Raw genomic sequence first — 144,179 nt, 5'->3', positions numbered from 1 at the left:
CAAGTGCAGCGGAAGGAGTGTGTTGAAGAGCTAGGTGGCACAACTATTGTGGTTTTTAGAACCGAAGGCAAGTATGCACGTATTTCTACCACTGTCACATGTGGTGCCACGGACAATTTCATAGATGACATTGGGCGTGCTGTGTATGATGGTGCAAATACCTACGTAGTTAAGTGTTTGACATGTGACGGTCATTATGTGCCTAGTGCTGCTACCACTGAAATCAATTTGGCTTCCGAACTGGCTGTGCACGTCTATACCTTACCTGGTCTAGAACAATATGCTGTATCTACGTAGATGCATGCGCAACACCTACGCGAGCAAGTTTTCGCGCTTTACGTCTGCAATTACACCTAAGTTGTAGTGATATGGTTTTCAGATTTTTGATTTCTGCCCGAATAAGTACAGGGTTGCAACACCTATACGAGCAAGTGCACACACTTTTCTCATACTTCTAATAATAGTAAGAATTAGGAAAATGTATTCATATGTTCTGAAAATGTATTCATATGTTTAGGAAGCGCACTATGCCAATGGAGAGCCGAGTGAGTGTGAGCGATACACCGTCGTCGAAACGATCTGAAGCAACTGAACAAGTTGTGGAGGATGTGGAGATGGCGGACAATCTCTCAGTAGACTCAGATGGATCTCTGGTACCGAGTAAGTCTTTGACAGCGGTTAAACCTGGTGCGAATCAGGTAAGTACCGGTAAAAAGACTGAAGTTATTGGAGAGTGGAACGCAGGTGTTGGTCTATCCGCAAGGCAGATTAAACGAAGAAAACAGAAGGCGAAGCAAGCCGAAGCATAAGCTAAGGTAAGTACTCAAGCTCCGTCAACTTCGACACCTGTAATGGAAACGGGAAAGCGTGACAGAACAGAGGATTCCTCTGTAGCGTTGCACTCTTCCGGAAACGAAACGGGGTCTGCGCCAACGACCGGGAAGAGGAGAAAGGCAAAGAAGAGGAAAGTCGAGAGACGAAATTCGGAAATGCCTGCATCCTCGACCCAATCCAAGGCAGACAAACCTTTGCCTGACAAGGCAAAGGCTAAGGGACCTAAAATGATACTCTTCCGTCAACGTCTGGCGAATCATTCATCATGGCAGCAAAGGCAATGACGGTGGAGATACATACCGACAAACAAGACGGTCTACTGTCCAAAGGGCAACAAGACTATCTTGGCAGCTATCTTTAGGAAGCTATCGGTGAGTCGAAAGACGCGCCGCTTTCGAGGGGAAAAGCGTGGTTGACGGCATCGTAAAGGTGCACTGTTCCAATGCTTTTTCCCGAGAATGGCTGGAAAAAGAGATAGCAAAAACTCCAGCTTGCGAAAACAGCAAGTTCATTCTTGTTGAGAGTAACAAAGGAAGGCTGGTACGAGCGAGTGTCTGGATTCCGGGTCCTTCCTGTAGTTGAGCAGAACTCCTCCCAGGCATCCGTGTTCAGAACAAAGATCTTGACACGACTCTCTGGAGAGTATACTCGTGCACCAGGCAGAAATCCGCTACCACTTTGGAGGCGGGTTTCCACTTAGAGACCCAAACAGAAGAGGTCTGGGCTAATCATCGACTTATACAGAGAGAATATAAGAAAAAAGTACGGAAAGCCAAACTTGAATCCTAGACAATTTTCTGCAGTAACGTCGAAGAAATGAGGGAAACAGGGAGACTTTGTAAGGTCCTCATTTAGACCGCTCAGTAAGGCTGGATTCCATTCGAAAACCTGATGGTTTATACACCATTTCCAAATCGGAAACGTTTAATGCTCTACTCGAAACCCATTTTCCGGGTAGTAGAACTCTCTCTGAAGTAGAGAGTGGCATGAACAATAACGGCAGCAACGGTGGAACCTCTAGGTACAGCTGGTATATTGCTAGTCGGATAGTGACAAAGGAATCGATAAGGTTCTCCTTGTTTTCCTTTGAGAACTTAAATTCCCCTGGACCTGACGGAATATATCCAGCAATGCTTAAAAAACGAGAAGACAGGCTGATTGAGGTCCGAAAAGGATCTTCACAGCCTGTCTTGCATTTGGTTATATACCATCCCAATGGCGACGCGTAAGAGTAGTATTTATTCCGAAACCAGGAAAAGATGACTATTCTCTGGCAAAAAGTTTTAGACCAATCAGTTTGACATCGTTCGTGTTGAAAAGTCTGGAACGAGTGGTGGAGAAACATATTCGAGTGGGGGTATTGCCGAGAAGTCCACTTAGTAGAAATCAACCCGCTTACCAGAGTGGAAAATCATATGAATCAGCCTTACACGATCTTGTTAGCAAGATTGAAGCCGGGCTGGAAGCTGACGAATACACAATGGACATTGAGGGGGGTTTTGATAATGCCACTTTCGGCTCGATATGCTCTTCTGCCGAACGACACGGAGTTAATCAAACCATTGTAAAATGGATATATTCCATGCTCTCTGAGGGGCTGTTAACCGCTGGTGGGAGCAGTGACGAACAAATCACAGTCAGGGCCAAGCAAGGATGTCCCCAAGAGGGTTTTCTTTCTCCGCTGTTGTGGTGCTTCGTCTTAGACTCTCTATTAGTGGAGATGCAGGAATTCGGTTTTCACGTCCAAGCATATGCGGACGATGTCTGTGCGCTAACATCGGATAAATCCTTAAGGAGGCTTTGCACGGCATCATTACAGTACACAAACCATGGGGTCGGCATATGACCACCATTGGAATCATAGAGGACCCGGTATGCCTTTTATGCTGGGAGGAGGCGGATAGCACTGAGCACTTTCTCTGTGAGTGTCCTGCCTTTGCTAAAGCACGGCTTCTTTGTCGGTGTCATGAGAATGAGTAATATTCGTTAGGATATTTACAGATTTGCCAAAGAATCTGGAAAATTCTCACAGGACTAACTATCTCTATCTGTGTCTCTATTCTTTCCTATCTCTTTCTCTGATACTTTTCTCCTTCCCTCCTTGACTATCTTCCCCCTTTGCAGAGCTTTAAATACAATGGGCTTTTTAGTCTGAGTGTTTTAGGAGCCACCAAATCTCCTGGTGCTTCTTGGCTCGACCTTTTCAAATTTCATTTCAGTAAATTTGTAATTTTGCAAACAATTTTAACTCTTCTAACTCCAAATTTTTTCTTATGTTTAGAAATGATCGACTGAACTTCTATTTTCGCAATGACTTTACGGTAACATACATATGTACATGTATTGTTTTGCACGTAATACGAAATTAAACTTTCTGTTTTATCCCATTTCTGTCGTTTAAGTATATTTTGACCTTTGGTGTATTATAGGACTTTAGGAAAATATTCTTGTAATAAATTTAACACATTATATTCCTTTATTATGACTATTTTTTGTTCCTGAGATTCTTAAAATGTTCCTCTGATATATTCCTGGTTATTTTTAACGTATCTTGGCAGTCAAATCAGTATCAAATACAATGGTTTAACAAGTTACTCTCTCAATGCATAATATAAGTATTTATGATATTTTAAGGAATAAAAGTTTGTAAAAACAGTTATGAAAAGTACATTTACGTTCATACAATACTGAAATGAGCAAATTTGCCACATCTCGTAATGCAAAGATTACTAAACATGGCTATATATGTATAAGAGTGAACAAATTTTCCAAAATGTTTTTATTTACTAGCAGCATTTCCTTTTTAATGTAATGAAAATACTTCTTTAGAGACTCCATTTTTTTACTTTTGTCTCGTTTCACATCTAACTAATATTTGTTTTACAACTACGAACTAACATAAAACACATACATACATAAGTAACATGACATAGTTCTGCGTGCTCTTGTGTTAGGTAAACATCGAAAATATTCTAAATAAATATTACATATGCTTAAAGAAATAAACTATAATTTTTCTGTTGTTTTGTTTTAATGTAGATTCAATAACCAATATACTTGGTTTTCTCTTATTACAGGACTAAATAGCTACTTTACGTACTTTTTACTACCTTTAGGCAAGAAGGGGAAAACATTTTTCTCTCTTTCCCCATCCTTCGTAAATACAACCCTAAAATAAGGGAATATCAATGCGCCCTTGTCATGACTTACCTAACCTTCTATAATTGAATCATGATTTATGCCTATGTTGGAAAAAATATAATTTTACCGTCATTGATACATTTTTATATTTTTCTTTCATAATATGCTTCGATATAAACACCAACGTATATAACAAGCAAGCTCAGCCGTTGGAATTTGCTTTTCAAGTGGATAAACTTTTCGAAAATAATCAAAATTGGCAAATATAATAACTGAATTTCGTGAAAGTAGTTTTACTTTCTGATTCTTTAATGAACAATGCTTAGATTTTCTAACACCAGCTACGCGGCGTGCCAGATGCATATATTATACAAATTTATCTCTGTCACTTCTTTATACTTACGTTGGCCAATATTGTTAGATGGTGCATCGCTTGCTTCTCGAAATCTAGTGGACCTAGCAAAAACACGGTGCCTTCTGTGGTTTCTGTTGATACAATTTTTTGCCTAATTGCAAAGAGCTGAGAACCCTAAAAATAAATCGATTAGTCATAGGGGTATGGTAAAAAATGGATAAAAGTTAAAATTACTATTTATTATTTATTCGACTAATGCATTTACGATTGTCGCCAAAACTTGTGGGTAAATTTGTGAGTTTTCGAGATTATATTTGTTATTATTTTTTTAATTTTAATTAAATTTATTTGCTATACTTATTAGTGTGAACGCAAGGACTTGGTTTGCACCACGATTCGGGGACATAAAAAAAATTGTATAGAAATTAGAAAAAACCGAATTGAATCAGCGAATGAAAATGAGAATTTCTGAGAAGCTATTGTCAGTTTTCAGCTAATTCTTTAATTATATATTAAAGGAATTCACTGCGTCCAGCTCGATAATAATAATAATAATACAAATACAAGCTTTTCTTCAAATAAAATTATTCTTTGTGGTGTTACAAGATGCTCTCCAAAGTATACTCGTACAAGACTTTTAAAGATATGTAGATATATAAGTATTTTACTGCATCATAAGCCGCATAATGATTTCGCATCGATACACAAATGATTAATTGAATGAGATCAATTTGTTAATCAACCAAAACCCATATTCAATGCGGCTTCCATAAAAACTTCAAATTCTCCAAAGATAAAAAAATTCGGGGAAACTTGACGAAATTACGATTTGCTCCATTTCATCTCGTCGATCGAGACTAGCTACCGATTTTGTTAATAAAAATTGTACTGTAACTGCATATACATAGATATGTATGCACATATGCAAAGTTTTTAAAAAAGTATTTTGACTTTGTATTTTATTAATGTTGAATCATTTTGTCTTTGGTTTGTATGCATCAGAGGTATTATTTAATACAAAAATTGCATCGCTTTGGCAAATGCTTATCTTCTGCGTAAAATTGGTATTATTAAACAGTGGATTTCATTAGAGGGTTAAAAATGGAATCACAGATATTAAAAGTAAGTTCTGTTTTTGGTTTCAATTTCCAACAAATTGTAAAAAGTGACAATGGCAACCAAAAAAAAAAAACTCAGTTGCAAGCTTTAAGTGTATTATCTCCCTAAAGTTACATTGCATTTAAAACGGAATTGTGAATACCCAACATACATATCTGCTAAGAAATTGTTGTCACTGAGTTATATGGGTTATTAACTTCAAATTAAAGTTTTTAGTTTGAAATTAAATTTTTTTAAAAGCAAATCAAAGTTTTTTTATTTCAAATTAAATTTTTTAAATTCAAATTAAAGTTTATTATTGTAATATTGAATGTTTATGGTGCAATAAAAAATGAATAATAACAAGAATAAGAATCAAAAAAAGTTAAATAGAGCAATTTGTACAAAGCATTTAATGCAACGGTTGTTCTACTACAACCAGCGGTAGTTTTTTAGACATAGAAGTAAGAGTGGTCATTGATTCTTCAATAATCTGTACAAAATTTTGATTATTTTGTGGATCGGCCAGCAAATTTCGTGCAGACAATTTTCTTCATTTGATGCATTGGTGTTCATTATCATAAACTTATTTAAGGGCTTAAAGGATTTTGAATTTCAAATATTTATTTTAAAATAAATAATAATTACACAACAAGAAAAGAAAAGTTTTATTCTGTGCTTACTGCGATTGCAAAAAAAGTTTTTTTTTGTGATTACTACAATTGCTAAACTTTAAACAAGTGTTTAACCTTATTATTAGCAAAATAAATATATTTGGAAAAGAAAAATTAATTATCATATCATATTTCATAAACTTTAATTTGAAATTAAAAATCTTTAATTTGAATTTACAAAAATTTAATTTGAAATAAAAAAAACTTTAATTTGAATGTAAAAAAAATTAATATGAAATTAAAAAAACTTTAAGTGTTTAGGTAAAACTCCATAAATATGGAAATTAACATAATATAACCTATATTTACCATTAAAAATGTCTTTAGGAGCTTATAATAAAATTGAATAGCGTATATTTTTGGGCAGCATTTAACCCAATTAAATTATTTGTAAAAAAAAAAAATTAACTCATATACCTAAGTTCTTATTTAATTACAGATTTTCTTAAATAAAGCTGTCGTCACGCCTAACGGGTTATTGAAAAATATTATTCCCTCAACTGAAAGTAACGTTATTTAATTAAAAGTTATGATGACGTCAATTATAAAATTTCATTGAAGGAGTATCATTTTTCCCATAAACGATGGATACACAGAGAAAGATTACGTACATGACACAGGAACAGTTTTTAAGAATTGCAAAAACGTTTTTTAAAACAATTAACCTTGTTGAATAGTTTTAAATTACTAAAATTATTTTTATTTGTATATTATATAATTGAGAAAAAAATAATATAACCCGTTAAATTATTAATAAATTCTATGAGTGCAGTTTATGAAATTTATTACATTTTCATGCATCCTATCTGGCAATTCTTTCATGCTTATGTATGTCTGATACCAAGCTAAATTCTTAATTCGACGCAGTTAGCCTTTGAGATAAAAAAATAGAAAATTTAATGCGCTCTTCAATACCACCACAACCAAGGGGGAAAAGACGGCAAATGTGTGCTGCTTGCGGACCAATACAGTATCGCATGCAACAGCAAAGCGGTAATTCCAACGATTCCACTCTGATAGGTCAATCGTCGAATATATTGACTAAATCATGGAAATCGTCGAGTCGGTCTTAACACTGCCCTTGCACTATTCCATTGCCTTGGAATCGAAGGTTAGCCAGGTAACTGCTCGGAACCTTCGCATAATGATACATGTTTTCTTAGGTATTTGGCCGAGCTCCTCCTTCAATTTGTGGTGCGAGTCTTGATGTAGTTCCAGAAATGAACCTACAGTTTTATGCCACCTCTGAACGGCAGATGATTTTGTATGAGGCCTTTTTCATGGCAAAAATACACTCGAAGGTTTGCCATTGACTGCCCAACTCATTTGGCTTCCTTCAACTTCATATGCCTGAATTGTAAAGTATGTCTAAGTGAGACATCGGGGTGCAACACTTTTTGACCAACTTAGGGAGTGCCCAGGTAATAAAGAAAGGAATTTTGTCTTACAGGTATATGAAGTATAAGCATTTATAGCTTATTTTTTCATCTAATGTAGTATTGTACGGCTCACGAGCTTTGTGAACGTAATCAAGAGGCTTTAAAGTTTATTAGCTACCATCTCGTACTTACCCATAATTCTAGGTAAACTGGCTTTTGGAAAAGTGGATTTTTGCGTGCTATCACGTAATCCAATTCGGTACCGCGTTTTGAATCCTGGAATATAGAGCAATTATTAAAATTTAGAAAATCGTACGCTAAAAATTAAAACTTATTTTAAAATATATGTGTTATATGTATCATAGTATGGAATGTCACCTACCCGGAATGCGTGTTATTTAGGTAAGTCCCGAAATTTAACTTTTTTGGCGTATTGTCTAAAACTGAAGTACCGCCCAGATGGAATTTCAAATGATGCAAATATGTTAGTTATATAAAACCGCATAAAATATTACATGTATTTACAACTTGTGTTTCCTTCGGTATTATTAAAATGAACTAAATTATAAAACATTTTTAATATTTATATTACAAAGTTATTTATGTTTATTGTCTAATATTTTGTACGACGACCATTACGTTTTATGACTCCAAGGCTTTCTTTGTCATCGAATAAACCAACAACTTCCAGAGATATGTGGTATTGTGTCAGGTTACATTGAAAGCTTCAAACAGTCACTCGTTTGTTATACAATTTTTCCTTATATAAAGCCTCTTAGCATTTTGCCGCAACCATTTTTTAGATTATTTGGGATCTTTGTCCTTCTCGAACTTAATTTTAATAGTATTTGGTCCTCAACATACTAGCTGTGATACAATATTTATTTAATTTTACTCGCCTTATTCCATTTAAGTCTCTTTGATAATATTTGGTTTCATTTGAGCACAATACAGTTTCTCACTTCTGAACTGGCTAGTTAAGATGGGATTTGGAAAACTCAAAACTTACTTTTCCGCTTATATACGAAATAAATCGAACAGGTAGGCCGCCACTGCTTTTCTTCTAGTCGTCCTAGCACTAATGACCAAAGTTAGTTCACTTTGTGGCATATATTGTCAGAAATAATATTATGTACCTTTTCAAGAAAACATTTAGACGTTTTACATACAAACCATCTTTCCACCCGTCAATCATGGGTATATACATTTTACAGTTCTACTTCAACGCTTAAAATATGCCATTAAATTCTGAATATATGCTCCAAAAATGCTAATAAAATCCTTACATGTCTTAAGATATGCATTCAAATTGTATACAGAGTGCGTTTAATAACTATAGCACAGGGACTTGTGGACCAGTTGTGACAATTTGTTTGTTTCTTCTTTTACTTTAATAATTTTCTGTGAAAATATATGTAGATCATTTGCCTACAGAAGCCATACAGACCCAAGTTTCAAACTTTATACAAATAAAAAAAAATCTACAAATTTTCGAAAAAATTACGAGTTAGCAGATTTAAAGCCCATTGAATTTCGGTATATTAAGGTGCAAGTTGCCATAAGAAATATAACTCAAAATTGTAAATTTTTTTGTACAAAGGATACTAATTTCATCGGCTTTTTCCTAATATGCGCGACAAAAAACATAGTGTAACATATTTTGGGCTGCCCTGGTAATGAGTATGTGGAAGGAATGAAATATCGTTTACGGTATAAATTTGTGGATGAATTATGTATGAATTTATGCTTATACTAGTCCTTACCTCTGAAATCATTATAATACCCGGTTTGTGTGGAAATATGAGATCGTGGGGTGTTGTGAAATTTGTGGCTGTAATCGAACACATTTGGCTAGCCATGCCACCTTTGGTGTCCTTCACTGAAACTTGGAAATCGTAGTAGCGCCCCGGTTCCAAACGTCGCTGTAACACAACATTGGCTTGGCAAACGGAATTGTATTTTGTACATGGAAGTGATTCAATCTTAACAGTAGCAGATGCGGCATCTCCTTTAAGTTCAAATGTCAGTGGGTAGTCAAACTCCTCGTCAGTGGCACGTAATCGATAAATTACAGAGCCGACTTGCGCATCTGCCGGCACCAATACGAGACGCATTCGTGTCGAAGGGTCGAACTTTGGATCCACACAATGAACAATGTGTAATGGGCATAGAATGCCAATTAATATACCGAGTGTCCATATTCGAGATGTCGTTCTTGTGTTTCTCATTGAAATAGGGAGTGATAACGTAGTTAATGGGGAATACACTGAAAACCGGGAAAGTGGTTTGAATATTCTTCTCTTCTTTGGTGATAAGCCCATACCTCGTATGCAAGAACCGTGTCTTTTTCTGACGTAATGATTATGATTGTGTTTTCTGTTGTTACACCAGCTGGAAGTCATCACCGCAAACTTCACTGAAGCACTGAAGAAAAATAAAATAAATTAAATACTTTAAAATTACATGTACATCTGTGAATACTAGTGACGTTCAAATATACGAGTGTACGAGTATACACGTATACATAAAAATACAATGCGCTAAAAAAACCTATAAATTTTAAGTCAAAGGTAGGAAGAAAATTATTCAAGGAAGTAATATTCTGGACCCAAGGAGAAAATCAGTCTCATTGAACATGGGCGTGCAATAAACCTTTAATTAAAACACTTCTCCAACTAGACTGGGAATATATATGTATCTTTATATTATTATAAAGGGTGTTTTTTTAGAGGTTAGGTTTTCAAGATGAAATAAAACGTATATAATTTAATGTTATGGCCAAGAATTTAGCTTTATTATAAAGATAAGGGTTTGCCATTATGTTTTAAAAATGATTTCGGGTAAGTGGCCGCCGCGGCTGGCTCGAATAAATTCCAGCCGAGAGGCCCAATTTTCGACCACTTTTTGCAGCAATTGGGGCCGTATGTCAGCAATAACGCGCCGAATATTCTCTTCCAAGACGTCAATCGTCTCGGGCTTATCTGCGTAGACAAGCGACTTCACATAGCCCCACAAGAAATAGTCCAGCGGTGTTATATCGCACGATCTTGGAGGCCCCGCCACAGGTCCACGGCGCGAGATAATGCGCTTACCAAAAAATTCCTTCAATAAATCGATTGTTGCGTTGGCTGTATGGCATGTAGCGCCGTCTTGTTGGAACCAAAGGTCGTCCACATCAACATCGTCCAATTCATGCACGAAAAAGTCATTAATCATGGCTCTATAGCGCTCTCCATTGACTGTAACATTATGGCCGGCCTCATTTTTAAAGAAATATGGACCAATGATTCCCTCTGCCCATAGAGCACACCAAACAGTGACTTTTTGAGAATGTAACGGCGTCTCAGCAATGGCTTGTGGATTATGTTCATTCCAAATGCGACAATTTTGCTTATTGACATACCCATTCAACCAAAAGTGAGCTTCACCGCTGAACAAAATTTTCTTGTGAAAATCGGGATCGGTGGCGATCTCGTTTTGGGCCCATTCACCGAACGTGCGACGCGCTTGATGGTCGTTCGGCTTCAATTCTTGCACGAGTTGGATTTTGTAAGCCCGCAAACCAAGATTCTTCCGCAAAATCTTCCATAAAGTGGATGGGCACATCTCCAATTGCTTCGCGCGATGGCGGATGGACTCATTCGGGTCTTCTTCGATACTCTGCTCCACAGCAGCAATAGCGTCTTCGGTGCACACTGTACGTCGTCTCTGAGGATGCGTATTATCCACTAGAGCAAACGTGGTGCGAAACCGATCCATGGTTAATCGAATTAGTGACTCTGATGGACGATTATGTCGACCGAATATTGGACGCAGCGCGCGATTCGGCTATTGATATTTTGATTAAACCAGCACGGTTTTTTGAGTCAGCAAGTTTCTCTCTTATAATGAAATTTAGTGGTATATCTCATAAGACTCAAAGAGTAATCTTCGAGCATTGTGGGCGAGCATCCTCCTTGGTAACGCGTCTCGAATGCAGCGACATATTGATGAAAGCGTTCTCTGTGTTCGTCTTTAACTAAACCCATATTTTCGGGGAGAAAGCTCAAATGTGAAAAGAATGTGAAGAAAATGCAATTTGAATGACATACTGCATCTCATTTTATAATAGCAGCCAACAACACTTTCATTTTTCACTGTGTCACTAACTTTTGTGCGGCACGATTTGACCTTCCTCTACTCAGAAAATAAGTTCGACTGTCAGTCAAATACGATGCCGGAACGGATACAGTAGACTCATCCTGGTGGGGATATGATAAGTTGGCTCAGTCCACCTCAGCACATTTTAAGAACCCAAAACTTATTTTATGATTAAGTCAGACTTTTTGATTTTGGTGTAAGCTCGCGACAAATATAACAAAATAAATCAAGACTGTTAACAAGCCAATTTCAATATTAGCCATTAGACTAATGTGTACGAAAATTTTTGATTGCAATACAACACTAAATTTTCGTACTAAGGCAAATATTGGAAAAGTTTCGTGAATACGCCATAACGACGTATCATCTTTTTATAGATTTCCAAGCAGCTTCCAACAGCATAATTTGAACTCAGCTCTTCTCAGCGATGACTGGGTTCGATATTACCGATAAGCTAATACGCTTCACGCGGCCGACTATGCACAATAAAAGGAACGTTGTAAGAGTTCAAAACGATTTATCGTTTGGGAGGAGAATTTGCGAAAAACTTTTGGCACGATATGTGATAACGAATAGCCGAAGTGCTGCAATCATGAATTCGAAAAACTATACATGCATCTGTAATAACTACAATAATTATTAACAGGCTGAGATGGGCAGTCACATATTACGAGGTTCACACTTACTCTTTGAAAAATGCCACAGACAGAGAAAAAAGGGCCACCCACCGTTCAGATGCATTGACGGTGTAAATGAAGACGCAGGTTTTTCTAGGATTCCGGGCATGGAGGACGTAGGCAGGAAGCCGAGATTATTGGAGGGACCTACAGTTTCAAGCCGACTCCGAACGGCGGATATTTTTATGAAGAGCTTTTTCATAGCAGAAATACACTCGGAGGCTTGCCATTGACTACCGAGGGGCGACCGCTATTAGAAAAATGTTTTTATTAATTTTGGTTTCACCGAGATTCGAATCAACGTTCTCTCTGTGAATTCCGAATGGTAATCACGCACCAACCCATTCGGCTACAGCGGCCGCCGATATATACAATGTAACCCTAACTTAATTAGCACAATGGCTACTAGGGCCTTCAGTGCTTAAAAATGAAATATGTTCTAATATTACTTACAAAATAATGGAAAAATAATAAAAAAAACTATTGTACAATTTAAAAAAACATGTTGCAAATTTCTGTTTTGTCACATACAACAAACTGTCAGGTAATCCTCAAGGCAGATTTTCCGTTGGTAGATTGGTAATACGAGTATCTATTGCGAGTTCATTAAGAAAAGGTTGCATATGTACTGAAAACGTATTTCTTGTATAAATATTCTAGAACTTTCGCATTCTTAATATGTTATTGTTATACTATACTAGTATTGCCTTCGGAAAAGTTGGTTTGAGCGATATCCTCTTTAATAATTATTAGCGTTTGTTGTTTTGGGTAACTACGGTTGGACAGTGTAACAAAAACTAGTGAGCCTGTGAGGCGTAAATCGTCAAAAGATTGCATAAAAAAGAGAATATGAGAAAACAATTCAAATTGCTCTGTAAAAATTAATAATTTGTTAACATTCCCTATTTTATTTTTTCTCAGCTATAGCAACCCTGTCTGTCCCGACTACGTCTTTCCATTCCTTTTCATTCTCTGACTTTCAACTGACATCTATATCATTCAAATACTTTTTTCTGTGAATACTCCCGCTAAAGTTCATATATTTAAAATACATATATTTCGAACCCTTTAAACAGCAATCATTTTGCGTACTAAAAATTCTCAATTTGTTTTATTCAATCGTCACTTCTGTATTTCTCCTAAAAATGTTTCAGTTTTGAGGCATAGAAGGTATGGTAGGAAGAGTTGTCCTTTTTAATTAAGTGTACATTGGGACGCGTTAATTTGTATGGAACGATATACTTCCTATCAGATTCGGATTATACATATAATTCTAAGAAATAATTGGCCCATAAGAATATAGCTCTAAAGTCTATTTCAAGTCACCTATATTTTAAGAGAAATTATTTTTAATTAGTGCCTTATATAGTATATTTATATACTTTAGAAGAGTTATATTTACTTAAGCATTATTAAAACAATTTTCGTTATACAAACTTTTAGTATGTACTTGGGAATTTTTTTGTACGAAGAACTCATTTTGACAAATACTTCTAATTTAAAGAATCGATGACGCTTTCATGAAAGGGTATGAAAAAGACGGGCGTCAATATCCTGCGTTATACCTATAAACCAGTACAGCGAAAAATGATGAGGTTTTTGATGCATATAAATGTAAAACATTTTTTTACTCAAATCTTAATGGTTTTGAAAAATATGAAGAATAAAATATTATGTTGACGTAAGAGGTAAACATGGTAGTCTGCAGCACCAGATTCCAACATAAGCTAGCTGTCCCCTGATCGAAAAACGCGAAACCAGATCGATCATGTTGTGATATATGGAAGACACACTTCCAGTGTTTTAGAAAGTTTGGCGGCTTACACAAGGTTTTAAGACCGGGCGTTTTCCTATAAGAACAAAGATGGCGATCTGAGCATATTTAAATTATGGAGGGAACACTTCTCGAACCTGTTAATTAGTGATAGCTGCACTTGTCACAGAGAATGTTAAGATCCCTATACCCCAATCGGTGACGACGAAATTGTCTTTCCGCTACCCGAACATGCCGAAGCGAAAATAGCGATAACGCGGCTAAAGAGCAACAAAGCCGCGGGCGCTGACGGACTGCCGGCTGAGCTATTCAAACAGGGCGGCGAGGAGCTTGTAAGGTGCATGCATCAGCTCCTATGCAAAATATGGTCGGATGAAAGAATGCCTGCCGATTGCAATTTAAGGATGCTCTGCCCAATCCGCGAGCTTATTGTGTGAAAGGCTGAAACCCACCATCAACCAACTGATTGGACCTTCTCAGTATGGCTTAAGACCTGGAAAGTCTACCATCAACCAAATATTCAGAATACACCAAATCTTGGAAAAAAACCCATGAAAGGAGAATCGACACACACCAAATTTCCGTCGACTTCAAAGCTGTATTCGAAAGTACGGAAAGGAGTTACTTGTATGCCGCGATGTCTGAATTTGATATCGCCGCAAAACTAATATGGCTATGCAAGATGATGTTACTCAATACCAGTAGCGTCACTGTTGACAGTTATGATTTTGAGGTTGTAAAAGACTTCGTATATTTAGGAACCATCATTAACACCTATAGCAATGCCAACCTTCAAATCCAACGTAGAATGCATAGCATGCAAATAACTGTTGACCGTTTTATTCTTTATTATTCTTTACGCTCTGTTCGTGAACACAACCGAAAAAAAGCATACACTCTCGCTCTTGCTCTGAGTAGTAGTAGACTTCGTTTCTTTTTGTTTTTGTTTTCTCTTGAGCGCATTGAGTTCAGCCATTCGTGTGACGCTTTTTTAAGAACATTGTGTAAGGAGAGATACGATTAACGTTCGCAAAATGAGACTCAGTAAGTGAGCAAATGACTGAAAAAGTCAATGCAAACGGTGTTCACATTAATTTGCCTTGTAGATAAAAAGAAATACATTTTTTTTAAAGAACAATTTAAATTTATTTCCAATTATTTTGTTGTTTTTTATGTATCATTATTTACATACAATATATATTTAGTATTTATTAGAAGTTGAACTTAATAACTAATAAAGCGTTAAGCGTTATTGGGTTCATGCCAAATGGTTCATAAATTGGATTCATTATTTCTCTAAACACTCCACTGTTCAGGAACAGAAATGGTTTTCCATCGGTGGTGACAATTTTTAATATTGAAGAAACAATTGAATTTTCACTCGGGTGATACGTCACTTTTCTTTTTTCCTCGTTACTGTCCCATTCTTTATAAATTTTCGCATGTTTTGTAGTTAAATTAGTTTTAAATTTGTAGCATGAGTGCCTGACAATTTCAAACCGCATATACATATTACAAATTGATTTATTTTCTTGCGGATTAAATTTAAAGGATTGATGCAATTTTTTTTCAAATACCTTCCCATTTCGTACAAAATACAATATTTAACCGCACACACACAATTCACGGACGCAAATAATATGTTTAGCCACACTTTTCTCAAAGTTTGAGTAAAATACACTTATTTGTAGACAACGAGAAACGGTCAACAGTTATTTGCGACCTCTGGTAGAACGTCTATTGCCAACAAGTGCTACTTTGGACTAAGTAGGCAACTGAGTAGTAACGTAGGCAACATACCTCGTAATGTATGGCGCAGAAGTATGGAAGATGACAATATCCAGTGAAGCGTCGCTTGGATTGTTAGAGAGAATGATTATGCGCAAGATTTTTGAATCTTTGCACGTTAGCGATGGCGAATATCGCAGGCGATGGAGCGAAGAGATGTATAAGCTTTACGACAACATAGACATAGCGCAGCGAATAAAGATCCAGCGGCTACGCTGACTGGGCCATGTCGTCCGAATTGATACAAACGCTCCGGCTCTGAAAGTATTCGATGCGGTACCAGTTGGTGATAGCAGAGGAAGAGGAAGGCCTCTTTTGTGTTGGAAAGATCTGGTGGAAAAGGACTTGGCTTCACTTGGTGTTTCCAACTGACGCCGGTTAGCACGAGAGAGAACGCGCTTTGTTAAACGTGACGAAAATCGCGTAAGCGGTTATTTATTTTATTTTTACAACAATTACTAATTTACAGAATGTCTTTATATACAACGTTCATAGCCTTCTTGTCATTAGACAATACAAACATGTTTTCTCTAGAGGTTACTCTTGAAAGAGCGACATACAGTTGGCCATGTGAAAAACAGTCAACACTCAAATCTAAGCCTGCAACGTTGAAGATTTGACCCTGAGATTTATTAATGGTCATTGCAAAAGATGTCTTTACCGGAAATTGGAAGCGTTTAAATTGGAATGGTAGATCCGATGGTATCAGAGGGATTCGGGGAATCAATACATCTTCTCCGGTACCACATCCTGTGAGTATTGTGCACTCTATTATGAAAGTTTTCAGTGATTTTACCATCAAACGCGTGCCATTGCAAAGTTTAGGTGGACTTAGGTTTCTTAATAAAATAACAGGACAACCTATTTTCAGCTCCATTTTGTGAGGAGGGAGTCCAGACGGTTTCAAAGAATTTAGAAATTCTGTAGGAAATTGAACAGCTTCTTCCAAATCGAGAACAGTATCGACCGAGTAGTATATTTTCGTCGGCGCATCAATCTTTGAAATAATCAAGTTATTTACTTTATCTACTTGTTCGTTAGTTGGTGACAGAATAGCTCTTTCTTTAAACCAAGATATTGTCTTATAACTTATGTTATCAATGTCTGGATAGACATTGTTGACTAACTCTTGGATGTTGTCTATCAAAACACAAAGGTTTTCTAGGTTAATCCTTCCCTCACTTTGTGTTAATTGCCATTGCCAACTTTTAGCAGCATCTCTGGAAATAGCCTGTTCTCACGTGAAGATGACGAAATCCTCATATTAGTTTTAAGCTCTAATTTATTGACATACGACTAAAGGTGGGATCTTTTTAGCGAAGCATTTATTTCGTCAGCACGTGTTCCTCGAGTCACAACTGGTAGGATTTGATGGAAATCTCCTGAGAACAGAATTGTACATCCACCCATAGGTGCATTTTTGTCCTATCCAGTGCTTCCAAAGACGTCTTGTTTGACATGGTAGCTTCGTCCCAGACTATTAATGAGCAGTCACGCATCAATTTTCCTGTATTGCTCTGTCTAGAAACACTACAGACGCTGTTATCATCATCGGTGGCGATTTTCAGCGGGTGCTTCATTGTAGAGTGTGTGGTTCGGCCTCTTTCCAAAAGAGTAGCGGCAATTCCGGATGACGCAACAGCTAACGCAATTTTTCCGGTAGATCTCAATTACTAATTACTGTTGTAATATCTTGAAAAATATTGTTTTTAATTATATGCTGTAAAGAGCCATATACATAGATCTATATGAAAACAACAATGTATTTAAGGTATTTAATTGGATAAGGATTAATGTTGTACCTATTTGTTGAAATCGCTTCGAAAATAAGCTATTAGTTGTCGTAAAAAGTAAATGACAAAAAATGTTATTGTATGGAATTGATAGCAAACTAAACGCGCTCCGAATCAATAAAAACTATTCAAAAACTGTATTTTAATTATGTGCGATTTACTAATATAGAACCTGAAAATAGCGTTTTATTTTGCTGTAAAATTGTATGTGCATATAATTACATGGAATTCAGTACATACATAGATACATATGTACATATGTCCGAAATGAAATAGTGCGAGCGATTCGTAAATACATACATACATACGTCACCATACGATGTAATTCAACATTAATGAGGTGTGGTGAGATTATCGCTTAACGCCTGTTGCTTCATTCGGCTGACAGCGAACACACACACAAACAGCTTTTTTTGGAAAAAGAGCTGCTTTTGTTTAAACAATTTTGGTTAAATAACAAATAAATCAATTATTTTTTTTGATGCAGAACGAAAGTAAATATTTCAAAGTTAAACTTCAAGAAAGTTTCATTTTAATTGGTTGATTCGTTTATGATTTATGGCCGTGAAAATAAAAAAATTATGTTTTTTTGCCACATTTTGACCGATTGCCACGCCCCCTTTATATATTTCTTCACATTATATAGATATAAACCTTCGTCTTCAACCAATCTATCTTTAAAAAAAAACCGCATCAAAATCCGTTGCGTAGTTTTAAAGATTTAAGCGTATAAGGGGACATAGGGACAGAAAAAGCGACTTTGTTTTATAATATGTAGTGAAGTGGCTTAGTCCTCGAGATTTGAACAGTTTGAAATACTAAATTGTCCATTTAACCGTTTTATGACGTGCAGCCGGACGTTCATTAAGATAGAATTAGTAGAATTTTGTTACCTGAAGAGGTACAGTTTGGTTTTTGGGTGCAATTTAGGGAAGCCGGATATTTCTATAATATCTTCCGTAAACGATTTCCTCCTATGCTTCCGAATTTCTTTGGACACTTCCAACGACATGTAGCGCATACGTCATGGTTATTTAAGGAAGTCATTCTTTGAAATATATGGCAAATTCCGCTATGTTTCACAAAAATATCATTTGCGTAAGCTTTAAAGATGTTTAATTATGGTGAATCTATGAATATGACATGAAAGCAAATCAACAATCATCGAAATGGCGTTTTTCATGCGAGCCAAAGCTCAAAGCTCGATCCAAAATGGAAGTTTTGTTTATCGATTCCTTTGGTTGCCATCACTCTGAACTTATTCCGCTAGTAAATGATATATGTTTAAATAAGTATTGTTGTGCAGCGTAATGATGTGTTTGAGGCAGAATATTTTTCGCAATAGGTCGGAATTATGGCGGAACATTTTCCAATGCCTTGAACAGTTTGATGCAACGTCAGCATCTCATATTTTATGCGAACAACAACGTTAATATCATTCCACCCGCTCTGTATTCATCTCACGCGGCTCCGTATGTCTTTTCTTCTTCTCGCGGCCCGAGTTACCGCATAAATAGAAGACGGTTCCAAGTTTGACCAATGAAAATTGTTTTGAACATTGAAAAAGAGAAGAGAATAATATACATGAATATCAATGAATATTGAACACTATGTATGAACCTGCTCTTTAGCTTAGAGTATAGATTTATGACGTATAGCTCTTAAATTTACATACATACATACGTATTTTAGATATGTATAAACAAACATAAGTACACGTCTACATATGTATATATGTATAAAGAGTGTGCCAGCGCAAACACATGTGCACATACGAAGGTAAATACATATGCATGTATATGCGGATAATTTTTATAAACCACCTAACAAATAATAGCGTGCGCTCTTAAGGAAAAGTATTATTTTTTATATTGGTGTTGAGAACTTAGGGCTTCTAGTAAAAATCGTGAGTGGAATTCTGCAGACTTTGATCAAGATATTTTGGGCGTTGTTCATTTACAATTGCAACACGACATATAGCGAATGTTGACTGCATTTTCTTGCATTACGGCAACTGCAACAACTGGCGACTTCTTACAACCAACAAACCGGACAAGTAAGCTAAGCACCAGTCCGCAATTATTCGTATGCAGACTGCTTACGGTGCGGGTGCTTGCAGACATACATATATGTATATGTAGCTGCAGTGTGTACAATCTTTTAGGTCGTGCACGTGCACTTCGAGCCTTCAATTGCGCGCTTATGTTTAAAAATCGCAACGCAAAATAGTGCCTGTTGGGACAAATATTGAACACAGCCAACAGAGTTCAAATTAGGAAAATTTCAATAACTTGGAGTTAAAAAAGAGCTAAAAAATATACATACATACATATATACTCATACAAATGTTACAGAAGAAAAAATAATCAAATGATTAAAATCATCAAATGTTATTTAATGCGCGTGTATACTTACGCATAGGTGATCATAAGACTTGGGATATTTTTTCGAGAAGATATTGTACGAGTGTATATGTATGTACAATATTTCTATACATATGTATATTTAGCATTTAGTGGAACAAATTTTTTTGCCTACGACAATTATTCCGTATTTTTAATGCGAGCCGCACAAGCATAAGACGTGTGTCACCAGATACTATGTGAGAAATTGAATATTCAATTCAACAAACTTAGTACCAGTTCCTAATACGAGTATATGAATGGTATCATCGTTACAGGGAGCATACCGTATTTGGGGACTTGATATGGAGGACTAAAACTTATCTCAAGAAATGAAGAGACATGCAGTTATCGAATCAGAGACAGTGCAAATCACACCGATTTACTTATCTCTCTTTTTCTTAAGTGCAACCGTTTAATCGACATAAGGTTCGCCGGGAATTGCAAGCATCAGGCTTCGATGTAGAATATTTTGCAAAACGCAAAAAACACAAAGGACACTGTTCGATCATTGACCAGGGCTTTTCGGAATTAGCAGAACTCTTGCGAGGGAGTTGAATGTGTCTGAAGGTCTTATCCGTCGAGTTGTCCATGAAGATCTCTGGTATAAATTCTGTGTTATGCGTAGAAAACAGTTTATGCCGGAGCAAACTTGTGTGTGGGAATATGTGTGTAATGAGGGGCCGAAACCCCGCTAACGTGGCAAACGATGCTTTGAAAAACCAATACTGTAATTATTTATTGTACATATTGGCAATTCATAGTTAAAGTTTAATTAAACAATATCTCTGTAGCTGCGTAACATATTGCAGTAAACTGTATGTCCATTCTGCGTCCACTTAAATACGCGAGGACATATAAATATACATACAAAGAAGATGAATATAGCAAAAGAACTTAATAAGTACAGGTAAAAGGTAAAAAGATACAAAGTAAAGTTCCACAATTTACAAAACTTTTTGTTATAAAGTATTCTCATATATATAAGTAGTATATGAAACGAAATCTGCGTTGCCACCAAAGTCAGATAGGAATACTATTCGCCAATATTTCACTTAACTGGTTACCGAAACTCTTTTAATCGAGTAATAGTACGGAAATTCTGGGCTTAAAATGGCTTATATATATATATATTAATAGGAAATCAATAACGATGTTGTAGGGCAAAAAACCAGATGAGCGAAAAGAAAAACGTAATGTTCGTTTCAACGTTTTATTACACAATTAAATCTAGACAAGTAAAAGGAACTGACGTAAGAATATAAATTAAGTAGGAATTCGGGTTGCCATCTAGTTATAATATAATTTTATTATTTTCCAATACTCAACCGAAATATATCCCAAAATGTTTACATTTGTTCAATACCTACATTCGTTCAATAAAGAAAAAATTCATAAATTTTTTCAATTCAAAAATTAATGTTTTTCAATATAATCCCATATGTTTAACAAGTTCAGAATGTTTTGCTTTCCCTTAGTTTTTAGTATATAATATTTTTCCGCTTTTAATTGATTCTCAATATTTCCACTTTTAATTGGTTCTCTAATTCTCTTTAGTACGGGCGTGATACAAATAATTCTTTGCTAGATGCTCCGCACTTATGTTGTCGCCTAGTAACAATATTGTTTTATCTTTGAAATGAAATCCGAATTCTGTTAGTAAATTTTTTAAATAAATTGCTTCTTTCCCCGCCATTGAAAGTGCGACGTACTCTGCTTCCGTAGTACTTAAAGCAACAGTCGTTTGCTTCTTTGATTTCCATGAAATTGTAGCGCCTGCCATCATAAACCAATAACCGGAGTATGATTTTCGGTCATTGAGGTCGCCGCCCCAGTCTGCGTCCACATATCTATAGACTTCAGAGTTGTCAGCTTAGTACCGAAGCTTGTAGTCAGAAGTCTTGGCCAAGTAACGTAGGACATGTTTTGCTCCTATTTCGTGTTCAGCGTTCAGTCAGTCCGAGTTCTTACAGCCGAGTATATGAACGCGCCAATGCGAGAGTGATCGGGCGTCGGATCAATCTGCTTCTCAGCATCATCGCCACGTTTGATTTGGTACCCAACATCGAGGGTAGTTGATGCCGGCCTGCAATCTGGCATTCCGCATTTCTTCAACAGATTGATGATATACTGCCTGTGGTCAACAGTGATAGCGCCAGTATCGCCATCGCGACCCACCTTCATACCTAGAAAATGACTTATGGGCCCCTTATCGACAATATCAAACGCATTAGCTAACTCACATCTGATTGCCGTCAGATCGTCTTGTGATGAGCATACTAGAATGAGATCATCAACATAAATCGCAATTAATACCAATTAGCGTGTGTTTCGCCTTCGGTACAGGCAGGGTTCATTCGTGCAAGAAATGAAAACCATTCTCCTTAAGACTGAATCCAAGGTAGAATTCCACTCCTTGCCAGACGGCTTTAGGCCATAGATTGTCTTGTTCGTTTTAAAACGCCGCCGGGGGGACTGCTGCTTATAAAGCCATCAGGTTGTCGCATGTGGCACTCATCTTTCAGCTCACTGTTTAAGTAAGCGGTAGTGACGTCGAGCTGATGTAAGTAGAGTCCATGCTGTTCTGCTAACGCCAGTAGCATGCGGATCGTGTCATACCTCACGACCGGAGAAAATGTTTCGAAATAGTTCACGCCATATTCCTGAGACATGCCATAGCCTTAGCTATTAGTCTTGCTTTGCACCTTTCGATGCTGCCATCTTTGTTCATCTTGAAACTAAAAACCAATTTACTTCGGATTGGTTTCTATCCTTCTGATAAGTCCACAAGCGTCCAAGTGTTGTTGATGATTAAAGAGCCATACTCCCTCTGCATTGCTGCACGCCATCCTGGTGCATACTTATTATTTTTGACGTCCTCGAACTTTTCTGGAACTCTTATTTCGGGGTCGTTGGTCATCGCATTTAATAAATTACGCTGTTTCCTGGGCTGTCGCGTACACCCTTATTGGGTGTTTGGCCGAGCTCCTCTTCCTATTTGTGGTGTGCGTCTTGATGTTGTTCCACAAATGGAGGGACAGTTTCAAGCCGACTTCGAACGGCAGATATTTTTATGTGGAACTTTTTCATGGCTGAAATACACTCGGAGGTTTGCCATTGCCTGCCGAGGGGCGACCGCTTTTAGAAAAATGTTTTTCTTAATTTTGGTGTTTCGCCGAGATTCGAACCTACGTTCTCTCTGTGAATTCCGAATGGTAGTCACACACCAACCCATTCGCCTACGGCGGCAGCCATTAACCATATCTAAATATTAGGAGGTTTTTGTGCCTAAATTTTTCCAATTTGGGGTTTAGCATCTTCAAACACGGATTTAGTTAATATGATATTTAAAAAAATATTTGTTTCCAGGCGACATATATTTTTTGTTACCCATAATTATCTTTATTAAAGTACATTGTACATCTTATTAAAGATGAAAATGTATTTTTAACACATTTTTACGACAACCACGAGAACTTCTACTACGTTTGGCATGGAAGTGAAATGGAGAGTAAAAATTACTTGCGATTGGAGGGGATGTTCGCTCGGCTCTCATAAATCTGAAGAGCATTGAGTCCCTTATTTGAAGGTGGATAATGTTAACGTATTATAGCAATTAAAATAAAATATACAATCTGTGGTCAAAAATTTACTCCAAAGGTATAAAATAGTGCAGGGTAGAACAGAAATTTGCCTACGTGTTCTTCCTCCATCTTGTATTTCAAACCCTTTTTCCCAATAATAACTCGCGTCTTGACGGTAATGCTATGGTAAATTAAAAAAAAATCATATTTAATTTTGAGGAAGTTCAGTTGGAGTTAAATCTTTACCATAAAATAGTTTGCAATATGATGTTCGAGGAGTAGCCCAGAATAGTTTTTAAAGCCATTGAATTGTGCCGAAAAATGTACTACGGAATAAACTTATACATAGTTAGTCCTGCCATAAGTTCTGTTACAAGTTAAGTTCGTTATAGATATGAAATTATACAATAATACTTTTTTAAATGAAGTTAGTTTTATTTAATTATCTAAATATTAAAAAAAAGTTAATTTTCATTCGAAATGGTCACCATTTGCTTTTACACAAGGCTTCAAACGATTGGACCATTCAGCTATTGCAGCACGCGGTTTCCATGGATTTGATGTCGCTGTTCGAACCAAAAATTGTTTGAGACTCGCCAAATTTTTGTGCGGCCTTCGACAGACCATGTTCTTCAATTCGGACCACAAACTGTAATTCATTGGATTCAGACCTGAACTTTCAGGCGGCCAATCTTCTGCGACTATGAACTTAGGAATATGGTTTTATAGCCACTGCTGGGTGGTTTTTGCCTAATGGGCTGGAGCGGAATTTTTCTGGAAGAATGAAGAGATGTAACGCCTTTACAAGACACTCACCGCCAAACCATTACGTAGGCTGGATGGTAGCCACGCTGAACCCTTGGAACAACATTTTTTGCGTCTTTAGAAGTTTTAGCATAGATTTTGTCGTTTTGCTTATTAAAAACTTCTTCAACAGTGAACATTTTCTCATCTGTGAAAATCATGTTTTCATGGCGGTTGACCGGGTGCCACCGAAGAAGCTGCTTGCATCTGTCGAGTCTAAATTCCTTCAAGCGCGTTGGCAAAAGATGGCCTGTTGATAATTAGGTCTAATTAGTCTTCTAATTCTCTAATTAGTCTTTACATGGATCTGGTCGATACATTCATTTCTCTGGACATGATTTTCTGCTTTCTAGGAGGATTTCTGCGAACTCTTTCTCGAACGGCTTTTGTGGATGCATTGGTTCACACCATGCGAGGACGACCACTTCTTTTTCTGTCTGTCACTTCAGACGTTTAGAAAAAACAACTGATTGTGCGATAAGCAAACATTCTCGAAATATTAAGTTTTTTCAGTAATTCGAAAATCCCATTTGAACTTTTACCTCGCTTTTGTAATGCAATCACTGCAATGCGATTTTCCATAGCTACCCACTCCATTGTTAACAAGAGAAATTTGCCACGAAACTGAGTATAATTTATGAGTAGACAAAGTAAATGAACAAAAGCAAAAATAACGGAACTTTTTTTTATGAATTTGTTCTCCCCGTATGCATTGTAAAATTTGTCACAGAATTTATGGCAAGAGTTATATACTTAAATTTATTAAATATTCTAGTAAGTTTTTCGACAACAACTTGAAGGAATGAAAGGCAAAGTGCAAGATTACAACAGACTAGGTCATGATTTCTGTGAACTACTCTTTTTCGCTTTATGACTTTACTTTATGTACCGAATCGAATTTTTGAAGTAATTGTGAATACTAATGATCACTCATTAAACTATTATCGAGAAGAGAGGATTTTTTACCAATCACTTTATTGACAAACTGTGACGACAGTGAAAAGAAATTTCACATAAAAACAAATGTAAAATATTAGGCTTTAATCAAGTAAGAGAGAATATGTTTTAGAGGTACAAGAGATGTTTAATTGAGCAGCAGATCTTTATATCTACTGACTACTCTACTCTTGACTTCCCACGGTGGAAATAATTTTAGAATTTTTTTTAAATATCTTTTTTTAAATAAACGACGAGTTGAAATAAAAAAAATTTGTTTTGTGTTTTTATTAATTTTTTTTTTAGAATATTGAATGAATTTTATTCAAAAAGAATTAAAGAATTTCAAAAAAATTTGGGAGTATTCTTACTCGTTCTAATACGAAAATTTCATAATTTCGGAGGCCTTAGGTGGAACGAGTACATTCAAATAAAAACGGCGAATCAATCACCTCACTTATTATATATATAAAACACAGATGTCAATTATTACTATTTAGCGCTTTAGAAAGGTATCGGATCTTGAAACCGTAGTGACCGAAGACCAAAGCGCATACAAGTTTTTTGAATACGCACAAGCCATTTTGTATGGCAGAAATAAGACCTCTTCGATTGGCCAAGCACTAGCAAGCAGCTGCCAAAAAGTATATTTGTTTAGAAGCAATATAAGTATCTTGAAGGAGAGTTGGTAGAAGTTCGAAAGCCCAAATAATACAATAGAAAAAAGTTTTTTCTAACAGCGGTGGCCCTTGGCAGGCACTGGTAAACCATCAAGTAGATTTCTACCCTTCAGACACGGCATAAAGTGTGTATTGATGTAAACAGTAGTTTAAGCGTCCATGAATCAGTGAAAAATGTCAGTGTCGTTAATAATAATGTCAAACAAAAGAAGTCCATGAACACTATCTTGTGAGACACCAGATGACTCAGTAAAAGAACATGAGGAAATACCATATATAAAGAAATACAACGCCGTTATTGACTTCATTCAAGATAAAAAGCTAACATGAAAACAGAGATCACTTCATTTACTTTATCCAAAGGCTTAGAAAAACCGGTATACCCGGTTTCCACTTGAGCTCGATTAACAAAAACAGAAAGACAAAATTACGAGGTTCGCGTTGTTGTTTTTATTTCCATTTTTAAAAACAGGAGTGAAAGAGTTTACTTCCAAGATTTAATGAACTTACCTACTTATATATATATATATATTAAGAGTCTTATTGGATTTAAGTAAGATTCTGAAAGCAATTACTAAGAAATGATTTAACGAGGAAGAGCAAAAACCATCTTCGTCTGTTTGAGATGATGATTTGAAATACCTGTACAACGCCATCAATAGTTGTGGAAAGTTCCCAAAATTGATAGGCGAGTCCAGGTTAGAAGCAACATCATCGCTCAGAATCGTATTGGGCTCCATGTTTGAGCTGAAAAAATTCGCCAAGCTATTTGCGGCCTCTAAAGAGAAATGTCAAAGAGATTAAATTTAATTGCAGACTCAAATTTTGCGTCATAGTTTTTACGGACTCTTCTTTCGTCTAGAGTTAAACTTGCGAAAGGATGTTTTTATAACTGTTCCTAAAATTCTTAAGTTCGCTTAAATCCTTTAGCACCAAGAGATTTTACTTCCTCACTTCTTTTGATAAGTCTGACAAAAATCATGCATATTTAGTCGAAGTATAGCATACCATTTAGCATTATGACATTTATAGCAACAAAATTTCAGTTCCTAAAACTGTAATTTTTAAAGTGAGTTCTAAATTTAATGCCCCCTGCCACCAATTGCAATAAGAGGAACATGATGCAGACCGGAGCACGACAGTGGGTGGAGACATTCACCTAGAGAAGAACTCATGTTATGCCTTGTAAATATTATATCTAGGATACCTTCTTCTTTAATATCTTCTTTTTCTTTAATATCTTCTTCTTCTTAATACAAATTTTGAACTATATTTGAAAATAATTCGCCGTCTCTAGCTGCTACCAAGAGGGGACCTACATGTTGTTTACCGTCCACCGCCTTAAGTTCCTCAACTAAGAAAACTGCTTACGCCCGATACCCATTCTTCCTTCAATCTTGCCCTGCAATATGAGATGCAGGGTTCTGTAGAATATGCCCAAGTTTTTCTTCGTTTGATGCCTTTGAGTAGTTGTCTGTCGCCGTGAACTCTTCGCAGCACGTCTTCATTAGAAACGTGGTCGGTCCATAGTATCTTGAACAATCTCCGGAGAAGCCACATTTCAAATGCTTCCAGTCTATTCATGTCGGAGAGTTTTATGGTCCATATTTCCATACTATATAGCATTTATAAAGTGCATTTTTAGTTGAAGATTAAAGTCGCGACATTTTAGAAATTTGCCATAATTAAGAGTATGTAGCCCCTTTCGAAATCGGTATGTCTTCAGTACGGTCACCATCAACTACAATATGCGGTGTTTGGTGGTCATATAAATTTTCAATTGCTTGGATTTCCTTTTCATTGATATTCAGAGATCTTAAGATATTGAACAATTTGTCATGTTGCACAGTGTGAAATGCTTTTCCGTAGTCTACGAAACATAGAAAGACATCTTTTTGTACACCTCTACAGTTTCAACAAGCACCTGGACATAGAATAAAACTTCTCTTGTACCCATTCCCCCACGGAAACCGAATTGCAGGATACCAGCGAGTTTAAATATAAATACAGTTGTGTTCATAGTAATAGGTGTGACCTCAACATAAAACAAAAAGTTTATTTATTGAAAAAATTAAATTGTTCGATATTTTTGTTACCACAAGCTGTTATTTTTTCAGTCTCTCCATACATACTTTTTTTATTAATATTAAGAAAAATAAAGAAAACAAATATTTGAATACAAAATCTAAATATTTTAAATAATTTTCCTAATATTAATATAGAGTGAATAATCATGGCGGCCCCAGTAGCCGAATGGATTGGTACCTGCTGATACCAACGCCCCATAAGAAAAACTTCCCAATACCATTACTCTCGCACCGCCATATTTGACTGCCTGGACGGTGCATTGGGGATTATATTCAGCAATTCTGCAGATTACGGACATACTGCCCAGTCCCAGTTCCTCCAAATAGAGCAACCTTAGTCTCATCCGTTCACAAACAATTTCTTCACTTTTCCTTTGGCCAATTTACGTGTTCTTTCGCAAATTTTAAACGTGCCGCAACGTGCTTTTTTGCAACAAAGGAAATTTTCGTGGACTTCGCGCATATAATTTGTGCACCAATAAGTGTCCACGAACTGTTACCTCACATACCATACATTGAGATCTAAACGTTTTTTTATTACTGCAGATGCCCATGTGAATTCTTTTTTAGAGTATATATCGATCGTTTTTTCTGTTCTTTTGCGTTTGCGACCATTTTTTTTTCGCGTGTACCTTTATACGACAGGGCATTCGCTATCATTTCATCAGAACACCCGAATGTTTGCTTTATTTCTCCATATGTTTTACCGTTTCTTTGTGATTTGCAATGATTTGACGCTCTTCTTCGCTGTAGTGATTTCCTCGAAATTAAAAACAAAGCGAAATGCTTGAAATGTACTCATTATTTTTTCATTTATTTTTGTATACTCACTTTTAATTTTTCTACACAAAGTGTTAAATAATACATTTTTTATAATAGTTTTTAACTCAAACTCCTATTTTTTTGAAAAGAACAGAAGCAAGTTGCAGATTGATTTGAATGTGTAAAAATATTCCTCTATGTTAAAAAACTGTGATTATTTATAGTTGGAATGGGCACTTCCATTATTTTGAACACAGCTGTACACATATTTGTAAATATTGTACATATGGGAGAGATTCAGGCTTAATAGATTGTCTATAATATGTGTTTCAGAAAAACTTAAACATTATTAGGAAACAAAGCTAAATTGTCATTCGCTGGTGTCCAGACCAAGTTATATTGGTTAAAATCTCTAAAATAAAAAAATTGTCACTTGTCAAAAAAACGTCATTTAGGTTGTCAGAAAAACTAGCATTTAATGTGACGTTTTCGAATGGGGATTCAGTGGGCTCATTTTTTTGTTGTTTTTGAAATAAGTAATTTAAATATTATAAAGAAGTTCTTTATGCCCTAGTAAAGTATAGAGTTCCTTAAAACGTTGCATACATATATAGTGGCAAAAGGTTTGTGAAAGGAATGAGAGTCTAACTTGTTGTGAACTACTTCAAGTTATATATGATCTTTATACGTGATGTGACATTATTGATGAATTTGAAATGTTCAATCTTGTCAAGCAGATGAAGTCGATCGGTACCAATACCCAGCAGATGAGTCCCGGGAGCATGATCTTGTCCTTGCATATTGGAAGAGGATTGTAGGTGTATATGATATATATATGATGTATATGATATGATATGATTTGACCTGTTCTGAAACGGATTATTTATCTTTATCCATATAATTGTGACTTTCATTATTTTTATTCGTTTCTTACATACATATTAATTCTCACCTTTGCCTTATATTAAGTATTTTACTTAAGTTACTTTAAGTGTTTTATATAAGTATTTAGCTATATTAAGTATTTTACTTTAGTTATGTTTTAGTTCTATTTCTGTATTTGTGTCTATCCTTTTCTTCATCTATCGCCCATATTCAGCTTGGCATTTCTCCTTGTATTAATTTTATTTTAAATCTTATTCTTAAACCGCAGGTTTAAACGTTTCTCTATAACAGTATCAATATTAAAGCACACATTTAGGCGGCATATATACATATCTTGGCATTAGTGTAATATTTTAATTTATTTTTCGCATTAAATTTATTTGAAATTTGATTAATTTGCTTCCCTTCAGCACAAAATACCTTTCGAAATATAGTAAGGGATGTGAAGAAAACATGCTTGACTATTTATTGATAAGATGTACTATATGTACATATTAGACTATTGAAACGAAAGATTTTGGGCGCAAACTTCACTCCACTATTGATGAGTTTATTAATTACCCGATAGCAGTTTAACTGGACCCCTTTCATAAGTATTAAAAACAATCAAAAAGAGTTGAAAATTGTTTAATTATAGCTGCATTCTTTTGTACACGAGCTATATAAATTTATAACATAAAATAATAATTGGGTCCATCAGTTCATGCTCCCGAAGCATGGGGTTATTTAGTCGCGTTGCTTTATATACTTGCAATAAGGTACTCGTCTTGTCCTCCAACTACAAAGGAACTCTTTCTGCATCCTGAAACGACAATTACTATTTATTTGGAAACAATAATTAGTACAATTATTACCTACCTTACCATTCAAGGGCACGACGCCTTCCAACACATTGGTATAAGCCCACTGCTTTTTTAGGTGCTCATATTCAGCTTTTAGAGCTAAATAAAAATGGGCCCATCTTAATCTAATATTTTTTTCACTTCTGAAACATTTTTCTATTAATAATTAAAACCGCTTTTATTCCTATTACTTTATTTACTAATATATTTTTATTTTCTTTGGGTGGAAGTGTTATTGATTCACATGTGAATCGCTATTTACGCTATTTATTTTGAGACAAAAACACATTTGGGTAATCAACCAAGTTTTTAAATTGCACTTTCAAATAACCCTTGTGTAGTATCTCCTCTCAGTAGGATCAGTGTAAAGCATTAGTGAATTTCGGAAATATTAAAAAAATAATGCAATACATTGCCAATATTACGGGTACAACCATTAATAAACGTGTATTATCATATATATAATATATAAATTTAGTAATATATTTCTATATTTATGAATAGATATATGTCCACGTATATTTAGCGAAGTCAAGTCAGCCAAGGTCGTTTGGTGTTTTACAAATAAATACGCACAAATATATATTGCTGAACATGCTGAAATTAACTCCAAAGTTTTTCTCGATGCATAACAACATCAAATACAATAAATATTGTTAAAATATGTTTGCTTGTATAATGAGTTATATACTGGTAAAATATTTGTGGGCAAAACTATTTGTAAACGGTAACATTATTGCAACGTTTTCGGGGATATTAATATTTGGTATGCATGTATATACCATCATTACCAATTTAGACAACCGCTTTCGGCTTAACATTTAATTTACCATAATTAAGCACTTAGTGTTCGCTTGAATAATTACTAGTATTTTTAGTTTGCTTCAATATTTTATTTTTCAATTAGAGCACAGGCTTCCATGATAAGAAAGTATCGAAACTCTGCCACCTAAATCTCCATTAACATATTCCGCCAATGAGTACTAAACTTGAACACATTTAACCTAATTTTATTTCAAAAGTAAGTTTTAAGACAAATCGTTATACAATGCTTAGTCCGATATAGGGACCTACTACTATGCCACCTCCGAATGGCAGGAGGAGCTTTTTGATGGTAGAAATACACTTGGAGGTTTACCATTCGTGTAAAGAGGCGATAGCTATTGAAAAAAAAACTGTTGGAGTCTCAAATGATTGCAATGCACAAACCCAAAGTAAAAAAGAATAATTAAATGTTAAAAAAAAAAATTTTTATAAAACATTGCGCTCTTATAACTAATATTAACTTATACCACTCTTTACCAAAAGCATCGCAAAGCGAAAATAATGTTCAAAATAAGGTTTATGCTTATAAGGTAACTTACCTTTACGTATTTATTTTTTCAGTAAACATGTTCTCTGCCCTTTCCAATTTACGATGAGCCGGCTTTTAAACAAATTCACATATACAAGTAAACGATTGTAGATATATCTTTCTAATGACGAATTTAGTACGTACTCGTATACGAAATGTAAAATATGCAGCCACTATACTGCAAATAACAGTTTTTCCACTTTTTGATGTTTTACCACCGTTGAATTGCCTTGATAGGAAATGAACTTTGCTGATATGCATATACACACGCACACTAACATTCTTTGATTTGTTGATTTTCCGGTTTTGTTTTTACTTTTTCACTCGTTTCGAATACATAACACAATACATACGCAAATGCATTTGACAGTGCCCATTTCTAAATAAAAACTGTAATTTACTTTGTACCACAACTAGTTGACACTCGGTAGGATTTTTTCCACTTCATCTGAGAAACTTAATGTATAATAGAATCAGAAAAATTGTTCCTTAGATATCGTGTGATGTTTTACTATTGTAAGCTTTAATGCCTATTTCAACCACCTATTTTAACTTCGGGGCCTGATAAAATGTTGTCATAAAATAAAAAACTTTATGGTACAGATATATTCATACATAAATGTACGATTTTGGTATATCTGTTCAAGTATTTTGCCCTCTAAATTCCATTACTTATTTTTATCATAAATATATGAAAATGCCTGTTGGCATTTGCATCTGGATTTTTTAATTATAATAAATTCTTGATAAAATATATGGCAAAGTAATTACTGTCCTCAAAGCTATTTCTCACTTTTTGGATACACAAAATACCCCATGCTTAATTTACAAAGTTAATGCATTCAAACGCATTTGTAAAGCTAGATGACGATATAATTACTAAATACTCGTAAGTAAAACGATGATTTTAAGATTTTATTCAAGAAAATATGTTACTGTGTTAGGTTTTTGCGATTGAATTGAGTGCTGTTTTCTCACAATTCACACTCATTGCTTATGCGACCACACATTTTTATCTTTACTTTTACTCCAAAACTTGGACGGAGAGAACCGCACTTTGTTTGACTAATTTTAAACAGCAAGCCCATATATCGGATTTCATGATTAAACCAAACGGTTTGCACCTAAATTTATACGTATTCCATGGGCACGCATGTACGAGTATGCATTGCATCTAACGAATTTATTTGTGTACACTGAAATTCTTTAATATGTTTAATTATTTTAGTTTCCGGTTTAAGTATAAAATATATTCTTTGCACATACAACTTCTTTGCACAGTATTTCATTTTTGCTACTGTCAACGGCGGTTATAGAAACGTATACAAATAAGTGTGTATCTACGTACGAACTTTCTGAAGCATACGCTCGCAGGCGTTCAGAGTCTTTACATGCTTCGCGAGAACCCGCTATTGATTGCATACTTTTAATAGGAGCAGAAATGTATTTCTCTGCGACGATCTTGTATACATATAGTATGTAGGTGTATGTGCATACATACACAGCCACGTTTGTAGGTGCGTTATGTGTATATTTAAGTAAAACTCAAGTTTTAGTAGCATAAATGTGCATTATACAAACTACAAAAAACTATTTAAAAATATTACAACATTTCAGTAGTCCGAGCCACCCAATCAAGTTACGGGGTTGAATTGATACTGACAACCAATCAACTAGAAAGACCGTGATTGCTTTAAGGCCGTTGCAGTCATGAGTTTGCTCTCTTCATATTTTGTTAGATTCGAAGCTCAACAGATCAACGAACCTGTAATGAGAGTCAAAACCAATGCTGTGTGCTTACATACATATGGATGTATGTATGGCATGTACGTTTGGAATTCTTCGATTTGGGACTGGTTTTTGTTGATGCTCTCGCTTAACGACTGCATTCAAGAGACCATCCAGCTAGCTTGCTTCTACGAGACGTCTTAGACGTGGCCTCTGAGAATTACCCTGCAGGGAAATAGCGACATCGGTTTTAATAGAAAAATAAAGGCCAACAATCAGCTATCAGGCACAGTATTTTCCAATGAATGTGACATACAGTTGAGTTTTAATAAAATTTATATTATTTATATATTGTATCGAACATAGGATCTGCTGAATTGTACTGAAGTACTCTAAGCCCTCGATTATTGTAATAACGACAACATCAAAAGCCAGGATATCATTTTACTTCTCTTACGTACGAGTATTGCATTACGATTTACACTGGTTCGGAATTATAAAAAAGGGAAGCAGAAAGTAATAGTCCTCGTCTGTCGTATTTAGTACTACTACAGTTACTTCCTTGGAAAAGAGAAGGAATGCATATCATGGCTCTTCATTCACTAGAAGCGATCCAGTTCAATAGCAGTGAATTTTCCTGCAGAGTATGCTCGAAAATTTACATACATACACATAAATGAACTTTCAAATGTGTGTACTTGTGTATAAAGTAAGCCCTATGACTTACTCTGTAAGTCGAGCCTCGAAACGGAGTATTCCAAAAGCAGAGTATTGACTATTGCTGATGTCTAGATAAATAACTGTCACATTTTGTTGCCGTACCACTAGACGCTGTAAAGCATTTTATACGCCCACATATGTGCATATATGTATACGCGTATGCATAAGAATGCAGAAAGTTGCATACATAAAATATGTACAATACTTAGGTACTAAAGAAAATTATCCAATTTTAGGTACTCAGAATCCAATTTTGGTACTATTTAGGAATTCGATTATCAACGAATTCGAGCGAAAGCTTTTACAAGTACAAACCTCATTTTGCGTACTGATTTTTGGCAAATAATTTCCACAATTTGGCTTACACTAGGAAAAAAAAAATTGTATAATACACTTGATTCTTACTTACACGTTTTTTAACTTTCTATAGTTATTGTTTTGATCCAAGATAATAGTTCAGCACGCATAAATCTAAACTTACATATGGAAATGGCAAATTCGTTTTTGAAGCTGATGAAATTTCTCGAGATTGAGATGAACCGGTCTTGACGTGAACTAAATTCGTCAAGAATCGAAAAAAGCGATTGACTTGGAAAACCATTTTTATACCCGCACGCACATAACGGTTGTATGCAACAGCATAAAGGAATCGAGATAGATATGGACATATATGTATATGTATATACACCAAAATGCTCAGAATAATGAGAGTCCGTACGAACGATAAAAAGAGCCTTGGCACGTATTACTGTGTGTCCAAGGTTGTGAGGCATAGAAAATTAGCAAAACCGGTCAATAACCACGCCCAAGGGTCACATACCGATAATTGAAAATAAAATCTGATATTGCTTTTATAAATTAAGCAAATTTACTCAAATTTTACACAACTTTTCGGTAATTGCGTATATATGGATAGTTATTTAAGAAAACTTGCCCAGCTTTATCACATTACCGAAGAAAACCAGCGCGAAAAGTGCGATTAATACAGGGGCCTCATGAACCAATGTCTTAAAATTTTCTTAAAAATAATTCCTAATAGAATTTACAAAAAATGTGAAGAAGCCATGGGAAGTTCTGGTTGCCTTTTTTCGCATTGAAGTCACCCATGAAGAAAGTTATATCGCCTCTGCGGTGGAGTTAAGTGTGGCCGTTAACTGTGCGTAAAACTCCTCTTTGGCAGCACAATCAGAGTCCTCTGCTGCAGCGTAGCATTGTACGATGCTAACGTGTCGATGAGCGTTACTGCAAAAGCGTGCTAGGATTATGCGGTCTGAGATTGGCTTCCAAGAATGCAAGATGTTACGCATTTTCCTAGAAATTATAAGGCCAACGCCGCTTTCACCTCTGTCATCTTTTCCGCTGTGCAGCATTGTGTTGTCATACGCTGACGTGCTTTCACCGCTGCCGTTGCATCTCATTTCGCTTACGCCGAGTATGTCGATGTTGTAGGTCGCCAGCTGCACTTCGATTTGGGCTTGTCTGGATGCTTCCCTGAGAGTCCTAACGTTCCATTGTGCTATTCGTATCCTGGTATGTGTGCCAAATGTCGTCATCATAGAAGAGATCGCGTACCCGAGGCTTCGTCTTGCGTTGGTTACGTTAATGTATTTGGTTTCTGACAGGGAAGATGATAAGCCTGCCGCTACCAGTCCTAAATGGTGGGAATGCTCACCTGTCGTTGCTTAGGAACAACGCCTTCTTACTGCTTGGAGCGCCATCTGTACTTCAAATTTTTGTGCAAGAAGGATTGCACAGATGGTTGAGGACTTCGCTAAATTTGGTGTGTTTGGGCTATTACCGCGTGTGACTCTGTGTTTTTCGTTTTGCTTGTTTTAGCAGCCACAATGCAAATAATGCGTAGCCAATTGTGCGGGAGTAAGGATGGAAAGGATAAGGTTTTTGGAGATGAGGAATAATTTTTTTTTAGAAACAGGGAAAGTAGATAAATTTGGAAAAGTGCGAGGACCGTGCTTGACGTGGGATTCGAACCCACAACGCATGGCTGCGGATCACGTAACAACAACGGCAGCAGACTAATTGATGTGTGCCAGACGTTTCAGCTTATTATTGGTGGCTTAATCTTCCCCCACAAGGAAATCCATAAATACACTTGGACCTCATCCAGTGGGACGATTCGTGAGTCGTAAATGAAGAGGCACGTTATTTGATGTCAGGAACAAACGGAGAGCCGACATAGACAGCGACCACGAGTTAATTACCACTGACGTCAAGATCGAGCTGAAATGCAGTAAGAAAAGTACACACCACGCAGGCATAAGCGCCTCAAAGTTCAGCTCCTGCGTGATCCCGCTACCAAAAATGAAACAACTTGCGCCATTCGCGAGAAGCTGCTCACCAACCACAACAGCACTGATTGGGAAGCTATAAACTCCCCGCTCAGGAAAAATTGGGCACAATAAAGACCACCAACAGCAAACCATGGATCTCTGACACAACTTCATTCAGCGCAGAAACGAACTTAAAAGGCAACTTATGAGCCAGAGCTCCTTTCGGCCAGCCTACAGAGAGGTGGCGAAGCAAGTAAAAAAATCGACCAGAAATGATAGGAGAAAGTTCGTTGAAGACCTTGCTAGCGATGCCGAAGCGGCAGCAGGAGTAAACCACATGACACAGCTGTATCGCATAGTTGGCAGCCCGACTTCCAATGATGATCAGATCCGCAGATAGAAGATCCACTTGAAGCAACTTGCAACATTGTTCTTAGCAGTATACCTAGCTTTGAAGTGGGCAGCACAACAACAACCAACAATAAAATAACAACAATCTGCCCCAGCCTACCGGAGATTAAAGATGCAATTGAGAAACTGAAGCTCAACAAAGTAGCAGGCGAAGATGGCATACAGCCTGAACTAATGACAGCCATCTGGAACAATGAAAAGCTGCCTCCGTCCTGGACAAAACAACAACAACAATCAGTTGAGTGACGCTCCAAGTTAAACCGCCTTTAACGTCCTGCAGACAATAAAGCGTCGCAGAACGGCGTATCTTGGCCACATATTCACATATTCAAAATATCAGCTTCTGAGTTAATACTGTAGGGTAAAATTAAAGGAAAACAATGTGTCATCAGAAAGCAGCGTTCGTGGTTTCGTAACATCAGGAACTGGCGACACAGCTGAACTATGAAATGCGGCTAAAAAGTTTGACACTAAATTAAGTTTAATTAGGGTTAGTAGTAAAAATTTTGAATGTAAAAATAATTATTGTATAATCGAAGTCGATTAAGAAAATAAAATAAAAGAATATTATTAAAAATGTGGTTTTGTATAAAACATTTTTGGAATGAAAACAAATTAAATTCAAATCTCAATGGAACAATTGAGCATATTTAATCTCAACTGCAAAATCTTCCATCGAAGAAGTTTGAGTCTCCATAGATTTAAACCTCCGTTGGGTACCCGGGTCTGGCTTTTTCGGCTTTGGACGTGAATTTGACATATTTATATTATAGCTTACGATTTAAGTTTCCGAGTAGCTTCCTAAAATTTAATCTTCTATCGATTTATGGATTTAACCTTTTAAAAAGGATTCTGGAATAGGGCGAAAAAGTTACACCTTCGATTGGGCACCTCAGGTCTGGCTAGACCCCTATACAAATGAATGAAAATATGATGCATTTTGTTTATTATGCCTGCATTTTTCTATATTTATTTAGACTATATTTTACGGTAATTTAGCTTAGCAGCAAATATACTCGTATAAACCGGTTTTTGTGTAATTCCTTTTTCTTTTTTTGTGTACTGAACGTAGAACACTTAACACGTTAGTGCCAAATAAAAAGTAATTTACGCGTAAAAGCAGCATAATGGTCGATGAACTGGAGTGAGCAGGAAGAAATAATCGATCCAAAAAAATACTTGACAGCGATGAAGAAATTGAGCACGATTTATTGAATTAGTCGACGGCTGCTCCAGAACCAAGTGCTGACGATCAGTTTTTCTACAGCAGAGATAGAACAAAGTGGAAGAATGATAAGCCATCTGAGGCTATTCGTATTCGGCAACACAATATTATACGACTTCGCTCCGGGCCAAGGCATCAAAATTCCGTTGCTACTCGTATTGAGGTACTCAAGAATTTTTTTACACCCAATATTTCATTAATTACTGTTATGGAAACAAATCGAAATGCAAGTGAAGCCATTTAAAAGTGGAATGAAGCACATCCAGAAGCGAAACCAAGAGTTTGGATTGATCTGACTAGCACTGAGCTTGAGGCATTTATTGGTATTCTTTTGGTCTTGGGTGTAACACACGGCGTTCGGAGGCTTTGCCCATTTTTCGAGAAGCAATGTCCCATCGTCAATTCAAAATTTGGACACGATAAATTTGTTTTGGTAAGGAGAAGAACGTAAATTTGATCAAGGGGAAAATGTGCAATAATAGCTGATAACTTTTTCGTCACATTGAAAGGAGCTAAGCGCCTCCTTGCAATAGGTCTTGCATTAGTTGGTACCGTACGATCCAAAAAAAAGCACTGCATTCCACCAGAAAGTAAAATAAACAATTCTCGCACAGCTCTTTCGTCAATGCTTGCTTTTCGTAAAAATCTTGTTACAATCAGCGGCTATGTACCAAAAAAGAAGAAAGTGGTTAATTTATTTTCCACCGTTCATTATACCAAAGATTGTGACGGCGAAGCAAAAAAACTATCGCCCATTATTTACTATAATGCACACAACATGCAACATGTTGGATGTTATGGCATTGGCAAAGTTTTGTGTCATATTTGGAAGGAAGTTGATGGGCTCAGAAAAAGTGATGCGAGACGAAAATTGTTAACGACTTTATCGAACACATTAGTTCTTGCAAACATCGAAACCCGTGTGAATAATCCCACTACTCCCTGGGAATATTGTAGTCAACCAACTAAACGGAGCCGATACACTCAAAGCGAAGAGAGATTGTCGTTTTTGTCTACAAGGAGGCGAAAAGCTTCATACATATTATACATATTCGTCTTCAACCTTTTTCGGAATGAGTCAAAGAACATAACAAAAAAATACTTTTTTTCACAAACCAAAATATTTTTCTTTCTGTAGGTAGTTCAATGTATGCCAAAACCAATGAAAAGGTAAGAAATTAAAAATATATACGATATTAAATATATATGCGACACTTCAAAATAGATTATAAATGTGGCGTATTTGCCACATATTCCGATACAAATGCATATAAACACATGGGGGTCTGGCCAGACCCGGGTGCCGAAGGGGACCCGAAGCGTTTTTATCAAGAGAGTTGGTTGACTTGAACTACTTAAATCATTAATATTAAGCAAATTAGCAGGTAAATTCTTGGCAAATAATAAAAGTTGACTTGTTTTAACACAAATTTACTTAAACGACCTATTGGAGTCCTCGACATTATCATTCGAAGATGGGGAAATTTCTGTGTTTACAAAAAGTGAAAAGCGTAGGTGTGTGTGGTGGATGTGGCCCACTCATATATGTTTATGTTAAAAGATAATTGAAAGAAATTGTTATTATTTTCCTTGCTTTAAATTTAAAGTTTAAAAAACGCTTTAGGGGCATCATGAAAGTGCAAACTATTTAATGAAAATAAAGTATAAAGGTGGAAGCGGGATTCACTCTTGAAATTCAAATTATAATATAATTATTGTTGTGGATTACCATATGCTGCTTTTTTAATAAAGTCTAACAACTTACAAATACAGCAGCGAGCAAAAAATAAGATCAATATAGACATAGACATAAATAGGTACGATATCATATCAATAACTATGCAAGGCATTTGTGGTACTAATTTGAGATTTTTGGATGTTTTGTTTCGGATTTTCGCAGTAAAATATATGATTCGCGTGTGTTCAAATTTGCATTTATTTCTCAGGAGCTGCCTGAATTGTGTTCGACCTATTACCATATCCGTTGAGATTCTGCGTATCCACTTCGGAGCTATTTATAAACACCGTACCGAAAAAAAAATTTAACCGAGTCCGAAAGAGAATACAATTATACGTTTTGCCAAATACACGTAAAAACTTAAAATGCATTTGGTTTATTAAAATGCCGTTTTCGTCAACTATCGATATCTACGAATTGTGGAAATTTACTTTGAACTTCATAGAACGAAAGGTTGAAGAAGACGCTGAAATGTGGATTCATCGTCGTTCTCAACTTGTTGACCTTTGTCCTTCGACTACGTGGAGAATTTTACGTAAGTGTCTTGGCTTATATATTAGTATAATTGGCGCTTATACGTTTTTTGTGGACGAGGCTCAAAACAATATCTCTTCCAATCCAGAAGATCAACTATTTGTTTTTAACAAAGCCGAACTTATCGTTGAGTGGAGCTGAAATAATTTTAAGTAAAAGTGGTGTTAATGTCTCCAGAGATACGATCCAAGGACGTTTACGAGTGGAACACTTCAAATTTCGCCGCTCTCATTACCACACATTGAAAAAAGATTTGCATGGTCAAAATCTTCACGGCATGGGCAAATTCAGAACGGGATTCTTCTTCTTAATTGGCGCGATAACCGCTTACGCGATTTTGGCCGAGCTTAACAAAGCGCGCCAGTCGTTTCTTTCTCGTGCTAACCGGCGCCAGTTGGACACACCAAGTGAAGCCAAGTCCTTCTCCACCTGATCTTTCCAACGCAGAGGAGGCCTTCCTCTTCCTCTGCTACCACCAGCTGCTACCGCATCGAATACTTTCAAAGCCGGAGCGTTTGTATCCATTCGGACGACATGACCCAGCCAACGAAGCCGCTGGATCTTTATTCGCTGCGCTATGTCTATGTCGCCGTAAAGCTCATACAGCTCATCGTTCCATCCCCTGCGATATTCGCCGTTGCCAACGTGCAAAGGTCCAAAAATCTTTCGCAGAATCTTTCTCTCGAACACTCCAAGCGTCGCTTCATCGGATGTTGTCATCGTCCACGCTTCTGCGCCATACGTTAGGACGGGCATGATGAGAGTCTTGTAGAGTGTTAGTTTTGTTCGTCGAGAGAGGACTTTACTGCTCAGTTGCCTACTTAGTCCAAAGTAGCACTTGTTGGCAAGAGAGATTCTACGTTGGATTTCAAGGCTGACATTGTTATCGGTGTTAATGCTGGTTCCTAAATAAACGGAATTGGGCAAACAAAAAATTCTTGGATGAATCTTCCTTTTGGGCGAATAGTTACACACGTCGGTTCTTTTATATTGCTAATATTCGACAACTTCAACGGTCTGTTTAGCATCCAGTTAAGGTTAATTTTTGGGGTTGCTTTTCCGAAAGTATTTATTTGGCCGTTTATTTTTGTTAACCGCTAATTTGATTGCAGTTCTGATAAATAAAATTTACCCAATAGCATTATTACTGTCATCTGCGAAGATGTTTGGAAGTACTAGCCACCTTGGTATGTAGAAGACGAAGGTGTTTAGAGTGAAAATGTTGTACTAGTCCTCATAGTCGCCTAATGTCAACCCTATTGACAATGTTTAGGCAATAATTAAGTAAAAGCTCAGAGGAAAGACATATATAGACATATAAGACATATCAACCAGTGATCAATTCAAATTCGACTGATTTAGAGCGGATTAGCCCACAACTTGCACAGAAATTAACACAGAGTATGACTCTAAGATGCGAAGCCATTATTGAATGTATTATGGCGGCCACGTTTCTATTAGACAGACTGTACCTTTACTCAGGGTATGTGTGTTGAGGGTTGAGCGAAACATTGAACTAAATGTGAATAGTTTCGGAATTACCTGTGTATCCGAATGTTCTACGAAATTGGTAAAATAAGACAAAAAACAAGCAAATCTAACTAGAAACTGAAAGTAAGCAACTAACTGAAAGGTAACGGGTTGAGATTAAAAATAATAAAAATATTAAACAATTTTTTGAGCTTGAGTTTACAGATTGCTTTTCCGATTTTTTACCAATCATAATAGATACCTATGATATGAGACTTTCAGCTATTACCCCATAGATGTCGCTAGGAGTATTTTTAAACCTTCCCAAATGTCTTGTGTTTTCGTCTATCATCTGTCAACAATATTAAGTTCATGGTTGGTTACGTTTCATACAACAATGCATTTTTTCATACAACAATGCATTTTTTCGAGGACCGTGGCCGGCCACCGAAAAAGTTTGAGGACGCCGAATTGCAAGCATTGTTGGATGAAGATGACGGTCAAATGCAAGAAATGATGGCAGAGTAGTTGGGAGTGACCCAAAAAACCCTTTCCAAACGTTTGAAAGACGTGGGCATGATTTTATGGTAAAGGTCGGAAGATGGGTGTCGCATTAACTGACTGAAAGGCAGCAAGAGAACCGAAAAACCACTTGTGAAATACTGCTCTCCCGGTTCAAAAGGAAGTCTTTTTTGCATTGAATCGTTATGGGTGATGAAAAATGGGTGTATTTCTACAATCCCAAGCGTAAACGATCGTATGGTCCGCCCGGCCACAAGCCAAAAACAACGGTCTAACCAAATCGCTTCGGCCGCAAGGCAATGCTGTGTATTTTCTGGGATCAGGGTGGTATGATTTGGTACGAGCTATTAAAACCAGGTGAAACAGTTGACGGTGCACGCTAGCAACGACAATTGGCCGATTTGAACAGCGCTATACACCGAAAACGCCCAGAATATGCCGATCGGCGTCACAAAGTAATTTTTCTTGATGACAATGTACCGCCACATCCATCCGGAAATTGGTGGAGACGTAAGATTGGGAACCGCTGGTGCATGCGGCTTACTCACCAGACTTGGCGCCTTCCAATTATCATTTGTTTGCATCGATAGGCCACGCGCTTTCCGAGCAGCGCTTCAATTCTCACGAAAAAGCCAAAAAATGTCTCGATGATTGGTTTGCGGCTAAAGACGGACAATTTTTTTGGCGCGGCATCCACAAATTGCCTGAGAGATGGGAAAAATGTGTCGCTAGCGATGGCTATTATTTTGAAGATTAAATTTGTAACCACTTTTTTTTAATAAACGTTTGAAATTGAAAAAAAGTCTCATTTCATCTACATGTATTAAGTCAATATTTACGGAAAGTTATGAAACGTATATATGTATATTTAACAACTAATGTTTGGTTTAATAGAAATCTGGAGAAAAATTGTTTTTGAAAACAATGTGGAGCATGCCAAATGTAGCGCATCCCTTTGATATACGGTTACGTATGGCAGCTGCTGACCCGCCAGTTTTGGAGGTAATGCTCTCCAGGTAGCAGAATCCACCTACATCTTACAGGGGTGTGCCGGCAATCTGAAGAGCTTGCGATTCGCTGGTGTTGATGCGCATAACTTTAGTCTTCGCGATATTGATTTTTAGTCCAGTTTGGGCTGCGGCCTTACTCACCGCATGAAGTTTTGCTGATATGTGTGAATATTTATGCAACAGCAGACATATGTCGTCAGCATAGTCTAAATCCTCCAGGTGGCCACACTTACCCCAGGATATACCTCTGTTGGTCGCACAGACTTGCCGCATTACTAAATCCAGAACTAAATTGAAAAGCAGCGGAGATAGTACGCAACCCTGCCTCACACCGGTTTGCACCCCGGCCCCGTTACTTAGAACGTTTTCGTGTTTGACGCGACAGCAAGCGCCCGCGTACAGCTCTTTGATGATATTGATTATTTTTTCAGGCACTCCTTTGCAGGCGAGCGCTTTCCAGATAGCTTCGAGCTTAAGAGTATATTTTTTATATTCACATCCCAGAAAAACTATAAAAGTCTCGTTTAGAATTTTTTACTCAGAATGATGAATCTGGTCATTTTCAATAAGAAAGTCACAAGAAACGTGGAAAGGAAGTTTTCAAGATGGCCAAAAACACGCTGAAATGATCCACGCACTGGTCGTCCAACCAAAATCCATTGGCTCTTTTGCATTGTCTATCAAGTTGCTTCAGCCAGCAGCATCTCTTGTTTTGTTCTTTCACATTATTCGCCGGATCAAACGCCGTGCGAATTCTAAGGCGAAATTTGTATTGAAAGACATAAGATTTTAGTTCGTTGAAGCGGCAAAGAAGGAGAAAATATGTATAGGCACTGTCCAGACAATTTTGTGAACATAGCCATAAGGACCATGGGACGATACCCAGAAAATGGCATTATGATTTAGAGAGCCTAGCATAACCTACCACAATATCATATCCAGAGATGAAATGAATCTCGCTAACTTTTCTGCCGAACTCCTGTGGTGTCGTTGTTTGGGCTGACAAAGAAGCCAAATCATTGAAAGGGAAACAGTTGCGACGGAAAACTGAGGTACCACTACTAGTTACTTATTAAACATCCGATTCTAATCCGAAAACCACTTAAATCAAGGGCTATGTTTCAAGGCAATGGTTATATTAGAAAGTAACAACACGAAAAATAAATAATATTCCAACTTTCTAGGCCTTTCATTTAATTGGAAAAATTACAACAAAAAATTTCTAATAACTCCCACATAAAACAAAAACCAAAAAGTGGATCTTGTAGGCCTGTGTAATTGAATTTTTCGCAGGTGTTAAAGAACTCTTCAACTTCACTGAGAGCTGTCAAGGACAAAAGCTTTTCTATATTAAATTTAGTTTTTTATAATACATATTTCTTTATCGGGAGCTTGTTCAGAAAAAAAATTGTCTTTGTTTCTGGTTGGTCAAAATTGGTCAAACACTTAGCCTGTTGTAAAGTCAATCAACGAGAAGAAGTATACTTGTAATGTTCAAATTCCTTCTCATGCATATGAACTACTTTTTTGTCATAGATATGTTTAGTAAAAAGTTCAGCTAATCTTCTTTAAGTTTGTGAACTTTGCAGTATGTGAGTAAATATGTAGATATTTATTTTTATAACGATTGGAAGGGTTCGGGGGTTCTCAAAGAAAACAAATACCGCAATGCTCAGCATGTAATCACAAACGATGAAAATTAAGAGGAGCAGAGCACTATTAACCCAATTGTTCCAAATCCATTTCGATGTTGAACAATTTACGCATTATGATCAGATTTTATTAAGGTAAATAATTTGTCTTACAATAAATCAGTGAACTGTTTTCTCATATATATATATAATATTAAAAGCAAAAGCGGCTTAAATAAATTCGCCTCTGGCGAACACGAAAAATTCACTTCACCTTCTTGTCACTGCGCTTCTCTACATAGCCATTTACCTCATCATAGTACAAACATACAGACATATATGCATTTTATATCCTATAAACACTTTTAAGAATTTTCATATTATATTATCACCAAAAATATTAGAGTGGCCAAACACGAAGTACACATTTTACAATAAATTCATGTTTACTCTTAAATATTTTGTTAATTTTCTTCAGCACATCTCTCATTTATCAATTTCCACTTTTCCATCCTCACTTGAACAACCGAGCCTACCGATTTCAATATAGAGAAGAAGTATAAATATCCGCCCGTCAAACGTTTTGCGCCATTCCGCAGGACTAAATGTTATTGCCTTAAAAGCCAATGCGACCGCCGAGGACAAAGCATTGACCACATCTAAAAGGCCATTTGCATGTGTCATAGCGCATGAAACTTTCGATCCTTTGGAAGTTTCTTTTGTTTTGGAACAAAATTACGCATTCAAGGCAAACAGCGATGGAGGTGAGGTATTTTTTGGAATATGGAAATTGAGTTAGGCTTTATATAATAAAATCCTGCTTTTCTTATATACATGCACAATACATGAGTGAATGGATTGTTCCTGTATATTTTTGATACCATTTCGTGATAATGAAAATTGTTGGTTAAACACGCCAGTATTTACAATATATTCATGAATATGAGAATTTAAGTATACTTATAACGTGTTCCTCTTTCCTTTTGAAAAGCAATTTGCACAAAATGTATGCAGATGTACGTTTTCCATTTATTTATTTTATTGTGAAGTAAAGTGCTCGCATCTCTGATTTTTATGAAATATCTGTAAACTTTTGGAAGTTGCGATAGAAAAGCAATTTTGGGTGGCATCAAGAACAAGGGTTTCTGTGATACTGTGGCTTCGCTGTTATATTTTTTTTTTAGTTTTTACTTAAGAGAGCGCATTAGATGTGTTCTACATAATTTATTTAAGTTTTGGTCATCGTCCACAATTTTATACATATCTATGTGGTTAAATATGTATATACGTTTTGCTTAAAAACGCATCGTTTAATAATATATAAGTAACACTTTTTATTTTTAAAAATTATAAATATATATATATATATATATACCATATAGCGTGTATTTGGCGTATATACCCTTTGTTGGGTGTTTGACCGACCTCCTCCCCCTATTTGTGGTGTGCGTCTTGATGTTCTTCCACACATGGAGGTACCTACAGACTTATGCCGCCTCCGGACGGCAGATAGTTTGTATGAGGAGTTTTTTCATAGCAAAAATACACTCGGTGGTTTGCCATTGCCTGCCGAGGAGCGAACCCTATTGAAAAAAAAATGTTCATCATTTGGTGTTTTATGCCCGGAGTTTCGAACCCAGTCACTACCCATTTATAGACATTTAGCATTATTTGTTAAAAAGAAATGGTTAGTTGTAATTGTTTTCAACAAATTTATGAAAAAACTTTGTGCCATTTTGTTTTCTTTAAAAATGTCATCTCATTGAGACATAAGCTTTGCGTAACCTTGAACAGCGTGAAAGGTAATTTTTATGAGAGAAAAGTAGCACTAATTGCGATTCCCAACAACGGTTCATTATCCTCATATAATATATTTACATATATATTAAAACTAAGATAAAAGGGTAATAAACGGTAGCTATAGAAAAAAAATATAATTCAAGAATAGATAATATAATATTAAAAAAAAAAAAATGTTTGCGCTAGTTTTACATTTTATTAACTCCTTCTACATAGTGGTGAGCTATTTGGTATGAATTGGAACAATAATATTAACGGACAAACTTTTCCACTTTCATCCAGTGCAAAGTACAGGGTGGGCCACATAACGTTTGTTTTTCGAACCATCTATTTTTTTGAGAATGGTAACACAAATGACATGTCAAATGTGTTCATAATTTACTTAAAGGTTTGACATTTACGAAATGGGACGCTATACGCTTGAACAAAATTGGGAAATATTGAAAACCTTTTTCCAAAGTGGTGAGGCTTCTTCTTCTTTTCTGATTTTCACATCGGAGGCTACGTCAATAACCAAAATTGTCGGATTTGGGGCTCAGAAATCCACACGTTACTGTAGAGAAGCAAATGCATCCGCAACGAGTCACTGTTTGGTGCGGTTTTTGGTCTGGCGGCATCATCCGTCCATTTTTTTTTCGAAAATGAGCGAGGAGCCGCGGTTACAGTAAACGGCGAGCGTTACCGTGACATGCTCAACGAATTTTTGTTCCCAACAATTGAAGAGGATGACATGGACGACATTTGGTTTCAACAGGACGGTGCAACTGTCACACTGCTAAAGTTACACTCGAACTTTTGGCTACCGTTTTTGAAAACCGAATAATCAGCCGAAATTCCGTTAAGGACAAATGCTATACGAACCATCCAGAGACGATTGATGCTTTAAAACCCAAAATTGAAGTCGCCATTCATGAAATTGGAGCCCAAACAATCGAAAATGTGCTTAAAAATTGGGTTGATCGAATGGCCTACTGTAAAGCTAGTCGTGGCAGTCATTTGAACAATATTATTTTTCATTCATAAATGACAATGTTCAATCTTCAAAATAAAAAAAAAAGTTTGAAAATATATTCATTAGTTTTTTTATAGCCGATTCAAAGAGCAAATTTTACATGGCCCACCCTATACTTAGGGGTAATTCTGGACTCCAAGCTTAGCTGGAAATTAAACGTCGAAGAACGGGTAAGGAAAGCAGAAATTGCTTTATATGCCTGTAAACGTACATATGTTTGGCAGAAGATGGGGTCTATAACACAAGCATATATTATGGTTGTATACGGCGGTTATAGGCTAAATGAAGCGGGTCGCTGGAAAGAAAAACATATGTTTTTTTGTTAATTTTGCCACTCTTCTTTCCATCTAAGGGGGAATGGAATAAGGGATTCTCACTAAACAACTTCGACACTAAAGTCTATACAGCTGGCAATAAAATGGATAGTGGTGTTTGGAGCTGGTATATATTCTCATAGACTTAAAATTGAAAAATCTGTGCGTCTCCCTAATACCAGCAGTGTCTTCCAGGCGTAAGTGCTGGCAATTGGGGAAGCTTGTAGGCTACTAATCTCAGATTTATCTGTTAAGGGCAATATCGCTATTCTTTCAGATAGCCAAGCTGCAATCCAGGCACTGGATTCGGCTACAACAACCTCTATGGGGGTGGAACAAAGTAGGAATAGCCTTATCACCTTGAGTAAAAACGATAAAGTTACCTTATTCTGGGTCCGGAGACATCGGAACATTGAAGGTAACATAAAAGCAGATGAAGTGGCAAGAAGGAGATCTGCCATGAGTAACCCTCTTGCAGAATCGGCATTCACATCATTAGGTGCAGTCAAGAATACAATTTCCCTAAATTACCTCCAAATCGCGAATTGTAGATGGAGAGACCAGACGAAATGCAAAATTAGCCGAACGTTATGGTCCACCTACACCCTTAAGCAATCGTTGACGGGACGCAAGGTAGACTAACGGCAGTCTAACTGGCTTTTGGTCTATCGGAGAACAAGCTACCAAAATGGGCATCCCTCGCAACACATAGTTGTAAACAACCGGAGAAAAAGGAAACAATCTTCCATTTCCTCTGTGAATGCCCAGCCCTATGGAAGGATAGAATGTTAACCCTGGGCAAACCGCTGTTCGAGAGTCTCGAACAACTGCCTGGCTTATATAGTACGTCAACAACCTAATAAGGTTCTTAAACCGCACAGACTGGATATAGTCTTGCATTAAATAAATGATAAACATGTTGATAACGAGGATGTGGCAAGAAAATGCTGCGGGAGCCCTAGTTGGATTCTGGATGAATCACCACTTTAACTAACCAACCAACCAGAACAATGCAACAACCGTTTAACTGGTACCTATAACTCAAATCCTGCCTGAAAGAATTTAAGAGTCACAATAAGGGCTTAAAATTTATATACCATTGAACTTGAGAATAAAATTTGTCATATTGAAATGTTCCTTATTCCACATTATGGAAGTTTATATGACAGGCTTCTATCACTGCTCTTTACTGAAAGGTCTTTCAAAAGGCGCGCCAAGATTTTGTTATAAAATAAACAAAATACAAATGTAAGTAGTAGATTATTTTTTTTTTTTGGTTTCACTATTTTTATTCAACATATGGCTCTTAGCAATTATATATGAAAAAATCAGATAACTTAAACATCCAAAATGAGACAACTACAGGTAAAATCCGTCAAACAGTCGATTCATGAATGTCTAATTTTTGAGAACATCGAAATATTGATGTTTAAGGTTGTTTAGCAACTTTGCGATACAGCAGCAAAATTCTCAACGAAACGTCCAGATTTTTCTCTGCTTGTCCTTTTTCGATCGCCGACAGAACCAGTTTCTTTAAATTTTTCCACCAACCTTTGAATTGTGGACGATTATTTCCACCAAATCGACACGAATTTTACGATATGTTGTTTTTAAAGGTAGACCGTTTTCATAATAAGTTTCAATGATTTCACGCGTTATGTTATCGTGTAAAATTGTGGATATGTCTTCTTGACAAATTTCAAATGGCATAAAAAAGGTACCGTCTAGGAATTATTCACTACTGATATCTAGGCGTCGCTTTTGAAAGACCCTTTATTTTGCATATACTATATGGCTGTTATATGTTTAAAATACAGTTTTTGTACATTAATACACCTCCAGGTCATGATCGTTTTATAAATGCATTTATGTTTGAGATAAACTGGAAAGTTTCTAGTTTTAACATTAGACAACAGTATCAACCATAGCCGTGTGGGTTTGTGATCGCTGCTAATAGTGATCGCTCCGCGGCAGGCAATGATAAAGCTCTGAGTGTATCTCTCTTTCTCATAGAAATCATCTACCGTTTAGAGGTGACATGCAACTGTACGTCGGCAAAATCAAGACACCCAAGAGGCTCGGTCAATCACCTAACACATGAAGTACGCGCCAATATTAAGTGAAGTAAAAAGTTCAGACCATTTTGACGATTTATGTATGTTTTACGCTTCAAAAAGAATTATTGTATTTGTGTTTTTTAACGTTCCAAAATGAACCTAAAAGAAAAGAAAATTCGATGCATTCTTCAATGCCTACTGCGGAATATGTTGAAATCATAGAGCTTGTTAACGGTATGCGAACAGGCTTCATTTGTAGGTTAAATGTCTCTTCTATCTTGTTGAGTTATACTTAAATTACATTGAGTGAAATCAGTTCTTTAAATAAAAATATGAATAATATTGATATATTTTAGCCTATGGAAGACCATTGTGGGTATATGGATTAACACTAATATTTGTTTTTATTTATAATACGTTGCATACATTTACATATGCACAGACGTGTTCGAATAAACACGAGCCTAGTCGTAACATAAGGAATATTAATAGCATTCCATTGCGTTTTAAATTTTGATATTCGCGGGACTGGTCAAGATATACTTGACCACCGCCGACAGCAAAATACCATAGCAACAAGGTTGGTCAAAACGAAAAGTGGTACTTTCCAGTGAAGGAAGGTTCTCTTCCAATTAATAAGGAATAAACTTAGAACTCAAGCCACGAAGGAGCTTTGTAGGTATATATACATATGTAGTGGCATGTACGAGTATGTGCAAAAGCATACTAGGGTAGGTGTAGGTTCTTTAACTTCTAACAAATAAATGCCTTTAATCCTTCTATTGAAACGATTCAGTTCATTATCGTTATGATAAGTTTCGAGTATTCGTTTCAAAATTTGTACGAGTTTATATCAAAGTTTGGACAGAAACTATTGTATAAGAAATAAGAAGCGGATAGGCGATACGTTAATGTTTTCTAAGATGTACAAAATAATGCTAGCTGTGTCCTCAGCAAATGTGAAACGAGAGTTTTCAATTCGAATCTTAGTGAAAACTAAGTGATTTCCTTTCTAAGTGACAAGTCCTATATGTAGTATGAGCTTTTTCTGTTTTAATACAAGTAAAAGGCTACAGCAAAAGTACTAGTTTACGTTTCTTTAATTTAAATATTGAACTTTTAACCAATACTGTAGAATCTGATAAGCGTGAATTGGTATGTTTTTCTTATATGTTTTTGTTGCTATTGCTAAATTAAATACATACATATGTATATGTTCTTGGTGTTTTTGCTTCTATTGTAATATTAAATATATGTATATACTATGTATATGTAATGTGAAAGCTTTCTTTTCTTTTAGTTTATGTCTTGCTTTTAAAAATAGGCTGCGGTGTCTATTGTTTTAATTTGCAAAACGTGCATTCGGTTTGTTGAAAGCATATTTTAATGGTAAATGCACAAAAATATTATATAAAACAAGAAAGCAGATTTGACAGCCTTATACTTGTACATAACAGTTCAGGCAAGACATCGTCTGCAAACGACGAACACCTTCGTACGTTTAAATGCGAAGCCATAGCATTTCCTTTACATGTTGACAGCGAAATAAACCTTTTTTTGCTAATTTATTTCGTTTCAACATTAACGATTCGATTTTGTTTCGTTTATGCTTTGAAACAAAATGAAATACTTTCTAGAGAAATTCCTCGATATCAAATCGCAAACGGGGTTCGTTTCAGGTTAAAATTTAATATTTGTGCATTCTAATTTACATAAAAGTATTGCAGTTACTTCATAATAGGCATAAGATACAGAAGAAAATAAGTAACTCCGATGCATCTTTCTTAAATACATATATTACATAACTCTTTCTAGGTATAGAGGCTTGACAGCTAGTGTAAATAAACAACATCCGCATGTCTAAACACAATTATAGGAATTCTTTAATACATAGAATTTGCTTAACAATAACAAAGGTAACAGTTAAATAAATGAAATGTCTTGAATCAAGTGAAAATAGTTTCATTATTTTAGTTCACCCTCGTAAGCGCAATATTCAACTGGTTATGGGCAAAAATATACTAAAGTGGATGTTCTTGTACATATATTTCTATACGTTGAAAGCAGTGGGATTATGCTACGTGTTTACATATACATAAATTTGAATATATACTAAGTTCCAAAGCACAATAAACTAATTATTGGTCACGCGAAAGTTGGCCTCAAGGGTGAAAATTGATTTACTCATTGACTAGTTGCAATGTTTGCTCGAAACGGATTTGTGTTTTTGTCGACATAGAGGAAACTTTTTCAACTATATATCAGGGAGGTAAATATAAGTATATGGAAATTCTTGAATGATATTTACATGTGAGTGGGACAGAACAAATAAAGCAACCTATTTTATAGGTATTATATGACCGGTACTTTTGTTTAGTGAAATAATTGAGGCAGAACCCTATACAAAATTAGTATATAATATAAGTATGTAATGCATAGAGATTTTAAAGAGTGCATACATATTAGGCAACACATAAAAAATATCTTCAATTTTAGCAGGTTAATGCACCATATTTTTGACGTAAAGGCAAAATCATGACGCAGAAAAGTAAACTCCATGACCCATTTACGGGTTTGGTGATTGATTTGGAAACAGCAGATAGTTCTTGTGCCACATATAAATATATATGTATATACATATATATACCATTGACTGCCGAGGGGCGACGCTTTAGAAAAAAACTTTTTCTTAATTTTGATGTTTCACCGAGATTGGTAGTCACGCACCAATCCATTCGGCTACGGCGGCCGACGGTGGTGTTACATATATAATATGTAGGTATGTAGTTATATTTAGGGGGTATTGTATTGATGTATACCATTTCTATCATTGAATAAGCTGATTGTAAAGAGTTAAAGAAATCAAAATGCCCAGCAGAACAGAGACAACCAAAATTATAACTGCATTATGTGAAAGTTATACATTATCTTTGGTAGCATAAGCATATCATAAAATAAAATGTCGTGCCTTCGTTATACGGAAAAAGTTATAAAGATAAAAATTATAAAAAATCAGGTGTATTTTCAGCAACTTCGAACTTATACATTATTATAGTATTAAAATATAATAAACTATAATATAAAACTGCCAATATAAATTACCAAATATCTATATAGAAATTATAAAAATCGTGGAATCGAGATGAATAGTTTTTCTTATTTGTGATTAAAATTTTAAAACTGGATTTATATGGTTTTTATTAAGCAACTAGCGAACTTTGTTCTATCCTAGAGGCAATAAAAAAGCAGATTTTTGATTTTATTAAGTTAATTTTTTTATTATTTATTTTTTTGTTTTTTTGCCCAAAGGTCAAAGTAGAGATTTCCATCACTCAAAATCATGGTTTTTATTCAGGAAAAAAGTTATTCCATTATTATTTTTATAATTGTTATTTTTCTAATTTTGATTCTTATAATTATTACTAGCTGACCCGGCGAACTTTGTTCCGCCTCAGAGGCAATAAAAAATCAGATTTTTTATTTTATTAAGTTAACTTTTTTATTAATCAAGTATTTCAATGAAGCTTTAATAGATTGCAGTCTTCAGTTAAGCACCTTGTGATACACGACATTCTTTCTTTTCTAGATTCAGACCATAAACTTTGAGGGATTGGCCTTGTGATTTGTTAATGGTCATGGCGATTGCAAGACGCATCAGAAATTGAAGTCTTTTAAACTCAAACGGAGGATTGGTTGGGATCATCGGGATCCTCGGAATGAGAACTTCTTCACCTTCGAATTTTTCTTTGAGTATCTATCGTCGCGTAAATCACATTGTTCATCAATTTATTTACCACCAAACGCGTACCATTGCAAAGTTTTGGTGGGCTTATGTTTCGAAACATGATTACTACGGAGCCAACTTTCAGGCGTAGATTGTGCGGTGATAAGCCAGGCACATCCAAGGAGTTTAAAAATTCAATTGGATAGTTGGTGGCTTCATCTGCATTTGTTACACTGTCAATGGATATGAATGAATGCATTGTTCCAATGATATCATTTTGAATTATGTAGTTTAGGTCATTTACATCTTTATTCTTAGCCGCTAAAATTGCTCGCTCACTCAACCATTCATTATTTTTGTAGTTATTAATGATGGTTGGGAATACTCGTACTTTATTGATAAGTTCGTCTTTCAATGAGACAAAGTTACAGAAATTCTGAGGAAATGAAATCAATCTGCTCGATTCGTCGACAGGTACTCGACCATTATCGATAGTCAGTAATTGCTCAGAGAAATCTTCAGTAGATGTATCATTAAGTAATGCAACTCTCATGTTTGTTGTCAGCTGAAGTTTCTTCACATAGCGCCATAGATTAGATGATTTGAAGCAAGCGTTTACTTCGTGAGCAGCCGTTGATCTTAGAATTACTGGCAGTGTTTGACGGAAGTCGCTAGACAGTCCAAAAAAGTCAATAAAGGCAATTTCACTCTTCCATTAAGGCAGCGCAATCCGGGCGTTTCTCCGGAAAACTTCAATACGCCAAAATACTCGCAAACAACGCTCATTGGCCCAATGCAAACGCTAGGATGCAAGCAGTAATCAGTGTTGCAATCATATCGAAACGCTGCTCGATTCAAATCAGCACTTGATAATTCTCTTCTTGTGCGTCGAAAATGATCTACTTGTTGATCTCTGTTATTCACTCGACGATTTCGCATTGCCAACCGAGCCGTTTCACGGCCTGCCTCGCTTTGCTCTTGTGATTGAGAAGCACGAAGTCGAACCATACTACCGCGGCGCTCTTCACGGGCAATTCCTTGTGCTTCTTCAGTCGTTTCATTCATTCGCAATGTTGCGTATCCTTCTTGCATTACGGCTTTGTAGGGAAAGATTCGATCGTCTTGGTCGCGGCATTGATAATGATGATTCAAAGAGAATACAAATTACTGTGATTATATATTTCTGACAAAATTTATATTATCAAATTTTCTACTTAATCATAGACAAAATTACGTTTAGCTGTCATTTGCGTTTTGTTATTCATTATCAGGTGCGTTTTTGTTATACCACATTTTATGGTGACTTCACGGAAACGCGTTCGAATGGGATAAAAAGTATCCCATGCCCGTCTCCTGGTTCTAAGCTACCTCTCCACCAATTTTCAGCCGTTCTCGAGTTATAAATAGTATAACTAACATGACTATCTTTTATATATAGATTAAACATACTTTTATTAAAAAATAATGGGCATTAAAAAAAACGAGAATAATTATAATAAAGGCGTAAAAATTGGTCAAATATTGTTGTGTCATCATTTTGTCGTGGAGTGTATGCTCTAACAGCTATAATATTCTTCCAAATTGAAGGGTCCTATAACTTTACCACTCTCCGGTCCATAGCCATTTGCCTTTCCAAATAAATCTGGATGCTTGATTTTGCGCCAACTTGTAAATGTCGGGCGTTTTTTTAAGAGTTTGAGAGCTTAAAATGATAGTAAAAATAGACATTTCGTTCGATTTTTTTTTTGTTATAATCTTGTAGATAATTTCCACGGGTACGAGTTACATGGCCGATTTGATCAGTCCTTTAAATCGATTGTTAATCGATTCGAGCTGTATGATATGACAAGTTGCAAAGTCTTGTTGGAATCAAATGCTGCTGATGTTTGGCTGATTAATTTTTGGTAACAAAATTTCAGTCAGCATGGCTAGATATCGCTCTCCATTTGCCGTGACCGCAGCTTCTTTCTCATTTTGAAAGAAATGCTGCTAGTGCTCTATGAACTTCGCGAAGACATTTAGTTTTTTCAAAGTAAATTCCCACAATTTGGAAGTGTTGTTCTGGCGTTAAACTATTAATGATGACTTGCTAAACCTTGCTGAACAGAAATGTCAACATCACAGTTATCGATATCGATAGTTCCCATGCAGCTAAAAAAATGGCCGATATAAATCACTCACAACCATGAAGGCCCGCAGACGTACGTCAATGAACTTAAAATTAGTTTTTCAAAATTTTTTCTATCATAGATATGTATCTTAAGACTAGTTTCTAGCTAAAATGAGAGAGACAGAGCTATCCATATAAAAAAACAAAAATTTACTTACTTGTGTTTGCCATAACGTTGCGGAAGTAAATGTGCATGTATGTATGTACATATGTATGTAAGTTTTCGCTCCTGGTATGTTTTCTGTTTTAAGCAAAACCTCGTAATATTCTTTGACTACGAATCTTGTTGTTTAAATACGATCGTGTCAGTTGCTTTAAATTTTTCCCGGCTTTAATAAAATTTTAAAATCGCGTACTCCTCATTTTAAAATAAAACTCCGTTTTTGTGATAAAATGCATTTTAAGTATTTTAAGTTCATTATGGCAAGGTTAAATTGTTGTTTATGATAAGACACAATTAATCGCTAAACACTTTTTTAGCTTCTATGACTACCATTTCCATATACGCTATCTGTCACACGGAACCTCCCTGACACGTGCAGGATAACATTAGCGCATGCCACAACTTGAAGGAGAAGTTGGGCCAAACGCCTAAGAAAGTACGTATTCGCCAATTATGTGCGTACACAAAATCTCTACATTTATAGGCTCATAAGTCGGCCGCCGTAGCCGAATGGGTGGGTGCGTGATTACCATTCGAAATTCACAGAGAGAACGTTGATTCGTATCTCGGTGAAACACCAAAATTAAGAAAAACATTTTTCTAATAGCGGTCGCCCCTCGGCAGGCAATGGCAAACCTCCGAGTGTATTTCTGCCATGAAAAAGCCCCTCATAAAAATATCTGCCGTTCGGAGTCGGCTTGAAACTTTAGGTCCCTCTATTTGTGGTAAAACATCAAGACGCACACCACAAATAGGAGGAGCTCGGCCAAACACCACCCTTTTTGGGCGCCAATTATATACATATATATATACTATAAGTCGTTTATACGAATGCTGATGATTTTCTGTGAACAATCTTGGAAAGGATTACGAACTGATTTGGTCCCATTATGTGGTCGAATATACATAGCCAGAATATACTTATAAATAGCACTGTGATCGAGGTATTCTGAAAAACCGATTTTAGTTACATTAATTACATAAACAGAATATTTTTCCCGCTTTCTGGCTCTCCGGTTGAGATATTCATAGATTCTTATTAATAGTCCGAATATGTTAGTCAAGTACTTCCAAAAAAATTGTAATAAGCCTCAATTGGACACTATAAGTGAACTGGGAATAAAAGAGTGGACAAAGCTAGCGATATCGCTATTCTAGGGCATAAGAACTGTATGTATCTACATTTAGTACAGCCTGAACTATTTCATGGCAGAAATACACTCGCAGGTTTGCCAATTTCTACCGAGAGGCGACCACTATTCGAAATAATTTTTTCTATCATTTTGGTATTTCATGCACGGAGATTCGATACACGTCCGAATGATATGCCAGCACCGACCACATGGCCATTAATGGTGGGGGGGGCTTTGTTTTTGAAAAAACAGCAAGTTGTTGTTCAAGAAGATTTGCTCCTACTTGTTTTTGAATATCGTGCAGCGTAAATAGCCAACTGTGCTTTTTCGAACCGTCTGGATATACCAAAAGTCATTTCATAAAATAAATAGTTACGTCTTGGTACAAATTTAAGTTAGGATATATCATTCAACTACTCCTTCTAAAAGATCCCTGTACTCGTATGAACGAAACGAGCAAAGGATTGTTGTTGTGTATTAGGAACATTAAAATAAAGAATCGGTGCTATGATAAATCAAGCGGCAAGTAGGATTTTGTAAATATTAGAAGAGGTCAACGCGCTGTGGTAGCTCACAGAATGTCTAGTGATTATTCACCATATTTTTTAACAGAACGAATTTTGTTTTATTTTCCAGAGACAAAGGTAGCAATTGGAAAGAATAAATAAACTTACCGATAATTGTAACTAAATTTCAATGGAATTGCTTTCGCTTTTATTTAAAGTAAACTAACCACGAGACGAAATGATGCCCATTTCCATCAGTTATTTTCACATGTGTATGCACATACGTAATTTGTTTACAAGGTGTAAAAGGGTCTGTTTAATTTGTAATTATAAGATATTGCTTCGATATTGCTAATATGGATTTTTATTTTTTGAGGCCGGAAAATTACGAGGAATCATCAAATAAAAAATTAAATAGTTGAGAAATCTCAGAACTTTAATGTTTACAAATTTGCTAATAAATACATAATATTATGTCTATATATATATATATGTATGTATATGTATATATATATGGTATATGTATATATATACATGTATAGATTCGAATAAGCCAAACTGCTATCCCCCCAACTTAGTTTGGTGAAAAATAAAAACTTCCTATACCTCTAAGTATGTAGGTGTTGCCCGTTTTGGTCCGCAAGTGCTATTTTAGATCCCATCGAGTGTCCTCCTATCCACTTTCCGCCGACACGCCGGTAGGGAGACAGGTAACTCCACAGGGATGCTAATAAACAACATTATATAATTCGTTTTAGTTTATCCTTTAATATTTTATATCCTTTAGATATTTAACAAATCTTTTTCTTCGGGGATTTCACTGATGATGAAAATAATTGGTATTTTTCACATATTTCGATTATTTCGAAAATTTTTGAAAATTCAGTCAATGTTAAGTTTAACTTTGCTTTAAAGTTTAAATCTTTAACTTGCCCAAATCGGTACTGGTTTGTTGCCAATAAATCTTTAGTTTCTAATCTCGTTGTTTTTAGTGTATGCTGCAATGAGCCTTTTTCGGCAGGTTTTCAGGTCGACTATTCAGGCTTGTCGGGAAGGTCATCCTACATAAGGACATTACCCTTTAGCTCATTTCTGAAGCACAGTCTATCATATCTCCCATGAGCAGGCTAAATAAGAAATCCGGAGACGTAGAGAATCTCTCGATGCAAGAATTCTTCGACCGACCTTTTCGATTGTTTAAATTATGCCGGTTACTAAACGAATATTGTTTGGAATCGATTTTGTTATGTTGTTTTTTAATCGATTATGTTATCTGCTGAGCTTATTCAATTACGTTATAATTTTTTGAATGTTATACTTTCTGGATAGCTAAAAATACATAACAGATTTAAAATAGTTTGTAGAATAGTTTTCATCAAAATTGTTTTAATGATGGGAAGTAGGAAGCACTTAGCGTAAAATCGCAAATTCAAAATTATATCAAGCAGCCAAAAATTTTAGATTTATTGATAATTTTTATTAATTAGTATACCCTGTAACTAAAAACAGAAAAAAATGGACACCCGAACTAAAATTTGAAAATATTGTTAAACCTCTCAAGAAGTCTTAATTAAATAAATTATATTGTATTGCTTTATGCTGGTGATTAACCATTAACCTTCAAGCTGGCATTGTTACTCTTCAGTTGTGGTGTCAGAGATAATGTTTCTCCATGAATATATCTAAATGTGTTAAATTTCTTATCCCAAGATATTTAACACTTTGAATGCCAAGTACAACATATCAAATTATACCCTTTAGCGTGTTAGGAGATTATGGACTTCGGCATTGTTATTGTAGTTGATATTGAGCTTACATTTAATAAACCTTTCTATTATAATATATTTCTAAATAACTCTACGTGTTGGGTTTTGTAAGACGTAATTCTGATTTATATATTATCGCTTTCAAGGGCTGCTTTTTTTGATTATTTTAACAGGGTTTGGAGGGATTGAAATACGCAAACTTAAATAAATAGAATCATTTATATTACATAAAACGGGGCGAGCAATGGAACTTGCCTGTAGTTTTCAAAACATATTATATTAAAAACAAAAAATTCGTTCTGGTCTGTCCAGCTTGTAAAATAATTTACCATAAATGAAATGATTGAGAATAATATTGCCGTTAGGTTTCAAAGTCTTTCAAAATTATTATATTAGGTTTCTTTTTGTAGTTTAGAGAAAACCTTTTCAATACAGTATGTTTTCAGTATTTTAAACATAACCGAAAAAATATAGAAAATACATATACGTATGTATATGTATATGCCTTCCTTTCTTTCCTTTTCTTTCCATAAAGCAACTGGTGAAGGTACTACCTTTTTTCGATAGTTTCGAACTAGTACAAAATACGACTGATACTACCTTGTACACTCTGCATCCCTTTTCGATAGTTGCGAAATAGTGTAAGACTCAACGAAGTATATCCATGAGAAATTAAACTGTGCTTTAGCGTCTGCTGCTCTTGCAGTCACAATAGTCGACTGGATAGTGTTGCACGATTCTGGTTCGATTCTTTGGGGAGCCCAAAGACTTCAATATATACGTGCACATAATATACAAAAGCTGTATTACTTACATTGTACAATTTAAAAGTTCAAAAGTGCAAAGAAAACTCACTTTCTTCCTATTTACAAAAAACACATATCTTTCAGCTAAATTCGAACCAAACACTTGTTCGTCATGAACTGTAGTATTCACTCGATGTCGCGGATGTTGGCGAAATTGTACTCGTTCTGAACCAGAAATTTTTTCACTAGATCAGATGTTCCATTCTAAGGATACTTTGTTGATAGTTATATGAGTATAATAAATATTTATTTATAAACCATATATAAGACTATGTTACTTCTTAGGAATAGTGCATATGTTTATAAGCTTAGGTTCGATTCCATATAGATATCATAAATGAAATCATTACTTCTCCGCTTCACTGTTTTTGATGCACGATAAACTAACAACGCAAGTCCTGGAGAAAAGTTATTATTGAAGCTCATGAACTTTCGCATCGCGCCACGTCAAAGCTTATTGAACTTAAAGGACTAAGACTCGAAAATAAAGTGTTTATTGTTTTCGAAGGAATCGGCTTGAAGCCCTTCTTTGCGTGTTCGCACAACTTTTGACACTGCAGACACCAAAAATCGCAACGGCGCGGCGTCAAGGTAAAGAGGCATGTGACTACAGCTGTCGAAGTCGTTGAGAATAAAATAACAAAATGCTCCCATTGACGCTTGTATCCTGGCAACAATCACTTTAACACCTTTTTGTCAATTCACTAAATAGTGGTGTATAAACATGCATATATATGTATATATACGTATAATATATACATATAAATTATATGCAATCAAAAATGTGGTAGCAGGTTTAAAGTAAACGCACACTTCCGATTGCATATTCATACACATTATACCCCACATTCTGTATGTACATATTTGGAAATATTTGAACAGAAGCCGGCTACACCATAATATTTTTCGTTTTTAACATTTATGTCTGACAATCAACTATTATAACTTAATTCACATAATAACATTTGCACATAAGAGAAAAGGGGGTTTAATTGAAAAGATACACAATGGACACAAATTGAGTGTCTATGGACTCCTCTAAAGCAATCATGATTTGAAAATTATGGAAATCGGATAGCAACTGCGTCGACCTCTAATATATATTAATGTTTTAGGGACGTTAATATGAGCAGAAAATGTTGATCGCGGGATTTTGCCATATTTCTAAAGCAATACTGGGATTTATCTTGGGACATAACTTTTTAATATGAGTAAAAATTCCTTAACTGAAAGCACTTAAACATACTAAGAAATAAAATGAATTAAAATGAAAGATAAACTGATTGCAAAAATCACAAATATATTAATACAGTCAAATCTTAAAATAGTATTATACATATTTTAAAAACCTGCTGATAAAAATATCTTTCGGTCACTTGAAGAAAATATTTCAATCAGTTTCAAAGTCTTCCTTAATTGTACTCAAAGATGGCATTTTACAGTAAGCATACTTCATATATTTTATTATGATTCGTTAAAAAAGAAAAACAAAAAACGTCTATCATACGTTTAATGCTATTTAATTCGATCAAAAATTTTCGAAACTTAAAGGAAATTTATTATTTCTCCGAGGACTAAGTGTAAATTTAACCACGTTTCTTGGAAATTGGAAAGCTTTAATTGTAATAAAATTTTCTAATAAACAAGTTGTTACTTCTTTTAATTCGATATTAAAAAATTCGGGATACCGAGATTAATACAAGCGGATCCCGAGATTATCATCCATAGTTTGTATCCATATGTATGTACATAGCATAAATTTGAAGCAGGTGACTGTATTTTTGCTCTATATATTTTAAATTTTTATTCTAGTTTTAGACACTACGTTGACTAACACATTTCACATATCGCACCCTAAATACAAAAGGGTCACAACTCAAAATGTGCCTCCTGCTGAAATATGAACGAGACGTTATCAATAAAACGGTCCGCGGATGACATATGGCAAAAATAAATTTTTTGTTTTTTGGTAGGACTGTTATAAGCTTACATGGCAAATTTCAGCGTGATATGTCACATAGTTTGTTTTCTGTGTTACTGTAAACAAGTCAAGCTCGAGTGTGGAAAATTTTGAGTTGTGACCCTTTTGTATTTAGGGTGCGATATGTGTACAGAGAAATTCATTTACGAATTATTGCTTACTGTGGTACGGTAATATGGGAAATCAAAATTGATGGACCATTTTTGTCACGTTTCAATGAAGAATTAAGAGATACGATAAATAATTTTGCTATTCTAATTAATTAAATTAAAGCTTATTTTAATTAAAAAAATTTTAAAACTTATCTGAAATGTTACTATATGCCAATGTATCGAATAAAAATACATACATATAAGAGCAGGTAAAGCTAGGTTACTGTAGGTGTCACTCTCTATTAGGGTGTAAAGGCTCCCACTTTAGTGTGGAGGTCCACTGTGATATCACAAGTTTAGACTCAAGTAATTCTAATTCCCAATGTGATGAGCCCCTTCGTCTCTTGGAAAAACGATAAAATACTATTAATGGCTGTCGATTCCAAGTCTGCTAGACATCCAAAGAAGTAAGAGTTTGCATAGCGTTATCGCATTCTGATAAGAGTGGGGCACTGGTACCGTTCTCTACCTCTTCCTCGTTAATGCAGTTGTGGTAGAGTGGTCATTAGAGTGAAATGAAAATCTCTTTTGGGGATGGAAACTACTCTCGCCATGGTCCATTCTCTTGATATGTGGGAAAGGTTGAGTCAATACTTGTGGATATATGTGCCCAAAACGGCATAAGCGCCAGTTATTATTTGAGTGTTTATTAAATACGCTGGCACTTATACCGTTACGGGTGTTTGGCCGAGCTTCTCCTCCTGTTTGTGGCATGCGTCTTGATGTTGTTTCACAAATGGAGGGACCTACAGTATCAAGTCGACTTGGAACGGCAGATATTTTTTATGAGGAGCTTCTTTATGGCAGAAATACACTCGGAGGTTTGCCATATATATGTATATGTATATATATTACAGTGTGTTTCACAATTCTATCTCAGCCTTCATCAAAAAGGAAAGCAAAAATGTGTTATGCAAATTTCGTCACGTCTGTCAGCTGTTCGTTAGTTTACTTATATACAAGGAGGACACAAATCTCTGGCAAATGTTGGACTTTGAGCGGTTTTTCCTCTCAGCTGTTTATCCGTGTTTAAAATAATATATCTTCGCAATCTCCGGAAAATTCTTCATTTGTTTCTTATATTCTTTTCATCGAACGGTTTCCAGACATTTTTAATTTTTGTAACGTTAATTCTTCTCCTTAATTGGCTCGATTTTGGCCGAATTTAACAGAGCGCTTCAATCGATTCTTTCTCGTGCTAACCGGCGCCAGTTGGACACACCAAGTGAAGCCTTCTCTGCCTGATCTTCCTCTGCTTCCACCAGCTGGTGGAAGAGCCGGAGCGTTTGTATCCATTCCGACAACATGACCCACCCAACGTAGCCTGTGGATCTTTATTCGCTGACCTATGTCTATGTCGTCGTAAAGCTCATACAGCTCATCGTTCCATCGCCTGCGTATTCGCCTTTGCCAATCTTCCGCAGAATCTTTCTCTCAAACAGAAATCTTTCTCCAAGCGTCGCTTCATCGGATGTTGTCATCGTTCACGCTTCTGCGCCATACGTTAGGACGGGCATGATGAGAGCCTTGCAGAGCGTTAGTTTTGTTCGTCGAGAGAGGACTTTACTGCTCAGTTGCCTACTTAGTCCAAAATAGCACTTGTTGACAATAGGGATTCTACGTTGGATTTCAAGACTGACATTGTTATAGGTGTTAATGCTGGTTCCTAAATAAATGAAGTTTTTAACAACTTCGAAATTATAACCGTCAACGGTGACGTGAGTGCCGGTACCAAGTGAATGCGCCAACTGTTTGTTTGAAGACAGAAGGTACTTCGTTTAGTCCTTGTTCACCACCAGTCCAGTTTGGATAAGACAGAACTAGCAGCGCGTTTGTTAAGGCCGATGATGTCAATATCAACATTAGTTGCTTTACGTAAAACCAACAACTCGATTCCATAATTTTTAAAATTGTGATTCTTAAGGTCAAATGAAGTGGGGGTCTCAACAAAAGGCAAAGATATATTTTACTATAAATTGTATTTTAACATATTGTATTGATTGATTACAAAAACTTCGCATTCTTTGCAGTTTAGATAAATACCGCTAAATGGAAGGTCCTTTAGTTCAACAATTATTGTAACAACGCTCTGTTTCACATAGAAAATGAAATGATAGCAAATACACCTTTGCTGAGTACAATATTTTTGTGCGGATTATATGTAGAAGCATATGATTTACAACTTTGCGTACAATTTTAATTTACAACCTACAATTTAATTATACTTTTTAAACTTCCTAATTATTTATATGTATTTATGTAAAAGTAAACGGTTATTAAGTTTGCGTTTATTTAATTTTCAAAAATAAATTAAAAACTGCAAAGTGTAAAAGATGATGGAATTCTTGTACATTCAAACTTTTTCATATCTTTTTTCAACTAAACAGAAATAACTAAAGAAAGGTTAGTATACCTTTTAAAAAGAAAAGTTTCAAGTTTTATGTTTAAACAGATGCCAATTATGCAGTTTCATTATCCACTTCCACAAATTTTACAGATGGGGGTCGTAACATCGCAACCATTCTTGCTTATTAGTGATACATTTCACCTCGATTAAATTATTAAGGCTTTTTAAAATAGTCAAATGCAGGCAATAAGAATTAAAGGTTATTTTGGAAAATTCAAGAATTGGGACGTTTAAGAAGCCAAACAAGATATTATATCATATATAAAGAGATTATATCATACATGATCTTAAAGTAAAACATTAAGGGGGAACGCCACTGTGAAAATTCAAAAAAAATGATTTTTTTTTTACATAAATTGTTAGGATAACTACTCAAGAAAATGTTGTAAAATTTTAAAGCAAAATTCGCTTTATTCCCGATTCTATGAGCACTTAAGTGAGCGCCCGTCGGTTCGGCCCCGTTACGCTTACGATACGATGCTTTATTTCAAACGCATTTTTCTCGAAACGACTTTTTTTTCATACGGTAGCAACGATTTCTCGAAGACTAATGAACCGATTTTAATTTTCTTTTTTCAAAATTTTTGTAATTGCATTGGCTATCGTTGTACGTAGCCGATTTTCAAAATTTTGAAAATAACTATTTTTTTAGTCCTGTTGAAAATCAAAAAAATTGTGAAAACACACATCGAAATTAAAATCATCACCATTAATCCACTATTATGGAGATTAATAAAATTTTTGGTTTTTTGATTTCAGATGATTATTCATTGCTGTATCGCTGCCACCAGATGACGTCATTTTTTTTTAACTCGCTACGTTTATCTACATCCCATTTCCCATTCTCTGGGTGTGCCTACCGATTAGGCAATGCCCCGTAACTGAAATCAGTGTGCTAAGACTGTGCTTACCTCGTCTTAGTAGAAATTCCGTGCGATAATCCTTAGCTCCCCACTCCATTGTTAACAATTGAAATTTGCCACGAAACTGAGTATAATTTAAGAGTAGACAATGTATACGAACAGAAAGATTTTGTGAACTTGTTCTCGTCGTACGCATTGTGAAATTTGTCACAGAATTTATGGTAAGACTAAGTATAGTAGGAGCTCACCTCATGCCAAAACTAATAATACTACCAAGTTTTATTATTATTATTATTTATTTACAAATTTTAATTTTAATTTCTAGCACTAGCAGCGGTAGGCCTTCGGCTAGCTGCTACCAGAGAATGTTAATGTCATAATGTCATTAACATTCTCTGCTGCTACCAAGTTGTTTTGATACATTTTTCTCACTTTTTCCAATAGCTGTTCGACAGACGAGCGACCGAAAATCATGCAGTCGCATTAGAATTGCTTGTATACTAAATTTACGTATTAAGACAAATAGATAACACCTGCAGAAGGCGGATTGAAAAGCGTCAAAACAGTACCCCCTCAACATTTTGACTAGTTTGGACCATTTAGACTTTATACAAAAATTATAAAAAATTGACAAATTTTCATCCAAATTTAGGGGGAACTAAATCAGGGCACTTCAATAGTATTAAAAGTCCTCGAAGAAAAGAGCGTAACTCTAAACTCTGTCTTTTGATAGTAAAATTAAGTTCCTCAAGCCATCCTTAATCACCACCAAGAGGAAGATGATTTTTCATCAAAAATGATCATGAGTGATGAGGCCCATTTCCATCTTAGCGGGTACGTAAATAAGCAAAATTTACGCTTCTGGGGCACTGAAAATCCGCGTGTAACCCACGAAGAGCCATTACACCCGCTCAAAGTCACTGTATGGTGTGCTGTTTTCGCTGGAGAAGTCATCAGACCTTTTCCAGACTTCTTTTTGTGGGGCTTTTTGAAGTCGCGGGTTTATGTCAACAATTCTCAGACTCTTGCAGCTCTTAAAGACAATATCCGTCAAGAATGTGAAGACCTATCGCCGGAAGTTTTGGCCAAAGTGATGGAAAATGCCATAAAAAGGGCTCAAATGGCAATCAACTGTGGCGGTGGCCATTTACATGACATCACATTCTCGACTTGATGTAAAAAAAATTAAAAGACCAAATAAAAATAGTCCACAAGAAGAATCAAAGTTTTTCATTTTTTTTTTTTTAATTACAGCCCAAAAACATCGCAAGGTTACTTTTGCGCCACCTTGTATTATTCCGTGTATGAACTAAATCGAACCATAAATTCGTTAACCTTCCCAGAACCATGCTTGGAACTATGATACTTGCCAAAATTTCATTGCAAACGGACGAATGGTTTAGAAGTCCATAAACTGCAAACTTTCACATTTACTCGTATAAGTACATAAGTATATGCATGGTATATTTAAAATAATATAATTATTCTAATATGCAACATACATATGCATATTATGTATCTAGGGACCCCTGAAACAGAATGAAAAAATGTGATGTATTGCATAAATAAGCAAACGAGTCTCGTTTGGTCGAGTAGTTAACTCTACGTCATTCTGACAAATACAATGTAAAACTAGTTTAAGCTACTCTCCAATATAAGTACCATATGTACGAGTATATACCTATGGATGTACAGTAATTGCTTTTTATGTACTCCCTCATAGATAACTACACGCATATCTATGTGCCAGTATATAAGTACGTAATTATATGCATAGGTATATGTACATTTATGTTTGGAAGTTTAAAATTTGCTAGCATCATGTAAACCGGTTCCCAAACTTTCTGAGAAAAGTTCGTACTCTTTACACCACTTATACGACTGTTCCAATGTCTCTGACTACTCTATGTACAATGCCTTTCGTCAGCTTGAGTGTAGCTCAATCCTTTTACTTATAAGATATTATAAATGTGTACATATATGAATATACATATACATATGCTTACGCACACTTATGTAAATATAAAGGGTGTTTTTATTTTTTAATTGCCGGCTTGACAGTTATCGATTGTTTTGAGGTTACTTTGTCTTATCAATTCATCATAAACTTGGTCGGAGCAGGGTTTGCTAATTGTTCAAATTTATTTTGAAAAACATTGTTCAATTCGCTCACAAGTCATTTCTAAAACGCCACTACATCTAGGAAAGCCACCGTTTAGTTCACTTTATGGACCGATGGAATCACTGGCGTCCTTACTCCTATTAATTTCTCTAGGGATATGTAAGGTTGTATGCTTACGCCGATAAACACACAATTAAGCCCTTGGAAGATAATATTCGATGCGTTATTGCTGAAATACGGTCTGTTTTACTTCCATCAGTATGTGAAAATTGGACCTTTGAAATTATATTCAAACAATAACGCCATAAATTTAGCTTTCAAATAAAGCCACTCTCGTGGATATTAAAAACTACTGTGGCATTGTCCGATTTTAAATCCAATTTAAAATTTTGGGGCAAAGTCACTCCTTATATAACGACATAAACTATGGTACTTATAAATCTCTTTAATTGAGTTTGTGTCACTATGAATGGATTGACAGATTCCCAAAACGATCAAAATTCAAAATTTGTATCAAACCACTGCCATTGAAGCTGACTTTGCCTCTCTTGTATATATAATTGGGGCATACACCCAAGCTCCTCCTCCAATTAGCGGCGCATGTCTGGATGAAGGAGCCTACAGTTTAAGGCCGCCTCCGCATGGCACATGGTTTGTTTTTGGTGTTTCATACCCACAGTGGGTCTCGAACGGTTGCGTACAGGCAATTGCTCATTATATACATCGGACAAGAAAGTCATATAAGTTATTTACTCTGTCTTAGAATGTATCCTATCCTTGAGATCCTTATTTATGTCGGATCTGTATAAGGTTGGGAGGATTCATTCAACAAAGGTTGGGCCAGCCCTATTAAGTCATTATCGAGGTATACGCGTTTGCCCAGAAATAGGCGTGTACCGCCTATTTTTTATCTTTATTTGCGTCGTATTTATTTTTCAAATTCATCGTATGTAATTTGCCCAACGAATTTCGGTAAAAGAAATTAGTTTTTCTCGAAATATTGTGGGCACGAATGGACATAGCTAAATCGACTCGTCTCATCATTCTGAGCATTTTATATGTACATACGTCTATATCAATCCCATTTACATATGCTGCTACATACAAACCTTACGGGAACAAAATTAAAATACTCTTGTACACAAGTGTGGTAAAGAAATTGGGATTTTGACCCTTGGGATTGTGTCATGGTGCAATTAAAAGCATTTTTCTGTTATTTCTTGCATTTAAGATTCTCCACAGCAAAAAAGCACCCTTTATATACATTTTTATGCAGAGGCTTTTAAGTACGTGTCGGTATATACAAGGTCGATGAAAGCTCTTAATAACAGTACTTACCTATGTGTAACTGGTATAGTTGGAGTCAATATTAAACCGTGAAGAATACAAAATGCCCCTCTTCACTATGATCAACTACTTAATTTTATATGGATTAGCGTACCATTTGGGAGAATCCATGCACTTCAGAAACTCGATAAATTTTTTGCTTATTACTTATAATAAAGCTTCTTCAAATATTGATATATTTAACCTCTTGAAGTCATACTGGGGTGATATATCACACAAAATGTGATCAAAATTCTTTAGTATTAGAGAGGCAGTGATTTGTATGTACTTTTCAAAATTCAGTAATAAGTTTTATTACTCTACCTTTAGGTTGAGTTTTATATAGTGTTTTAGTATAAGAAAGATTAAGAATGTTTAAGTTTGGAAATTTTTAACCCTAAGGTGTCACGCCTTCCATACAAAATAGATTTTCGGATTTTTTTGCATGTTTTTATACGGTAGATACGTTCCTACAAAACAAAAAAATAAAAAATCGTGTAAAAAAATACATGCGACATATGGTAAATTTGAGGATAAGTTCCACAACTTTAAAAAATCGCGTAAGATGAAATCCATATAAAATGAGAATTTATAACACGAAATCAATTAATTTTTTTACAAAGAAAAGTTAAAATTAGTGCACAGTGAAAATGTGGTCCATTATTACAAAACATAAAAATTCAAGTTGAAATTGGGAAAAAAAGTAAATTTTACAACTATTCATCGCTATTTGATAACAAGCGTGCACATTTATTACGGACCAGGCCAAAAATGCCTGAAATGACCAAACGAAGTACCTCCTGTCTCCAAACAAACAGTCGGCGCACTCGAGTATCGGCACTCACGTCACTGTTGACAGTTATAATTTCGAGGTTGTAAAAACTTCGTGTATTTGGGGACCAGCATTAACACCGATAACAATGGCAGCCTTGAAATCCCACGCAGAATCTCTCTTGCCAACAAGTGCTATTTTGGACTAAGTAGGCAACTGAGCAGTAAAGTCCTCTCTCGACGAACAAAACTAATACTCTACAAGACTCTCATCATGCCCGTCCTAACGTATGGCGCAGAAACTTGGACGATGACAACATCCGATGAAGTGACGCTTGGAGTGTTTGAGAGAAAGATTCTGCGTAAGATTTTTGGACCTTTGCACGTTGGCAGCGGCGAATATCGCAGGCGATGGAACGATGAGGTGTATGAGCTTTACGACGACATAGACATAGCGCAGCGAATAAAGATTCAGCGGCTACGTTGACTGGGTCATGTCGTCGGAATGGATACAAATGCTCCGGCTCTGAAAGTATTTGATGCGGTACCAACTGGTGGTAGCAGAGGAAAAGGGAGGCCTCCTCTGCGTTGGAAAGATCAGGTGGAGAAGGACTTGGCTTCACTTGGTGTGTCCAACAGGCGCCGGTTAGCACGAGAAAGAAACGACCGGCACGTTTTGTTAAACTCGGCCAAAATCGCGTAAGCGCCAATTAAGAAGAAGAAGGCCAAAAATGCGATTATCAGTAGATATCCCAGATATGTCCAGCCCATCTGTCGAGTTTTATTCAAATTATTACCGGCTTCTGTTAGTTTTTTCGTTGTAACAAAGTCTGTTATTAGCGACTGTTTTTTATTTTCGCGAATTATTTATACAAGGTGGCACTAAATTAGTCACCTTATCGGAAAACTTATTATACAATTTTTGCAAATCGTCTGTCATATTTAGCACTTCTTAACTAGACAACAGTCAACAAACAGACAAGCAATGGAGTGCGTAGAGGTAAAAAAATGTATCTATCACTCAAAACAATTTTTATATTAAAAAAAATGATTTAAAAACAAAATTGGATGATTCATTTTGCGAAACTTTATACAATACTTTTAATGCACAGTTGGACTTGGGTAGTTATAAAATATACTTGTGGCTCTTACACGAACATTTTTTCTTAATAAGACACCCTTTTATGAATTAAGTTTTGTTTGTTTAATAAATGTTTTAGTGAACCGAGGTATTTCAAAATTGTGTAAAAAAACCGTGTAAAATATATGTATATGACAATAGTTTCTTATTCTTATTCTTCTTAAAAATTATATGTACTAGTTTTTAAATATTTGGGATTAATTATGTGGTCGACCACACAATCAAAAATTACTAATCACACCTGTCCGTCCCTACAACTTTATTCCTTTATCTTGATCTTAAGAGCAATGGGCAATATTGCCTCAATGCTTGGAAAAACTTCCGGCCATCCACAATTAAATTCACTCTTAGCAGGATACACTTAAAAAATACATCACGCATAGCCTTTAGCTCTGCATTTTGACTGGGGCTTAATCTATACATTTGCGATTAAAGCAGGGTAAATCCAAAATGCACTTTATATGCATATGTGTATGTATTTTTTCATGATCACAACTGGAAATAATATTTTCTCTACATTTATTAACGCACTAACATTTATTCAGTGAAAGCTTTTTACCTGCTTTACAAAAGATTGTAGTTGAACATTTATTTCACTATCACTAAATAAAACAATAATTGCAGTGGTATATGGGGTTTGTTCCCCTAAATAAGTAGTTAACAACATCAACCAGCTCCACTACGATTAGATTTAGTAGTATGATACTTAAGAGTAAAGTTCATTAAAAACTCAAATGCCTACATTTAACGACATTGATGTGAAAATACATCACACATATCTGCCAGTCGTTAGGTGAACCTGAGATGGACTTTTCTATACAATCTATGCCAGAGAGTTCAAATGTAGAGGAACCTTCGAACACACCAAAAAAAAAATGAAAAATACAGTGACAGCTTTGGTGCAAGGGCAAATAAATTATGTAAAAAGATTACCAGCTAAAAAGTCATTTTGGAAAAGCAGGCGTATCACAGTAGGGACCGCCAGAGGTCACAATTTAAAACATTTAGCGTCACAGCTTCTTCATTTGCCATTTATTCTTTATTATCATTATTTTTAAAGAATAATAAAAGATTTATTAGGTACGCCTCGCATTACAAGTTTGCAAACAGAAAACTGTCTTAACTTTTCATGCACTTCTTCCCAGTATTTTCCTTTTTTTATTTTTGCTTTTGCCTGCGCGCATAAAATACTTCATGTGAAAAAATCGTAATATTTATTTTATAATGACAGCTACTAGTTATCAATGCATTAATTACTACCTTAAATATCGAGGTAGTAATTCTACAATACATTACCAAACAAATTCCATCAAATATGTGAAGGCTTGAAATGTAATTGGCCTGATCAAGAAGATAAAGGATCTTTCAAAGTGTCATGATTAAAAATAAGAGATCTGGCACATATTTTTCATCAAGTGTCAGCGACACAGTTCTCTTGTTCTCAGTGAGTTGCGATGCAATTTGTCTAAGTAGAACTTAATTGTTAAATTAAATTCGAATAAATAAATAAAATACGTATCATTGCTGTAAAAAGGTGAATAAGTTAATGTTTGAATTAAAGAAATGAAATGCTTATCTGGGAAATATATTTACAGAATAAGGAAAAGTGCAATTAAAACTGAAGAGCATTTTTTACTTTGATTCTTTGCTATCAAAACATAAAGTATTTTTTTGGAAATGCAAAATTTTACCTGTTATAGGTAGATAGGCGAAATGGTTGAAGTACCACTCTGGCACTCTTCTAATAGCACTAAAGCGCCGTTTTGATGCCAATATGAGACTTCCAACAGGCAGATACATATCTACAACCAGCCAGAGCTGTTGATGTAATGGAGCATATTGATGGGATTTAGTTTAGCGCACTGTCCAAGGCTGTCGAAGAAAGGACCTAGTGACCTTAATCGCCTAGCTGTCAAACACGGACATTTATAAAGAAAGTGCTCAACAGTCTTCTTTTCCGAAAAATTCCCAGCTTCTGCAATGCTAAATTATAAACAATGAAGTTGGACGAGTTTGGAAATTCAGTGGCGTGCAGTCCTCCCCAGGATTTTCTGAGCCCACCGTCTATTCCACTACGGCCACTGGGTTTTCGAAATAGCACATGAATAAATGGAGCTCTATCTTTTCTGCGCTTTCCTGAGACACAATTTGTTCGATTCCCCTTTAACAACAATCAGGAGAATGCCGATGACCTGGTACGACGTGTCTGAGTCTGAGTCCCCTTTAGATTGCCTTGACACGACCCTCAAACTCCAGTTTGTCGATAGAGAGATCTGTCCGAAGTCCGGAGAGATACGGTGTCGACTGCCAATAAATGCTATTATGTCCCTTGAGAGGATTGCCTCCAAAGGCTAACCTCCTTTAATTTGATTATACTTTGAGCAGCGATGCAAATAACGTAAAAGTCGATGGAAAGTAAGTGCAAAACTCTCAAGACACCACTGGGGCAAGTTCTACTTGCTTTGGTGATGCCAATACATGTATTCCTTTGCACCCTCCCCAGTTTAGCGATATTATAGCCCTTCCATTCATTAAAATTGATAGGACCACTAAGTTTTACATGTTGAGTACTTGTGCGGCAATTGCACGAATTTTGTTGGCTCGCAAATCGAGATGTTTATTTCCTAAATGTTTGTAAAATAGACAACTATAAACACATATGTATTACATAAATAAGATAATACACTTTTTGGGCGAATTTTACACTGATTTTAAAATGAAGACACGTCTTAGTATACATAAAATTCAAGCGCCCTGCTTCTCAGCACATATCGCACCCTAAATGCAAAAGGGTCACAACTCAAAATCTATCTTCTACTCAAATATGAACGAGACGTTATCAAAAAAACGGTCCGCGGATGACATATGGCAAAAATAAATTTTTTGTTTTTTGGTAGGACTGTTATAAGCTTACCTGGCAAATTTCAGCGTGATATGTCACATAGTTTGTTTTCTGTGCTACTGTAAACAAGTCAAGCTCGAGTGTGGAAAATTTTGAGTTGTGACCCTTTTGTATTTAGGGTGCGATATCTCTAAAAGTATGCATTCAATGTACGAAAGTACTGCCAAGTAGGCGAGCATTTCGATTTTGTATTGTAATTTTGTAATCCAGGCGATAATTCAAATGTTCTTGGCTACTCCTTCTTCTTTTTCAAGAGTTAATTATAATTTTTTTGAGAAACGAATTTTATATTAAAAAAAAATTAGTTGTCTATAACATTCGAAGTGAACATATACGGTAGCACAATAACATCAATTATACTACGAGAGAAAATTTTTCAGCTTGAACAAGCTTTAGAGGTTTTCGTTTTCAATTTCCAGGAGTGTAGGTAACCGTACGGGAAGATGATATATTGAGAAAAATTAGCTGTATACCAGATTGTGAAGCTTTGTATCAATAAAAAATGCTGGCTGATCATCGAAGGTTCATAAAAATGTACCCATCTTTCTGGCATAGTGCGTGTCAATTTTTTGAGTATCATTAGCATTGAAGAATGTAAGTAGTTCTTAAGGAGTTAGGGGTAGTCAGAATTTTAAAATAATTTAATTTAGTTTTTGCATTTTCTTAAAGTATAATATCTTAAAAATATTGAGTGAAAATTTTCAGTGAATTCGACAAATACTTTTCGAGTTATTCAACAATTAACAAAGGGCAAGTAGGTAGCAGCACACACGTATGAAATAAGCGGCAACAGTAAATCGATATTTTGGAAACTGCTATGACCCGATTTACACGAGGAGACATCTGGAAGGGAGACACTGGAAATTCTCTTTTGAAGTTTCATTCGCGTTCACACGGGCAAAAATGTTTCCGCGACATTTTGACATTTAACACTTTAGCATCGTCTGATTCGGATGTATTCTAGCACGCGCTTACATGTAAAGCAGAGAGCGTTCGACAACAGTTTCTTAAATATATGAATGAAAAATGCAAACTGGTTAAATAATAAATAATTTGTTGTTTTTTTATTGAAATATATTTATAAATTCTTATACTTGAATAAAAAAAATTAAATTAAAAATACTTCATATGTAAATAATTAACTTAAAATTAACTTGAGTAACTAGAAATGCGAGGAAAATTAGAATTCAACATAAACATGCCCCATAATATATTTTAAATTATACCTACTTTACTAGCAAAAATAATCGTGCATTTCCCAAGCAGTGTTCGGATGTTTGTCATCTTTGTTATCTTCCGTTTGCTTGAAAACCAACACATAACTCAGAACCTTCTCCCACAAAAGAAAAAAACGAATGAAGCAACTGTCAAAAATTGGAAAGATTGGAAATACGAATAAGAAGAGCAAAGCGTGTCGCCGAGTACGGGAGACAAAATCCCTTCTCTCTTCCCCGACCGTCCTTCGCCACCGAACAAAATGTTTCCCTTCCAGATGTCTCCTCGTGTAAATCGGGTCTATGACGGCTGAAGAACTATTATACGGCAAAGATGACACAGTGTAAGTAATTGAATAATTCGAAAATAACTATACATATGTAAATCGATAGCAAAACCTTAAAATATTTCTCAAAACTGTGTTTTTTCACCTGGAGATCACTATAACTTAAAAACTGCTTGGTAAATTTCAATAAAATTTATACTGCTTTTGAAAAACATAAAAAACTCGTGCCTGATCGAAGGATTTTTTTTTCAAAAATGTCGATTTTTTTAATTAACTCGGTTTTTTTCTCGAAAATCTGAAAAATATTTCCTGATGCCGCTATATTATTAATTTTGACAAAAAAAACTTCGGTCAAGCACAAGATTATCTATTAATAAAACTAATTTCTCTTGTCCGAGAAATTTTAGGTGAATCTCCAAGGACTTGTGATGATCACTGCAAGGGACTACAGCGATAACTTTTACAATTATAAATTTTTTTTTTTTGAAATTTTGCTAAAGTCAAGTCGAAATATGATGTATTAATGTTATGTTTTTATTTTTGTAAAATAAAGCAACTAGCAAAAAAAATGTTTGAAAATCATCATTTTTTTCAGGCCTTTGACTACCCCTAACCCTTTAATTAATCCGCGGTTGAGAGGATGGCCAGGGTTCATATATGGAATTAATTACCAGCTAATTGCGAAAGGGACATGCGTTTTTGAACGAAAAATGCAAGAGGTAACGAAAAAAAGCAAAGTGATCGTGATATGTAACAACGTGAGTAAGTATCTACTGTGAATATTTTTATGTTTTCGTTGTGTTTAAATTTCACCTTATTAACGTTACTGGTCCAGCACCGATCCATGTTTCTCGAATTCTTTAACATGTAAGATTCTTTGATACTCGTATATGGTATGTCGAAGCGTTAAACCTGGTTAAGAAACTAAAAGTTGTAAACGATCCGGCGAAGTGAGGCATGAAAATGGAGGACTAATTAACTTATTTACAAAAAAGTAGTAAGTGCTTCAGGTAGTAAACCACCAACCTCGGGTAGCAGAAAACCAACTTTATCGAAGAATAAGGATTTTTGATCCATCATGCCGCTTTCTTTTGTGAATTAATAACTTTTCTTTATTTCTTTATTGTACGTGATTATTTGTAAATATCGTTTTTTCTTGATAAATGTATACCATTATTTCTTCTAGTAGACTGGATTGAATTTAAGTAACAGTCTCCTAGAAATATATAAGCTAAATACAATACGGATAATAATTATTTAATACAGTTCCTTAATTTAATTCAATTTGCATATAATTTAGCAGCATAATTTTTTATCAATTCCTTAATCTATAAAATAAAGCACACAAAAATTATGGAATTTTCATGTGATTTTTGGTTTATTTTGCATTTTTAATTACCAAATTCCATAGAGTTCTTTTTTTACCAGAATGGAACCAAACTGAAGGGTAGCCTACGGAAAATTATTTTAAAAAGAACAACCCTAACGTACATACATATTTACATATAGTATTGCAATCATTATAAAATAGTTTTGTGCATTTATATATAGTATTTTGTCAATCGCAAGAATTTGGGTAACATTTGAAATGCATTTATGTCAAGCTGCTAAAAATATTAAGTTTTTCTTTAAGCACTTGCTCATTTTGTTCTAAATTCATAAGGTATGCCGCCAGGAAGGATTTAATATCTGAAGCTTGTCGATAATGAAACTGAGCAAAAGCTTTACTTATTGTTGTACCCATAAGACACTTTATTTCGTCGGCGAGATCATCAACCACATGAAGATATTTACCTATTAAAGCGTTAGTTAAATAAGTAAGTAATCAAAATTATATAGAATTTCATACCTCTTGGTAGCCAATCATAGTCTTTAAAACAACAGCAATTGCTTATGTTCTGCAGATTGCATAACTGAAAAAAAGACTGCAGCTCTGTTTCGCATTTATTTATTAAAGAAATTTCTTTAACAAATAGTTTATGCATTTCGCAAATATCTTTTTTACAATTATTAATGACAGTTGGATCATCGGATTTGATCGCATATCGTTTTAAGTAATCGACAGATTTCTCATGAAACTGTCGGAATTTGCACTTTTCGGCATTTAAACTTAAAATGCATTGCCGCGAATCACTGATAATTTCTTCACGATTTTTCTGCAGCTCTTCAATTTTCTTCGAAAAACACTCATTTAAATCGTGTATCGTGGTTATTCTCCGAGTAAAATTAATAATTGTATCAGACCCTTCGCACTCCGTTTTATTCAGCTCCGCCGAACCAAAATTTAATTTTTCAGTTTCCTTTTTATGCTCATATTTTAAATTGCGTAACTCGGTATTGATGCGCCGCAACTCATTGTCATAACAGACAAGCGTATTTAGGATATCATGTATGCAGTTTCTATGAGGGTTGGGTAACTCCTCTCTACACATCATAAGCATATTGAATATTTTTTAAACAAATATGCACGTAAATATTTTAATCAAAAATTTAAAACCGATATAATTAATGTTAGACATGTAAATATTCGCTTACTACTTTATTTCCAAAAAAATACGTTTAACAGAATTTGTGCTTTCTCAAACATTATTTCTATGCGATCCTTTTTGTTAAGTAACTTTTCTCGTTACCATAAGGAGTAAAGAGAGGAGTGACCTCATTTCCGTTTCTTTATTTTTCCTTTCTATTTATTTACGGAGCGTGCCAAAGTGAATTGAATCAAAGTTATGGTGTTTTCCGATCATGTGTTAATATGAGTGGCACAAACGCAAGCAACGGTGTTCAAAAAATATACTCCGTCATATTAAAAACTTTTTCTTATTATTATAAGTCTTTTTCAACTTGTGAAACACTTTTTTTAAAAGGAATATTAATAAGTCGAACTTACAAGCTTGAAACTTAAAATTATAATACGAAACAGAAATATATATTCTTGGAATTTGTTTTTATTATAATCTGGTAGATAATTAAATGAAATTTATTTTTTGGAATATGATATCCGGCATATGTCCGCCACGGCTACGAGTTACATGGTCCATTCGATCAGTCCAATAAATCAATTGTTAAACTGTAATACAAATTGGAATCAAATGTCTTCGATGATTAACTGATTAATTTTCGGAAATGAAAATTCAGTCAGCATGGCTCGATAACGCTCGCAATTCAACGCAACGGCAGCTCCTTCTTTATTTCGAAAGAAATACCGCCAGTGCTCTATGAACTTCGCGAACAGATTTTTTTTTTTCAAATTAAATACCCACCATTTGGAAGCGTTGTTCTGGCGTTTAACGATTTATGATGACTTGCAAAACCTTACTGAACAGAAATGTCAACACAGTTTGCCATTCTGTCGTCAAACTTTTCAGAATTTTTAGCATCGCACCACCCTCGATGTTTATTGATTGAGTTAAAAACACTTGGTAACAGAAGATATATTATATCGCGCTCATCTAATGTTAGTATCATTACTGGAACTATTTATTGTCCCTCCCTTCTCAGTAAAATTCAATTCAATGTTCCGAATAAGAATCTTACAGTATGAAACTTTGAAAACTGGCTTCTCGAGAATCAAATACGGGGTGTATGCTCCGATATCTAGCGCATGTGCGGATTGAAATTTGTTTTTCAATTCTGGTGTTGATTTTACATGACCGTATGACAAGTTGGATATTTTATTTTGGATGCGAAGATACGGATGCTTCCTACTCTGAACGGTCTTCTCATTATCTGCGTTCGCAATTGCCTCTCTTTGTGTGAATTACATTTTTTACGTTTTTATATTTTCTTTTATTTTACAACGATTTGTTTGCTGTTAGGCAAAATAAATATTCATTCGGTAGAACTATTTCTGCTCTACAAAACTATGCTAATTGTATGGGGTTTACCGAAAAATTGGGGGCCTGGGTGCCTCACGAGCTCAATGAAAAAAAAAAACAAATTACTTCTGAGCCTCTCGCCGGCCATCGAGTAACACGCGGTCATAAACAGCGTTTTTTGTACCAAATCGTTACGAGAGATGAGAAATGGTGCCTATACATCAATATGAAGCAAAGAAAAAAGTAGGTGGCTCCAGGAGGTACGTCAAAGACGAGAGTCAAACCGGATTATCATCCAAAGATCATGATATGTGTTTGGTGGGACTGGGAGGGCATGGTGCCTGGGAAATGCTCGAAAAGAATGCCACCACTAACAACAAGGAGGTCTGCATTGTCCAGATACACCGCGTGAATGAAGCTATTCGACTGAAAATACCTGATCGACATGGTCAAACCATACTCCTTTACGACAACTCCAGGCCCCATGTTGCAAGAGCCACACTCCTCCGTATTCTCCGGACCTTGCACCGACAGATTACCATCTTTTCCGCTCCTTGTCAAGCCATATGAAGGGCGTTACCTTCAAAAACAAAGAGGTCTTAAGAACTAAATCAACAACTTCTTTGACACCAGACCAGGCGATTTTTTTCGGAACGGCATCAAAAAATTGATCGAGTGGTAAGCAGAGGTTGTAAACAGCAACGGCGAATATATTATAATTGATTGACTTATTGATATAATTATTGTTTTTTCTTTAAATAAAAGTCTTCGTAAAAACGCTACGAACTTATCCCCAACCTAATATTTAGTTACATATGCTTAAAAATAGTCTCCAGAATTAAATTTTAATCATATATTTATTACAAAAAAAATGTAATTATATAATTTTGAAAATCTAAGAGGCAAGCACTTCCAATAAAGCAATGCCAAATCTTTCGTACTGCTCTCATGTAAGGGGTGGTTAAGTTTCAATGGACGGTGTTGATTTTGAATAAAATAGAATAGAATGAAATAAATCAGGAAATAGTTGCCTTTTCTCTTTATTATGATAATACTGGTATGGCTCAATTACGTATGGAACAAAATATCGGCCAAATGGCCGCCGCGGCCTCGGCGGCACACCTCCATCCGATGGTCCAAATTTTCGATGACGCTGGGGCATAATTGAGGTTCTATGCCGTTAATGTGCCGAATTATTCCATATTTTAGCTCTTGAATTGTTGCTGGCTTATCGGCGTACGCCTTTTCTTTCAAATAACCCCAAAGAAAGAAGTCCAACGGTGTCAAATCCCATATCTTGGCGGCCAATTGACATCGCCGCGACGTGAGATTATTCGGCCATCAAATTTTCAAAAGAGCCATTGTTTCGTTATCTGTGTGACAAGTGGCACCGTCCTGTTGAAACCACATATCGTTCTTATCCATATCTTCCGATTCGGGCCATAAAAGGTTCGTTATCATATCACGATAGCGAACACTATTCACAGTAACTGCCTGACCGGCCTCTTTTTGGAAAAAATGCGGCCCAATGATGCCGCCGGCCCATAAACCGCACCAAACAGTCACTCTTTGTGTGTGCATTGGTTTTTCGGCAATCACTCTTGGATTATCATTCGCCCAAATGAGGCAATTCTGCTTATTGACGAATCCACAGAGGTGAAAATGTGCCTCATCACTGAAATCAAGAAGAGCGTGATATGCATTTTGATTTGAACGCCCGTTTTCATAATAAGCCTGAATAACTTTAACGCGTTGCTCGATTATGTATCTTCTCATGGTTCAAATTGAGTTATTCTAAAATTGAAAAATGTCAAATGAAATGCAGAAAAACACTTGACGTTTAGGTGTAGTTCAGATTCAATATCGACCCTTGAAATTTAACCACCCTTTATATATAAATTCAGCACACTTTTACCTTTGAAAACCATTATTGATTTTCTTTTTTCGCGTTTACTCTCAGCAAAATGCTTCCGCGCGCTTGTAAACAATATTCTGGACTGCCATTTAGCTACCTAACAGCTGATGCCCGGGCATCTCTGCGCGAGCGGTCTGAAGTTGGTTACACTTCGAGTGCCGGACCCTGTAAAGTGTGTTTGTTGTTGCTTTAAGCTAATCAGCTCTTTTACCCGAGCGACAGTAATTTAATATTAAAATAATTTCAGTATTTATTTTTTTTACAAAGAGCAATTACATATTTTTAAAAAGGCTTTGGTCCCGCCTTTCGTAACTGATGAACACTGTGTGTGTTATGTGCTAATAAATCCTAGGCCATGACATTTATTCCATTGGATCCACGCTTTCTGTCAGTAGTATGAAGCAGTTCAAAATATGCCATGCATGGCACGAATTTAATCGGATTACTGGCACCAACTTCTCTCATCTTTGCATTTTCCATAAAACCAACGCGTTAGCCATGCATTCTTTGTTGAGAGATTTTTTACTTCTGCTTCTATGTCGAAGTTTTCAGGATGAGCCTAAAAACAAATTTTAAGATAGTGATTATCAGCAGCGTATACCAGTGAAATAGCATTCTAGTAATACATATATCTGTATATATAATCTGTATGTAAGTATATGAGTTCATACTACTAGGTGTATGGAAATCTACATATTCTTAAAATGCTAGTTGTTTAAAAACAAAAATTAAAAAAAAAAATTAAGAATGTATATGCGGCCTGGTCATATGTATTGCCCATTAGTAACAGTTTAGTACAAGTGAAAGATGTGGCTTACACCATTAGAGACTAGAAAAAAGCTAGCTATTATACTCATTGTATAGTACCACATACAGGGTTTGATTGAAAAGTAATGAGCCTTATTTTTTTAAGCAGTTTTATTAAACCTTTTGGTTTATACAACTAATATTCTTCAAAATAGGACCCTTGAGCGTCAATACACCGCTGGTAGCGGTCCTTCCACTGCAGGAAACATTTTTTAAACTCATCCGCCGGAATCGCGTTCAATTCGGCTGTCACAGTTGTTTGGATCACCTCGATGGAGTCGAAACGCCTCCCTTTCAGCTTTCTTTTCAGGCGCTGGAACAAGAAGTCCGGAGGGGACAGGTCTTGGCTATAGGGAGGGTGGCGAAGCACCGGAACCCCCATCTTGGCCAATGCAGAGGTGCAGAGGAAGGCAGTGTGCGCCGGCGCATTGTCGTGATGAAGGGTCCAATTGTTGACGAGGTCGGGCCGAACCCGGGCGACGCGGTTTTTCAGCCGAAGGAGCACTTCTTTGTAAAATGTCGCGTTTACAGTGCTTCCTGGAGGTACAAACTGTTCAGCTTTACGCCAAATTTGATCGAGTAGCGTTGCTCCAACGACGCTGCATTTTTGCCACTGCAAAATCCTAACACACTTTTAAAACAGCTTTCACGCGCGGAGCGATGTTGACTGCACCGCTGTTGCCAGCGAACTGGGACCGGTTTCTAGTGGAAGGGGAAGGTCCAACGATCATTTTCCCCCTACAGCCGATTCGGTTGATCACTTGGCAGACGCTCCGCGCGGGAAGGCTCATTACTTTTCAATAAAACCCTGTATTACGTACACTGGCTCATATATACTCGTACATAGTAAGCTTGACTCTATTTCATCTCTCAAAATTGACGTTGCGTATAATAATGTTACATGTTACGTATATGGTCCCAAAAGATATGACCCAATTATTTTCGTGGAAAAGCAAAATTATAGGATGCAGCATTTTTGATTATCTGGCGGTTACAAATTGTATATTTATGGATCAGATAATTCAATTCAAAACACCCAAATAGTTTGTCTAAAGAAAGTGTGAGCAATTTTATTTTAACAATTTCATTCTAACGAACTGCACATTTAGGCTTATAATATTTATATTATTATACGCAATATATTCAATAAAATGTACAGTCCCCAGCATTCACATCTTCGAGCCATACTTTTTGTAAATTTCTGTGCAATTTGTGGCGGTAATCGGCCCCATATCAGCCAAATTCGACTTGGTAGCTGTTTGCCCGTCCATATTTGTTTTCCCCTAAGCTTTTGTTTAACTATTGTCCAAACACTGTCAAACAGTTCTCATCAGGCGACTGTAAGGAGGTTCTCCGTTACCGGAATGACTCGGGTTTTTTCCGACCAAGGGCTGCCGCCCCAGTAAACTAGCCCTGTCTAGTGTACCGTATCCCACAATCCTATTTTGCTGCTTCCACTCTACACCTAATCGCTAGATTATGCCAATGGGGCATAAAAGATGTCTACACCCACAGCGATCACGCAGCGATAAATTGCGACGTAAAAACTAGCAACAAACATTCAGTCTCCACTCGACAGCCATCTGGTTGGAAGATCAACACGCTTGATACTGAAGTGTTTAAGATAATGCTACAAAACGCTTCCTGTTCGGGTTCCGCCAACAACATGCCTAAATGCGTAATGAAGAGTATTACAGCGGCCTGTGATGCATCGATGAAAAGAAAAACTGCATATAAATCGCAAAGTGCTGTTTACTGGTGGAATGAGAAAATTTCCATGCTTCGTAAGGAATGCCTAGAGGCAAGAAGGAAATTTCAAAGGTCCAGACGAAGAGTAAACTTTCTACAAAGTATGGTAAATTTTAAAGCATCAAGAAAAGCTTTTAAAAACGCTATAAAAGAGAGTAAGCGAAACAGCTTTTTGGAACTTTGCGATGACGCCGAAAGAAACCCTTGGGGTTCCGCATACAGGATAGTAGCCAAAAATCTTAAGAGCAGCAAATCCGCAGCGCCTATGTGCCCATGGCTAAAATCGTGGATGCGCTATTTCCAAAACATAAACGTTTGGCGTCCCCAATCAACAACACCAAGTTAACCAATTTCGACTTCTTTACACAGGATGAAATAATAAGGGCTACAAGCAGTTTAGCAGACTCAGAAGCCCCTGGACCGGATGGAGTGCCAAATAGATGTTTGAAGTTAGCAATCGAACAACAAATCAAAGTGTTTAGCAACTTATTCAATAGTTGCCTTTCGGAGGGCACCTTTCCGTCAATTCGGAAACGCCAAAATTTAATTCTGCTTCCAAAACCAGGTAAATCAGCGGAGAAGCCGTCGAGCTACAGACCAATATGTCTAACCGAAGCGAAGCCGTAGAGAACAGTGGCGGCTGTCCGACAGGCAGCATGGTTTTAGAAGTGGAGCCATCTAAGATGTAATAACTAGCGTAGAACATGCCCAGACAGGTAATCGATACTCCAAACGCCTAGTATTACTAGCCACACTGGATATTAGAAATGCTTTCAGCAGTTTAAGTTGGGACGACGTAATTGAAGCCTTAAAGGTAAAATTCAAGATCCCGAATAATCTATTGAAGTTTATTCGTAGCTATCTCAGCAATCGCGTGCTCTTATACGAAACGCGAGAAGGGTGTAAGACTAAACAAATAACAGCAGGTGCGGCCCAAGGATCAATACTTGGCCCTGAGCTCTGGAATATAAGCTACGATGAAATCCTTCGAATAGAGATGCCTGAGGATGTGCATTTAGTGGGATACGCAGATGACATTGCAGCTGTAATAATCGCCCGAAACACCGACGAAGCCAAAAGGAAGTTAAATCAGGTGATGATCCGAGTCCAGACATGGCTAGAAGACCATGGATTAAAGCTGGCCACAGAGAAAACAGAGCTAATTCTGCTAACGAACAGACGTATCCCATTAGAAGTCGGCATACAAGTACTTGATGCCACTTTATCGACAAAAAGAGTGGTCAAGTACCTAGGAGTGCAATTAGACACAAGGCTAACATACTGGGCGCGTATAAACCATGCTGTCACAAGAGCTGCCAAGGTAAGCGGCATGTTAAGTAAGCTCATGGCAAACCTTTGAGGTCCTACGCAGAACAAGCGAATACTTTTAATGGACACGACGAACTCGATTATCTTATATAGATATATATATATAATTGGCGCGTACACCATTTTTGGGTGCTTGGCCGAGCTCCTCCTCCTATTTGTGGTGTGCGTCTTGATGTTGTTCCACAAATGGAGGGACCTACAGTTTCAAGCCGACTCCGAACGGCAGTTATTTTTATGAGGAGCTTTTTCATGGCAGAAATACACTCGGAGGTTTGCCATTACCTGCCGAGGGCCGACCGCTATTAGAAAAATGTTTTTCTTAATTTTGGTGTTTCACAGAGATTCGAACCTACGTTCTCTCTGTGATTTCCGAATGGTAGACACGCACCAACCCATTCGGCTACGGCGGCCGCCAGTTTGGAAAATTACTTTTATTCAATTCAAAGGGAAAAATGTGTGAAAATAATACGAAATTAAGAATCAATTTACTTTTGCTCGATATGACCATATTTTGCCCTGACTATGGCCTTGAGCCGGTCCAGAAATAAATCGCAAACTGTCCGAATGTGACTTGCAGGTATTTTGGTTCACTCGCGGACAATGGCTTTTTTTAGTGCCTCTGGAATGGTGAATATTTTAGTTCGGACCTTGCTCTCCAAAATGGTCCAAAGAGAATAATCCATCGTTACACTTCGAGTGCCAGACCCTGTATTATGAATAAGACCTTTGTGTAATTTTTGCTGGGTTAATAATTACGTTATACAGTTCTATTCAACGATATTTAGTACATTACGTAATTGTGAACGCTTTTCTGAGGTGGGATGACCATAATGGAATGTTTTGCCTTAAATTTTAACCGGTGTAACCGAACCGAAGAATAGATTAAAATAATTTAATTTCCAACACTTGCAACTTCTTCTCAAAATTAAATGTTATGTCGCGCTCTCTTTTGCCTTCTTTGCAATTTTTTTATAGTTGGCAACAACCGGAACAAATTATCGCGTACAAGAACATAATTTATGTTTTGAATAATGCGAAAACAGATCTAAATATGTACCTACCATTGTTTTTGGAAATATCCTTTTCATGTCCATTTTATGCAAATGTTCGTAATTCGCCTTCCTTAAGATATTGATTTCTGATCCTTTCAAACAAGTTAAGCACAATTCGCATTCCAGTTTATTACAAGACTTGTGACATGAATATCTAGCACATTCGTTGAGATTAATTGCGATGTTTTTATCAGACGTTATCATTTCTTCATCATCTAAAAATCTGAAGGGAAGTATGAAATACATTATAAATACACTTTCTCTAAAGCAACTGCCATTTCTCAACTATAGTCACCTTTTATCGGCTCGTAGAGATGATCCAACACCTACGATGTTGAAAACGCTGTAGAGAACTTGTTTGTATAGCAATGCATTTTGCTTGAAATGTGCTGAGGACAGATTAGGTGACATATTAGCCTCCATTAGATGAACTTTTAATTTATCATCAACAATAAGATCAAATCGAAGCAGCTCAAAGAAGTTACCAGTTTTATAAGGTCGCATAATCATTGCAATATTAGTTATTTTAGACAATATTGCCTCACGTACGATATCTTCAACTTGTAGCCAAACCACATTAGGATCAAGTGAATTGTCCCGTAAGTATGCGTCAAATGAAGCGCGCATACTTCCGCCAAAAATTTCAAAATATTTAATTAGGGAGGGAACTTCCCATGTTGGCAAATAGTCATTTCCAACGACGTATTTCTCCGTATTTTCCGCGTCAAATGGGAAATACTTTTCTGGGCAATAACGAAACAATACGTCCCCTGTATACATATAAATTAACAATGGATCAACTGAAGTCAGCACAACATACACCCCAATGTCGAACCTATGTCCATCGACCAATAAGGGGTTTTGTATAAATTCTTGTACAAAATTATCACTAGAACTCAAGTTTAGATAACTAGGCGAACGAATGCGGATGGATCGATGCTTATTGTGCTTTTCCACAAATAATGTGTGTGGATTAATACTGGCATACTTCAAAAATTCTTTCTTTTGCTCTGGCAAACGGAAAGCCTTTGGCATGAAAGGTAGTGATGAGGTAGAAAGATCCACTTTGCTTGTAATGAATCCTATTCCAGGAATATGATTGACAATTTGATGAGGTAAAATCTGTCGCAACACTTGTGACATGTTTTGAAAAGGATATTCATGAGCCCAAAGAAGGTTCCAATCAAATTCACTTAGGGGAGTTTGTTTATAACCCATTACTCCCAACAGCCCCACCACATGTTGAAGATGGGTGTCCTCCGCTTTACCAGACGGATAAATTGCAAATTTTAGTGATGCATTTACCGTGACATCGAAAGTGTTTAGTTCTGAATTAATTCCCGAATTCCAGAAACCACGACTCCTTTCAAAAAATTCTAAAATGACTGCAGTACCTATTGTGCTAAGTAGAAACGCCAATACAATTCGTAAAGGAATTTTTGCCTGAGATGATTTGGAGCTACACGATTTGTCCACCTTAAATGAAACCATTAATAAGGATTTTAATAGTAATTTTAACTACCCCTACCATAATTTCGGATTCCATTACCAAATTAATATAAAAAGAAAGAAAATGCAGAATAACAAAAACTTAACTTTCCCTTGAGCTTTGAAATTTCAAACAAAATAGTGACAGAACCAGTTAATGAAATAATCGAAAAACTTAGTGATCGATATTCTGTTCGCAGTATTAACATCACGTTCCCACGGTCAATCGGTTGAAGATGAAGTCGAAATTTGAATAGGTCGAGCCAAGAGCACCAAAAGATTTGGCGGCTCCTAAAACACTCAGGCTAAAAAGCCTATTGTATTTAGAGCTCTGGAAAGAGAGTAAATAGTCAAGGAGGGAAAGAGAAAAGTATCAGAGAAAGAGATATGAAAGAATAGAGACAGAGATAAAGGTAGTTAGCCCTGTGAGAATATTCCTAATTCTTTGGCAAATCTGTAAATATCCTCCAGTTTTAGAGAACGAATCTTAATCATTCACATAAACACTCATTCTCACTAAACACTTTGCAGTTCTGCAGCGTTCTAGACCGCACCGTCGCTCTTTATGTAAATTGCACACATAATCGCTGATCCAATTCATGATTCCTGCAGAACTGATTCCGATTATTGGTTCTGGCCCTTGTGGGGGAACCGCTGATCCACGGTTGGCCGATTCATCGGCAACTTCGTTTCCTTGAACATCGGAGTGTCCTGGAACCCATATAAGTACAAGCCTGTTCCGTATTGCGACTGAATCAATCTTCTTCTTATATTCTTGAACAGTCTTTGAGATTTCCCTTGCTTTCAGTGCAGCCTGACTGTCACTGAAAACCTCAATCTGTTTTCCGCTTCATCTCCACTCGATTATCCATTCGGCTACTTTCAGGATGGCAAAAATTTCCGTTTGGAAAACAGTTGTCATTTCCCCCACAGCATAGTGATATTTATTACTATCGTTTAAGTGTCATCTGGCTCCAGACCCTATCTCATTTTTGGACCCATCGGTAAAGAAAATATCCGTAAAATCTCCCTGAATGCATTCTGGATTGCTCCATTGCGGGACATAAAATTTCTTCCAAATGAAACTATGGGTATCAGGTCGCCTTTAGGTGCATATGTCACCTAACCAGTGGATACTGCTCAGTTAGCAACTTAAAGATTTCTTTGTGTTCCGAAGTTCCGTCTTCTTGCCGCTAGTAGAGAGTCACAGCAGCGGAGAAAGAACACCCCTTGTGGATATCCTTGGTTGGCGGTTAACAGCCTCTCAGAGAGCATGGAATATATCCGCTTAAAAATGGTTTGACTAACTCCATGTCGCTCGGCAGAAGAACATATTGAACCAAAAGTGGCATTATCAAAAGCCCTCTCAATGTCCACGAACACGCCCATTGTATACACGTCAGCTTCCAGCTCGGCTTCAATCTTGCTAACAAGATCGTGTAAGGCTGATTCACATGATTTTCCACTCTGGTAAGTGTGTTGATTTCTAAGTTTGGCTTTCTGTACTTTTTTCTTGTTTTCTCTCTGGGTAAGTTTATGATTGGTCCAGTCCTCTTCTGTTTGGGTTTGTAAGGCCTTATTAAGAAGTTTTCTGGGCCGTACTCGAAGCTTCGACAGTTCAGGGTTCCACCAAGGAACCGCTTTCTCCTGTCTACTTTGCCTGAGTGGGCACAGTTCCTCAAAGCAATTGATTAAAGTACCTTCTAATTTCTCAGTAGCATCTTCAATCATTTCTATTGATTTGGGTTTTTTCAGGTTTGGTAATCGCTCTGTTGCAAGCTCACCATACCTATGCCAGCCCACATTTCGAGGATTCCTACCGGAAGGTATTGATATTGTATCAATTCCTAGTCGGAATTCGATAAGACGATGATCTGAAAGAGAGTCCTCTTGCAAAACTCGTCATCGGTGGATTTGATTTCCAACTGACGTATTGGTAAGTGGTAAATCAATCACCTTTTGTTTCCTTTTGGTCACAAAAGTTGGTTTGTTACCAGATGACAGGATAAAATGCAGTAACTTGAGACCTCTGGGGTTGCATTTGCTACTTTCTCACACAATGCTCTGTGAATTTGCATCACAGCCCACTATTAGCCCCACATTATTGGATTCTGCATACTTGACTACTTCTCTTAGCTCCCTCGAAGGAGGTGGCTATGAAGAGTCGTAGGGTAGGTAGGCCGAAACTATAATAGTTTTGACGCTATTCCCACTCTTCCAGTACTTTATTTTTGCAACAACGATATCTCTGGAGAATAGCTTTTTTAACATCGATCAACCTTGGAATGATAATATTTGCTCGCGGTCTCACACTCCCTTCCAATGAAGTATTTGTCCCCACGACATAGCACCTTGACCACAGAAACGCTTGTGACATATCCATGGTTCTTGTATTAGTATTAAGTGTGGGTTTGTTTGCAGTTTTGCATGCTTACGGTACAGGACAGCCGTAGACGCTTTGCTATGCTGCAGATTTATCTGCGTAAATTTACTTCAGTCATGAGACTGAGTATATTTACACTTTGTGCTCCACCTTATCCTGGACAGGAAAATGGATTCGCTCCACATGTCACATGACATTCGTACTTCGACTTCAGCACCTACCACGCGTCTTTCCACTGACCGATAGCTTTCCAAAGATAGCTGACAAGATAATCTTGTTGCCCTTTGGACAGAAGACCGTCTTGTTTGTCGGTATGTATCTCTACCATCATTGCCTTTGCTGCCATTCTCGCGAATGATTCGACAGACGTTCACGGAAGAGTGCCATTCGACGTTTGAGGTGCCTTAGCCTTCGTCTTGTCAGTGAAGGTTTATCTGCCTTGGATTGAGTCGAGGATGCACGTATTTCCGACTTTCGTCTCTCGACTTTCTTCTTCTTTGCCTTTCTCCTTTTCTCGGTCCGATTTTTAGACCTCATTGCCATTATAGCTCTAAAAGAAAATCTCCGTCCTCTTAATTAGCGCGATAACTGCTTACGAGATTTTGACCGAGTTTAACAAAGCGCGCCAATCGTTTCTTTCTCATGCTAACCGGCGCCAGTTGCACACACCAAGTGAAGCCAAGTCCTTCTTCACTTGATTTTTCCAACGCATAAGAGGCCTTCCTCTTTCTCTGGTGCCACCAGATGGTACCTCATCGAATATTTTCAGAGCCGGAGCGTTTGTATCCATTCGGACGACATGATTCAGCCAACGTAGCCGCTGGATCTTTATTCGCTGCACTATGTCTATGTCGCCGTAAAGCTCAAACACTCCAAGCGACGCTTCATCGGATATTGTAATCATCCACGCTTTTGCGCCATATGTTAGGAGAAATATGATGGGAGCCTTCTAAATTGTTAGTTTTGTTCGTAGAGAGAGTACTTAACTACTTAGACTTGGATTTCAAGGCGATCAAACGAAGTCTTTTTCAACCTCGAAATCATAACTGTCAGCAGTGACGTGGGTGCAGATACACGAATGCGCGAGAGATGCTTTGTTTTGTTATCCTTCTCCACCAGACCCATTCGCTTTGCTACTTTATATAGTTTGGAGAAGGCAGAACTAATAGCGCGGTTGTTAAGCCCGATCATGCCAATATTATCGGCATACGCCAACAATTGGACACGACAGCGAGTTACCCCGTCTGAAACCTCTTTTGATACCAAACGGCTTGGAGAAGTCCTTCCCAATTCTGACGGCGCTGCTCGTATTGACCAAGGTCATCTTGCATAGCCGTGTTAGTTTTGCGGGGTTACCAAATTCAGACATCGAGATATATAGGTAACGCCTTTTCGTACTATCGAATGCAGCTTTGAAGTCGATGAAAAGATAATGTGTGTCGATTTCTCTTTCAAGGGTTTTCTCCAGGACTTGGTGTATTGTGAATATTTGGTCGATGGTGGATCTTCTAGGTCTAAAGCCACACTGATAAGTTCCAATCAGTTGGTTGACGGTGGGCTTCAACCTTTCACACAATACCCTTGCTAGAATCTTATAGGCGATATTTAGAAGACTAACCCCGCGGTAATTGGCACAAATTGCAGTATCACCCTTCTTATGGATTGGGCAGAGCACACTTAAATTGCATTCGGCAGGCATTATTTCATCCGACCATATTTTGCAAAGAAGCTGATGCATGCACCTTACCATAATTTAAGTATGCTCCTCGCACTCACGTATTCCGGCCTCTCTTTTTTTCTGTGTAATAATAAGTCTCTCTCTTTTCTTAGCTCTTGGTAACTATCCCACATGGCTCGTGTTGGGTCCTGGCGAAGTCGATCAGCCTCTGTCCGTTACCGGATGTTTCGTTGTGCAGGCTGAATTTCCCCGGCTGTAGGACCAAAAATTCCCTCCTTTCCCACCCTGGCGTTTAAGTCGCCAAGTACGATTTTTATGTCGTGACGGGGGCAGTGCTCATAGGAACGTTCCAGGCGCGCATAGAAGAAATCTTTTACGGGTCTTAAGCCCAGCGCACAACCACCTATCCTGTGGTGCTTCGCCTTCTCACGTTGGTTCGCTCCCGGTGTTCGAAAGCTACCCAGAGGATACTGGGACTAACCCTGGAAGTTGTGAACTGCTTGAACCATATGTAGAAGAATCGTCCTGGCCACTCCCAACTGAATGGCGAGCAGTAACTGTCCCACTTCGGATGGTGGTTGAGAGAGTGGTTTGTTCTTAAGCTTTATCCAAATATATATTGCTGTAGCTGTATCCATACAGCTATTTCGCGTGTTGCAACATATAAATAGAATGGATATTTAGGGATACAAAAGTCAATAATTCCTAAAATATACGAACAGTCAGTTCTGCTCTTAATACTATTAAACAAAAAGTACAGTAACAAAATTGATCTACTTCTTAGTGATTTAAGATTAATGATACAGAAACTGCGGACCTACCTTTAACAAAACCAATCTGGCATGGTGAAGTAATACTAAATTGGGTGCAGTATATGTATAGCTTTGAAATCGGTCTGTCTGGACATCATCTTTTTACATTTGGAAATTCCGGTAACCACTGTTATTTTCCAATTACCGGTAAATGTACCAGAAGCTAATGATTTATTAAAATTCAAATTTAAAGACAGAGCAAAAACAGAGCAATATTATAAAGGAACAACAGAAAGACCATCAGCATCCGTTTTTGTGAAAGGTTTCAGCGGTAAATACTCCTTTCAACATCTTCCACTGGCATACTTAAAGAGAAAAAGTTCATAAACGATGTAGCATTTAACGAGCAAGGCCAATTGATCACTTATGAAATTGATTCTTAAATTTATCATCCAGAAAGATACTAGATGGAGCACCGGCACTAGGCTTCCTTGATTTGATCACCGATTTTCCAAGCGGTTAACATGCTCAGTGGGCAGTGTGAGTTGGGGATTAGAATTAAAATTATAAAGTTGTTATTTTGCAGAAGATCTGCAACTATTCGGTAGGTTAGGTTAGGTTAGACTTGCTTGATCCTCTAGATCACACATAGACCAGAAATTGATCCATAGTGATACCATGTGTTAGTATGGAGAGTTTATCTTATAGTTTTTCTTTGATACACAGTTTGGATAATTTAAGTAGGCTGCTAATTTTTTGAAAAACATGTAGAAGCTAGGCAGTTTATTCGTGTTCTGCTAGGTGCAGGCAGTAGCAGAGTAGGTGTATCAGGGTTCCTCTCGCGTTGACTTCGTTACATATTGTGCATGTATCGTTCTGCACTAGCTTCAGTTTGGCCGCATATGATGGAATGAGACAGTCTCCCGTCAGTATACCTACACTCTTTCCTGGGAAGAGATAAAATATAGTTTGTAGACCTGACATTGCGTAGCATGATTTTCGCGATTCTGTATGAGCTGTTTCTTTCCCATCTAGAATTCGCTTCTCGAATCATTGCTGCATCTACATACATATATATAGTCGTTGTTTCCAGAGAGGTGGTTGTATACCAGCCATGCTAGCTACTGGAAGATTAGCGCCTGCTAGCATATCCACTTTCTCGTTTACTTCAATTCCCTTGTGTCCAGGAAACCAGGAGATGGCGGCTTCTTTTTAGTTCCTAGCTCCATGAGCTATAACATGCATTAAAGCCGGATGAACTCCAAAGGGGGATCCAGACATTGAAATCACCGAAGAGTAAAACAGGGTAGTGGAAATGCATGGTAGACGCATTGTGCAATGCAATTTGTAAGCGCTTGTACAATTGACCTTTCTTGGGTGCCATTTACCACGTTCTTTGTATACTAGTGAATAAAGAATGCCGCTGGTCTGATAAAATTCTCGTATACATATGTATGTGCATAGTTAGGATTCTTTGGTAAATAAATTTATTTACATAAGAAATTAAATTTAGAGTTTGTAGGTTTTATCGATATTGTTTATAGGTGAGCTGCGCACTGCGATTTTGTTGGAGGAAGACAACGAAGTGGTGGAAGCGATATTCGTAAGTTCCAGGTCTGAACATTCAGACAGCGAAATCAAGCTGCATGAAAAGTGCATCAATTTTGAAAATAAACTGGATGCAATGAGCGAAGAGGATTTCAATATGTAAAAAGTAATAACACAATGTGATTGGATTGAAACATATGTCATAATTTAGGGTTTTCTTATTTTCAAGGAAGGGTTTCATATGGGTTTCAAACGCAGTAATTTATTTTTCATACAATAGAAACACTACAATGGCCTGGGTACACTGTTGCAGCTGTAGTAAGTGATCTGAGCGTAGCATGGGCAAAACACCTTGCAATTTAATAATCGTCATTGCGGAATGAAACAAATTACAGTTTACGACCAATGTCTGGGCTTATTCAAGTAAACCAAAATTATCACTTGTCCAAGCAAGTAGGTTTAAGTTTACAATTACTATCAAGGGAGGGGGATATTTTCTCCTAAAACACAATTAAGTTATTGACAAAAACAGTTTTTTTGACGACTCTGAAAAGAAAATTGGCCCATGGGGGCAAACATTTTAGAAAAAAGTTCTGAAAACAAGCGACTAGATGTCTTTATTTGTTCCATTGTGTTTTGGATTTGATTATTTTCAATAAAAAAAATTATTTTTGCAAAATTTATTTTAAGATTTGGTTGGACTCGATATTGACTTTATAGTAATGCTCTAATAAACTTTGCATTCTTAGGATTTCAGTTAAAATATGAATCTGCTAGGAACGATGTCAAGAAAAATTGTTCCATACAAATTAGCCCATCCTAATGTATATACATTATATATATATATATATATATATATATATATATATATGTATGTATATATACATACGTTAGAGAGCTTATGCAAGTGCAAATTAAAGTTGGGGAAATATATACATAAGTAAGGTAATGAAGTTATCTCGCTAGTTGATCACAAAAAAATGGATGGATTCTATTGCCCACGTTTGTTTACTTACTGTCGTTCCTTGGTTTTTTCACCATTAATAGTTTCTTTCATTTATAGCAAGTATTTATACAACTGGAGGATGGTTCCATGTGTAGAAGTCCACGCAAGTGGGGAAAGTTACTGATCGCCATTCACCTGTGAGTGGCCAGGACGATTCTTCTACATATGGTCCAAGCAGCTCACAACGTCCGGGATTAGCCCACGTATCCTCTGGTTAGCTTCCGAACACCCGTTCGGGAGTGAGCTAACGTGAGAAGGCGAAGCATCCCAGCATAGCTGGTTGTGCGCTGGGTTTGGGACCCGCCTCTTAAAAAGCCCCCCCAATGAAAACAATAACAAAGCCTCGGATGAGAACTTCCAACACTGATGACGACCCCTGCAAACGAAATAAGGAATACGATTTGAGGGCATGCACCTGGAATGTCCGGTCCCTTAATGGGGAAGGTGCCTCTGCCCGGCTGGTTGATGTCCTCGTGAGAGTAAAGGCTGACATCACTGCCATCCAAGAGATGCGATGGACGGGGCAAGGTAAGAAAAACATAGGACCTTGCGACGTCTACTACAGCTGCCATGTAAAGGAGCGCAAATTCGGTGTCGGATTTGTTGTGGGAGAGAGACTTTGTCGCCAAGTACTGTCGTTCACTCCGGTGGACGAGCGTCTCGCAATAATCCGCATCAAAGCGCGATTTTTTAACATCTCGCTAATTTGCGCCCACGCCCCGACGGAAGAGAAGGACGATGCGACCAAAGATTATTTCTATGAGCGCCTGGAACGCTCCTATGAGCGCTGCCCCCGCCACGACATAAAAATCGTGCTTGGCGACTTCAACGCCAGGGTGGGCAAGGAGGGAATTTTTGGTCCCACAGTCGGAAAATTCAGCCTGCACAACGAAACATCCGGTAACGGACAGAGGCTGATCGACTTCGCCGGGGCCCGAAACATGGTAGTCTGCAGCACCAGATTCCAGCATAAAAAGATACACCAAGCTACCTGGCTGTCTCCTGATCGAAAAACGCGAAACCAGATCGATCATGTTGTGATAGATGGAAGACACGCTTCTAGTGTATTAGATGTATGTACGATCCGAGGAGCCAACATCGACTCGGATCATTACCTTGTTGCAGCCAAACTGCGCACACTGTGCAGCAAAAAACGTACATCTACCTACGCAAAGAATGTTCGACATCGAAAGCTGCAATCACAACAGACAGCCAGAAGATCCGCCACTCGACTCTCACTCCTGCTCTCGGAGAGCACTGCCCAACACACCGGCATGCGCGAGCAATGGAGCAACATTTCTCGTTCCCTACGTACCGCCGCCGAAGAAGAAATCGGATTCCGGCGAGCCCGAAAAAACAATTGGTACGACGAGGAATGTCATGCTGCCGCCGAAAGAAAAGATGCCGCCTATAGAGCCACGCTGCGATCGGGCGCAACGCGAGCCATGTGGGATCGCTACAGAGAGCTGAAAAAGGAAGAGAGACGTATTATCCGACAGAAGAAATGAGAGGCCGAAATACGTGAGGGCGAGGAGCTTGAGATGCTGGCCAATAGGAACAACGCCCGAAAATTTTACCAGAAAGTTCGGCGGCTTACAGAAGGTTTTAAGACCGGGGCGTTTTAATGTAAGAACAAAGACCGCGATCTGGTGACTGACGTACAGAGCAATCTTAAATTATGGAGGGAACACTTCTCGAACCTGTTAAACGGTGACAGCTGCGCATGTCATAGAGAATGTGAAGATCCCGATACCCCAATCGTTGACGACGGAATTGTCGTTCCGTTACCCGACCATGACGAGGTGAGAATAGCAATATCACGGCTAAAGAACAACAAAGCCGCGGGCGCCGACGGACTGCCGGCTGAGCTATTCAAACATGGCGGCGAGGAGCTGGTAAGGTGTATGCATCAGCTCCTATGCAAAATATGGTCGGATGAAAGCATGCCTGCCGATTGGAATTTAAGTGTGCTCTGCCCAATCCATAAGAAGGGCGATCCTGCAATTTGTGCCAATTACCGCGGGATTAGTCTTCTAAATATCGCCTATAAGGTTCTAGCGAGCGTATTGTGTGAAAGGCTGAAGCCCACCGTCAACCAACTGATTGGACCTTATCAGTGTGGCTTCAGACCTGGATAGTCTACCATCGACCAAATATTCACAATACACCAAATCTTGGAAAAGACCCATGAAAGGAGAATCGACACACACCATCTTTTCGTCGACTTCAAAGCTCCATTCGACAGTACGGAAAGGAGTTACCTGTATGCCGCTATGTCTGAATTTGGTATCCCCGCAAAACTAATACGACTATGTAAATGACGTTGCTCAACACCAGCAGCGCCGTCAGAATTGGGAAGGACCTCTCCGAGCCGTTTGATACCAAACGAGGTTTCAGACAGGGTGACTCGCTGTCGTGTGACTTCTTTAACCTGATGTTGGAGAGCATCGTACGAGCCGCAGAACTTAATCGCTTAGGCACAATATTTTATAAGAGCGTACAATTGTTGGCGTATGCCGATGATATTGATATCATCGGCCTTAACAACCCCGCTGTTAGTTCTGCCTTCTCCAAACTGGATAAAGAGGCAAAGCGAATGGGTTTGGTGGTGAACGAGGACAAAACGAAGTACCTCCTGACTTCAAACAAACAGTCGGCGCACTCGCGTATCGGCACCCACGTCACTGTTGACAGTTATAATTTCGACGTTGTAAAATACTTCGTTTATTTAGGAACCAGCATTAACACCGATAACAATGTCAGCCTTGAAATCCAACGTAGAATCTCTCTTGCCGACAAGTGCTACTTTGGACTAAGTAGGCAACTGAGCAGTAAAGTCCTCTCTCGACGAACAAAACTAACACTCTACAAGACTCTCATCATGCCCGCCCTAACATATGGCGCAGAGGCGTGGACGATGACAACATCCGATGAAGCGACGCTTGGAGTGTTCGAGAGAAAGATTCTGCGTAAGATTTTTGGACCTTTGCACGTTGGCAACGGCGAATATCGCAGGCGATGGAACGATGAGCTGTATGAGCTTTACGGCGACATAGACATAGCGCAGCGAAAAAAGATCCAGCGGCTTCGTTGGCTGGGTCATGTCGTCCGAATGGATACAAACGCTCCGGCTTTGAAAGTATTCGATGCGGTACCAGCTGGTGGTAGCAGAGGAAGAGGAAGGCCTCCTCTGCGTTGGAAAGATCAGGTGGAGAAGAACTTGGCTTCACTTGGTGTGTCCAATTGGCGCCGGTTAGCACGAGAAAGAAACGACTGGCGCGCTTTGTTAAGCTCGGCCAAAATCGCGTAAGCGGTTATCGCGCCAATTAAGAAGAAGAAGATTTATACAACTATTGCCCGCTTTGGAGATTAAGTCACATGTGGACAGAAAATATTAATTAAAGGAAAAATGTTTTCCGAAAAGCAGGCAATGTCGAACCTACGAAGCGAATAACCCCTAACGAAGATTCTCAAAAGATCGTTTGAATATATTTGTGTTTTTTATTCATCGGATGATATGATACGATATATTATTGGAATATCTTGCAATTTAGTCCCAGGCGACTTAAAGGAAGATACGATTTCTGATTTGAAAACTTGCCATTTCCGTGAGTTTAAAAAATTCTTGAACAGGTTTTCTCTCGACGGTAGGGTAAAATCTAGTTGAATTCTGTGCTTTTCCCACATATTTCCTGGATTTTGTTCGCGCTCCAGCAACCAATATTTGGGCAACACTAAACACTGTACTGTGGTTTCAGTCATAATAATGCGATGTTCCATTGTTTCACCGAGCCCAAAAATACCACCTTTGCTGACTCTGCACACCTCGATAAAGTAGTTTTCAATTCTTGACTCGGATTGTGTTCCCTATTAATGTATTTAACACATGAAAATGCAATTCCAATATTTAGACACAGAGATATTGTTATACTTATACATACCAAATATTTTTCGTCTATAATTCTTTTTACGCTATCTTCTGAAATCTCATCTAAATCACTATCATAATCGTTGACACTCTCTTCCTCTTCTTCTACATTTTTAATGTTTTTCTCCTCGTCTGCCATAAAACTTGAACCAATTGATGATTTATAATCGATTTTTGAAGACCCCGAAGATCTTCTTCCGGCGGGATTGTACATTTGGCACTCTCTTTCTATTGTTTGTATGTTCATGATTTTCTAAATAGGCATAATAAATGTATAAGTATAATATTTGAATATGAGTACGACTGTTTTCTAAGGAGAGCTATATTTACATATATGCGTTCGAGCGACTAAGTCGATCGCGATCAAAAATGGCGGGATCGTGGTAAAAAAAATTCAGAAAGTGAGCCAATATCACAAGAATTGTAGATTTACCATGCCATAAGTGTGGTGAAAAACAAAATTGTGTAAGAAACTTCGGATGCACGTCACAAGAGTACTCGGCAGCCCAGTTCTACACCGCATTTCACAGGAATTCACCCACCCATCCAATCAGTCACTTTTCAGACCATAGATAATGTTCAGACGGCAACAAAGCAACATAGGTGTAGGGTAAGAATGATAGAAACAAGATTGCGCCCATCAGAGCGTGCGTGACATCGCGTTAGCTGAGTTGTGCAGTGTTGCCAACCATTTACGGCGACATAGACATAGCGCAGCGAAAAAAGATCCAGCGGCTTCGTTGGCTGGGTCATGTCGTCCGAATGGATACAAACGCTCCGGCTTTGAAAGTATTCGATGCGGTACCAGCTGGTGGTAGCAGAGGAAGAGGAAGGCCTCCTCTGCGTTGGAAAGATCAGGTGGAGAAGAACTTGGCTTCACTTGGTGTGTCCAATTGGCGCCGGTTAGCACGAGAAAGAAACGACTGGCGCGCTTTGTTAAGCTCGGCCAAAATCGCGTAAGCGGTTATCGCGCCAATTAAGAAGAAGAAGATTTATACAACTATTGCCCGCTTTGGAGATTAAGTCACATGTGGACAGAAAATATTAATTAAAGGAAAAATGTTTTCCGAAAAGCAGGCAATGTCGAACCTACGAAGCGAATAACCCCTAACGAAGATTCTCAAAAGATCGTTTGAATATATTTGTGTTTTTTATTCATCGGATGATATGATACGATATATTATTGGAATATCTTGCAATTTAGTCCCAGGCGACTTAAAGGAAGATACGATTTCTGATTTGAAAACTTGCCATTTCCGTGAGTTTAAAAAATTCTTGAACAGGTTTTCTCTCGACGGTAGGGTAAAATCTAGTTGAATTCTGTGCTTTTCCCACATATTTCCTGGATTTTGTTCGCGCTCCAGCAACCAATATTTGGGCAACACTAAACACTGTACTGTGGTTTCAGTCATAATAATGCGATGTTCCATTGTTTCACCGAGCCCAAAAATACCACCTTTGCTGACTCTGCACACCTCGATAAAGTGGTTTTCAATTCTTGACTCGGATTGTGTTCCCTATTAATGTATTTAACACATGAAAATGCAATTCCAATATTTAGACACAGAGATATTGTTATACTTATACATACCAAATATTTTTCGTCTATAATTCTTTTTACGCTATCTTCTGAAATCTCATCTAAATCACTATCATAATCGTTGACACTCTCTTCCTCTTCTTCTACATTTTTAATGTTTTTCTCCTCGTCTGCCATAAAACTTGAACCAATTGATGATTTATAATCGATTTTTGAAGACCCCGAAGATCTTCCGGCGGGATTGTACATTTGGCACTCTCTTTCTATTGTTTGTATGTTCATGATTTTCTAAATAGGCATAATAAATGTATAAGTATAATATTTGAATATGAGTACGACTGTTTTCTAAGGAGAGCTATATTTACATATATGCGTTCGAGCGACTAAGTCGATCGCGATCAAAAATGGCGGGATCGTGGTAAAAAAAATTCAGAAAGTGAGCCAATATCACAAGAATTGTAGATTTACCATGCCATAAGTGTGGTGAAAAACAAAATTGTGTAAGAAACTTCGGATGCACGTCACAAGAGTACTCGGCAGCCCAGTTCTACACCGCATTTCACAGGAATTCACCCACCCATCCAATCAGTCACTTTTCAGACCATAGATAATGTTCAGACGGCAACAAAGCAACATAGGTGTAGGGTAAGAATGATAGAAACAAGATTGCGCCCATCAGAGCGTGCGTGACATCGCGTTAGCTGAGTTGTGCAGTGTTGCCAACCATTTACTCTTCGCAATAATGTTTATGCTTTTTTATAGCCAAAATGCGAAAATTTGTTTGTTGCTTTTTTAATTTAATATATTATAATATATAATAAACTGTAAAAAAACTGTATTATTAAACAAAAGAATGTTTAACAAGGTCACTCTGAGAAGATTTTAGTGTTAATGAAAATTTGTTGATTCTTATAAAATTTGATATTTTGAAAATGAATTTTTTGTTCCTTTTAAGGTTATGTTAGAATATTAAATCTTCTTCTCTCAACTCTTCTTAACATTCAAAACCTTTTTACATTTTAAAAATCGTTTGAATTTATTGAATGCGAACTAAAACCATAGAGCTGTAATCGTTTCTTCTGGTCCTCAATCCTTAGTGGGACATAGGGCATCAAGAGGTGTATTCATAGTAAAAATAAACAACAAAATACCAGAAATTACTGAAGAAACCATAACGACATTTTTAAAAAAAGAGTACAGTATCTTGTTTACATAACCTTAAATATACAATAGCAAAATAGTCGTTCTCTTAACAACAGAGTTTCTCGTGACGAAAAACTCATAAATTAAATTGTACATAACCAGAACACATTTATTTAAAAAAACGCACATTTTAAAGACAATTTATCATGCATACAAAATTCTTTAAGTAATTCAATAAAAATTTGGTATTTTGTTTTCTTTAAATGAGCATTTTAGTGCGTTTTTATATACAAAGCTAGGCAACACTGCAGTAGCGAGAGAGAGATTTGACTGCGGAAAGGAGAAGAACACCAACAATAACCGCAATCGCGGGCAATGCGACCAGATGTTAAAAAAAGTAAAGCTGAATAAACCCGAGTGAATTATTGAACTAGTTTTTAAAAAATGTATATTTTACAAATTATAATCATTACATTTTAATTAGAACAGGCTAGAATGACGAAACCCATTTTCCGGGTAGTAGAACACTCTCTGAAGTAGAGAGTGGCATGAACAATAACGATAGCGACCTACAGCTGGTATAATGCTAGTCTTTTTTTTTTTCCTTATCTTCCTTTGAAAACTTTAAGTCCTCTGGACTAAAGAAAGGAGAAGACAGGCTGATTGAAGCCCTAAAAACGATCTTCACAGTCTGTCTTGCACTTGGTCATATACCACCAATGGCGACGCGTAAGAGTACTATTTATTCCGGAACCAGGAAAAGATGACTACTACGGTATCACTTAACTATCCAAATATCTTTAAAACAAATTATTTATTGTTAATATAGACAGGTGTAATATTTTTAGGAAGCAAAAAAAAAACAATCAAATAAAACAATCATAAAAAAAATAAAAAAAAAACTTATTCACTTAAATTTATATGATATCGAGCTTTAGCAAAAATTTTACATGCATCACAGGGTGATTTTTTAGTTATTATCTTTTTAAACAGTTGGTTTAAGAAGCTGACGCACGTTTCGTGTTTTTGTTTCACTGTCATACATTTTCAGTTTGGTCTATAATTTATTCTTGCAAATGATTGAATTTTATTATAAAAATGCCTGTTCTGTTAAGAAAGTTTAAAGTCGAAAAATTGTGTTCAGCGACGAGGCTCATTTTTGGATCAATAGGTACGTAAATAAGCAGAATTGTCGATTTTGGAGTGAAGATCAGCCAGAAGAATTGCAAGAGCTACCAATGTATCCAGAAAAGGTCACAGTTTGTGCGGTTCATGGGCTGGAGGTATCATTGGACCGTACTTCTTCAAAGATGCGGCGAATCGTAACGTAACTGTGAATGGTGAGCGCTACTATGAAATTATATCCATCTTTTTTTCCCAAAATGCAAGACCTTGACTTGAATGACATGTGGTTTCATGCCACACATCACGCGTAACAATGGACATATTGAGAGGCGAGTTCGGTGAACATTTTATTTCATGTTCGGGACCTGTCAATTGGGCACCCAGATCGTGCGATATAACGCCTTTAGATTATTTTTTGTGGGGCTATGTTAAATCTCATGTCTATTCGGACAAGCCTGCTTCAATTAGCGCATTGGAAGACAACATTAAAGCATGTATATGTGAGATACCGGCCGACACATTGGAAAGAGTATGCCACAATTGGACAAATTGGACTAAGCGGATGGACCATTTGAAGCGCAGTCGCGGTCAACATTTGCATGAAATAATCTTCAAGCATTAAATTATATGGACTGTACTATCAATTTAAATAAAAATTTCATGAATTTTTTTGAAAAACTTTCCTATAGCTCTTAAAAAATCACCCTTTGTAACACATTCAAAAGCGAAACGGAAGGAAATAGAGGTGACTTCGCAAGCATAAACACAAACACAGAATATTCCTCTGAAACCGTTCAATCAAGATTAATCCACTCATTAAATATGTCACACTACTAATTTCCCTTACCTTCATGTTCCGTTGTTCCTTAGCAAGAATATCCTCATCCGAAACAGATTTAGTATCATCCAAAGAAAATGTGGAGTACGTGGTTTTCTCTCGTACATAGCTTCGAATTTCTGTGGCACTCGGTTTCTTGAATAGATCTTCACTTTTAGTAACTTCAACGAGCTCAAAATGTTTCCTCCCTCGTTTAATAGAGACCTGCGATTGAAACTTAAATCAGGCAAATTCAGAAATGTCAATTTACTTAAAGCTTGATTTCACCTTAATTTTTAGGCACTGCAGAATCATGCATGTACCACTTATAACAAAATGAACAAACGATTCTAGTCCCTTATCTTGGTGGTATATAGTTTCGTAAGGTTCAAACTGTTGAAGCGTAGCAATTTTGCAAGCGGTTACTAGCTAAATAAAATGTTGCGTTAAATCGATACACATATATAATAAATTCATTGTATAAAGATATATATTTCAAATTAAATGCGCAATTTACAATATCTTTGTCCACGCGTTATCATAGTAAATTTCTAGAAGAGATCTAGAAACATGGTGCGTTCCCAAAGTCAATTACTTAGGTATTGATTTTGATTTAAAATTAAGCTTTTCCACACATATAGTTTACATCCATATACATAGTTTACGAATCATATGTTATGTTGTGTTTCTCATCTTTTTCTAATTTGTTCACTTTGAAGTTGCTTTAAGTTACTCAAGTAAAATATAGGATGGATTATGTGCCTTTTATTTGGGGGCCATAACTTAATTATCTTATTTTGCGTTTAGAACTAATAGAAAAAATGTATCAAATTCGCTATCAGTTCTTTGAATTTGTTGAAGGCTTTCGTTATACGAAACACTTTGTGCACTTCCAAACTTAATTCGAAATAGCATATCTGCTTGTCTTGCTTGCCTTTAATGTTTAAGTCTAACTATGCAAAGTATGCAACGCTTTTTACAGGTATATCAGAATCTCAATCTCCCGAATTGGTTTCAGATCGCACTGGTAACGGATTGCTGACTTGTATGGTAGCTCACTTGAAGATTCACACAATTACGAGTATAACTTTTATATAGTAGTTTCTATCTCTTCCGACATTTTCCTGTAACGGATAAAAACAAACTGGAAAGAAGGGAGTGTGAAGAATCCATTGCTTTATTGAAAATATCACTCTTATTAACATTTCTTGTATTTCTCTTGCGTACGCGATTCGATCTCACTTGTATGGCACAACTTATTTTGAGCTTATTGGGCTTCTTTATTAATTCTGAGAACTATTGCTGGCATAGGGAACCACAAATACTTTTTCATGTTCTGATTCAAACTTTGTGGTAATTATGGGATACTCACTTTAAATAGCAATCGCTATAACTTTAAAATTATTAAAAATTTCAATTAAGATCGAGACCAGTAAGATCTTAATTATGGCAAACTGGCGATAGGAGAGGATTTTTTTGACATGGGCTGGTTATCGTAGTATTCTAGGACTTTAGTAGGTAAGAGTGAAATGGCTCCTGGGCTAATGTCACGATAGCCCCCGTCCCGTTAAAATACTGGCCTCAAGTAACGCTCTCTAGCTGTCACCATTTAGTTGGTTGTGTAGATCCAGTTGAATTTTCCTGGTTAGTGCCGACCCGGCTCTAAGCACATGTAGAGAGATAACCATTGGGTTATAAAGCAACTACACTACGTCTAGAGATAACGGACTTGAGTGGGACGCTTTTAAAATAGAGACACAAAAAACTACAAACACAAAAATTACAACAACAGCAAGCGCTAATTATAGCGGAAAAAAGCGATAGTACCAGCGATATGAGAACGATAATGAAATCGAGTTAGCTGAGAATTCTGAGAAAGGGAAAGATCCTTTCAAGAGAAGCCACAAAATGGCAAGATCGCCGACACGCCCAACTATACCCATTATATCTGATGCCGCGATAGTGGCAGAGGATGATTCGTCAAAAATATGCGATCCTTTTAAAGAAAGCATCCTCACCCCACTTACGCCTATAGGCAAAAATATCGGTACTGCAACCAAGGTTAAGGAACCTAGGGATAAAGATGCATATAGGAATTTGGGAAGTAAAATTGTCGAACTAATCGATTTGATGGCAGCACAGCGACATGTGAACCTGGTAAATAAAATAAAGAGGCGTCAATAAATGCAGTAATGCACGCCACGTAGGGAGTGCAAACAGATGGCACTCGTATCAAGCAGGTGAAAAATGCCTAAAATACGAAAGCTCAGCAAGCTGTATTGACAAGCAAAGTAGCAGAGTGAATAGACAGCCTACCTCTATAGCTAGCAAAGCGACGGAACTGAAAGGACAGCAAGCGAACAGCACGAGCAGCATACAGAGAGCCATGCTGTGATAAATGACTGGCGACTTGTGGAACGCAAAAACACAGTCAAGAAACCGCAAAAGCTAGCACAAGGACATCCTGTTGCACTAATCGTTTGCGAAACCGAGAAGTCATAAGCCGATACCCTAAAAGCAATTAAAGGCAAACTTGTGCTGAAAGAGCTAGGGGAAAGTGTCAACAAAATCAGAAGAACGGCGAAAGGGGAACTTCTGATTCAGCTGAGAAATGCTAGAACCTACCCCGAAAAATTTTAAGAGCAGGTAGAAAATATACAGACTATTTTCGGTGAGTGTGAAAAGCCTGCGTGAATAAACTACTATCGAATGTAGAGATCTAGAAGAAACGGCCCCCAAAAATGGCGTCATAAAAGCAGTAAAGGAGTAATTCCCAGAAATTCATGGATTAACAGATAGCACAGGTAAGTCCATGTGGGTACTTCGAGATAACGCGCAAATAGCGATCCTGTACTGCCTACCAAGCATGCGAGGAAATTGCTATAAGTAAAAAAAAATAAAAAAAATAAATAATTGGCGCGTACACTTCTGATAGGTGTTTGGCCGAGCTCCTCCTCCTATTTGTGGTGTGCGTCTTGATGTTGTTCCACAAATGGAGGGACCTACAGTTTCAAGCCGACTCCGAACGACAGATATTTTTATGAGGAGCTTTTTCATGGCAGAAATACACTCGAAGGTTTGCCATTGCCTGCCGAGGGGCGACCGGTATTAGAAAAATGTTTTTATTAATTTTGCTTTCACAGAGATTCGAACCAACGACCTCTCTGAGAATTCCGAATGGTAATCACACACCAACCCATTCGGCTACGGCGGCCGCTATAAGTAGGCAAACTAAAAGTGGAATGGATACGATGCCGAATGCGGGAAAAGGCAACGCTAACGCGATGTGTTCACTTCTTGGAATTCGGTGATGTAGCGAAATCATGCCAAAACACAGACAGAGGTAAAATGTGCTTGGAATGGAGTCCTACACAACTCTTTCAAATGCGAAAACACGAAAGAGTACAAACACGAGGTTGGAAAATCCGCAACTTAGACGAACAAATGCTCTTGTACTTCCTAGAGAAAATATAGGAAGCTAGAGCCACAGCCAACTATCAGTCGCGTGCGATGCTGCAATACCTCTTAAATGGAAGAGCATCTAATTATTAGTGGAATTACGGCATCGCGCATTTGAGAAGCGAATACCACAAACTGCGAAAAAAGCATCAGCGTAGAAGAAATAGGCCAGAAGGGGAACAGCTGTGGGCAGAATACAAAGCCAAACGCCTAGCACTGAAAAAGGCTCCTAAATGAGGTAGATGCGAATCCATGGGGGAACGCTTAGAAAATGTTTACAAAAAATTCCAGAATGGGAGTACTAGCATGTTGGTACCACATGCTAAAATACTACACATAGTAACAAATCTCTTCCCGCATTAAGGTGTAATCTCTATCAGAAGGGTTTTCACTAATATCGAGGACGAAGTGCCCGAAGTGGACCTCGACAAAATAGAACTGGCCTGCAAAAGGATTAAATTGCAAAAAGCACCGCGCATTGATGGAATCCCTAAAAAAGCACTGCAAGTGAGGCCAGACATTTTTCGAAGCATGTACACAATATGCACTAGAAGCGGAGTTTTTCCTGTGAAACGGGAACAACAGCGACTAGTCCTACTGCTGAAGCCTGGAAAACCTCCAGAAGATTCTTCATCGTACAGGCTGCTCTGTATGCTGGACACCGCTGGTAAAGTGCTAGAAGCAATAATCTGTAACCGACTAGCTCAATACTCAGAATGCCATACAGGTCTGTTAGCTCGCCAATACGGTTTCAGAAAGCATCGCAGTGCAGTAGATGCAATAATTGAAGTATGCGAAATAGCAAAAACTACTATTTCTGGTAGAATATGGCTAGGAGGAATCAACAATATTGCGCAATCGTGACTCTGGATGTTAAAAACGCGTTCAATACGGCCAAATGGGGCGAAATACTAATGGCATTTCGGAGTATGAATGTACCGAACTATGTGATAAGGCTAATTGCTTCATACTTTAATAACAGAACCCTATGGTATAGTACAAGGTAACTGGAGGAGTTTCTCAAGGCTCTGTACTAGGCCCGGCTCTGTGGAATATCATGTATGACGCAGTGCTACGTGGTGAACATCACGAAAAAGCAAGCATTGTTGGGTATGCAGATGACCTAGCTATGGTAGTCGTTGGGAAAACTCTAGAAGAGGTCTCACGAAGGGTAGAGGACACCATCAATAAAATTAAGCAATGGCTACAATCGTCTGGGCTAAGACTAGCAGACCACAAAACCGAACTAATAGTTTATGCTGCTACAATAAAAACCGTTTCTACGACCCGGATTTATATCCGACCAAGGACTGTCACTCCAGCAGCATTCCCCGTATGTAAATATGGGGAATGTTCATGCTGCTACAACAACAACAACCGAACTGGTTCTCATAAGTTCTAGACGAAATGTTGAAAACCTTCAACTTGACTCTACTGTTGATGAACTCACTTTAGCATTTCAACATGCTGCGAAAGCATCATGTCCTCCGACGACGAAAAGAGGAAAACCGAAACCTCCATGGTGATCCACTGACATAGCAAACCTAAGAAGGAAATTCAGAACTAAGTATAATGAAGCGAGGAGAACCAATTTGTGGGACGGATACAAAGACTGTCAACGCAGATTTTAATATGCCATTAGGGCAGCAAAAACAGAGCCTTGGAGAGACGGCAATTGGACAACTAATAGTGAAGAAAGGCTGGAATTACTAAAGCAGACACATTTTCCAGGTTGTCTCTGCAATGAAGACGGTAGTAATTTCAAACTTTACAAATCACCGGGACCAAATGGAATTATCCTCGCTGACCTGCAACATACAATAGGTATGATTGCACCTAGAGACGCCTCAATTTTTGAGGCAGCAGTACGACTAAATTATATCCCCAAAAAATGGGCTGAAGTAAAGGTTGTATTCATTCCCAAAGCAGGGAAAAACTACACATACGAAACCGAAGGACATGCCGATTAGACTATCATCCTTCCGTTTAAAAAAGTTAGAGTGAGCGGGTTATCTCTCCACTTCTGTGGAATCTGACCGTCAATAATCTTCTTCAGGAACTTGAAAAAATTGGATAAATATTTGACGAAGCCGCAGGAGTAATAGTAGGCGGAATTCCCCTCGATATAAAGGTACAATACATGAAACGACATCCAAAAAAGCCTCACTGAGGGACGCTCTACAGAGGATCGATGATATCGCTCTGCAAAATTGGCAGACCAAATGGAACGATAGTGGGAAGGGAAGAACCACTTTGCCCGACATACAGAAATGGATCCGGAGAACACATGGAAACGTTACTTTATGCTGCATGTCTATTTCAGGCAGTATTTGTACAAATATAAGCACACAGACTCCCCAATTTGCCTATGCTGCCAAGAAAAATATGATGGGAAACGAAGCATGTGGCGCTCAAATATCGGCTAGAGCATGACAGCAGGTAGCCTAGTACAATATATGCTAGAATCTGAAGAAACGTGGAACTATGGTTGTAACGTAGCCTCAACAATTATGCGAAGGTTGAGACATGATGATAATGAACGCAGACAAATGAGTGAATAACCACATGCTGCCCTCTTGAAGGAATATCTTAACTGGTAATAACGAGGGAAAAAAGCAGAACAGCAAGGTGATGAGTGGTTTAGTGCGCAGGCACTATGAAACCTAGGCCCGCATACCTAAAAAAAAATAGAAAAAATTAACCCAACATAAAAACGGGAACAGTGCGGGACAATAAACATAACTTTTTCACCACAGGCAAATACCAAATTTTTACACAGTAAACTACATTTGTTTCAAAGTAAATTAATAGGAAAAAAATTTCAGAATATAACTTATTCAGAAATATCAACGAAAGCATTGCTCTGCTCTCAATACTGCTCTGAATTTGAACAGATATGTAGTGAAGCAGGTAGCACAAAAAGTATCGCCAATCGATACGTCTAGGTCCTCAGCAACTTCTCTAACGATGATTCGTCGATCGGCCAATACCATTTTCTTCACTTCATCAATTTTTTCGTCTGTGGCTGAAGTGCTCGGGCGTCTCGCACGCTTTTCGTCGTTCACGTCTTCTCGGCCTTCTGAGAACATTTTGTACCACCGATAAACGTTGCTTCGGTCCAAAGAAGCTTCTCCCTATGACACAGTTAACATTCGGAATGTATCCGCCCGCTTAATTTCGTTTTTCACACAACATTTGGTACAGGTTCTTTGATACATCTTTTTGAATAGGTAAAAATAGAAGACGAGCCGAAAACGGTGCAAGCAAAGCAGCTGTCAACAATTAACTGAACATTCAAAATGGCCGAACTCGTCGGCATGAGTCAGAGACATGAGTACCAACATATCGCCACAAAAAAAACGAAATTCGAATATACGTAACCTGCGAGAATTCAAAGTTCGTGATACTTTTTGAACACACCTCATATCATACTTTGGAATGAAGTAATAAATAAATGAGCTATGAAGAAAACTCGATTTTAGCGAAGCTACACTAAATAAAACAACTATCGATAATCGAACTAAACGATTTAGAAATGTAGTTCCAAGGTTGATTTATTATAGGTGACAGCATTCACCCAGCTGAATTTTTCGCCGTAGGTATGGCTTAGGTCAAAATGATATGCTTTGTTTGTATGTATTGGTATTGTGGGGCAATAAAACTCCACATATACTTTTACATTAAAATTAACACGCTTTATTTCCTATGAAAACTCAAGATTAAGATAATATATATAACTTGTGAAAGAACTCTAAATTTTTATGTCTTGTAGTTGCAAGAACGCTTCTCGAATGATCTATTTCTTCGAATTCATAACGACGTTAAATTCAGTTGAATAGTGAATAAAAATGAATAATGAAATCAGTGTGGCCATACTGATAGGTATAGGTGTGTTCCCGTACGACACTCTCACTTGTGTTCCCACAGTATGTTTACATTCGTATGTTTACATTTTGTAAGAACACAGCTGAAAGTGTCGTACGGGAACACACCTATACCTATCCTTTTGGCCACACTGAATTCATTATTAATTTTTATTCATTATTCAATTTAATTTTAACGTCGTTATGCGTTCTAAGAAAGAGATCATTCGAGAAGCGTTCTTGCAAACGACAAGACATATAAAAATTAGAGTTCCTTTATAAGTTATTAGTTTTATTTTAACTGCCTTGAATTAAACATCACAAATAAAGAGTGTTAATATAAAATAAAAAGCATATGTGGGGGTTTTAGTCCCCCACAATTTGATTACTGATTTTGACGTGATGATTGGACCAAAAGCAACAACAAATACATGTAGGGTTTTACTTATATGTGGTTGCTGTCACCTTTAATAAATTCACACATAAAGTATGTACATATAAATTCTGAGACTGAGCTACAAAAAGCTGATGTAAATGAAAACTACTTTATCAATTTAGTTATTAGTTATTTCATCACGTAGCTGAAAATTTTTAAAGTTTTTCATGAGTGTCAAACGAAACCACTTTTTTGATTTTGATTGATTGCATCCCGTCACCTGCGTAATTCCTATAAATTCAAGCCACTCAAATTTTCTTTTAGTTTGTGTTATTCTGTGGCATACAAACATACTTTAAAATAAAAAAAAGTAAACTGAAAACAGAAATGGTTTGTCTTTCTGTTTAAAAAAATTTAATGTTGGTAAGGATTTGATTTGATGTATTATATTTTTTTGCATTTTATATGAAATTGAAGCCTCGAGTAATGATATTAACTTGAGCAATTTAGGAAAAAAAAACTTTTAATTATACATAAAATGTTTTATTAGAGCTTTAGAACCTGTCATTATATCATAGATACTTGTGCTTACACATTTCATAGTTGAAGTATTTCTGATAGAGTTATTTCACTTACAAATATGATAGTAACTTGATACTAAACACATGCACATTTTTAAATTAAATTTATTAATTAACATTATAAAGTACTTTCCATAATTTACACAAAATGGGATAAACAAAATAGAAGAGTGTCAGGAGAAGAGTAACCGATTTCAGATGTGGAACCACAGAACCTTTAATCAATATTTCGACACTTTTACGATGTACGAATACTGTATGTCTCCGGATAATTATACAATAATATCAAAATTATGACAATCATCTGTTAAAATTAATTCTTATTGGAAAATGGGAATAAATATGTTACAATACAATTTTTTTATTATGATATATGTATGTAAAATGTGAGCATCTTTTGACATTCAGAAAAAGATGATTTCTTACGCCCAGTCATGCAATTTAACAAGTTCACCTTGAAGGGCAATTGAACCCCGCATATTTTTAGTGAGAGAGTAAGTTTTGAAATGAAGCCCAACACCTTTCACACAAACCATGGACATTTTTGGGGATTTCAAGGCCAAATCTTTTGTCCTTCATTAAACTTTTTTTACACCCGTTCGATGGGTTTAACAACTTAAATTATGTTGAGACATAATTTAAAAAGTTAACGAAACTGTTTTGTCCTACTTACTTGATTACAACCATTTATGTTAAATAACAGTTTATCTGGTTATATACGCATACATATGTAATATGTTGAAATGTAATTCCTTTCATCTCACCTGTTGATTTGTAAAAAAGTCAAAATAGCCAAAGTGGCGCAAGATAGCTTTTTTTCCTTCCCAAGTCTCTCTAACAAAGGGCATTAGAATGCTTTCGAAATCCTCGCGATCAAGTGCCAGTAGTTCCACTTCGGCTACCAAAAAATAAATAAAATATTATTTATTTAGAGTTACAACGTTATAATAAAGACATTATGTAGGAAAAGCTGATAAAAAAATTCCAACAAATCGGTCGTATACAAGACTATTCTGTAGGTTACCCCAAATTTTGCGGCCTGCAAACTCAATGCTGAAAGTTTTTAATAGTAAACCGGAGCCATGTGGGGGCAGGTGGAGACCAAACTGTCCAAGCTCGTGCTAGACAAGCATGTAGTTGGAGCACAGGGCATGCTCTCTCTTCCTTCGATTCGGCAGGAGTACTTCGAATCTGTAAGGTAAACAAGTGCGACGACGACTGGTCAGGGATTGTCCTAGAGATCAGCAACTCACTAGAAGTCTTAAAGCTTATATAGCGCATTTGGCTACCGGCGATGGACTTAAACGGTGCAGATGTGCTAAAGTACCTTAAATCACACAACCCTGCGGTGCCGATGGGCGACTGGGAAATCGTGAAGGCAGAAAAACCGTAAAAAAGCAGCATGCCATTCGTTTTACAGAAATATTCGATGCGGTACCAGCTGGTGGTAGCAGAAGAAGAGGAAGACCTCCTCTGCGTTTGAAAAATGAGGTGGAGAAGGACTTGGCTTCACTTGGTGTGTCCAACTCGCGCGCTTTGGTAAACTCGTCCAAAATCGCGTAAGCGGTTATCGCGCCAATTATGAAGAAGAAGAAGAAAGGGGGAGTTGTAAAAATCGGCAATATACCTGGCATCAGTATACATGCCACATGATAAACCAGCGCCGTCAGACGAGGTGGCTCGGTCCTTATCAACACAGACAAACTGTTGATGGGCTGCGACGCAAACGACAGAAGCGAGCTCTGGGGCAGTTCAGAGACGAATGATAGAGTTGAGACACTTTTTGAATTCTTATTGAATACCAAAATTGTCATACGTAATGTAGGCACCACCCCATCCTTCACTTTTCCGAGCTTGGTTAATTTCTCAGGCCCAAATAAAAACTCCCAAATTGCCGAACAGCGGAGGGTATCCGACAAGAAATCCTTTTCGGACCATAGTTGGATTCTCTTCGATATCAATCTCAAGCTAGAGAAACCGACTCCATATCGAAACCTAAGAAGAACAAACTGCCACATATTCCGTAGAGTAACCCAGTCTAAACTTCAACACATAAATAAAACCATAACGTCAAGTAAAGACTTAGAAAATAAGAGCTTTTGAAGCTTCGTTTAGAAAGAGCTTGAAGCAACATGTCCTGCTGCATATGGGAAAATAGCTTAGCCCACCTGGTGGAATGAAGAAAATGACAAGAGAAATTTTCCACATCTGCTACAAACACAAGTACTTCAAACCCCTTTAGAGAATACAAGAAAGCAATCAAAGAAGCTTGGAGAGATTTTTGTAGTTCTATTGAATCAACTAAAGATACGGTCGGACTAGGAAAGCTTTTATCCAAAGAACACTCGTATCCTTTTTTCTTGAGGAAAGAAAACGGGGAATGCTGAACAAGGTACAAAGAACAGCGTGTATCTTAACTATAGAAGCGCTTAGCAGCAGACCTACTGAAGCGCTTAATGTAAACACACCTATTACCATTAGACTTACACATAAAAACCATCACTACTTGCAGCGCGATGGGACTCAGAGACATAGGAAGCCGGACAACAACATCGTACGGTCACAGCAAGATCCTCTTACAGGGACCCTCGCTGCTCAAAAACAAATCAGACTACACAGTCCACGACCTTAACTTCAAGAAAGGCTTTACGGTACGTTTTCCACCGAGAGCCGAATGGGGCAAAGGGAAGGTGATTGGAAGATACGATATTAAAATCTACACTGACGGGTCTAATATGAACTGTGGTGTGGGAGCTGGCTTCCATTCGGAGGCGCTCAACCTATCTCAGTCAATTCGACTCCCTGACTACGCCAGCGGGTTCCACGCAGAACTATTAGCGATCAGAGAAGCAGGTAAATCACTAAAACTCTACAAGAAAGTTGGTGTAAGAGTAGCTATCTTTTCAGACGGTCAAGCAGCTATCAAGGCTTTAGATTCCAATTGAACCTCATCCAAACTAGTCTTACAGTGTAGAGAAACCATTGCTTCACACTGTCATACTTTAGCCGAAAGAAGGTGGAAGCAATTAAATACATGTATTACAACAAAAAACACATGCCCATCGTACAATATCTAGAGGACGAATTACCTGTTAGGATGCTCTCGACCAAACATTTCACGCATCACTGCAACCCTTACAGGTCATTGGAAAGTAGGGGATCATGCAGCCAGACTCAACATTGCTTTCAATCCCATCTGCAGATGCTGTCAAGCGGAAGGGGTGAAGGAAAGTCTTTTCCATTACTTATGTGACTGTCCAGGGCTAGCTAGGGCACGACTTCGCTCTTTCGGTAAGCCTTTCTACAGCAAATTAATGAGATCTCAGATATCGACATAAAGAGTTTGTTGCTATATTTGGATCTCACAAAATGGATCTGACTTACACAAAAAAAAAAACAACAAACAAGACATCATCACACGAGAACAGTGTTGGTAAAGCGGTGCTGGTCGCTAATTAGGATTATTTCAGTAGAAATACTCAACCACTTCAACATCAACAACAACAAACCGCAGCCATTGGGTGTACCAGTCGTAAGAAAAAACCAAACACACCAAACACTTTTGCCGTATTTACCGATATGAATTAAAAAAAAATTTGACTATTATCATTATTTCTTCAAACCTTTTTTAATTTTCTTTCAAATTTCATTATTAAATTATTAATTTTATTTTAAATTATGCTCAGATGAAAGCTTCGAATTTTTCTTCTAAAATGATTCCTAATTTTTTTATGGAGATAAGATTTTATGATTGAATCTTGATCTTAAGCACACTCTTCCTCCACGCCGCTATGCAATTCATCAAAGTAAAGTTGATAGAAAAAATAAATTTGCAACACAAATCATGGTTTTTGCAACAACTGTGAGTTTCTTACAAGTGATTGACTTTTTTTATGTTCTTATCGGAAAAGCATTTATATTATTTTTTACTTGCATAAAAAATCTAAAATTTTCACTCCTATGTACATACCTATGTATGTAGATCATCTTCAGCGAATTTCAAGGCAAAAAAATACAAGGTACATATTGTTACAAGAGCAGCTGATTTGTTGGTTGTTTTGCGATTTGGTAGTTCGAATGTCAAAATTATTTGTTCGTTATTGCTGTATTTTTTTGCATATAGTCTGTGAAAAAATATTAAATAAAAGACCCTTTTTCCGTCCCGAGCTCGCACAGTATCGGCGGCCAGATTCTTACTGTATTTTAAATCATTATAAAAAGATAATACAAGGTATGAGTTTAGCTTTTTATTGTGTGAAGATTTTCTCTCTCATTAAATAATGGATCCTTCTAAGTAAATATAAGAGTACTAATTTATTGGTATTTAATTCTTGACATCCTCCGCCCCGGATATAGAAGACGCTATTTCAAAAGGATATAATAACTGAATTGGGCGCTTCAAAATCGTGCAGCCGGATATCGCAAGCCCTAACGCGATCATCTCTTCCTTGATATGTTTGCTGCCCAACCGCTAGCTTCCACTGCAGCCGAGGTTTATTGTCATCGTGTAGTAGGACAACGTCCCCGACCTTAACACTACGGGTTGGACCGCCTCTATTGTGGTGTATGTTACGGAGTGCGCTTAAATATTCTGTACACCATCTCTTCGTATACCTCTTTATTATAGCTTGCCGCTGCTGCCACGACTTCGCTTTCTGTTTGAAGTAAAAAAGATTTAAAGTTAGTTAAAAAATGTGCTGGAGTCAAAGGCTCCAAATCGTTGTGATCGCTGCTTATGTAAGTCAATGGTCTTGCATTGACCACACTTTCCACTTCAGTTAGTAGCGTTGTCAATTCATCTTCGGACAAATTCGCTTTTCCTATGGCCGCCTTCAGACAATCTTCAACAATTTTTATAAGGCGTTCCCAAAAACCGCCCCACCACGCTGCTCTTTCAGGTATAAACTTCCAATTTTTGCTTTCATGCGCTGCTAACCGCTGAACCTCGCAATTATTCGTTTATCGCTTAGTTTTCTTAACTCAAATTCCGCTCGTTTAAATGTCTTGGCATTATCTGACATTATAGTTACTGGAGCACCACGTCTCGCTATAAACCGCCGTAATGCATTTAGTTGTCATGTCTCCAACGAGTTCCAAATGAATTGCTCTAAATGCAGCATACGTTATTAGTATGATGTCTATCGCCTTCAGTCTCTTCTTTAACATATAGTGACCCACCAAAGTCGTCTCCAATAGTCTGCTTGTTTCCACTCGGTCACGGGCGTTCTTTTTCCACATAGCCGTCTGCAGATAACACACTTATGGGGGCAAGATTTTATGAGTTGTCGCGCTTGTACTAGACAAAATGTTTGTTCTAAACGGGCTAAAACAGTATTTATGCCTCCATGCATCGTTTGCTTGTGCGCTTCCCAAACAAGTAAGTTGTTTAAATGTGAACGTTTTGGTAGTATTATTGGATTATAATTACCGTATATCTCTGGGGGTAACCTACTAGTAAGCCTCAAAACCATCGACTAAAACTGGATTCAACGACAACATTTTTTAATCAGCAGGAATTGAATGCTGACTTTCTAAACCAACCACTTCTCTATTATAATAATTTCTTTGACATATCTGATCCAATATAACTCTGATTTTGCTTCACTCGTGAGCAGTTATTTCGTTAATGGACGATTTTGGTAAAGTTGTTCTTTTATTTATTACGCTATGTTTAACATTTTTAATAAATCGGAAAACAAACGCTGTAACTCGCAAAAGCCGCTTCAACTCACTCTAATTTTCGAGTTTAATAACAGCTTCGATAATAGTTCATTGGTGTTGTCTGTAAATTTGGCGGCCAGGCTCATTGATTTTTCTAAAATATACTCCGAAGGCCAATTCAACTCCTCTTCAACTAACCATTCTGGGCCAAACTTCCACAGATCTGAGCCCACTGAGTTAAGATTTGTCAATTGACTACAGTAACTACCAATGTGTTACTATTGGATCTATGAACTTGGTTTGCTCTCATTCTAAGGCATTGAAATACAAAAATGAAGCGAATGGATTGTGTTGCGCAAATGGGAAAGTTAAATTGATACCATTGGATCCACCACCAGAGCCATTGTACTCATTGGTTTCAGGAACAGGACCAGATTCCATACACTTTTTGTCAAATATCCAACAATATAACAATTGCTTTCAAATTACGCCATTTGGGACAACAAACGTAGTTCCGGAAAATTCCATGCCAACTTTTAAGGTATGTATAGGGTTGTTCAATAGGTGCGCTTCAACTTTTTTCCGATAGGGAGGGCGAACGACGCAATATTTTTTACTTTTCGCTTGTCATTTGTAAACTTCATTAGTATACATTTCATCATGGAACGCTACACACTTGAGCAACGATTGCAAATCGTGCAAATTTTTTATGAAAATAATCGTTCTGTTGCTGCTACTTTAAGAGCATTACGGCCATTTTACGGTCCATTTAACAAGCCATCCCGTTTTGGGGTTATGTGAAGTCATTGGTCTACAGTAACAAGCCGGCGACGATTTGTGAGCTCAGAGCCAATATTGAACGTGAAATTGCTGGAATTTCGGCCGATTTATGCAAAAGAGTGGTCGAAAATTGGGTTCAAGGATTGGTCTTCGTAAAACGTGCACGCGGTGGTCATGCAAAAGAAATCGAATTTCATACTTAAATGTATATGTTCAAACTCGATAATAAAAAAAAAATTAGTTAAAAAAGTCAAACCGTTTGTGTTTTATTCAAAAAAGTTCAAAAGTTGAAGCGCTCTTACTGAAAAACCCTATATTATAGCAATTAATCATTATTATTTTAGTGAACAAAATTTCCTGTTAACTAAGTAAAGATGTATCATTAACCTTCAGTTCCCTAATCCCCAAAAAATATATTACTTAGTCATGGAGGATGGTTCCATGTGTAGAAGTCCACGCAAGTGGGGAAAGTTACTGATCGCCATTCACTTGGGAGTGGCCAGGACGATTCTTCTACATATGGTTCAAGCAGCTCACAACGGCCGGGATTAGCCCACGTATCCTCTGGGTAGCTCCCGAACACCCGTTCGGGAGTGAGCTAACGTGAGAAGGCGAAGCATTCCAGGATAGCTGGTTGTGCGCTGGGTTTGGGACCCGCCACTTAAAAATCCCCCCCAATGAAAAGAATTACAAAGCCTCGGATGAGAACTGCCTTTACTGATGACGACCCCTGCAAACGAAATAAGGAATATGATTTGAGGGTATGCACCTGGAATGTCCGGTCCCTTAATGGGGAAGGTGCCTCTGCCCGGCTGGTTGATGTCCTCGTGAGAGTAAAGGCTGACATCACTGCCATCCAAGAGATGCGATGGACGGGGCAAGGTAAGAAAACCATAGGACCTTGCGACGTCTACTACAGCTGCCATGTAAAGGAGCGCAAATTCGGTGTCGGATTTGTTGTGGGAGAGAGACTTCGTCGCCAAGTACTGTCGTTCACTCCGGTGGACGAGCGTCTCGCAATAATCCGCATCAAAGCGCGATTTTTTAACATCTCGCTAATTTGCGCCCACGCCCCGACGGAAGAGAAGGACGATGCGACCAAAGATTCCTTCTATGAGCGCTTGGAACGTTCCTATGAGCGCTGCCCCCGCCACGACATAAAAATCGTGCTTGGCGACTTCAACGCCAGGGTGGGCAAGGAGGGAATTTTTGGTCCCACAGTCGGAAAATTCAGCCTGCACAACGAAACATCCGGTAACGGACAGAGGCTGATCGACTTCGCCGGGGCCCGAAACATGGTAGTCTGCAGCACCAGATTCCAGCATAAAAAGATACACCAAGCTACCTGGCTGTCTCCTGATCGAAAAACGCGAAACCAGATCGATCATGTTGTGATAGATGGAAGACACGCTTCTAGTGTATTAGATGTACGTACGATCCGAGGGCCCAACATCGACTCGGATCATTACCTTGTTGCAGCCAAGCTGCGCACCCGCCTCTGTGCAGCAAAAAACGTACATCTACCTACGCAAAGAATGTTCGACATCGAAAAGCTGCAATCACAACAGACAGCCAGAAGATTCGCCACTCGACTCTCACTCCTGCTCTCGGAGAGCACTGCCCAACAAACCGGCATGCGCGAGCAATGGAGCAACATTTCTCGTTCACTACGTACCGCCGCCGAAGAAGAAATCGGATTCCGGCGAGCCCGAAAAAACAATTGGTACGACGAGGAATGTCATGCTGCCGCAGAAAGAAAGGATGCCGCCTATAGAGCCACGCTGCGATCGGGCGCAACGCGAGCCATGTGGGATCGCTACAGAGAGCTGAAAAAGGAAGAGAGACGTATTATCCGACAGAAGAAACGAGAGGCCGAAATACGTGAGTGCGAGGAGCTTGAGATGCTGGCCAACAGGAACAACGCCCGAAAATTTTACCAGAAAGTTCGGCGGCTTACAGAAGGTTTCAAGACCGGGGCGTTTTCCTGTAAGAACAAAGACGGCGATCTGGTGACTGACATACAGAGCAATCTTAAATTATGGAGGGAACACTTCTCGAACCTGTTAAACGGTGACAGCTGCGCATGTCATAGAGAATGTGAAGATCCCGATACCCCAATCGTTGACGACAGAGTTGTCGTTCCGTTACCCGACCATGACGAGGTGAGAATAGCAATATCACGGCTAAAAAACAACAAAGCCGCGGGCGCCGACGGACTGCCGGCTGAGCTATTCAAACATGGCGGCGAGGAGCTGGTAAGGTGCATGCATCAGCTTCTATGCAAAATATGGTCGGATGAAAGCATGCCTGCCGATTGGAATTTAAGTGTGCTCTGCCCAATCCATAAGAAGGGCGATCCTGCAATTTGTGCCAATTACCGCGGGATTAGTCTTCTAAATATCGCCTATAAGGTTCTAGCGAGCGTATTGTGTGAAAGGCTGAAGCCCACCGTCAACCAACTGATTGGACCTTATCAGTGTGGCTTCAGACCTGGAAAGTCCACCATTGACCAAATATTCTCAATACGCCAAATCCTGGAAAAGACCCATGAAAGGAGAATCGACATACACCATCTTTTCGTCGACTTCAAAGCTGCATTCGACAGTACGGAAAGGAGTTACCTGTATGCCGCGATGTCTGAATTTGGTATCCCCGCAAAACTAATACGGCTATGTAAGATGACGTTGCTCAACACCAGCAGCGCCGTCAGAATTGGGAAGGACCTCTCCGAGCCGTTTGATACCAAACGAGGTTTCAGACAGGGTGACTCGCTGTCGTGTGACTTCTTTAACCTGATGTTGGAGAGCATCGTACGAGCCGCAGAACTTAATCGCTCAGGCACAATTTTTTATAAGAGCGTACAATTGCTGGCGTATGCCGATGATATTGACATCATCGGCCTTAACAACCGCGCTGTTAGTTCTGCCTTCTCCAAACTGGATAAAGAGGCAAAGCGAATGGGTTTGGTGGTGAACGAGGACAAAACGAAGTACCTCCTGTCTTCAAACAAACAGTCGGCGCACTCGCGTATCGGCACCCACGTCACTGTTGACAGTTATAATTTTGAGGTTGTAAAAGACTTCGTGTATTTAGGAACCAGCATTAACACCGATAACAATGTCAGCCTTGAAATCCAACGTAGAATCTCTCTTGCCAACAAGTGCTACTTTGGACTAAGTAGGCAATTGAGCAGTAAAGTCCTCTCTCGACGAACAAAACTAACACTCTACAAGACTCTCATCATGCCCGTCCTAACGTATGGCGCAGAAGCTTGGACGATGACAACATCCGATGAAGCGACGCTTGGAGTGTTCGAGAGAAAGATTCTGCGTAAGATTTTTGGACCTTTGCACGTTGGCAACGGCGAATATCGTAGACGATGGAACGATGAGCTGTATGAGCTTTACGACGACATAGACATAGCGCAGCGAATAAAGATCCAGCGGCTTCGTTGGCTGGGTCATGTCGTCCGAATGGATACAAACGCTCCGGCTTTGAAAGTATTCGATGCGGTACCAGCTGGTGGTAGCAGAGGAAGAGGGCGGCCTCCTCTGCGTTGGAAAGATCAGGTGGAGAAGGACTTGGCTTCACTTGGTGTGTCCAATTGGCGCCGGTTAGCACGAGAGAGAAACGACTGGCGCGCTTTGTTAATCTCGGCCAAAATCGCGTAAGCGGTTATCGCGCCAATTAAGAAGAAGAGAAAGTCATAATATTATTTGGTGATTCAGTATTAGCAACACTCTTATTATTTTGAAACACAATATAATTATTTGATGATGGATAGTAGTTATTGACATACCTAAGCATTTCAATTATTATTTGGTGATTCAAATTAGGAGACAGATATACTTTTTAGGAACAAATATTATTTATATTTTGTCAAATCATTTTTTTTTATTTACAGGTACAAGACCAAATATATCACTGAGCAGGTTCACTATTACCAGTGTCAGATAGCAATTACAAATTCCTGTAAATTTAGTTCATGCGCAATTCACCACAAGAAATTGATATGCGTTGTTCACATAATAATTCACTAAAGAGGTCTATTGTAGAACAATTACAAACTTTATTTCATGAGCACAATCATTTGCTTATGTTGTTTAAAACTGCACTGGATCTGATGCCATCTGATATTCACAAAATTGTAATCAGAGCTGATAAAACACCTGTTGGAAAACATGCAAGACGTTTTAATGCACCAACTATTGATGAAGTTGCCATCGTTGTAGTTGGAGAAAACTTGGAATCCCGTGATATTATTTTACATCGTCGGAATGATCAATCGGTTATTAACCCTATGTTAATAATAATAATAATAATAAATAATTAATTATCTCTATGTTTTGAAGCACCCACTTTATAAATATTTGTCAGCTTTAGGCTGCCACTTTAGATTATTTTTCAATCAGGTTTGAACCTTAAGTTCCTCTCTTAATTTGAAGCCCTCTGGCTTTTAGTGGGTCCCAAAAGGGTGGCCAAAGTTCGTGGAAGCGAAGATACTTAGGTCACCCGAGCTGACCCTTTTCTTTAATTCTCCTGAACAGAATCGTGACGATTGATGATGATGATAGGGTGGTGTGTGAGGGTCAGCATAGTAAAAACGTCTTAAGGTCGAAATATAAACTGCCACATTTAAAGTATATTTGACAGAACGAAGTCTGTCGGGTCCGCTAGTATACTTATAAATATGGATATAAGTAGTTTGTGCTATACAATACACAAATTCATATTAAAGTCACTGTTGGGATTTCTACAACTGTAGTGAGGCGAATTCAATGGGATTAGATGGTTCGACTGTCGGGAACCCGCAATACCAAATTTACATAGATTAGCTAGATTGGCTCATACTACTTTTGCCTTACTAGATTTTCAATCGGACTCGCCACATAATCTTTCTCAATTCAATAGTAGTCAAAAACCGATAAATCTTCCCACACTTGCTAGGCGTAGAAATATGATGGGAATAATATTTAAAGTTAAATTCCCATTTTCATAAGCGCGTACAATTTCTGGCGTATGCCGATGATATTGACATCATCGGCCTTAGCAACCCCGCTGTTAGTTCTGGCTTCTCCAAACTGGATAAAGAGGCAAAGCGAATGGGTCTGGTGGTGAACGAGGACAAAACGAAGTACCTCCTGTCTCCAAACAAACAGTCGGCGCACTCGCGTATCGGCACCCACGTCACTGTTGACAGTTATAATTTTTTAGGTTGTAAAAAACTTCGTTTATTTAGCAACCAGCATTAACACCGATAACAATGTCACCCTTGAAATCCAACGTAGAATCTATCTTGCCAACAAGTGCTACTTTGGACTAAGTAGGCAACTGAGCAGTAAAGTCCTCTCTCGACGAACAAAACTAACACTCTACAAGACTCTCATCATACCCGTCCTAACGTAAGGCGCAGAAGCTTGGACGATGACAACATTCGATGAAGCGACGCTTGGGGTGTTCGAGAGAAAGATTTTTGGACATTTGCACGTTGGCAACGGCGAATATCGCAGATGATGGAACGATGAGCTGTATGAGCTTTACGACGACATAGACATAGCGCAGCGAATAAAGATCCAGCGGCTACGTTGGCTGGGTCATGTCGTCCGAATGGATACAAACGCTACGGCTTTGAAAGTATTCGATGCGGTACCAGCTGGTGGTAGCAGAGGAAGAGGAAGGCCTCCCTTGCGTTGGAAAGATCAGGTGGAGAAGAACTTGACTTCACTTGGTGTGTCCAATTGGCGCCAGTTAGCACGAGAAAGAAATCGCGTAAGCGTAAATTATTGTTCAGCTGATTAATTTTTCCTGGTTTGGATTTCAACGTTTGTCAAACTATTGCCTTTCCAAGCTCCTGCCAAAACACAAAAAAATCCGAACATCATACGGGCTCCACCCCTCATGTCGGTAGGGTGTTATTATTTAAAAGAAAAAGCACTGTAAACTTAGGCACAAAAATTATCTGAAATAATATGGTTTGGAGATATATTATATATTTTTGTAAAGAAATCATTATACATATATGGTTCAGCAAATTTGTTGCTAAAGTCCACACAATATTTGGTATAGGTAGAAATTTAGCACACAATATCTTATTGGCCACACGCAGCCTATGATGAATTCATAAACACACTAGTGCAATATACATATTTGCATCTTTTTCAGCCTTATTAGATGGAAATTTACGATTTGCGCGACTTAGCAACTATCATATTTTATGGTTTGAAAGAGAAGAGCCGTCTAATTTGCATTATTGTATTTATGAAGTCACCCCACGTTTAAATTCTTGCTATTTACTCACTTTTACTGGTAAATGTGTATTGCCTTTTCTCATTTTCAAGTAGATCTATATCACCTAGCCATTCGCCTGGCCCACTTACATGGTCCAAGCCATCAACATACTTGGCTTTAGCCTGTGGAATAGGTATGTTAACGATATTAGCAATGCACCTGTTTTTCCCCAAATATAAATCTTTACCGAATCCCAGACTTTTTTGCTAACAGTTATGTCGCCAGTAAGCACAAAATATACCGTCGCTGGCTCGTGTCCTTCTTTAATTATTCTTCGCTTCGGCCCAATAATTATAAAGTACGCATAGGGAGACAAACGTGCTCGTAGCTTCTATCAGAAATTCACAAACAAAATATTTTATACAAGTACATTAGCACACATGTGGAAGAAACAATTCTGCCACTTACTTACAGGCGGTAATCGTGAAAAAACAGTTAGATTAGCCATTAGTTTTACCAGAATAAGCCTTTCTGAATTGCTTCGTAACTCTCGACTTTTGCGCAGAAGAGATTTCTCCTGTAATTAATATATGAAGTTATGTCCATTGAAAACAAAGCTTAAATATAAACATACACTATTTGTAAGTATTCCAGTAACTTTTGGGTGAAATGACGAAATGTTTGCATTCTGTTGTTTTATTAATCCAGATAACCATTGCTGATTCATTAAAGCCCCACGCGCCAACTGTTTAAAACGAATACCAGGTTTAATTTTTTCTTTTGTCCTTGCGCTACGAGTTTTTCCGCGATTGTACATTTTGCACAAGTAAAAGAACTAGAATTTAAAATAATTCAAATTCTAAATCGAAAGTACAGAAATAGATTATATATAAAAAGTATAAAAAATAAAAAACTTTATTCAATTAATTGGATGACGTGGTGTCAAATTAATTCTAAATCATTTTGTTTTTCGACACAAGCCATGATTCAATTATTAAAGCTTTGTCCGCTTGTGACAATAGAATTTTGACACTTTCTTATAAAAGGTTGCATTCAAGGCGCCTCTATAGAAGATGATGTGACTAGAGTAGTTGATTCCCTTTTCTTCCATACGCCTTTAAATTAAAAATTTCGGTAAAACGGATTGACGGAAAGTTGTTTTTATGTTGTGAATGCGCGCCAAAAAAATTGTATCTATTTTTAATTTTTTCGGCAGTTCTAATTGAATAAATTCGCCTTGGTTGAATCCTTTTTGGTAAAAATGGTAGCAATAAAGCATGTTTAACTTAAATAAAAATAAGCTGCCAAAGGTCTAAGAAATAAATTTTAATTAATATTTGAATGTATATAACATGTTTTATGGACAAGTCTGATATTAAAACAAAAAATTTGTTAACTCAATCGAAAGTTATATTTTGCGAATCAATTTGTAAATTTAAATCCGATCGCAAAGTTTGCCAATATGAAACTATTATGTTACCTAAGCAAAATAGGGTCATATTGAATTCTTGCGTCGATCTCAATTTTATAATATTGAAGCCTGCAATGTATTCGATCGCTTCGATACTATCCAATTATTCTCCCTGTTGTAACTCTTTGCAAAACATGAATTCCTTCAAAATTACCAAATCATAAGAAATAGAGGTTTTTACATTCTCCATTAAGAATCGGTTTCAGATGGCCAAAAAGTTCACTTTTCATGCGAATTGCCCCAATGACTTTATGATGTCCTGCCTTAAGCGTTATGAAGGGATTTATTCCATGTCCTACTAGTCCTGCGCATACCGGTACAAACTCTTGAGGGAGTTGTTGCTCATAAGCTTTCCCTATTGAAAATGAAATGTTTTTTCTACAAATTTTACTTTTCATCCGCTTTCACTCAAAATTTCTAGAGTTAGCAACACAGTGACTTGCTAAGGGAGCCGATTTTTCAAGAGGGAACGAGACAGTACAACACAAGGAGATAATGATTGTAGTTTTTGATTTTTGATGTTGGAGCAGAGTCTGGTTATAGTAAATTAACTTGCGCATGGATATTGCATAATAAAATGGATTGTCATAAGTCGAATCTATAAGTAAACAAGGTGGAGACATTGAACAACAACATTTTTCAAAGGGAACGAGAACATAAGAATGGAATGAATGACCATATAATTGAAAACAATGTGCGAAATGCAGTAAAATTGACACCGTTATGTTGAACTTTGTGTACACCCATTATACTTATTATCTTTTGACTGATTTATATCATATACATATATATCATATTATAAGTTCATATAACATCTTATTTGTAAAAAATAGGTCAAGAATATGATATTACAATAATTTTTTTTTGGCGATGAGGTTGGGTTAAAAATGCCTTCGCACTATATAATAACCATCGTTACTACGAACATATATGGTGATTCCAATAAAAACATCCCTCCTCTTCTCTTGGATATTTTCTGCAATCCCTCAACTAAGATGAACACATTCACTTACTCCTCCTGCGTCCAGGGTCGCCTGTTTAAAAAAAACATATGGCAACAGCATAAGTTGGCATTTCACGGCTCTTTTTCCCGATAATATCGTCAAGGAGAATATCATGCTATGGAAGCGGCTTGGAAGATCGTACTCCCCTGATGCCTATGAATCAACGCAAGGATATATTAAATTGTTAGTAGATTATCAAGCTATCTGCATAACTAAACACAGTACTATCAATCAAGAACGCAATGAAACAGGAGGTAGTGCGCTATTGCCAGACTAGGTTATTTATAGTAGGCAATTAAGGATATTTTAGGCAATACATACACCTTCGTGAAACAAATAAGAATGAGTAAGTATTGAAACAAAACATTGAAAGACCCCAGCAAGAAGAGTGCCGGTCACGTTACCCATCACGTAACCTGCACACGTGACCGTTAAGCGGTCACTAACCACGCCCCTTTACAATCACGTTGTTAAAAGCGTTGGGAAAATCGTGCCAAAAACTTTGTGTACGTGTGATTTTCTATCCCTTTCATACATATGGATTCGTTTGCCAGTGCCAGTTTCATATAAACGTAGCGACGAACAAAATAACTTTTAGGCCAGCGCCGGCAGCACAGCGCGATAGCCTAGCCTAGCGGCTAGCAATGTGGGCTTCCGACCTAAAATCCTTGGTTCGAATCACAAAAAAAAAATTTTTTTATACATTTATTTTATTTTGTTTTATGATATGTTTATGAGGAGAATTTTTTCATGGCAGAAATACACTCGGTGTTTTGCCATTGCCTGCTGATGGGCGACCGCTATTAGAAAAATGTTTTTATTAATTTTGCTTTCACCGAGATTCGAACTGACGTTCTCCAGAGAACGTTAAATATAGAGAATTCTCACGAGCTACGAATAGTGTGAATTGTCAAAAATGAAGTGAAACCGCGAACACTATTTCACCTCGCTTAACTCGACAGCGGGGAAGTTCTTAACAGGGCTGATTACAGTGAATTATGTACAAGTACATTGGTTCTGCTCAGTTTTTGGTTTCTGTATGAAATCAAATTGACGAATGCCGACGGCATTTTGCAAGGCATTTGCTTGTGCATTTTTATGTTCCCTTGGTAAACGAAAATTTATTCAATTTGTATTTTCAAACAAAGGTGATGAAGAAAAAATGATTGAATTTATTATATGCGCCAAATCAAATCAAAGTAACTTTAATATTTTGATTTAATTTAAAAAAATACATTATAAAACGACCTCTCACATTTTGGTATGTGCGTTTTATTAGTAAATTTAAAACTAAACAAATTTGATGAAAATTTTTACTAATTTTTTGAGTCGAAATTAATTCATAGCATACAAGTGTTTTGGTATATCGACATACATAGGTATTTACATTTGAACATGCATTTATTTGTTCCTTTGGCAAAACAATTTTTTTTCAATTTACATTTTATTACAGGGAATAATAATATACATAAATTTGTATGTATGCATTTTCTAGATAGTATAAAAGTTTAAAATAAATAAAGGAAAACTTCAAAGAAACGTATTTGCATATATGGGACAACTAAGTTCTATTGCATCTTTAATAAATAGTGTTGCACGCATATGTATGCACTGAAGCAACATGACCTACCTCACGAGCATCGCCTTATCATATTTCATGCAATAATTAGGGTGTAAATATTCGAATGATCGAATTCCTGCAAATGCTAAAACAACTTCTTCTGCATATGCATCGACGTACATATGTGCATGTGCGTATATGCACACTTGATGCCCTAACTATATATATATATATGTACGTTCAATTGATCAAATCAAAAAATTCTGTATACAAAACGCTTCATTACCAGGCACACAGGAAGATGGCATATGCAAATATAAATATTGAATTCAAGCAAAACAATGCTTATTAATATACACATTTGCATGTACATACAACCGCACACACAGGGCATTCGCTTTATTCCTCAAAATGCGTATGTCGTTCAAAGCTAAAATTCTATGCCTAGCGACTACAAGAACAAAATGCAGTCATAGACGCAGGCGTAGCGGCCATCATTCTAGTTGCCATAGCGCTGAACAGTCGCGGCGGCGCCGAACAGTTTCAACTATTGTACTGTGCAACAAAAACTCATCTTCAAAAAATTCATTGATAAATTCGAGCTCATAGTTCTAAGAGCAAGAACTTTCATTCATAAAACGAGCCGCCCATATGCCAATTTTCTCGACAATTCGAAAATAGTCAATATTTGAATATTTCGCGTAGAATTATTTGCCAATATTTGATAAATCTTCAATTTTTGTCAAGTCGAGTGCCCGCGGCATCGTACATATGTATGCAAAAATATATGTATGTAAATATGTCTTTCTAAATGTTCGACAGCCGCAGCTGCTGTGCGTCAAGTGCGCGCATGAGCATACAGTAAGTTGCAGAAGAAAACAAGTAGCTTAAAAAAAAGGTCTGATTCGGACATTTTAATACTAAGATAAAATTTGGAAACAATTATTTTATGTTAACTGATAGTAGGCAAATAGTTAATTAGTAGATTACTTTACGTATGTAGTTTTTCAATTGATAAAAAGTGCACAAAACATATGCATATATCTGCAGTTAGAAACTTACTCTGAAATCAGAGCATTTGTAGGTGCCTGTAAACATGTCAAGGTTACTGTACATACAATGCTGTGCCAATGAATGTGCGCTGCGCCTATGAATGCGCGCTGGATTTCTTGAGAAGTTTTACCGTTTTATCTTGAGCTGTGGCTGGTGAGCACACATACACACAGCATATACATATGCGCAAATGTATATAAACTCACAAATTTACATTTGCATATGCCATCTTCCTGTGCGCCTGGTAATGAAGCGTTTGCTGTAGAGGATTTTGATTCAGTTGAAGGGAATTCAACAAAGTTTTACAGACACCAGACAGACAGACATAACATATGTACATAATTTGGATGATTTGGAGAAATTCAAATATATAGGTCATATTAAAAAGCTACCTAGCATTCTTTGCTTCTAATCACCAACAAATCCTCATCGACTGCTGCTAAATTTACATAATTCAGCCCCTTACTGTTAATTTTTGTTGAAAAATGTGTCTGTGGTGAAATTGTCTTCGCGAGACGAGTACCCCTCGAAAATGAACACTTTCCAGTCATTAAGACTTCTCTATTCATTAACGTTCTCTGTACCAGGCACACAGGAAGATGGCATATGCAAATATAAATATTGAATTCAAGCAAAACAATGCTTATTAATATACACATTTGCATGTACATACAACCGCACACACAGGGCATTCGCTTTATTCCTCAAAATGCGCATGTCGTTCAAAGCTAAAATTCTATGCCTAGCGACTACAAGAACAAAATGCAGTCATAGACGCAGGCGTAGCGGCCATCATTCTAGTTGCCATAGCGCTGAACAGTCGCGGCGGCGCCGAACAGTTTCAACTATTGTACTGTGCAACAAAAACTCATCTTCAAAAAATTCATTGATAAATTCGAGCTCATAGTTCTAAGAGCAAGAACTTTCATTCATAAAACGAGCCGCCCATATGCCAATTTTCTCGACAATTCGAAAATAGTCAATATTGGAATATTTCGCGTAGAATTATTTGCCAATATTTGATAAATCTTCAATTTTTGTCAAGTCGAGTGCCCGCGGCATCGTACATATGTATGCAAAAATATATGTATGTAAATATGTCTTTCTAAATGCTCGACAGCCGCAGCTGCTGTGCGTCAAGTGCGCGCATGAGCATACAGTAAGTTGCAGAAGAAAACAAGTAGCTTAAAAAAAAAGGTCTGATTCGGACATTTTAATACTAAGATAAATTTGGAAACAATTATTTTATGTTAACTGATAGTAGGCAAATAGTTAATTAGTAGATTACTTTACGTATGTAGTTTTTCAATTGATAAAAAGTGCACAAAACATATGCATATATCTGCAGTTAGAAACTTACTCTGAAATCAGAGCATTTCAAGATGCCTGTAAACATTTCACGCTTACTGTACAAACAATGCTGTGCCAATGAATGTGCGCTGCGCCTATGAATGCGCGCTGGATTTCTTGAGAAGTTTTACCGTTTTATCTTGTGCTGTGGCTGGTGAGCACACATACACACAGCATATACATATGCGCAAATGTATATAAACTCACAAATTTACATTTGCATATGCCATCTTCCTGTGCGCCTGGTAATGAAGCGTTTGCTGTAGAGGATTTTGATTCAGTTGAAGGGAATTCAACAAAGTTTTACAGACACCAGACAGACAGACATAACATATGTACATAATTTGGATGATTTGGAGAAATTCAAATATATAGGTCATATTAAAAAGCTACCTAGCATTCTTTGCTTCTAATCACCAACAAATCCTCATCGACTGCTGCTAAATTTACATAATTCAGCCCCTTACTGTTAATTTTTGTTGAAAAATGTGTCTGTGGTGAAATTGTCTTCGCGAGACGAGTACCCCTCGAAAATGAACACTTTCCAGTCATTAAGACTTCTCTATTCATTAACGTTCTCTGTACCAGGCACACAGGAAGATGGCATATGCAAATATAAATATTGAATTCAAGCAAAACAATGCTTATTAATATACACATTTGCATGTACATACAACCGCACACACAGGGCATTCGCTTTATTCCTCAAAATGCGCATGTCGTTCAAAGCTAAAATTCTATGCCTAGCGACTACAAGAACAAAATGCAGTCATAGACGCAGGCGTAGCGGCCATCATTCTAGTTGCCATAGCGCTGAACAGTCGCGGCGGCGCCGAACAGTTTCAACTATTGTACTGTGCAACAAAAACTCATCTTCAAAAAATTGATTGATAAATTCGAGCTCATAGTTCTAAGAGCAAGAACTTTCATTCATAAAACGAGCCGCCCATATGCCAATTTTCTCGACAATTCGAAAATAGTCAATATTGGAATATTTCGCGTAGAATTATTTGCCAATATTTGATAAATCTTCAATTTTTGTCAAGTCGAGTGCCCGCGGCATCGTACATATGTATGCAAAAATATATGTATGTAAATATGTCTTTCTAAATGCTCGACAGCCGCAGCTGCTGTGCGTCAAGTGCGCGCATGAGCATACAGTAAGTTGCAGAAGAAAACAAGTAGCTTAAAAAAAAAGGTCTGATTCGGACATTTTAATACTAAGATAAATTTGGAAACAATTATTTTATGTTAACTGATAGTAGGCAAATAGTTAATTAGTAGATTACTTTACGTATGTAGTTTTTCAATTGATAAAAAGTGCACAAAACATATGCATATATCTGCAGTTAGAAACTTACTCTGAAATCAGAGCATTTGTAGGTGCCTGTAAACATGTCAAGGTTACTGTACATACAATGCTGTGCCAATGAATGTGCGCTGCGCCTATGAATGCGCGCTGGATTTCTTGAGAAGTTTTACCGTTTTATCTTGAGCTGTGGCTGGTGAGCACACATACACACAGCATATACATATGCGCAAATGTATATAAACTCACAAATTTACATTTGCATATGCCATCTTCCTGTGCGCCTGGTAATGAAGCGTTTGCTGTAGAGGATTTTGATTCAGTTGAAGGGAATTCAACAAAGTTTTACAGACACCAGACAGACAGACATAACATATGTACATAATTTGGATGATTTGGAGAAATTCAAATATATAGGTCATATTAAAAAGCTACCTAGCATTCTTTGCTTCTAATCACCAACAAATCCTCATCGACTGCTGCTAAATTTACATAATTCAGCCCCTTACTGTTAATTTTTGTTGAAAAATGTGTCTGTGGTGAAATTGTCTTCGCGAGACGAGTACCCCTCGAAAATGAACACTTTCCAGTCATTAAGACTTCTCTATTCATTAACGTTCTCTGTACCAGGCACACAGGAAGATGGCATATGCAAATATAAATATTGAATTCAAGCAAAACAATGCTTATTAATATACACATTTGCATGTACATACAACCGCACACACAGGGCATTCGCTTTATTCCTCAAAATGCGCATGTCGTTCAAAGCTAAAATTCTATGCCTAGCGACTACAAGAACAAAATGCAGTCATAGACGCAGGCGTAGCGGCCATCATTCTAGTTGCCATAGCGCTGAACAGTCGCGGCGGCGCCGAACAGTTTCAACTATTGTACTGTGCAACAAAAACTCATCTTCAAAAAATTCATTGATAAATTCGAGCTCATAGTTCTAAGAGCAAGAACTTTCATTCATAAAACGAGCCGCCCATATGCCAATTTTCTCGACAATTCGAAAATAGTCAATATTTGAATATTTCGCGTAGAATTATTTGCCAATATTTGATAAATCTTCAATTTTTGTCAAGTCGAGTGCCCGCGGCATCGTACATATGTATGCAAAAATATATGTATGTAAATATGTCTTTCTAAATGTTCGACAGCCGCAGCTGCTGTGCGTCAAGTGCGCGCATGAGCATACAGTAAGTTGCAGAAGAAAACAAGTAGCTTAAAAAAAAGGTCTGATTCGGACATTTTAATACTAAGATAAAATTTGGAAACAATTATTTTATGTTAACTGATAGTAGGCAAATAGTTAATTAGTAGATTACTTTACGTATGTAGTTTTTCAATTGATAAAAAGTGCACAAAACATATGCATATATCTGCAGTTAGAAACTTACTCTGAAATCAGAGCATTTCAAGATGCCTGTAAACATTTCACGCTTACTGTACAAACAATGCTGTGCCAATGAATGTGCGCTGCGCCTATGAATGCGCGCTGGATTTCTTGAGAAGTTTTACCGTTTTATCTTGTGCTGTGGCTGGTGAGCACACATACACACAGCATATACATATGCGCAAATGTATATAAACTCACAAATTTACATTTGCATATGCCATCTTCCTGTGCGCCTGGTAATGAAGCGTTTGCTGTAGAGGATTTTGATTCAGTTGAAGGGAATTCAACAAAGTTTTACAGACACCAGACAGACAGACATAACATATGTACATAATTTGGATGATTTGGAGAAATTCAAATATATAGGTCATATTAAAAAGCTACCTAGCATTCTTTGCTTCTAATCACCAACAAATCCTCATCGACTGCTGCTAAATTTACATAATTCAGCCCCTTACTGTTAATTTTTGTTGAAAAATGTGTCTGTGGTGAAATTGTCTTCGCGAGACGAGTACCCCTCGAAAATGAACACTTTCCAGTCATTAAGACTTCTCTATTCATTAACGTTCTCTGTACCAGGCACACAGGAAGATGGCATATGCAAATATAAATATTGAATTCAAGCAAAACAATGCTTATTAATATACACATTTGCATGTACATACAACCGCACACACAGGGCATTCGCTTTATTCCTCAAAATGCGCATGTCGTTCAAAGCTAAAATTCTATGCCTAGCGACTACAAGAACAAAATGCAGTCATAGACGCAGGCGTAGCGGCCATCATTCTAGTTGCCATAGCGCTGAACAGTCGCGGCGGCGCCGAACAGTTTCAACTATTGTACTGTGCAACAAAAACTCATCTTCAAAAAATTGATTGATAAATTCGAGCTCATAGTTCTAAGAGCAAGAACTTTCATTCATAAAACGAGCCGCCCATATGCCAATTTTCTCGACAATTCGAAAATAGTCAATATTGGAATATTTCGCGTAGAATTATTTGCCAATATTTGATAAATCTTCAATTTTTGTCAAGTCGAGTGCCCGCGGCATCGTACATATGTATGCAAAAATATATGTATGTAAATATGTCTTTCTAAATGCTCGACAGCCGCAGCTGCTGTGCGTCAAGTGCGCGCATGAGCATACAGTAAGTTGCAGAAGAAAACAAGTAGCTTAAAAAAAAAGGTCTGATTCGGACATTTTAATACTAAGATAAATTTGGAAACAATTATTTTATGTTAACTGATAGTAGGCAAATAGTTAATTAGTAGATTACTTTACGTATGTAGTTTTTCAATTGATAAAAAGTGCACAAAACATATGCATATATCTGCAGTTAGAAACTTACTCTGAAATCAGAGCATTTGTAGGTGCCTGTAAACATGTCAAGGTTACTGTACATACAATGCTGTGCCAATGAATGTGCGCTGCGCCTATGAATGCGCGCTGGATTTCTTGAGAAGTTTTACCGTTTTATCTTGAGCTGTGGCTGGTGAGCACACATACACACAGCATATACATATGCGCAAATGTATATAAACTCACAAATTTACATTTGCATATGCCATCTTCCTGTGCGCCTGGTAATGAAGCGTTTGCTGTAGAGGATTTTGATTCAGTTGAAGGGAATTCAACAAAGTTTTACAGACACCAGACAGACAGACATAACATATGTACATAATTTGGATGATTTGGAGAAATTCAAATATATAGGTCATATTAAAAAGCTACCTAGCATTCTTTGCTTCTAATCACCAACAAATCCTCATCGACTGCTGCTAAATTTACATAATTCAGCCCCTTACTGTTAATTTTTGTTGAAAAATGTGTCTGTGGTGAAATTGTCTTCGCGAGACGAGTACCCCTCGAAAATGAACACTTTCCAGTCATTAAGACTTCTCTATTCATTAACGTTCTCTGGGTACTCGTCTCGCGAAGACAATTTCACCACAGACACATTTTTCAACAAAAATTAACAGTAAGGGGCTGAATTATGTAAATTTAGCAGCAGTCGATGAGGATTTGTTGGTGATTAGAAGCAAAGAATGCTAGGTAGCTTTTTAATATGACCTATATATTTGAATTTCTCCAAATCATCCAAATTATGTACATATGTTATGTCTGTCTGTCTGGTGTCTGTAAAACTTTGTTGAATTCCCTTCAACTGAATCAAAATCCTCTACAGCAAACGCTTCATTACCAGGCGCACAGGAAGATGGCATATGCAAATGTAAATTTGTGAGTTTATATACATTTGCGCATATGTATATGCTGTGTGTATGTGTGCTCACCAGCCACAGCTCAAGATAAAACGGTAAAACTTCTCAAGAAATCCAGCGCGCATTCATAGGCGCAGCGCACATTCATTGGCACAGCATTGTATGTACAGTAACCTTGACATGTTTACAGGCACCTACAAATGCTCTGATTTCAGAGTAAGTTTCTAACTGCAGATATATGCATATGTTTTGTGCACTTTTTATCAATTGAAAAACTACATACGTAAAGTAATCTACTAATTAACTATTTGCCTACTATCAGTTAACATAAAATAATTGTTTCCAAATTTATCTTAGTATTAAAATGTCCGAATCAGACCTTTTTTTTTAAGCTACTTGTTTTCTTCCGCAACTTACTGTATGCTCATGCGCGCACTTGACGCACAGCAGCTGCGGCTGTCGAACATTTAGAAAGACATATTTACATACATATATTTTTGCATACATATGTACGATGCCGCGGGCACTCGACTTGACAAAAATTGAAGATTTATCAAATATTGGCAAATAATTCTACGCGAAATATTCAAATATTGACTATTTTCGAATTGTCGAGAAAATTGGCATATGGGCGGCTCGTTTTATGAATGAAAGTTCTTGCTCTTAGAACTATGAGCTCGAATTTATCAATGAATTTGTTGAAGATGAGTTTTTGTTGCACAGTACAATAGTTGAAACTGTTCGGCGCCGCCGCGACTGTTCAGCGCTATGGCAACTAGAATGATGGCCGCTACGCCTGCGTCTATGACTGCATTTTGTTCTTGTAGTCGCTAGGCATGGAATTTTAGCTTTGAACGACATACGCATTTTGAGGAATAAAGCGAATGCCCTGTGTGTGCGGTTGTATGTACATGCATATGTGTATATTAATAAGCATTGTTTTGCTTGAATTCAATATTTATATTTGCATATGCCATCTTCCTGTGTGCCTGGTAATGAAGCGTTTTGTATACAGAATTTTTTGATTTGATCAATTGAACGTACATATATATATATATAGTTAGGGCATCAAGTGTGCATATACGCACATGCACATATGTACGTCGATGCATATGCAGAAGAAGTTGTTTTAGCATTTGCAGGAATTCGATCATTCGAATATTTACACCCTAATTATTGCATGAAATATGATAAGGCGATGCTCGTGAGGTAGGTCATGTTGCTTCAGTGCATACATATGCGTGCAACATATACATATTTAATAAAGATGCAATAGAACTTAGTTGTCCCATATATGCAAATACGTTTCTTTGAAGTTTTCCTTTATTTATTTTTAAACTTTTATACTATCTAGAAAATGCATACATACAAATTTATGTATATTATTATTCCCTGTAATAAAATGTAAATTGAAAAAAAATTGTTTTGCCAAAGGAACAAATAAATGCATGTTCAAATGTAAATACATATGTATGTCGATATACCAAAACACTTGTATGCTATGAATTAATTTCGACTCAAAAAATTAGTAAAAATTTTCATCAAATTTGTTTAGTTTTAAATTTACTAATAAAACGCACATACCAAAATGTGAGAGGTCGTTTTATAATGTATTTTTTTAAATTAAATCAAAATATTAAAGTTACTTTGATTTGATTTGGCGCATATAATAAATTCAATCATTTTTTCTTCATCACCTTTGTTTGAAAATACAAATTGAATAAATTTTCGTTTACCAAGGGAACATAAAAATGCACAAGCAAATGCCTTGCAAAATGCCGTCGGCATTCGTCAATTTGATTTCATACAGAAACCAAAAACTGAGCAGAACCAATGTACTTGTACATAATTCACTGTAATCAGCCCTGTTAAGAACTTCCCCGCTGTCGAGTTAAGCGAGGTGAAATAGTGTTCGCGGTTTCACTTCATTTTTGACAATTCACACTATTCGTAGCTCGTGAGAATTCTCTATATTTAACGTTCTCTGTGTGTTGACTACATTTAGCGTAGCTTTAATAATCATTTCTTGTGGTACCATCGTGCTAGACGCGTCTGCGATTGTTCCCACATTTGGAGTCTAGAACTGCCAAGGACTGCCACTTCTGTATTATTCAAAAGTCTCGAGTTATATTTTTGTTGTTACAATATAAAGAACATCAGTTGCCACTACATATACATATATGTATATATAACAAATACCTATTTATGTTATACCTACATACATGTTGTAATTATAATTTTATTTTATGTTTTCAATATAATGTACTTATACATATTTATGTGATTTTAATTAATACAATTTCAAATTGTTTAGAATTCAGTTGTGATAAAGTGATAACGCAAATAGTAAAAATATTTTAATTTATTACAAATCGTTGCAAAGACACAAAGCAGTCATTATTTCAAGCATATGTTATTAGTTCAATTTTGTAAAGGGTTTTCAAATAAGAGGTGGTATTTTGATATTCAAAGAAATGTGCTATTTTTTAATATAAATAATCGGAAATTCTCCATTACCGAATTGCAAAGTGGCTGCCCTATGGCCTCGATAGCCTAACAATTTCCATCTAGAGGTCTTGAATCGACCCTGGGCTGTTGGCGTATACCTTCTCTTCCACGTGGGCCCAAAGAAAAAAGTCACAAGGTGTTAAATCACAAGATCTCGGTGGCCAATTGTGATCACCTCTTCGAGAGATAATACGGTCCGGAAATTTTCCCTGTAAAATATCAATTCGTTGCTTGTGTGGCACGTAGCGCCTTCTTGTTGAAAATAAACGTTGTCCAGATCAATACCATCCAATTCCGGCCCTAAAAAATTGTTAATCATCTCTCGATAGCCTTTTATATATATTTAAATAACACCTGTTATTGGAAAACCCATTAGTTATTCACTTGTATTAGCAGTGATTCCTTAAATTTTAGGGTGTTGTAATATTTGTTACGTACTTGAGGAATTTTGTGGTTCATTGACAATGTCTTGTTGGTGCTGTTGTAGATCGGGTTTATCAATCTATTGGTGCTGTTCTAGCTTGCGTTTCTTCCTTGCCTGGATGAGATGAGCATCGTTTTTGCCCAGCGTTTTTTGTTTTTACCAATTTCGGTTGTTGCTCTTTGAATAAAGTCTGCATAGCGAAAATCCAGCACACATTTGCGGACCATCGTATGGACCAGCAACTGAAAACATATTTTTCTATTGATGCTATCGGATCATATGAACCAATTAAGCTGTTGATATCTAAAGATGATGAACACGCTCTTCAAATCATGTAAAAGACCACGTGCTTTATCTCCACTGAAAAGAAATGGGAAACCGGGTTACTTTCGAAGCACGAAGCTGTCGAGCTTCTCGATTCCCTGCCTATGGCAATCCGGCGACTGTCGTGCTTAGAAAGGAAATTGAAGCGTGATTCGTCAACTCGCCAATTTCTTATAAACAAAATACATGATTATGTACTTACGTACACGTATGTTGAACAAAAACGAAATAAAAGATAGCGCTAGGTTTTGGTATCTCCCCATATTTACAATGCCAATAAAAAGAAAACACGATTGGTTTGGGATGCTGCAACAAGGGTAAAGGGTGTCGGGCTTAATGATATGTTGCTGAAAGGGCCCGATCTACTAAATCTCTATTGGGAGTACTGCTCCGATTTCGCAAACGACGTTTCACAGTTTGTGGAGATATACGCGAAATGTTCCACCAGATTAAAATTATAAAAGAATATCAAGTGGCGCAAAAATTTTTGTGGCGAAACGGTGGCTCGTCTCGCGACTACGATATCTATGTGATGAGGGTTCTGACATTCGGCGCTTCGTCTTCGCCTTCATTGGTGAACTACATAGAAAACCGTAACGCTCAACGAATCACTGATCTTCATCCCGATGCCGAACGGGCCATCGTTAGTAACACATTTATTGACGACTGGCTTCAGAGTGCAGACTCTGAAAATGAATTGGCTCGTCTAACCACTAAAGCTCGTTGGGTTCATCAGGAGGGCGGATTCCAAATGAGAAACTGGATATCTAACTCCAAACACGTACTATTTTCATTAGACGCTGACGACGTTCCAGCCGCCAAATGGTTTGAAGAGCCAGAAGCCGTTATAGAAAAGGTACTAGGGATGTGGTGGGTGCCAGTTTCGGATGAGTGAACATGCATTGAAAATTTTCCAAAAGAAGAAAATACGATCTTGTCGAAGCGAAAAATTTTACGCACAATAATGACGATTTTCGATCCTATAGGTTTGCACGCGTTTGCCATTATACAGGCAAAAATTGTTTTACAAGATGTCTGGTGCTCCGGAGTAGGTTGTGATGAAGCGATTAAAGAAGAAGAACGTTGCAACTAGTTTCGTTGGGTAAAACGTATTACCGCGATCAACGGCATAAAAATTCTCCGTTGCCTTTCACTTGCCTGCGAAAACCAAAATAATCAGTTATACGTTTTTGTAGATGCAAGCATGAAAGCCTACGCTACGGTGGCCTTCATCCGGTCAAAAATAGGCTCGCAAATATCCTGTTCACTTTTGGCTTCAAAAATCTCGCGTTGCGCCATTGAAGCCCATTTCCATACCCCGGCTGGACCTGTTAGCTGCTGTTTTGAGACTTGGGCTGGCAAATGTTCTTAGCTATGAACTGTCCATCACAATAAATCGCAGAGTATTCTGTACAGAATATTCTGGACAAAAATGTGTTGTTTTGGCTACGTTCGAGCACAAGAAAATATCATCAATTCGTGGCACTGAGAATCGGAGAGATTCTCAAGAATTCTGCTATTATGGAATGGAGGGAGCTGCCACCTGGTGAGAATATTGCGGACGAAGGAACTAAATGGAGCAGCAGCCGGGAATTCGACGACAACCATCGCTGGTTCAGTAGACCTAAATTCCAACTAGAACGAGAGTCAAGCTGGCGAATTATGCAATTTCCAGATGATGACGAAGAGACAGTTAAGGTTCTACAGCATATGTATTTCGCTAACAACTCATTGGTTACGACCGTAGAAATAACTCCGGATGTAAAAAGATTTAGTACTTGGGAGAAGCTTCGCAGTACGCATCAATTTGTTTTACGTTTTCCACGATTGGTTACGAAGTGAAAGCCACGTTCTAAGTTTCTTCAAAAGCTACTCAACCCAGACAACATAGAGACAGCAGAGCTTGCAATTATGCTTAATTGACAAAGCGAGGTGTTCGATGAAGAGATTTGTCCTCTGCTTAATGGTGAGGAAATCAATCGAAAATCTTTTATTTTCAAGTTCATCCTATACTTAGACCAGATTTCTATCACAAGAAAGAAAGGAAATACCCTGAAGTTGAATGGATTTTTGTTGCCCCCGCTTCACCACATATGTATGGGAGGGTCGTGGGAGCGCATTATACATATAAGTTCTCATTGTATATATATAAGTTCTCAAACACTTAAAAACACCCGAAATAAAAATAAAATTGTTTTGAGCCAATAATAACATAAAAATAGCCATGATCCGCAATGTATTATATTTATAATATTAACCCTGGATCACTAAACATTCGTCTAATAGACTACGCAAGCCTGCAGTGTCGCGAACTCGACATATTCTCCGTCACAGCACCTCACTAACAGAACTTCCATAAATATTGTAGTTAAATAGAAATAATACTTCTCTTATTTTACACTAATTTATTTGCAAAAAAAAAAAACGGAAGTATAAAAATTCCTTTTTTTTTTAATTTGTAATCTGTAAGACGAATGATAAGTGATTTAAGTAAAACCCCAAATAAAATATCAACCACCACTAAAGAAAGATAACTACATATTATTCATGGGCCGCTACAAAAGAGGAGAAGGCGAAAACTTTGGCAAATTACTTTGAAAAGGTTCTATCAAATGACAAAGAAAAGAAAATTGACAACCAAAACTACTAAAATTATGATTTTACAAAAATAAAAAGGAATAAAACATAAAAGAGCACCCGGATATGTTTTGATAACAGGAAAAACATTAGCGGAGCTACCAACCAAGACATACATATTTTTGCGAAACGTTTTTAATGCAATGTTTCGCCTACAATATTTTCCGAAACTCTGGAAAGTGGCAGAGATTATTGCATTGCTAAAACCAGGTAAAGATCCAACTACCGTATCATCTTATAAACCAATAAGCTGGAAAATTGCTGAAAAATTACTGCATAATCGACTAAGCCAATTTTCGGATAAAACGCATAATACCTGATCATCAATTTGGATTTAGAAAAAACATTCGACTAACCAACAGATCCATAGAATTACAAATAAAATCCATTCAAACCTCGAAAACAATCGTTACTGTGCGGCAGTATTTCTGGACGCACCTATAGCGTTTGACAAAGTGTGGCACAAAGGCATACTCCAAAAAATAAAAATAATGATACCTCTTTACTACTATCTCATCAAAAAAAACTAACTAACTGACCGAAGTTTCTGTATTAAATATGACAATCAATGTTCAGATATTCATCAAATAACAGCTGGAGTTCTGCAAGGAAGCGTTCTTACGCTCCTGACGAAGGTAATTCATTGCTATGTTCGCAGACGATACAATACTATTGGCATCGGACAAAAGCTTAACTATCGCCACTGAAAAACTGCAGCGATACACAAACGCAGTTAAGAAATGATTCAATAATTGGTCCTAAAAATAGATGAAGACAAAACCGTACAGGTTATCTTTACTACCAAATCAAAATTTACTGCAGTTCCAATTAAAATAAATGGCAAAGCAATTACAATAAAACTAACTACTAAATACCTGGGAATTCATTTGGATTCGAAACTAAATTGGAATCATCACATAAAGCAAAAGATCAAACAAATAAATGAAAAACTTCGACAACTTCATTGGTTAGTCAGCACAAAATCCAGACTTACTATACAGAACACTGTGTTAGTGTACAAAACTATGAGTAAACCAATCTGGCTATATGGACTACAGATGTGGGGAACGGCTAAAAAGTCGCATATAGTAAAAATTCAACGACAGGTACACGAAAAATTATGACATATACAGGACTTTTAATATAGCAACAGTAGACGAAGAAATCAAAAAAATAGCAGCAAAGCACTTTGAAAAAGTACACGAACACAATAATGCAGAAATCAATTAATTTCTGGAAAGGGGAAAAAACACAAAAAGACGTCTAAAGAGAACCCCACCAGGCGACGTAATGAATGCTAGAAAATGTATGTAAATCCTGGCCAAATTGTTCAACAACATACCTAATGTCTTGGATGAGGCTTAAGTGGTGGTCTGACCCCGATATCATGGGGAGTAACCCAACACGAACTAAGAGGGAAGCTCCATATGAGGATTGGCTAGTCATCAATTTGCTTTACGGCGTACTTGATGACCATCCAATCACCATGCGAAGATCACCGTACCGACGCAGATCCCTTTGTCATCCCCAACCCCCTTTCATCCCGTTATTTCCTCTCCTTGCCCACCCCCTAATCCAGGGTGTTATGCGACACCGTGCCCATTGGATGGTTTGCAGCCAGGGAGTTCACCAGACAGGCTGTATTTCAACGGTGCCTTCCTAACACCGGGTCACCTCAGGAAGTAACTGTAGCTTGCCACGGCATGGGGCACTGCACAGGTGGTCGTACGAAAAAGATGAATACACATAACAACTTAAGCGACAAAACTTCCATTGTAGCGGGAGCAGACTACAGTGGTCGTAATGTTACTGCCAAACACACGCATAACGGTCTTCATCGCGGTGGTGCCGTTGTCCACGAAGACTCGGACCACGAAAGCGTCGCGAGCACCAACACAGCCAAGGAAGAGGCTCTTCTGCGTGCTCCGGCTGGGTCCAATGAATAGCAAGAACAGGCCAAGGATCAACCCCGATAAAGAGAGGCTGAAGACCAAAGCTCGATACAAG

At 37.2% G+C, this 144,179-nt stretch overlaps 5 protein-coding genes and 1 long non-coding RNA gene across 9 annotated transcripts in view; 1 reads left to right on the top strand and 5 right to left on the bottom strand.

The window, feature by feature from the left end:
• LOC128871897 (cadherin-86C) overlaps positions 1 to 32,512 on the bottom strand; it is a 67,599-nt gene extending 35,087 nt beyond the window's left edge. For 2 of the 4 annotated variants that reach the window (XM_054114052.1, XM_054114053.1), the window contains exons 1-4: positions 32,000 to 32,509; positions 9,245 to 9,905; positions 7,674 to 7,757; positions 4,379 to 4,504 (exon numbers count right to left, since the gene is read on the bottom strand). In XM_054114052.1, the coding sequence (XP_053970027.1) occupies positions 4,379 to 4,504; positions 7,674 to 7,757; positions 9,245 to 9,883 (849 nt within the window). In that variant the 5' untranslated portion in view covers positions 9,884 to 9,905; positions 32,000 to 32,509. Of the gene's footprint in view, positions 1 to 4,378; positions 4,505 to 7,673; positions 7,758 to 9,244; positions 9,906 to 31,999 lie in introns of all 4 variants that reach the window. The other 2 variants (XM_054114054.1, XM_054114055.1) reach the window with 2 other exon arrangements.
• Positions 32,513 to 52,023: 19,511 nt separating this feature from the next.
• On the top strand, positions 52,024 to 52,712 carry LOC128858153 (uncharacterized). The gene is made up of 3 exons (XR_008453984.1): positions 52,024 to 52,117; positions 52,265 to 52,365; positions 52,424 to 52,712. It is a non-coding gene; the product is annotated as an uncharacterized LOC128858153 (long non-coding RNA).
• A 24,391-nt stretch (positions 52,713 to 77,103) lies between these two features.
• Positions 77,104 to 78,430, bottom strand: LOC128858149 (uncharacterized). The gene is made up of 2 exons (XM_054094164.1): positions 77,733 to 78,430; positions 77,104 to 77,677 (listed from the first exon to the last, which is right to left on the bottom strand). Exons 1-2 carry the CDS (start codon positions 78,322 to 78,324, stop codon positions 77,478 to 77,480), a joined length of 792 nt encoding a protein of 263 aa, XP_053950139.1. The 5' UTR covers positions 78,325 to 78,430; the 3' UTR covers positions 77,104 to 77,477.
• Positions 78,431 to 81,838: 3,408 nt separating this feature from the next.
• LOC128858141 (probable tubulin polyglutamylase ttll-15) lies at positions 81,839 to 88,191 on the bottom strand. Its single transcript, XM_054094151.1, has 4 exons — positions 88,079 to 88,191; positions 86,846 to 88,026; positions 86,560 to 86,773; positions 81,839 to 82,172 (listed from the first exon to the last, which is right to left on the bottom strand). Exons 1-4 carry the CDS (start codon positions 88,094 to 88,096, stop codon positions 82,056 to 82,058), a joined length of 1,530 nt encoding a protein of 509 aa, XP_053950126.1. The 5' UTR covers positions 88,097 to 88,191; the 3' UTR covers positions 81,839 to 82,055.
• Positions 88,192 to 98,906: 10,715 nt separating this feature from the next.
• Positions 98,907 to 99,582, bottom strand: LOC128858131 (uncharacterized). The gene is made up of 2 exons (XM_054094140.1): positions 99,347 to 99,582; positions 98,907 to 99,272 (listed from the first exon to the last, which is right to left on the bottom strand). The coding sequence occupies exons 1-2, from the start codon at positions 99,578 to 99,580 to the stop codon at positions 98,907 to 98,909; spliced, it is 600 nt and encodes a 199-aa protein (XP_053950115.1). The 5' UTR covers positions 99,581 to 99,582.
• A 902-nt stretch (positions 99,583 to 100,484) lies between these two features.
• LOC128871896 (uncharacterized) lies at positions 100,485 to 125,814 on the bottom strand. Its single transcript, XM_054114051.1, has 9 exons — positions 125,541 to 125,814; positions 125,379 to 125,483; positions 125,154 to 125,297; positions 124,977 to 125,088; positions 113,002 to 113,135; positions 104,247 to 104,387; positions 103,989 to 104,183; positions 100,925 to 101,161; positions 100,485 to 100,850 (listed from the first exon to the last, which is right to left on the bottom strand). The coding sequence occupies exons 1-9, from the start codon at positions 125,721 to 125,723 to the stop codon at positions 100,485 to 100,487; spliced, it is 1,617 nt and encodes a 538-aa protein (XP_053970026.1). The 5' UTR covers positions 125,724 to 125,814.
• Positions 125,815 to 144,179: the final 18,365 nt, after the last annotated feature.

This window comes from Anastrepha ludens, chromosome 2 (assembly GCF_028408465.1).
Source record: "Anastrepha ludens isolate Willacy chromosome 2, idAnaLude1.1, whole genome shotgun sequence".
NCBI classification, from domain to species: Eukaryota; Metazoa; Arthropoda; class Insecta; order Diptera; family Tephritidae; genus Anastrepha; species Anastrepha ludens.
This window is presented reverse-complemented; position numbering and strand designations above follow the sequence as displayed.

Coding starts and splice junctions, on each gene's coding strand:
- LOC128858141 (XM_054094151.1), bottom strand. Junction 86,774..86,845: donor TCTCTACGAGCCGATAAAAG/GTGACTATAGTT, acceptor ACTTCCCTTCAG/ATTTTTAGATGATGAAGAAA. Junction 82,173..86,559: donor GGATATTTCCAAAAACAATG/GTAGGTACATAT, acceptor ATTTGTTTTTAG/GCTCATCCTGAAAACTTCGA.
- LOC128858149 (XM_054094164.1), bottom strand. CDS start 78,324: ATGCTTATGATGTGTAGAGAGGAGTTACCCAACCCTCATAGAAACTGC. Junction 77,678..77,732: donor CTATGATTGGCTACCAAGAG/GTATGAAATTCT, acceptor ACGCTTTAATAG/GTAAATATCTTCATGTGGTT.
- LOC128858131 (XM_054094140.1), bottom strand. CDS start 99,580: ATGAACATACAAACAATAGAAAGAGAGTGCCAAATGTACAATCCCGCC. Junction 99,273..99,346: donor TTATAGACGAAAAATATTTG/GTATGTATAAGT, acceptor ATACATTAATAG/GGAACACAATCCGAGTCAAG.
- LOC128871896 (XM_054114051.1), bottom strand. CDS start 125,723: ATGTACAATCGCGGAAAAACTCGTAGCGCAAGGACAAAAGAAAAAATT. Junction 104,388..113,001: donor ACTTTTTTACAAATCAACAG/GTGAGATGAAAG, acceptor CATTTTATTTAG/CTAGTAACCGCTTGCAAAAT. Junction 100,851..100,924: donor TTATAGACGAAAAATATTTG/GTATGTATAAGT, acceptor ATACATTAATAG/GGAACACAATCCGAGTCAAG.